We start from the raw sequence: 125,442 nt of genomic DNA, 5'->3' as shown, positions 1-125,442 counted from the left end.
CCTGAGTATACCTGGGTGTCACCCCAAAACAAAACAAAACAAAAATAAAAAAAATTAAGAATAGAAAAGTTGGGCCCAGAGCAATAGCATGCAAACCGACCAGGGTTCAGTCCCCAGCATTCCACATGGTCCTCTGAGCTTGTCAAGAAGAATTTCTGAGTGCAGAGCCAGGAGTAACCTCTGAGAGCAGTTGGGTGAGATTCCCCCCCAAAATTAGAAAGGCATATAGAAGCTCGTTTGGAGAACACTGTAGAGATCACATTATGATTTTATACTTCATCTTTACTCAATAGTACACCCACATTAAGAACAGTTAATCTGCCACCTTAAAAAGAGGAAGTAAAATCTTTAAATGGCTTGAGTAAAGCCATGAAACTAATAAATGGATTACTTATAATTGAGTCAAGCTTTGTGTGTGTGTGTGGTATGTATGTGAATAACAACAAAAAGCCCTAATCAAGAGTGTAAGGTATTTACAAGTCATGAGAGCTGATCAAATGTTCATAGAAAATATTTAGAAATAAATAAAAATATAGTTTATATTTGTAAAGATTAAGAAAGTCCTGAGTAATATTTTTGTTGTTATTTTGTTTGGTTTTTATTTTTGGTTCGCATTTGGCAATACTCAGGACTTACTCCTGGCTCTCTGTTCAGGAATCTCTACTGTTAATATTAGAAGGCCATATGCAGTGCCAGGGATTGAATCAGGATTGGCTCATGGAAGGAAAGTGACTTAATCTCTGTACTATTTCTCTGATCTTCTTTTTCCTCCCTTACAGCTAGTAGTTTTCAGTTTATACCTGCCTCTGCACACAAGAATAATCCTTGGATGGCTCAGAGACTATATAGGACCTGGGTTGGCCAAGTACAAAGATAGTACCCTATTCTCTGTACTCACTTGGGTTCCAAAACCTGAATTTTTGTTTGTTTGGGGGTCATACCAGAAGTATTCAGAGGTTATTCTTGATTCTGTGCTCAGGAATTACTCCTGCCAGGCTTGGTATAATGACATGGGATGTCAGGAATTGAACGTGGGTCAGCAGCATGCAAGGCAAATGCTGTATCCACTGTGCTATTAATCAGGCCCCTGGACACACACACACACACACACACTTGCGGGGGATGTTGGGAGAAACACCTGGCAGTGCTCAGGACTTACTTCTGGCTCTGTGCTCAAAAATCACTCCTGGCAGGCTCAGGGGACCATATGGGATGCTGGGGGTCAATCACATGCAAGGCAAATGCACTAGCCACTGTGTTGTTGCTCCGCCCCCCCACCCCCGCCTAGATTTTTTGTTTTTTGTTTTTTTTGGGCCACACCCAGTGATGCTCAGGGGTTATTCCTGGCTATGTGCTCAGAAATCGCTCCTGGCTTGGGAGACTATCTGGGGCACTGGGGATTAAACCAAGGTCTGTCCTATGTCAGCCGCATGAAAGGCAAGCACCCTACCACTGTGCTACCGCTCTGGCCCCATAAATATTTTTAATGTCAAAAAATTAGTTGTGAAATATTCTTATTATTCTGGTTGCTAAAGATACATATGTATTCATTTTTAGTTGTTTAAAAATGCATCACATAGTTGCATATGTGATTATATACAATGATCATATGATCTTAATACATTTGTTTCCAGATAAGTGAAAGCAAAGTTATTAAAAAAATGGAAAGAAAAAATAAAATGGAAGAGAGAAAATAAGAAACGAAAAAAAAGTAAAGCAGCAAGCTCATTTGTGAAAATTATTGTATCAGCAATTAAGTCATTAACACAATGGCATAAGGTTTAGTAATCTCTTGTTATAAGTCCAGTCTGCTAAATTAGGGTATTTCTTTAGGGATGACAGTATCAAACAAAAGAAGATGTCCAGAATTCAAAGCTACAGTATTATGAAGTTTAAAGGCAACTCAACTGCAGGTCCTCCTGAAAGAAGGCCCAATTAAAACATGGCAACTGTGTTTGTGGGTGTGGTTACAGCTGCCAAGCTTTCTCTGAAGGAGGGAGATATGTGCGAGGGTGCCCACACTTATTCGAAAATATTCCAAAATATCTGTGGTGATAACAGCCCAGCAGCCAGCTTACCAGATGTGGTCAGTTTGGCATTCCAGCAGGTACTCATAGAGGGTCAATTGTGAGGCAGAGCATGGGGGATATTCATATTTTTTAAATAAAAGAAAATCAAAATTTATTTGAATACGGTAAATGTTTTCTTTTTCTTCTTCCTTTTTTTTTTTTTTGTTTTTGGGTGCTCAGATGGTACTCCTGACTATGTGCTCAGGGAATACTCCTGTCCAACTTGGGGAGCATATACAATTCTGGGGACCAAACCTGGGTTGGCTGATCCAAAGCAAGTGTCCTAACTGATGTGTTATTGCTTTGTCTCATGTAAATGTTTTCTGATACTTATATGTAGAAATGCATAGAATGTACATATGTATGATGCATACACACATAAATAAACTAAATATATGAGTGCTGGTTTATGATGGAAACCTTCAACTCTGAGGCTCATTTAGAAAGTTTCACAATCATAGGAACTGACTTATTTGTTTGTAAGCTATGCTTTATCTGTGTGCTCTCTGAAAAGAAAACAAGATAAATTCCTATCTGTTGGCATGGATAATCATTTACATTCCACATATTGTGGGATTTATCAGCTATAAAGTTTCTAAGCTGTTGCTTGTTCATGAAAATGTATCATTTACTCAAGCCTGAAGGTTGTTATAGCTGGATAGGGTATTTGTAGTGAGATGTTCATTTCATTGAGGGTTCTTTCATACCGCCCCCCCCCATACACACAACCTTCCATTCTCTCACGCAATTGAGACTCAATAAAGTTGCATTTAAATGATCTCCTGTGAATCTTATGGAAGATTCTTTATATGTAAGTTTCTTCTTTTTTAAAAGACCTTGTTGCTTTCAACATTCTGTCTCTGTCTTCAGCAGTTGCCATGACAGCATTAGAAGCTAGAATTCCTGCAACTCTCATATGATCCAGCTATACTACTCCCAGGGATATACCCTAGGAACACAAAAATACAATACAAAAATCCTTTCCGGGGGTCAGTGTGGTGGCGCTAGAGGTAAGGTGTCTGCCTTGCCAGCGCTAGCCTAGGACGGACCACGGTTTGATCCCCCGGCTTCCCATATGGTCCCCCAAGCCAGGAGTGACTTCTGAGCACATAGCCAGGAGTAACCCCTGAGCATCAAACGGATGTGGCCCCCCAAAACAAAACAAAACAAAACAAAACAACAAAAACAAATTTAAAAAATCCCTTCCTCACCTCTATATTCATTGCAGCGCTATTTACAATAGCCAGGCTCTGGAAACAACCAAGATGCCCTTCAACAGATGAATGGCTAAAGAAACTGTGGTACATATCCACAATGGAATATTATATTATTCCTATACATGGAATATACATATTCCTATGTACATGGAATCTATTATGTTGAGTGAAATAAGCCAGAGGGAGAGAGACAGACATAGAATAGTCTCACTCATCTATGGGTTTTAAGAAAAATAAAAGACACTTTTGCAGTAATTCTCAGAGACAAAAGAGAGGAGGGCTGAAAGATCCAGCTCATGACATGAAGCTCAGCAGAAAGAGTGATGAGTGCAGTTAGAGAAATAACTACATTGAGAACTACCGTATTTTCCGGTTTATAAGACGACTTTTGAAACAAACAAACAAAAAAAAAGTCAACCGAAAATCAGGGGTCATCTTATACGCCGTGTATATCCCGAAAAATGTTTCAATATGCCACTAAACGAAACAAAAAAAAAATCAGGCAGTTTCCAAATCTCTTTCTTGGGGGCTCCCAAACAGTACTCAGGAGATCTGGGGGCCACTTCTGGCAAAAACCAGCTACCCGTGTTGGTGGTTCAGTGCTAGGGTCAGAGGATGGGGTGTTGTTTGGTTCATGTAATGAGGGAGATTAACTGACACCACCAGGGAATTGCCAGAAAAGGTGCCTATGATAAGGGACCAATCATTGCAAGGCTGCTTGGACTGCCTCTCTAACTCAGCCAATCCAAGCAGATTTTTTTTGTTTGTTTTTTTGTTTGTTTTTTGTTTTGTTTTTGGGTCACACCCGGCGCTGCTCAGGGGTTACTCCTGGCTGTCTGCTCAGAAATAGCTCCTGGCAGGCACGGGGGACCATATGGGACACCGGGATTCGAACCAACCACCTTAGGTCCTGGATCGGCTGCTTGCAAGGCAAATGCCGCTGTGCTATCTCTCCGGGCCCCCAAGCAGGTTTTTTATGCATGCAAATTAGACAATGTTTTGTACCCGAATCTACACTGTAAAAAGCCTGTTCAGATTGGCCAGAGTCAGAGAGAAAGTCTATTACAGTAAAACCTTTGAACCTTTGCTTATTGTGATTGGCTCATTGTGGTACATAAGCACAGGAACGTTCTGTCTGATACAGCAAATATAGGCCTAAACCTATGTTTTAACTGAAAAATTAGGGGGTCGTCTTATATGCCCAGTCGTATTATACGTGGGAAAATACGGTATCCTAACAATGTGAATGAATGAGGGAAGTAGAAAGCCTGTCTAGAGTACCCGTGAGGTGGCGCTAGAGGTAAGGTGTCTGCCTTGCAAGTGCTAGTCAAAGAAGGACCGCGGTTCAATCCCCTAGCGTCCCATATGGTCCCCCCAAGCCAGGGGCAATTTCTGAACGCTTAGCCAGGAGTAACCCCTGAGCATCAAACGGGTGTGGCCCGAAAAACCAAAAAAAAAAAAAAATTAAGAGTACAAGTGGGGTAGGGTGGGGAGGAGGGAGATTTGGGACATTGGTGATGGGAATGTTGCACTAGGGAAAGGGGGGTGTTCTTTACATGACCAAAACTCAACTACAATTATATTTGTAATAAAGATGTTTAAATAAAGATTAATAAAAAAGAGAATGTGAAAGACTTTTATGCTGGATATGAAGAAATTCAAGAAATAATACAAGTTTAGCTAAAGACTTGATAGTTCGAGGAGAGTACAGAAAAAGGTGACCTATGGACTCTTAATTATCAGAACACCCTTGGGCCGGGGAGGAAGGTATTGTCAGCAGATATCTTGTCTGTTGTGGGGAGAGCATTTCACAATAAACCCAAAGCAAAATAAGGAACAGAGGCAGAGACATGTGGACTCACTTAAGCTCCTTTATCCTGTTTAGTTGGAAGTCCCTGACAGCCTTGTGCATACTTTCTGCTTGGGCCAGATTTTGAAGAATTTCCTTTACTTGCAAAATATATTATCTAATATAAAAACTTTAAAGAATCATACAATAAATTATATTTAAATTTTGTTTATTTTTGAAATATTCTCCAAACATAAATAACAATCTATTGTTAAGAGGTATAAAGAAGGGAAGGGATATATTAGATACATCAGATAATCAGCACTTAAATTTTACTTGTTCCCAAAATTAATTTGTTTTAATAAAATAGTAGGTATCTACTAAAAATTTTAAAGAAAATAACATGAATATATTTAAGAGATGTAACAAATGGTCGATATTTTCACCCTTAACCATAAAACAAAATAATTAATGTCTGGAGCCATCAGAACCTCTGATTTGAAATTATTTTTAAAGCAACTAATAAATGGAAACAATTCATCCTACATTAGCCCTCTTATATGCCATTCTTGGCTATGTAACAAACTAGTTTTATGGCTACTCTTTTACCGTCACTTTGATAGGAGCACTGAACAATTTTGCTTTGAGAGTTCTTGTGTCAGATCTTCATAAACTTGTGAAAAGAGGTCCTCTTCAGATTTTGTTCCATCTAGATAAACTAAGAAGGGGAAAATACAACAAGTTGAAATGTATACAGACTTTTTACTAGGTCCTTTACTCTGGTACCTGCCATCACACGAAAATATTAAGAGGCTTATTTATTTTATAAAGGGGGCAAGAGTTGGGCCACACCCAGCAATGCTCAGTGCTTATTCCTGGTTCTATGCTCAGAAATTATCCCCAGTAATGCTCAGACACCTTATGTGGTTCTTGGACTCAGCTTGAATTGGTGGCCAAATCAAGGAATTCAATTTCCACATGTAAGAAAAGTGCCTTACATCCAATACAATCTATTCTGCCCCAAGAATATTAATATTTAACTAAAAGACCTAGGGAAATAACTTGAGAGAAATTAATGCTCATTAAAGAATAATGGATAATCTATGAAAATATTTATTATAAATAGTTGTTTTTTATTATTGTTATTATTATTATTGAGGTACAGTGACATATAATACTGTTAATGATGGCTCCTGGGGCCAGAGCTACAGAACAGTGGTAGGGTTTTGTCCAGTAAATGGCCAACCTGGGTTCAATTCCATATGGTTCCCAAAGCAAGCCAGGAGTGATTCCTGAGTTCAGAGTTCAGAGTAACTGCTGAACAATGCTGAGTGTGGCCCCAAAAGGAAGAAAAAAATGTGGTATATATACAAAACAGAATACTATGCAGCTCAAAGAGTGAAATCATGCAATTTGTCATGACATGGATGGAAGTAGAGGATATACTGGGTGAGGTTAATGAGAAAGAGAAGATGATCTCTCTCATATATGGGATTGAATATACATAATAAGGTAGCAACAAAGGACAAAAGGTAACATAATGGGAGAACTAATCCACAAAACTGATATTATGTGGATGGGGGAGGTTAAAGAGGGGTATTAAGGACTTGAGGGAGGAAGGGAAGGTGACACACTAGTGTTGGAAGTTCCTTGCATATGGAATGCTGGGATTCAAACCTGGATTGGTTGCATGCAAGGCACATGCAGTACTCACTACTGGATAACAACTTATTTTTCCTTAGTTATTTTTTTAGTCACTATGAGATACAGTTACAAAGTTATTCAAGAGTTTCAGTCATACAATGCTCCAAAACATCACTTCATCAGTGGACATTTCCCACCACCTATGTCCCCAGTTTCCCCACTGTACCCTCAGCTTGCTTCTATGGTAGACATTTTTCTTCTCGCCTTTTCCTTTTAGCCTTTGAAATATTGTAACTGAAGGAGTATAATACACATATCACTATTTCCTTTCAGTTTTCGGCTCTTTTGCAGTCTTTTCTAATTCTCACTGTAATAGTGGTTCCTTCTCTTTCCTAACTGTACTCACTCATTTCCTAGGGGCAAGCTTCCTACTGTTGACCTGTCTTCTTGGGCCTCCTTTCTATTGTCTTTGGGTATTATTACCATACTTTAAAAAAATATTCCACAAATGAATGCAATCATTCTCTCTGTTCGTCTTCCTTTGACTCTATTTCAAGCACCATATCTATTCTCGCCATATCTATCCATGTATGTAGAAGCAAAATCCATGACTATTTTTCCTAATGATTGCATGGTATTCCACTGTGGTTTTTTTTTTATCTACTCATCTGTTCTTAGGTACTTGAATTTTTGAGTTGTTTACATACTCTGGCTATTATGAATAGTGTGAAAAAAGAAGTGAGATGCACTTTCTGCAATTATGTTATACCAGAACTTCTTGATTCATTCTTCTATCGTAAGGCATTTGAGTTTTCATATCTTGGCTACTGTAATAATTGCTGTGAAAAACAAGGTGTGCACATATTCTTTCAAATTAATGTTTTTTGTGTTTTGGGTATAGATGCCAAGAACTGGTATTGCTGGATTTCATGGAAATTATATATCTATTTTTTTTGAAATCTCCATATTGCTTTTCATAGAGGTAGAACCAGATGACATTCCTACCAACTGTGGATGAGGGCGCCTTCTCACTACAATCCAACAACACTAGCTGTTTCCAGACTTTCTAATATGTGCCATTCTTAGTGGCATGAGATAATATCTCAATGTATCTTTTTAACTTTACTTAAATACTTTGGTTTACGAAGTTATTTGTAATACAGTTTTTGTTGTTGTCTAGTCTCAGGAGTTATTCCTGGCTCTGCACACAGGAATTACTCCTGGCGGTGCTAAAAGGACTGTATAGGATGCCGAGGATTGAACCTGAGTTGGCCATGTGTAAATGTCCTACTCACTGTAGTAATGTCCAGTCCCAGTTATTTTGCTCATTCAATGTTTTAGCACCAATCCTGATACCAGTATGACTTTCCCGTCACCACTGTCCCCAGTTTCCCACGTACCTCCTGAGTCTGCCCCCTTAGCAGACAAAGAAAGTAATTTATTTTATAGTGCCCATACAACAAAATGGCTAATGGAACTATTAAAAAATATTTCAGGGGCCAGAGTGATAGCCCAGCAGTTGGGCATTTGCCTTGCATGCAGCTGATCCAGGACGAACAGTGGTTCAAATTCCAGCATTCCATATGGGCCCCTGAGCCTGCCAGAAGCGATTTCTGAGCACAGAGCCAGGAATAACTCTTAAGCACCACCAGGTGTTATATCTCACAATGGGGGAGAGGGCATTAAAAGTCATTGCCTGAGTATTTACTGAGCTGTTTATTGCTAGTTCTACCTATGTTAATATTTGATTACTGAGCTTAGCTTATTTATATGCAACTTTCCCATCTAATTGGTGTGCTTATACTGGGCTGTCAGTATTGCAGAATTTGGAGGTGTCACTCAGGACCTCTAGAATTGGGATGATTCTCAGCCTGTCCCTCTCTTGAGGGAGACCCAGAGTTTTCAGCTTGAAGATTTGTTGTGCTATGAATTTCAGTAGTTTGGCTTGCATCTCTTCCATGATCAATCCAGTTATGAATCTGGGCCCTTGTTTACAAAGAGGTAACTGTGGGATGTGGATGTGGTTGCGGGGGCTCCTAGCAATACATGAGTGGGGGCAAGAGGAAGCTGTCTGTCTCTACTATGAGAAGACCCCAGAGTTTTCTGCCAGAAAACCAGTGTAACTGGCAATCTAGTCAACTTGGCATCTGCAGAGAGTAGTCATAAAGCAGTACAGTTGAGCCATTTTATAAGGTTTGCCTGATGGTGGTTATGGGGTGTGGGTGTGGCTCTGGGACTTTGGCAGGGTAAGGACTAGGTTTTCTGCCTAAATTTAGGTGTAACCCCAATTTTAGGGGTGTGGGTATGGCTCTGGGACTTTGGCAGGGTAAGGACTAGGAGTTTTCAGTCCAAATTTAGGTGTAACGTAGAGTTTCAGCTGCTTGGTTTGCATTTTTTCCAATATTAGTCATGAAGCTGTGAAGATGGGCTATTGTTCAGATGGTGGCGCAGTAGGATGTGGAGTCAATGTTGTTTTGATTGACATTTAGCTAATCATGAGTGATGATGAGTACATTTTCATATGCCTGTTGGCCATCTGTGTCATTTCTAGAAAGTTGTTCATTTCCTATCTCCATTTCAGATGAGATCATTAACATTTGTGTTGAGTTTTGTGAGAAGAATGTATACTAGTTTCTGTGAACATTGGTGGTGGGAAATGTACACTGGTAAAGGTTATTGTATACTGTATGACTGTAACTCAATCATGAACAACTTTATCTGTAAAAAAAAAACTGTAATATGAACGACCTTGTAAACACGGTGTTTAACTAAAAAAAAAAAAAGACAGCAGCCATAAAAGGAAAGAGAGGGAGAAAGAAACAAAACCATGTAGGAGAGGGGCCCAGAATGTTCAGGCTTAAAGTCCTTGAAGCTTTAGGGAAGCAATAAAAATAAGGGAAAACTGCCCAGGCCTTGAATCAGTCCAAAGCCACGAGGTCTTTTTGAGATGAAAAACTAGAGCTCTTTGGAAGTAGAGAAATTGAGGTATCACCTAAAGGCATTAACTGAGTACCCTTCCACCCAGAGGAGTAGACCCTTCATAAAAGGAGAAGCTATAGGAGAAGATTTAAAGGTCCTGATAAACATATTAAAGGACCATCAAGAGTCAGATTTTTCCTGTAATGATGTCCAAGTTAATTTTTTTGCTTGCTTGTTTGACTTTTTTTGGGTCACACTCAGTTGTGTTCAGAGTTTACTCCTTTACTGTGCTTAGCGATCATTCCTAGTGGTGCTCAGGGCTCCATATGGGGTTCTGGGGATTGAATCCCAGTTGACTGAGTGCAAGGTAAGTAATGCATTTGCTTTACTATCTCTCTGGTGCCAGATTAGTATTTTATGTATACAGAGACCTCTAGACATAGATAGTTTGAAAAAATTTTATCTAATCTTCTTCCAAAAACTTTCCCTATTTTTTCTATTCTAGAGAATCCTATGTTCTCTCTTGAATACATATATTTCTCATCATCACATTTCTATAAGTAAATTCTTTTAAATAAAACCATTTCATTTCACTTAAAAGAAGGCAAAGTCTTTTTACTATTTAATTATTAAATGCTTCCTAAAGTCCTCTAATTTGTGTAGTTTAAAGCAGTAGTTTTCAAGCTTTACTTAAAAAAAATTTGGGGGGGGGGCGGTATATCTCAAGGTGCTCAGGGCTTACTTCTAGCTCTGTGCTCAGGGATAAATTCTGACCAAGCATGGGTAGGGAACCACAGGGATCAAACCTGGATCAGTCACATGCAAATCAAGTGCTATTTGTCTCCAGCCCTAGTTTTCAACCATTTTACATCTGTAGACTAGCACTGATCAGTGGACCAGTGGTTGAAAATCCCTACTCTGAGGCAAAAGTAAAGGCTTTCCTGGGCTAGAGTGATAGTACAGCTGGTAGGGTGCTTTCCTTGTACACGTCTAACCAAGATTTGATCCCTGGCACCCCATATTGTTCCCCCAGCCCTCCAGGGGTGATTCCTAACTACAGAGCCAGGAACAAGCTCTGTTCTTTGCTGGGAGTGCCCCCTAAAAAACCAAAAGTAAAGGAATTTCATCTCAGAGAGAAAAGGAACTCACCAATTTCCAAGGGAAGGTGCTCCATCTCCTGTTTGTGCTTCAGATACATAGGCCACACATGGCCATCAAAGTATCCTGGGATGTCTGGAGGCTCATAAATTCTTGTACTATCAAAACACAGAGGAAAATTTATGTCGACAGAAACACACATTAGTAAAGTAAAATAATAAAGGTGAGAAATATGGGACAATCTTTCAGACTTAAATCTAGAAAGAATTTAGATTACATCCACATTTTGTTTTTTGATTTTTGTTTTGTTTCAGGGCTACACTTGGCAGTGCTCAGGGATCACTCTTGGCAGAGTTTGTGGGACCAGTAGGGGTACCAAGGATCATCAAACCAGGGTTGACTGTGTGCAAGGCAAGTGCCCTACTCACTATAGAATGACAAGATGAACTTAGTTCTAAAACCTGAGTTTCTTTCTTTTTCCTCCCTTCCTGGGGCAGGATTTTCAGCCGGCACGGGCTGGCTCCTGGCAGACCTCCGTATGTGCCAGGGGCCTCTTGGCCCGGCCTAGGGTAGGGGGGCCCGGACTTGGGTCACCCGACCCCCCTCTCCCCCTTTCCTCCGGATCTCCAGGTGGGTTTCTGGGAGGACCTGATGGGGCACCCTGGGTTTTCCCCACCCCCAGGCCAGCTGCGGAGATTGGCCTGGGGTTGCGCTTGAGCTCGTGAGATTGGCTTGGGGGGTGGTGTTTGATCTGTGGGGTGGCAGATAGTTTGTCAGTTATACTCATGCTGTCACTGGCAATTTCATACTAGTCTACATGATGCAAATCGCGCGGGGGCTAGCGCCCCCGCGCGAACGTATACTCCTCCCAACCATCACTACCCCCGATTTACCCCTCTTAAGTTCTATAATACACAGTTTTAATCTCAGACCAAAGACATACAGTGGATCTAACAATCCCAGAACTATTTAGAAGGACATAAATTAAACACATATATCTTTTGAATATTTCATGTATATTTTCTTTAATGGTGTAACTCTCTCTATATTCTTCTACCATGATGTTTCTATCCACTTTCATCTTGTCTTTTCTTTGTAAGCTGTTCAATAAGGATTGTTGGTGGAACTGTCCCTCAGTTTGATGCCTATGATTGAACTATGTCATGGAAATTGCTGGTCTTGTTCCTATGGCCTCCAGATGCACCAATAACGCTTCATGGCATTGATCCTTCTTTGCATAGACACATTAAAATAGGAAAACACTATACCTACAGATAAGTTCTTATCTAATAAATCTCAGTACAATGTACCTTACACCCTGAACATTGATAGAATGACCTGGCACAGGCCTCAGAGGAATGGGCATCCTCCATTCACGCCAGAACCAGGCAAGCTATCTACGAAACATCCAAGGTCTTTTATAGCAACAGCTGGAAGCAGTCCTCTACCAGGAAAGACACTACCAAGGGTCTGACATCGACCTCCTAAAAAGAGACTTCCGATTACACTGAGAAGACTTGACAACAACAATGACCTGCTCTACAGGACATGGTTCTCTCTAGTGCCCCTTAAGTGTGAGATGAAACGAGAGGATGCTCTGCACCATCCTGACTGCAATATGGGATATGCAGACTCCAGGACCTTTAATACAGAAGCATGATACCAACAACAGAGACTATGTGAGGAATGAAGGTGTATTGCCACTACAGACGATGACTTGAATTGGACAAACTAGTTTGCCTGGAGCCTAGAGTCAGTCCTGTGCCAGGAAACTTCAGGGGTAGGGTCTCCTTGTATTTAGACCATAATTTTTCTTTCCATGTCTCTTATATTTTGGTGGGCCTATGCAAACAAATGCCACTCTAACACCATTTATTACTACTTTCCCTTGACTCCAATCCTTAAGAAAAACAACCCACTAAAACTTTTGAGGTTAACTTAAACTAGTAAGCATGTGCATGGAACAAGATAAATGTACTTTGCCCTCAATGTTTAAGGAGTTACATAAGTCTAATCTCTTTGGATTATATTGTGTGCTGCTAAGAAATAGTATGTAATACAACTGGGGATTTGAGGGACAAATAAAAATAAAAAAAAAAAAAAAAAAGAAAATAAATTACTGATTCATAATATATTCCTGTTGATGTTCAAATTTCTATGGATCCCTGTAAGAGTTGTTCTCTATGCCTTTTTCAGAAATGGAGGCCATAACACAAAGGTCTCAACTAGCATAAACCACAGCTCAGCAAATCCTTAGAACATCATACAGACAATAGTAAAACCATCATTTCAAATTAGCCTTTGTTGATCTAAGGTCTGATAATTCCATGTCTTTGTGTTGCAATAAACAATATGAAGTAAATTTGTGTGTGCCTGCAAGGAGGCAGGTTATGGTGGTGGGTGGAGATTGGGAACACTGATGAAGGAAACATCACTGATGGTGGGACTGGTGTTTGAATGTTTAATGTCTAAAATGACTGTATTATGAACAACTTGGTAAATCATGGTGTTATAATAAAAACCAGAAAGAAGAAAAAAAAATAAATAAATAAAACCTGAGTTTCTAAGACCTGACCCTAGTCTGATCTTCTCTTGCACCCCATATGGTTCTTTCAAGACCAACAGGAGTTATCCCTGATTGTAAAGCAGGAGGAAGCTTTAAGCACCCCTATTGTGGCCCAAAAACCAAAACAAACAAACAAAAAACCCAAAACTCCCAAACACAAAAACTTAGTTATATTATATTCACAGACCATAATTCATAATTAGTAAACCAATTAAGAACATGGGGTTGGACTGATTATACAGTAAGTATATTTGCCTTGCATGTAGCTGACCCAAGTTTGATTCCCAGCACCACATATGGTCCCCTAAGCACTGCCAGAGTGATTCTGTGACCTGAGAGCCCTGAACACCACTGGGTATGTCCCCCCAAAACAAAAAACCTGCAAAAAAAAATTAAAGAGAGATGCAGCTGACTGGTAGAATAAATGCTTTGCATGTGTGGGGTCAATATCTGACCCCACAGAAACAAACAAACAAACAGAAACAACCCAAACCAAACCAAATAAAACAAAAAGCAATAACAATTTATCAACGTAAACCATGATGGAAACATTGACATATTAAATTAAGCTTTAAACTAGATGGTAATTTAGTTATTGCCAGAATACAGAACCACTATTTAAAAATCGTAAGCAACATGGTTCATCTGGATTTAGGGAGAAAAATGTCAAACAGTTTATATCAGGTCTTAGGGATATAATTTGTGTTACTCCACGGATTGTAAAAGATTCTGATCCTTGTGAGAGAGAATTAAAGTCTCCCTTGTTTAAAAAAATGACCATAATCTATTTAATACTGATGCTTTCCTTATTTTCTTATATTTTGCTTTCTGAACTACAATCCAAAAAGTTGATTTCAAAACATACCTCCTCCTCCTCTTACATTCTTCATATGGAATGGTCAGGAAATAGCTTCTATTCCATATTCTGTTAAGGGGCCTAAAAGAAGAGCATATTTAGTTAGTGGTTTTCTCCATTCTTTTACTCACTCATTCATTCATTATTAGATTTAGGCTCTTACTTATAATTAAAGAGAAGGAAACCTTCAATGATTAAAATGTGAATTTCCTCAGTACTACCCCAGTCTGATGCTGTATATTGTCTTGAACTTTCCATCCAGCAGGAAATGGTTGACATCATTTTTTCCATGTTAAGAGCTTCGAGCACTTCAAAGAAACACATAAGCATATGAGATTAATGCAAGGAATTTTATGGAATAGATTTTCAGTTTGAGTGTAGCTGGGACTCTAAATACATAAAGCAACACAAATTTACTCTTCAAAATATCTAATAAATATTTTAGATAAATTTAAGCTTTGATATTGATAAATTGGTATGTTTAAAAATATATAAGAAAAATTTCAAATATATACAAACAAGTGAGTGATCTCTATTTCCATCAGTTTCTTTGAAAATCATAAATGCATGGTTAATCTTACTTATTTACAATGTTTCTTTTTCATATTGTATATATGTATATATATATATTTTTGGGGGGGTCACACCCGGCAGTGTTCAGCGGTTACTCCTGGCTCTATGCTCAGAAATCGCTCCTGGCAGGCTCAGGGGACCATATGAGATGCTGGGATTTGAACCACTGACCTTCTGCATGCAAGGCAAATGTCTTGCTCCATGCTATCTCTCCAGCCCCCCATATTGTATATTTTTTATTTACAAATTATAAATTGGTTTGAAAGCTAACTGTCACATTGGGTATAATATAAGCAATGTACTTGGCAAAGAACTACTATCTTTACTATATAAAGAACTCTTATGATACATAAGAGGGTAATCAGAAAATATGTAAAAATGTAATTTGTAAACCTAAAAGGCACATCCTTATTGGACTATACTTTTTCTTCTAATGTTTTGACCTTTGCTTTCTTAGTGACTTCTTTGTCATTGTTGTTTTGTAGTTTTTCTTCAAGTTCCTCTATGCGTTATTCTGTGTAATTCTGCTATTATGGCTTGCTAACATGTTTTTATTTCCCTTACTTCCAATTGTATGGATTCTTTCATCTTCTGTAAAAGTTCTTCTTTGAGTTGGTTAAATTGTTTATCTATAGATTTCTTAATCTCGCAGGCTAGTGGTTCCTTGATTTTCCTTATTTCCTTACTAGGGCATTCATTGCTGCTTTTAGGTTCTCATCTATTGGATGGACTTGGAAACTTGATAGTATTTCTCTCCATTTCCCCAGCTGCTAGTTAGTGTCTTCCTTAGTTTACCCATATTTCTTTGCATTTGGTGGTTTTGCATGTTGAATATTCAGGTTGTTTAATAAAGTGGTCTGCTTTACTGATTGTATTATAGGTGTTTGAAGGTATATCTAATTTAGAGTTTATTCTTCCTAGCCAGGTGGTTTGTCTAAGTAATATAGGGATATTACAAGCTGCTTCATTCAGTGTTTTTGCTATTCTGTATTATGGGCTGTGGATTATCCGAGGAGATTGAGTGTTAAGTCCAAGCTGAGTAGACCTATATGGTATAAATTAGACTATCAGGACAGGGCGAGGTGGCCCAGGGGAGGTGGGAGAAAGGTGTCATGCAGTCCTGCGGAGCAGGGCGGGGCTTTCCTAACCTGTCCCAAGGTGGGAGGCAGCCCAGGGGAGCCCTTGTTGGACTTACAATTTTGAAAAGCACCTTTAAAAACTACCATTACAAAAGTATATTGCTTATCAAAGCATGGTACATAGATCAATAGTATATCAGTGTTCTCATGTTTTTTAAATTACTGTAGTAACTATAATGATAAATTTTGGGGATGCACCACACTCAGCAATGCTAAGGGGTCACTCCTAGCCATGCACTCAGGAATTACTCCTGGTAGTGCTCAGGGGGACCCTATGGGATGCTGGTGATTGGATAGCACACAGGTGGCTGTGTACAAGGCAAGTGCCATATGTGCTGTACTACCTCTCCAGCTTCAACTTCTTTTGTTTTTGATAATTGTCATGTGTGCCTTCTTTATTTCATTTAAATTATTATTCTTGTATTGGTGTTTGGTGAACACTCCGATTCTTAAATCTGCAGGTTTATGTCTTACATAAACTTTGAAATTTATTACATTAATAATCTTTAAATACCCCTTTACAGCAAAATATTCATTCTTCTCTCCATCTGACAATAATATGAAAGTTGGATCCTCTGCTACTGCCACACATTTAGCTCATTTCTTTTTAGTCCACTTTCTTTGCTGTTCAGACTGAGTAATTTCTGTTGCCCTGTCTTTAAGTTTACTTTATTGCCATATTTATTCTGATGTGAGGCTATCCAATGAAATTAAAATTTTATTATATGCTTTAAGTTAAAAAGTTTTCATCTGATTATTTTATGATTCTTTTAAGGTTTTTTATTTTCTATTTTTTCTTTTTTTTTTTTTTTTTTTTTTGTTGATTTATAAACCTAATACATTTTGTTTGGAATTGAAAATATTTCTACAATTAATGAACAATGATCAATGTCTAAGCTGTACTGTTAAGTTTGAGACTATGTAGTGAAGAGAGTGAGAAACTATTGTGACTGTTTCAGTTATACTATTTTGAGCCAGAATCTAAGTATATTGCTCCTAATATCTTGAAAGATATACTCCATCTTAATTTTTTTGTTTTAAAATCAGTGTCTTTTTTTTCAAAATTCTAAATATAAGTTTATGTCATTTTATTTATGATTTTCTTTAGAACTGTTGTCCTCCTAACCTCCTAATCCCATTTTTAATGTCTTCCTGGGAATTTTACCAAAATTGATGAGCCCATAACATTTGAATCAGAGAAAACAATCATTTATATATGTAAACAATAACATTTTTAAAACTTAACTCTATTTAAAATGATTTACTTATGTCAGCCAATATTTCAGAAAATTCTATTTTTCTTTCTCGTACATAAATTCTAATCGTTTTTACATAAGGTATAATGTGATTTTATTTTTTTTTTTTTTTTTTTTTTTTTTGTTTTTTCTTTCTTTATAGTTGCTTTACTTAAACACCATGGTTACAGAAATGCTCATAGATTAGTTTCAGTCATACAGTGTACACCACCTCTCACCAATGCTTCTTTTCCTCCACCAATGTCTCTCATTTATCTTTTTTTTTTTTTTTTTTTATTTTTTATTTTTTATCTTTATTTAAACACCGTGATTACAAACATGATTATAGTTGTATGATTACAGTCATGTAAAGAGCACCCCCCCTTCACCGGTGTAACATTCCCACCACCAATTTCCCAGATCTCCCTCCTCCCCACCCCCCTACACCTGTACTCGAGACAGGCTTTCTACTTCCCTCATTCATTCACATTTTATGATAGTTTTCAGTGTAGTCATCTCTGCAACTGCACTCATCACTCTATGTGATGAGCTGCATGTCCTGAGCTGCACCTACCAGCCCTCATCTCTCTTGTCTCTGAGATATTGTTAAAAATGTCCTTCATTTTTCTTAAAGCCCATAGATGAGTGAAACCATTCTGCGTCTTTCTCTCTCCCTCTGACTTACTTCACTCAGCATAATAGATTCCATGTACATCCATGTATTGGAAAATTTCATGACTTCATCTCTCCTGATGGCTGCATAGTATTCCATTGTGTATATGTACCACAGTTTCTTCAGCCACTCATCTGTTGAAGGGCATCTTGGTTGTTTCCAGAGTCTGGCTATTGTAAATAGCGCTGCAATGAATATAGGAGTAAGGAAGGGTTTTTTGTATTGTATTTTTGTGTTTCTTGGGTATATTCCTAGGAGTGGTATAGCTGGATCGTATGGAAGCTCAATTTCCAGTTTGTGAAGGAATCTCCATATCGCTTTCCATAAAGGTTGTACTAGACGGCATTCCCACCAGCAGTGAAAAAGAGTTCCTTTCTCTCCACATCCCCGCCAGCACTGCTTGTTTTCCTTTCTTGTGATGTGTGCCAATCTCAGTGGCGTGAGGTGGTACCTCATAGTAGTTTTGATTTGCATCTCCCTGACGATTAGTGATGTTGAACATCTTTTCATGTGCCTTTTGGCCATTTGCCTTTCTTCTTTTTCAAAGTGTCTGTTCATTTCTTCTCCCCATTTTTTGATGGGGTTAGTTGTTTTTTTCTTGTATAGTTCTGTCAGTACCTTGTAAATTTTGGGTATTAGCCCTTTATCTGATGTGTATTGGGTGAATAATTTCTCCCACTCAGTGGGTGGCCTTTGTATTCTGGGCGCTATTTCCTTTGAGATGCAGAAGCTTTTCAGCTTAATATAGTCCCATCTGTTTATCTCTGCTTCCACTTGCTTGGAAAGTGCTGTCTCCTCCTTAAAGATGCCTTTAGTCTCAATGTCCTGGAGTGTTTCACCTACATGTTGTTCTATATACCTTATAGTTTCAGTTCTGATATCAAGGTCTTTAATCCATTTGGATTTTACCTTTGTATATGGTGTTAGCTGGGGGTCTGAGTTCGCTTTTTTGCAAGTGGTTAACCAGTTGTGCCAACACCACTTGTTGAATAGGCTTTCCCTGCTCCATTTAGGATTTTTTGCTCCTTTATCAAAAACAAGGTGGTTATATGTCTGAGGAACCTTCTCTGAGTACTCAAGCCTATTCCACTGATCTGAGGGTCTGTTTTTATTCCAATACCATGCTGTTTTTATAACTGTTGCTTTGTAATACAACTTAAAATTGGGGAAAGTAATGCCTCCCATATTCCTTTTCCCAAGGAGTGCTTTAGCTATTCGAGGTTGTTTGTTGTTCCAGATGAATTTCAGAAGTATTTGATCCACTTCTTTGAAAAATGTCATGGGTATCTTTAGAGGAATCGCGTTAAATCTGTACAATGCTTTTGGAAGTATTGCCATTTTAATGATGTTGATCCTGCCAATCCATGAGCATGGTATGTGTTTCCATTTCCGCGTGTCCTCTCTTATTTCTTGGAGCAGTGTTTTGTAGTTTTCTTTGTATAGATCCTTCACATCTTTAGTCAGGTTGACTCCAAGATATTTGAGTTTGTGTGGAACTAATGTGAATGGGATTGTTCTCTTAATGTCCATTTCTTCCCTATCATTATTCGTGTATAAAAAGGCCATTGATTTTTGTGTGTTAATTTTGTATCCTGCCACTTTGCTATACAAATCTATTATTTCTAGAAGCTTTTTGGTAGAGTCTTTAGGGTTTTCTAAGTAGAGTATCATGTCATCTGCAAACAGTGAGAGCTTGACTTCTTCCTTTCCTATCTGAATTCCCTTGATATCTTTTTCTTGCCTAATCGCTATAGCAAGTACTTCCAGTGCTATGTTGAATAGGAGTGGTGAGAGAGGACAGCCTTGTCTTGTACCAGAATTTAGAGGAAAGGATTTTAGTTTTTCTCCATTGAGGATAATATTTGCCACTGGCTTCTGGTAGATGGCTTTGACTATATTGAGAAAGGTTCCTTTTATTCCTATCTTGCTGAGAGTTTTAATCAAGAATGGGTGTTGAACCTTATCAAATGCTTTTTCTGCATCTATTGATATGACCATGTGATTTTTATTTTTGTTGTTGTTTATGTTGTGTATTATATTAATAGATTTACGGATGTTAAACCATCCTTGCATTCCTGGGATGAAACCTACTTGATCAAAGTGAATGATCTTCTTGATGAGGCACTGGATCCTGTTCGCCAGGATTTTGTTGAGGATCTTTGCATCTGTGTTCATCAGGGATATTGGTCTGTAATTTTCTTTTTTGGCAGCATCTCTATCAGGTTTTGGTATTAAGGTGATGTTGGCTTCATAAAAGCTATTTGGAAGTATTCCTGTTTTTTCGATTTCATAAAAGAGCCTGGCCAGAATTGGTAGTAGTTCCTCTTGAAAGGTTTGAAAGAATTCATTCGTGAATCCATCAGGGCCTGGGCTTTTGTTTTTGGGTAAATTTTTGATTACAGTTTTAATTTCCTCAATAGTGATGGGGGTGTTTAGATATGCTACCTCTTCTTTATTCAACCGTGGAAGGTTATATGAGTTCAGAAATTTATCCATTTCTTCCAGGTTCTCATATTTAGTGGCATAGAGTTTCTCAAAGTATTCTCTGAATACCCTTTGAATCTCTGCAGTATCTGTAGTGATCTCCCCCTTCTCATTTCTAATACGCGTTATCAAGTTTCTCTCTTTCTTTTGCTTTGTGAGTTTTGCCAATGGTCTATCAATCTTGTTTATTTTTTCAAAGAACCAACTTCTGCTTTCGTTGATCTTTCGGATTGTTTTTTGGGTTTCCACTTCGTTGATTTCTGCTCTCAGCTTTGTTATTTCCTTCTGTCTCCCTATTTTTGGGTCCTTTTGTTGAGCACTTTCTAGTTCTATTAGCTGTGTCATTAAGCTACTCAGGTAAGCTCCTTCTTCCTTCCTGATGTGTGCTTGCAAAGCTATAAATTTTCCTCTCAGTACTGCTTTTGCTGTGTCCCATAAATTCTGATAGTTTGTGTCTTTATTGTCATTTGTTTCCAGGAACCTTTTGATTTCCTCCTTGATTTCATCTCGGACCCACTGGTTATTGAGTATGAGGCTGTTTAACTTCCAGGTGTTAAATTTTTTCTTCTGTGTCCCTTTGCAGTTCACATCTAACTTCAGAGCCTTGTGGTCAGCAAAGGCAGCCTGCAAAATGTCTATCTTTTTTATTTTATGGAGGTATGTTTTATGTGCCAGCACATGATCTATCCTGGAGAATGATCCATGTACATTGGAAAAGAATGTGTATCCAGGTTTCTGAGGATAGAGTGCCCTATATATATCTACTAGGCCTCTTTCATCCATTTCTTTTTGCAGGTCTAGTATATTTTTGTTGGGTTTCCATTTGGTTGACCTATCAAGTGTTGACAAGCCTGTGTTGAGGTCTCCCACAATTATTGTGTTATTATTGATATCCTTCTTCAGATTTGTCAACAATTGTATTAAATACTTTGCTGGACCCTCATTCGGTGCGTATATGTTTAGGAGAGTGATTTCTTCTTGCTGTACAAATCCCTTGATTAGTACATAATATCCATCTTTGTCCCTTACAATTTTTCTGAGTATAAAGTTTGTGTCATCTGATATTAGTATGGCCACCCCCGCTTTTTTAAGGGTGTTGTTTGCTTGAATGATTTTCCTCCAGCCTTTGATTTTGAGTCTATGTTTATTCTGACTATTCAGGTGTGTTTCTTGTAGACAGCAGAAGGTTGGCTTCAGTTTTTTGATCCATTTCGCCACTCTGTGCCTCTTAACTGGTGCATTTAGTCCATTGACATTGAGAGAAATAATTGTCATGGGATTTATTGCCATCTTTGTGTAGAAGTTTGGTGTGTTTTTTGTTCTGTCTTGTTTTTAGAGTAGATCTTTCAGTTTTTCTTTTAAGGCTGGTTTTGAGTCTGCAAAGATTTTGAGCTGTTGTTTATCTGTGAAGCCGTGTATACATCCGTCAAACCTGAAACTTAGTTTTGCTGGGTGCAATATTCTTGGCGAAGCATTTATTTCATTGAGTTTTGCCACTACGTCCCACCACTGCCTTCTGGCCTTGAGTGTTTCTGGTGACAGGTCTGCTGTAAATTTCAAGGATGCTCCGTGGAATGTAATTTCCCTTTTCGATCTTGCTGCTTGCAGTATTCTATCTCTATCGGTGGGTTTCATCATGGTGACTAGGATGTGTCTTGGGGTGTTTCTACTGGGGTCTTTTTTAGCTGGTACTCTTCGGGCATGCAGGATTTGGTCACATGTTTTCTTTAGCTCTGGTAGTTTCTCTGTGATGATGTTCTTAACCATTGATTCTTCCTGAAGATTTTCTTCTTGGGTCTCTGGAACTCCAATGATTCTGAAGTTGTTTCTGTTGAGCTTATCAAAGACTTCTATTTTCATCTTCTCATATTCTTTGAGTAAATTTTCCATTGTCTGATCATTTGATTTGAGGTTTTTTTCTAATCTCTTCTGCTGTGTAAAGTTGTTATGCATCTCATCTTCTAAAGCACTAATTCTATCCTCAGCTGCTGTTAACCTGTTGGAAAACTCATCCATTATGTTCTTCAATTCGTCTATTGAGTTTTTCAGACCTGTTATCTGATCTGATATTTCAGTTTGGAGTTTTCTGATTTCTGTCTTCATATTCTCTTGATTTTTATTAGTGCTCTGATTTATACTTTCTTTGATATCTGATAGCAACCTCCATATTTCGTCTCTAAACTCCATTTCTGAAAGACTGCTTAGGTAGTTGGTCGTTGTTGGGTCATCAGAGTTTCCATCTTCATTCTCTATGGTTGAAGTTGGTCTGCGTAGTCTCCCCATTGTCTCGCTTACGCTGTGGGTTTTTCTACGTGTTGTGGTGGTACTCATTGGCGAGGTGGAGTGCGCGGCCGCGAAGCGCAGCGGAGCGGCCGCGCTCCGGCCCCCAAACACTCACCTCAGCCGAGGCAAGCCGTCAGGGGATGCCTGGGGAGGCCCCCAAGTGTCTGCCAAGCAAAGAAACCAGCACAATCCACAACTCCAACAGAAAACTCACAGCCCCAGCGAGACACGCCTTGAAGAGATTAATGCTGAATCAGGTCAAAGTTCCCAGGTTGATGCAGGCTGGGGGAGGTCCCAAAATGTCTGCCGGGCCTAGGGGTCCAGCAGTCAGCCTGATCTGCAACTCCGGCCCCCAAACACTCACCTCAGCCGAGGCAAGCCGTCAGGGGATGCCTGGGGAGGCCCCCAAGTGTCTGCCAAGCAAAGAAACCAGCACAATCCACAACTCCAACAGAAAACTCACAGCCCCAGCGAGACACGCCTCAGCCGAGGCAAGCCGTCAGGGGATGCCTGGGGAGGCCCCCAAGTGTCTGCCAAGCAAAGAAACCAGCACAATCCACAACTCCAACAGAAAACTCACAGCCCCAGCGAGACACGCCTCAGCCGAGGCAAGCCGTCAGGGGATGCCTGGGGAGGCCCCCAAGTGTCTGCCAAGCAAAGAAACCAGCACAATCCACAACTCCAACAGAAAACTCACAGCCCCAGCGAGACACGCCTCAGCCGAGGCAAGCCGTCAGGGGATGCCTGGGGAGGCCCCCAAGTGTCTGCCAAGCAAAGAAACCAGCACAATCCACAACTCCAACAGAAAACTCACAGCCCCAGCGAGACACGCCTTGAAGAGATTAATGCTGAATCAGGTCAAAGTTCCCAGGTTGATGCAGGCTGGGGGAGGTCCCAAAATGTCTGCCGGGCCTAGGGGTCCAGCAGTCAGCCTGATCTGCAACTCCGGCCCCCAAACACTCACCTCAGCCGAGGCAAGCCGTCAGGGGATGCCTGGGGAGGCCCCCAAGTGTCTGCCAAGCAAAGAAACCAGCACAATCCACAACTCCAACAGAAAACTCACAGCCCCAGCGAGACACGCCTTGAAGAGATTAATGCTGAATCAGGTCAAAGTTCCCAGGTTGATGCAGGCTGGGGGAGGTCCCAAAATGTCTGCCGGGCCTAGGGGTCCAGCAGTCAGCCTGATCTGCAACTCCGGCCCCCAAACACTCACCTCAGCCGAGGCAAGCCGTCAGGGGATGCCTGGGGAGGCCCCCAAGTGTCTGCCAAGCAAAGAAACCAGCACAATCCACAACTCCAACAGAAAACTCACAGCCCCAGCGAGACACGCCTCAGCCGAGGCAAGCCGTCAGGGGATGCCTGGGGAGGCCCCCAAGTGTCTGCCAAGCAAAGAAACCAGCACAATCCACAACTCCAACAGAAAACTCACAGCCCCAGCGAGACACGCCTTGAAGAGATTAATGCTGAATCAGGTCAAAGTTCCCAGGTTGATGCAGGCTGGGGGAGGTCCCAAAATGTCTGCCGGGCCTAGGGGTCCAGCAGTCAGCCTGATCTGCAACTCCGGCCCCCAAACACTCACCTCAGCCGAGGCAAGCCGTCAGGGGATGCCTGGGGAGGCCCCCAAGTGTCTGCCAAGCAAAGAAACCAGCACAATCCACAACTCCAACAGAAAACTCACAGCCCCAGCGAGACACGCCTCAGCCGAGGCAAGCCGTCAGGGGATGCCTGGGGAGGCCCCCAAGTGTCTGCCAAGCAAAGAAACCAGCACAATCCACAACTCCAACAGAAAACTCACAGCCCCAGCGAGACACGCCTCAGCCGAGGCAAGCCGTCAGGGGATGCCTGGGGAGGCCCCCAAGTGTCTGCCAAGCAAAGAAACCAGCACAATCCACAACTCCAACAGAAAACTCACAGCCCCAGCGAGACACGCCTCAGCCGAGGCAAGCCGTCAGGGGATGCCTGGGGAGGCCCCCAAGTGTCTGCCAAGCAAAGAAACCAGCACAATCCACAACTCCAACAGAAAACTCACAGCCCCAGCGAGACACGCCTCAGCCGAGGCAAGCCGTCAGGGGATGCCTGGGGAGGCCCCCAAGTGTCTGCCAAGCAAAGAAACCAGCACAATCCACAACTCCAACAGAAAACTCACAGCCCCAGCGAGACACGCCTCAGCCGAGGCAAGCCGTCAGGGGATGCCTGGGGAGGCCCCCAAGTGTCTGCCAAGCAAAGAAACCAGCACAATCCACAACTCCAACAGAAAACTCACAGCCCCAGCGAGACACGCCTCAGCCGAGGCAAGCCGTCAGGGGATGCCTGGGGAGGCCCCCAAGTGTCTGCCAAGCAAAGAAACCAGCACCTTCTATTTTTTCTTAACTCAAATCTATAGACAATTGATGATTACTTTTTACAAAGGAAAACTCCTTTAAAATACTTGCCAGAAAACTCCAACATTTGTGTCACCACTCTCAGTGTCTGCTCTTCTTTCTAATTCAAGGTGAGAGCTAGATGCTTGATTCATCACAGAACAATGATGAATCATCTGTTGATGAATCATGGAGATGGGTTATTATGTTGTAAGGTTATGCTCTTTAAAATTTTTTATTTTGTTTTACTTTTTGGAAGATACATGAGGCTATGCTCAGAGCTCACTTCTCCTGGCAACAGAGATGAGGGCTGGAAGGACCGGCCCATGATATGAAGCTTACCAGAAAGAGTGGTGAGTTAGAGAACTAACTACACTGACAACTATCATGACAATGGTAGTGAGTGAGAGAAATAGAATACCTCTCTCGAATACAGGCATGGGGTGGGAGAGGAATGAGATGGAGGGCATTGGTGGTGGGAATGTTGCACTGGTGAAGGGGGGTGTTTTTTTTAATAACTAAAACCTAAATAACAAACATGTTTGTAATCATGGTGCCTAGATAAAGATATTAAAAAATAAAATAAATGTTTAAAACTAAATAAAAAACATAACTATTTTGGAGTGTTTCTGTTTCTTCAATTTCTTGAAAGAGCCTGAAAAGGATTGGTAGTAGTTCTTCTTGGAAGGTTTGAAAGAATTCTTAAGTGAATCCATTTGGGCCTGGGCTTTTGTTTTTCTGGAAGACTTTTGATTACCATTTTAATTTCCTTAATAGTGATGAGTCTGTTTAGATATGCTAGTTCATCCTGATTCAATCATGGAAGATTATAAGAGTCCAAGAATTTACACATTTCTCTGGGTTCTCTTGTTGTTTTTTTTTTTTGTTGTTGTTGTTGTTTTTGGGCCACACCCAGTGTTGCTCAAGGGTTACTCCTGGCTATCTGCTCAGAAATAGCTCCTGGCAGGCATGGGGGACCATATGGGACACCGGGATTCGAACCAACCACCTTTGGTCCTGGATGGGCTGCTTGCAAGGCAAACACCGCTGTGCTATCTCTCCAGGCCCCGGTTCTCTTGTTTTGTAGCAAAAGTTTCTCAAAGTAGCTCTGATTACCCTTTGAATCTCTGTAATATCAGAAGTGATCTCCCCATTTTCATTTCTAATCTGGTTTATTAAGTTTCTCTCTCTCCCCCTTTTTTTTTGTGAGTTTTGCCAGTGGTTTAGAAATCTTGTTTAATTTTATTTTTGATTTTTCAAAGAACCAACTTTTGCTTTTGTTGATCTGGGATTGTTTTCGGATTTCCACTTCATTGTTTTCTGCTCTAAGCTTTGTTATTTCCTTCTGCCTATCTATTTTTGGATTATTTTGTTAATTATTTTCTAATTTTATAAGCTCTGTCATTAAGCTATTTATGTAGGCTCATTCTTCCTTCCTGATGTGTGTTTGCAAAGCTATAAATTTTGCTTTTAGAACTGCTTTTGCTGTGTCCTGCAAATTCTGGTATTTGTGTCTTTATTTGCATTTGTTTCCAGGAATCTTTTGAATCCTTCTTTGATTTCATCTCTGACCTACTGGTTGTTTCAGTAGTAAGCTGTTCAATTTCCAGGTTTTAAAGTTATTCTTCTGTGTACCTTTCTAGTTCACTTTTAATTTCAGTGCATTGTGATCTGAGAAGGTATTCTGTATGATAACCATTTTTTGAAGCTGATCTCTCAAGTATGGCAAGACCACTAGATTTAGTCTTGGTAACTTAAATCCAAGGCCTCCAGATTCCAGGCATGTGCTTCAGTTCTTTGAGATAGATCCCCAATTAGTAACAAATTATTTTTTAATTTTTACTTATTTATGCATTGAAAAGATGTATTTTAAAACAATTCTGGTCGTTATTACAAAGACTTCAGTATTTCAAAGATTCCAATATCACAAAGATTTCAATATTTTCTGAACATCAGGGGTTACTCCTGGCTCTGCACTCAGGAATTATACCTGGTGGTAGAAACTGAGATTGAACCTGGGTCAGGGCTTGTGCAAGGCAAGAGCCCTACCTGCTGTGCTATCTATTTCTCCAGTCCCAGAGAAGAAACGTATTTTGATGGGTTTCAATGGTTTGGCTTTAAAGAAGTATTAGCTTGGGCAAAGGAATGAAGTAAATGAATCTAAATAATATTCATCAACCTTTTCCTTTCTGAGCCACAGTGATGAGTAAAAACAATACCAAACCTGATGCCCAGTACTTACTTGGGAAGGAAAGTTCTAGGCAATGGAAGAGGCTCAGGAAGGAAGTCTACATTCCCAGTCATAGATGAGTAATATATTATGAGCAAACCCATCTTACAGAAAAATTGTATTATTCCAATATTATGCATTTTAAACATAAAACTAGAAAATATATCTATTAAAATAGCTGAAGACAAGTCAGAAACCTTTACAAAATAAGGTTTAAAATACAAAAGTGTATTTAACACATTTTTCTTACTCTTTTCAAGATAGCAAAGTTATTTTAGTTTTGAGAAAAAAAATGAAAAAAAAAGAGAAAGAAAATGAACATCAGTGAGCAGAGCACATCTACTTACCATCATACTGCAGAAATCCATTTTTATCTTTTTCTATCTCAGACTCTGGCTAGAAAATAATGAAGTTTCCATCAAAATTTTACAGTACATAAATAACATAAATATAAGTGATAATTTTTTTTAGATTTTTTTTGGGGGGGCACACTGGGTGACACTTAGGGGTTACTCCTGGCTATGTGCTCAGAAATTGCCCCTGGCTTGGGGGACCATATGGGACACCAGGGAATTGAACTGCGGTCCATCCTAAGCTAGCATGGGAAAGGTGGATGCCTTACTGCTTGCACCACTGCTCTGGCCCCTAGGTGATAAATCTTTAATACATGATGGGCCAGAGAGATAGTACAATGGGAAGGGCCTTTGTTTTGTGTGTGTCTGAACTGGGTTAGATCCTCAATGCCACATATTGTCCCAAAGTCTAGCAAGCTAGGAGTAATCCCTGAACACACATCCAGGAGTAAGCCTTGAGTACAGGCAGGTGTGGACCAAAAACAAAAATCCTTTTTCATTTGTTTTTGTTTTAGCCCACACTCAGCAGTGCTTATGACTTAATTCTAACTGCACTTAGTAATTTCTCCTGGCTATGATCATGGGCACTATATGGAACTGGAATGCTGGATATTGGACCTGAGTAGCTTGCTTGCAAGGCAAATGCCCAGCCTGCTGTACTACCTCTCCAGATTCCAAACAAACAAACAAACAAAAATTTAATACATGCTTTGAATGATAAATACAAAGGTCAGGAAATTAGTAGTGCCACCTAGTGGATACATCACAAACCACGCAATCAATAAATACATTATTAAGCCTACCACACCTTCATTGCACAGAATGGTTTTTGGAAATAAGATAAATATCCCACTAGACGTGTGTGTGTGTGTGTGTGTGTGTGTGTGTGAGTGTGTGTGTGTGCGTGTGTGTGTGAGAGAGAGAGAAACATTAAGAAAATTTATAAATACCTTAAAAAAATCATCTTGAGATATGACACTGCAATTTGGGAGGTGTTTCTGCAACTTCTTAGCCAGAGTTGTCTTCCCACCATTTGTGACACTATAGTGGGGAATGAAAAAAGAGAAAAGAAGAAAAAAAAACCTATGAAGACAATATATTAAAAAAGGTTTTTAAAATATATTAAAACACATTCTCTTTAAAGACTATATTTTGTAGATCGTGAACTTTCTGATGGTTGTGTTAATATAGCCATGGATGTTAACAGATATGTCTGTAACAGATAAATAAGCTGGGGGGCATGGAGGTAAGGCATTTGCCTTGCATGCAGAAGGTGGGTGGTTTGAATCCCGGCATCCCATATGGTTCCCTGAGCCTGTCAGGAGCAATTTCTGAGCGTAGAGCCAGGAGTAAACCAAAAAAGAAAAAAAAATGATTTGGGGCGGCGAGATAGCATGGAGGTAAGGCATTTGCCTTCCATGCAGAAGGACGGTGGTTCGAATCCCGGCATCCCCTATGGTCCCCTGGGCCTGCCAGGGGCGATTTCTGAGTGTAGAGCCAGGAGTAACCCCTGAGCACGGCTGGGTGTGACCCAAAAACAAAAAAAACAACAACAACAAAAAAAAAAACAAAAAAAAAAGCTGGGCAGGACAGATGAGAGAGTTGAACAGGTGATATTAAGGTGAACTGATGACAGTAAGACTTATATAAATACTATATTGGAAATAAATAAAAGCTTTTTTGGTTGTTGTTATCTACAGTGAAATAATCTGCAGTTTCTTTAGCAACACAGAGAACACAAGAGGCATGGTTTTGGGCCACACTAAACATTGACATTGGAACACTGGTTCAGAGCACATGAACTCACTTATATGTGAATTTTCTTCTACTGAGAGTTCCATATTTGCCTTGTCACAGATCCAGAGTGCTGAACAATAAGAAACACAAACAGCTGTGGATTTTGATTTATTTGAGGGAGTAGGGAAACAGCAGTCATCCTGAAACCAAACCAACTTTCCTACATGATACCAAATGATGACTATAGTTAAGGGGAGCTCATGTTACAGAAGGAATTTTAAATGCAAGTGAGGATATAATGGGGATACCCCATGCTAGACTGTTCAAGAAAGAACAATATAAAAACCGCATATGATGGGTGGGAGTGGTTGCACAGCGGTAGGGTGTTTGCCTTGCACGCACCATGGTTCGATCTCCCGGCATCCCATATGGTCCCCCAAGCCAGGAAGGAGTTCTGAGTGCATAGCCAGGAGTAACCCCTGAGTATCACTGGGTGTGGCCTCAAAATAAAAACAACAACAACAACAACAACAACAAAAAACCTGCCTATTGTAGTTGTAATTTGTTTCAGTGTAAATGAAAAAATAATGGGGACTGGCTTATTATATCAGGAATATACTATTATCAGGAATTCTCATTTTTTTCTTTATCTTTCTTCACTTTAGGACTAACTGACAGTTCATTGTGGCCATTCACATCCACTTATTTGTTCCTCCTGGTTAGACTGTCACATTAAAGAGAAGTAGCTATTTCCCTGCACCTGCTGTTCCAGCATCCTGCTTCATGCATAGCATTGAATTCCACTTTCCCAGTCAGCCACACAGTTCATTTCATTTCTTTTTAATCCGGGAGCTGTGAATAGCTGAGGGTCTTTGTGAATCTGAACAGGAAAATGACATCTTCATTTTCACAAAGTTTACTTTCTCCTTAAGTATACATGTATGTAGCAATAGTAGTTTTAGTAATAACCTGTGACTAGGCCAGAGGAGACAGCACAAAGGGCTCAGCCCAGTGTGAGATTCAGGTTTCGTCCCTGGCCTCACATGGTCTCCCAAGCACTGATGGGAGTGATGCCAGAGTAGAGCCCCCAAGTGCCACTGGGTGTAGCTCAAAAACAAGAAAAGGTTTGGGCCGGAGAGATAGCATGGAGGTAGGGTGTTTGCCTTGCATGCAGAAGAACAGTCAGTGGTTTGAATCCCGGCATCCCATATGGTCCCCCGAGCCTGCCAGGAGCGATTTCTGAGCTAGAGCCAGAATAACCTGAGCGCTGGCAGGTGTGACCCAAAAACAAAAACAAACAAAAAACATAAGAAAAGAAAAAAAAATATATCTATGACTTTATCACTAATAGAAATCACAGAGATTTTTCATATCAAGTTGCAATTGGTACGGATATTATGAAACAGAAATGACAATTACTGTTTTTTGTTTTTTAATTTATGGCAGTTTTTAGACCACCCTAGACATTTTTATGTAGCAGCAATAACAACAAAACACAAAAACACATATATATGTATATATATGTATATATATATATAATTATTTTTGGGCATAGAAAGCTATGCACAGAGCTTATCCTGACTCATCACTCAGAGATTTAGGGATCAATCTTGGAGGTGTTTGGGAAACCATATGTGGTGCCGAGAATTGAACCTACGTCAGCTGCTTGCAAGGCAGGCTCCTTACCTACTTTACTATCTTTCTGTTTTATTACTTATATATAAATGTCCATCCTCCTCATAGAAATATAGAAATTAATGGTGCAGACATTAAAAAGATCACAACTATACATAAAAATAAGAAAGGAGGGAATGTTTGCACCCATTAATAGGAATATCTATATTTCTATGAGGAAGATGAACAGAAGGCCCACTAGGGTGTCATATTTCTAGTATAGATAGCTGTTTCGAATACTCCCAAGGATATTTCACCAAAAGGCCTGTTGGGAAGCCTCACCCCTGCATGAATAATTGGTAAATTCCATAGAGATATTTTTGAGATTTGTATTATAATACTGACATTATACTTTCTTCATAACTAACATATAATTGGCTTTCTCCCTTCTGTGCATATTACAGACATATAAAGTCTTGATTAAATTATCTTTACCTAGATAATTTCAGTACCAAATTAGACACTATGTAACAACCTTTTTTTTCTCTTTCTTTCTTTTTTTTGGGGGGGTCGCACCTGGCAGTGCTCAGGGGTTCCTCCTGGCTCTACACTCAGAAATTGCTCCTGGCAGCCTTGGGGGACCACATGGAATGCCTGGATTCAAACTACTGATCTTCTGCATGCAAGACAAACACCTTACCTCCATGCTATCTCTTCTCTTGTCTTTAAAATGCCCTTGCAGTTTCTGCTTCTAGGAACCAAAAAGGGTTTGACCAGTGCTGTGTATATAAACATTTTATGGGATTATTATGTTACTGACCCTATCCTGATCAGTGATTGTGCCCGACTCTAGGGTGTGACCTGGCATTCTGCTCCCACCCTAGGGTGGTACCTGATTCTGCTCCCACCATTGGGTGGTACCTGATCACACCATTGGGTGGTACCTGATTCTGGGGGATAAAAACAAGGGTCTGTGGAAGGTGAGGGGCTTTTGGCTGGAACTGATGCTGAGGCTTTGGGCTTCAGTCTTGTCCTCTGAATAAAGCTGAATTTTCACAAGCCTGACTGTCTACTAGCCTTTTACCCACCGCTTCACCTCAGGACTGCCAGCTGAACAGGGTGACAGATGTGTGCTCCGAGCTGGAGGGGAAAGACCTCATCCTCCATCCCTCTATCAGTCAACCTCTTCAGGGGCTGACTTGCAACAGACCAGAATGCAGATCTAGGCTGTTGAATTTTCCCAGACATAAAAATTGCATCTTTTTAGATATAACTCTCTCTCATTCACTTCAACCTTTAAACAATAAAACCTATTCCATTAAAACAAGAATTTGACACAGAATTCCTGCTGCTCACATAGAATTCTAATAGAATCTCCTATTTTACATCTGAGGCTAGCTTGCTATGAATTGCTTTGAGATGTTAAAATTAACTTTCTCCTTTGTAACTCAGGACTCTTACTGCTTATCCCCCTAGCCAAGTGAATTGTTATGTATATAAAACAAGTCTACTGTTTTATACTAGGATATACTAGTATAAAATTAGTATAGGAAGTATCTGTATGACTGGCAATTTACCTCATATACCTGTCCCATATATGAAACTTAGAACGATTTTTCTCCCCACACATTGTGTGCTCTCATTTTTCTTCATATTTCACCGCCTGTGCATCCACTCTCCTCAAGGGAACTCAAAAAAGTTCTCTAACTCAACCAGACCCCCAGACCTAGTCTGTGACATATAAACATAAACAAATATATGTATTTGTTGTTGTTTTTGGGCCATACCCACCAACGCTCAGGGATCAATTATGGCAGTGCATGGTGAATGATATGGGATGCTGGGGATCAAACTCAGGTTGACCATATGCAAGGCTAATGCCCTCCCACTATTCTATCTCTAGGCCCATATATATGTGTACATATATATATATACATACACACAAATATATACACACAATGTATGTACACACAATATATATACATACACACAATATATATACACACATAATGTATTGTTCTGGCTCCCTAGTTTCTGTTTCTATTATACTTTTTTTTTCAGCCACACCCATTTGATGCTCAGGGGTTACTCCTGGCTAAACACTCAGAAATTGCCTCTGGCTTGGGGGGACCATATGGGACGCCGGGGGATCGAACCGTGGTCCTTCCTTGGCTAGCGCTTGCAAGGCAGACACATTACCTCTAGCGCCGCCTCACTGGCCCCTGTTTCTAATATATTTAAAAAGAACATTTCAATACATTCCAGAACAGGGTGGTCCCCTAAGCACAACAGTGACTTGAGCAGAAAGCCAAGGGTAGCCCCTGAGCACCACCAAGTGTGTCTCAACCCCTCTGTTCTCCCTCACTCCCTAGCTCCAGCCCCAATTTAGTAAAGGGACTGGAGATCAAAGGTTAAGAGCTCCAAAACCCTATTTCATCCCTGTTACTTCATGCCCCTACCCCTAGTATTGCCCATTTAGCACCTTGCAGGGCCTGAGAAGCACTGTATCTTCTGGCCAAAGTATTCAACCCTCTGGTAAAGTATAGCTGAAAGTCACCAATGGGCCCTCTGTGCTCTACTTAGAGAGGTCAAAATAATTTCAATACAACTGGTTTCATTTATATTTCTATATTTTATTTTATACATTTGAAATCACTAATCTGAGATGCCAAGACATTACTATATCACTAACTATTCACAGAATAGCACCTCATTGTACATTGGCAAGAACCTACCTATGCTTTTTCCCATATAAGATGAATTATACAATGTGAATGACTCAGAAGAATGAGGAATACTGTAGTAAATACTGTAGTAAAACAAGTAATGTCCTTTGTTGATACTTTATTTGCATATTCAGTTCTATACCAGTAAAGGGAACTGGTCCTTTAGGGTGCTGTTAAGAAGAGGGGGACAGAACAACAACAACGCTAACTCATAATAACACAGGGGAGAAAAGTGAGGTGAAGTGCTTCAATACTATGCATGCTCAAAGCTGGGCATGCTGGGAAGGAAATGACTAGTTTTCACCATGAACTAAAGCAGCATCTGATCAAACTTGCCTCTGAGGTCAGCTCTACATTAACAATAGTAAAACAGGCAGAATTTGTTTATTTCCTCACTGCTTCTGTGTTGTGCTGTTCGTCAGGACTTAAGAGTCCTCCTGGCTCCTCTCTCCCACCTAAGCACACATATCTTCTTGAGGATCTAAACAGGTAGCAAAATTACTCACCCTCCAATTCCAATGACAAAGGTTTTCATGATTAGTTTTGAAAATCACCTCTTCCTAAAATTTAAGAAAGAAAAAATAATAAAAATAAATGCTTATCATTAAGATGTCTCAAGGTTGAAAGATATAATCCTAACCTCAAGTCAACTAAGGGGGATGATGTCAGAGAGATCTGTAGATCACCCAGAACCCCATGATACTGACTTTCTTGCCTTCCAGGGATGAGCCTTTATTATACAGCAGTGGTGCCCTAGGGCAGTAGTTCCTGGTTATTGAAGCATAGAAGAAGGTAACAGAGGGTATGCTTTCTGTTTGCTTTTCTTTTTGGCTTTGGGGCCATACCTGCTCAGGACTTTTTTTAAGTCTTTGTGCTCAGTGATCACTCTTGGTGGTTCATGGGATGATATGGGATGGTGGGGATTAAACCTAGATCAGCAGAGTGCACAGCAAGAGTCCTACCTTTTGGACACTCTTTCTTTAAAGAAGGCTTAAATCCTTTTGAAGTTCAATGTGTAATTTGTCTTTTCTAAAAAGGGGCAGTAGGCCAAATAAAGTTTGGGAACCTCTGGTATACTGGCTTCTTTCTTTTCATTTTGTTTTTGCTTTCAGGTCACACCTGGTAGTGGCTCGGGGTTACTCCTGGCTCAGGACTCAAGGGTCACTCCTGGTGGGACCAGGGTTCCAAGGGTAGAACCTGAGTTTCCTCTGATGTACTATTGCTTTGGGTCCCTGCTGGCTTCTTTTTGCCACATTCTATGGCTAAGTGCTATAGTCTGGGGCATGCTTAGAACATATAGTCAAAATCCAGGGAAATAAAAGGGTCTCCTCTAACCCTGAGACCTTTTTTTTTTTTTTTTTTTGTGAGTATGAAGGAGTTTCTGGGCCTTATAGCATGCTAGAAGTTTCAAACTCCCTGAACTGGTGAATCTGATCTCCCCAAAATGACCCATGGAACCTGAAGAGCAAGACTTTGTCTCTCTCCCCCCTTTTGAAATGAGAGAAAAATCACTGCTGGCCTATTTCATACTTAGCTGTGGTCAAAAGGGAAGGTAGAAAAACAAATTCTTTGGGAAATGGTTCTAAAGTAAATATTTGAGATTGTGGAACAAAAGGCAAAATCAAGGTTATTAAGCAGGTACTTATATAAGGAGCAAAACCAAATCACCACCTTATTTTGGGATTGAACAAGGAATCTCATACATGTACTACCATTGAGCTCCTTTCCCTGTCCTTCCACTGCCCTGCCAAATGAAAGTGGAAACACAATAATAATATTTCAGTACAACTTTAATGTCTGCTAATGAGAAGAGCAGGATTCCCCCCCCTTTTTTTTTTGGTTTTTTGGGACCACACCCGGTGATGCTCAGGAGTTACTCCTGGCTATGAGCTCAGAAATCCCTCCTGGCTTGGGGGACCATATGGGATACCAGGGATCGAACCAAGGTCCATCCTGGATCTGCTGTATGCAAGGCAAATGCCCTACTGCTGTGCTATTGTTTCAGCCCCATGGATTCTTTAAAACTGGTATTAACATTTTTTCCTTATTGGATTTCAAAGATAGTATTACCAATCAAAGATAGTTGCCAAGGTTCAGATGGAGTCACCACTAGCCATTGACCGTGGTCTCCTGTGAAGACATAGATGGAGCTTAACTTCCTGTAGCTGTTCCAATAAAGCATCTTTAAGTGAATAGGTAGAACCTCAGTCCCAGGGAATCTTAGAGTATTGCTTTGTGATGGTTGTCCTTGACTGATTATATTCTTTATTCCTTCAGGAATAAGGGACATAGTAATAGTACAACATTAGGGCACTTGCTTTGCATGAGGTTGACCTGGTTTTAATTCCCATATGGTTTGTGAAGCCTGCCATAAACAAACAAACAAACAAAGCAAATCAGCCTAGGTTACAGAAGTAATAACATAAAAATAATTGGGCAGGGTATATGGCTCAAGGGGCACAGCACATGCTGTGCATATTTGAGAGCCTTAGTTCAATTCCTGCTTTCACTACCTCAGCACCACTGGGATGCCCCTGCAACAAAAAGAGCACAAAATTACCAATAAAAATAAAAGATTATTTTTGTAATGTTTTTTGGTCATATCCAGAGGTGCTAAGGACTTACTCCTGGCTCTATTCTCAGGGAATCAGAGATAGAACCTGGGTAGGCCACATGCAAGGCAAGCACTGTACTATTGCTTAAACCCCCTCACTCCCCCCACCCCCCGGTTGCACTCAGGAATCACTTCTGATGAGAATGATAAAGAAAAGAGCAGAACAGACATTAGAGTTTCCCTTGGGAATTGAGTTGCACTGTTGAACATATATACCTCCATCCAATTGCCAACATTTCTTTTTTTTTTTTATAATTTTTTTATTTTGAATTATGATAACAAAAGATGCAAAGAAAGAGGATAAGGTAAAGTTACAGTGGAAGGACAATCACCCATAACATAATTATCAGAAGAAGTCCCCTTGCTGATATCTTAACTTTGAACTTTCACCAAAGAAAGTTAAGATAAATAAAACAGAATCCATGTGCAATTACTTTGTCCCTCAAGTCCCCAGATTGTAGCACATTATAATATTTCTTAACAGCACACAAGGCAATCTAAAGCCATCAAACTTACGTAACTCCTTAAACATTAGAGGCATAGTATTTTTTACATTTCCATGTACATGCATATTAGCTTAAGTTAACCTCAAATTTTAAGTGGGTGAGTTTTAAGGATTAGAGTCAAAGGAGCACAGTAAAAACGGTGTTAGAGTGGCAATTTGTTGTTTGCATAGGCCCGCCAAAATATGAGAGGCATGGAAAGGAATAGCCTTGGCCTAAATACAAAGAGATCCTACCCCTGAAGTTTCCTGGCATAAGACCAGCTCTAGGCCTCAGGAAAGTTATCGTTCGCTCCAAGACATTGTCCGTAGCACCAACACACTTATCACACAGTCTCTGTTGTTGGTCTCATGTTTCTGTATTAAAGATCCTGGAATCTGCATGTCCTACATTGAAGTCATGATGTGGAGTGCCTTCTCGTTTCACCTCACCATGAAAGGGCAATGCAGGAAGCCCTGTCCTGTAAGCAGGTTGTTGTTGTTAAGTCTTCTCAGTGTTAAGGGAAGTCTCTTTTGAGCAGGACGATGTCTGAGCAGTGGTAGGGTCTTCCGTGGTAGAGGATTGCTTCCAGGTGATGTTATAGACAAACCTCACCATAAAGGGGCAATACAGCAAGCCCTGTCCAGTAAGCAGGTCATTGTTCTTGTTGTCTTCTCAGTGTTAAGGGGTGTCTCTTTTGAGTAGATCGATGTCAGAGCAGCTGTAGGGTCGTCCCTGGTACAGGAATGCCTCCGGGTGATGTTATATACAACCTTGGATGTTTTGTAAATGTCTTCTGTAGATCAAGGGGTAAATGGAGAATGCCCATTCTTCTGAGGCCTGTGCCAGGTCTTTATGTCAATGTTCAGGGTGTAAGGTCTCATTGCACTACAAGATTTGTGTGTTCCCATTTCTATTAGATAAGAACTTATTGGTATGTATAGTATTTTCCCATGTTAGTGTGCCTACGCAAACAAGATATAAAGCCACGTGGTGCTATCAGATATATGGGGGCGTAAGAACATTTCCAACAAGACCCATGACTTGGTTCAAACATAAGTATTAAACTGAGGGATTCTTTCACACCAAATTCCATATTGAGCAGTTCACAAAGAGAAGATAAAAAACATGGGGTGGGGATCATCACTGTATAAGAAAGTATTTAGCAAAAGTTATAGCTGTCAAAGAAAACACCCATAAAATGTTGAAAAGATATGTCCTTTTTATGCCTTTTAAAATAGTTGGGTGGGTGTTAACTCTAGGGCACCACTTTGGTCTGTGACTTAGGACTCAACAGTACTTAAGTTAGAAAGGGTAAAAAAGGAGTAATGATGATAGGAGTTAAAGAAGTTAAAGAGAAATATGAACTTATGAAGGGTTATGCAAAAGGGCAGAGTACAAAATGGACATTCTGCATACATAAAAACATAATTCAATGATAGTGAGTACTATTAAAGTTTCTTGTGAGAGTACTATTAATGTTTCTTGTGAGAGTACTATTAATATTTCTTGTGCGCGCGGGGGCTATTGCCCCCGCGCGATTTTGAAAATGTAGACTGGACAGAGATTACCAGTGCCAGCCAAACCTCCTCCTGCTAGACTCCCAGCTCCCAGGAAGGAGAGATCCTTCAAGAAGCTGGGAGACCAGAAGTTCAGAGCCCCACCCAGACCCTCCCTAAGGAGCCGCATGGATAGTGGGGGAAGGCCTAGGGTACCTTCAAGCTCCACCAAGGGACCCAACTCACCGGCTTGCCCAGGCGTGTGGCCCGGGGAAGCCCTGGCGGTAGAGGGGTGCTGGGGTTACCCAAGTCCCGCACCCCCACTAGGCCTGGCCAAGCAGGCCTCTGGCATGGCGGGTGCTCGCCAAACCTCCTCCTGCTAGACTCCAATTGCCAACATTTCTAAGGAGCAATTACTTATGACTCTTGGAAAATAGTGGTGCACTTTTTTCTGCTTTTGAATTTTACTTTTCCTACTCATATTTGGATATGCTAGTACAAAGTTGCCAAGTACCTTTATTTTGTTTGTTTTTGGGTGATTCTTGCAGTGCTCAGGGTTTACTCTGTGTTCATGGGGCACTCTGGAGTTCATGGAGGAGCATATGAATGCTGGGGATAGAACCTGGGTCAGTTGTATGTACTATCTCTCTAGCCCATGCGAACTATTCTTTTGTGGGAAAGATAAAGCTGCCCTTATTTTTAAATAGCTTCTTTCCTGCTGTTTTGGTAATAAATGTTCTTTCTCCTATAAAATTATGTTGACAGTAGATAATATGTGATTGATAGCCTCATCCGGAAAAAAAATATCCTAAGAACTTAGTCATTCCTTTCTCCATCTTGCTGATTTTTTTTTTTTTTTTTGTCAGAAAGTGTCAGCCCATCAACTTTCAGATTTTCACAGCAGAGCCAAAGATTGCCAAGTCCTACCCCTCATTTTGCAGTTGGCCCATTGGAGAAATTTGTCCAAATCCAGTTAATAAATTGAGAGGAAACTAAACCAAGTGAATAAACTTGTTTCAACTTTTCATTTTTCCAAACTTGCTAAAAAGTTTTTCATTATCAAGTGCAAAGAATAAATGCTGCACATATGTTAACCTAATTATAGGCATATAATTGATGTTTTTTATTATTAAGGCTGCTGAATTACCAATGGTACATGTTTGTTTTGTAGGCAGAATATTAAAGAAATTCTGGCCTTCCCTCCTTCTTGCTATACCTACGCATAAACCTAGGAAAACTCTATCAACTACATAGCATACAAAGAGGTGAGTATGGTTGTAGAAATGGAGATAGGTTGTGAGAGATTCTTTTAATGGAAACTAGTGTTACGAAAGTTCAGAGTAAGGAAGAGTCAAGAACTTACTTAGGGGATAACATGGGGGCAAGATATTTGTCTTGCTCAAAGACAGCCCAGGTTTGATTGTTAGCATATCATATGGTCCTCTGAGCAAGTCAGCAGTGACCCCTGGGCTCAGACCCAGGAGTAAGGCCTGAGGCAAATGTAGCCCAATACTGCCAAAGGTAGCTCCCCAACAATATAATAAAGAATGACTGCCTTTTAAAAACAAACAAAGAAACAAAAACAACTACCTTGTCCAATCCCTTTACATTAGGATCTGGCAGGGGTCCTCAAACTTTTTAAACAGGGGGCCAGTTCACTGTCCCTCAGACCACTGGAGGGTCTGACTATAGTAAAAACAAAACTTACAAATGAATTCTTATGCACACTGCATGTATCTTATTTTGCAATGAAGAAACAAAGCAGATACAAATACAATATGTGGCCCGCAGGCCATAGTTTGAGGACCACTGGATCTGGGATATAACTTTGTAGTAGGGTGCAGGTCTTCAATGTATTGGGATCTGGCCTTGACCCGCTTTCCCTCTCCTCCTGTCCCCAAAAAGAAAATCCCCAAGTTTAGGAGGGAATTTCAACAGACAAATCAATTTTTCACCAAAATAGAAATCTCAGTTCTATATTAGCTAAAAGGCAGCCATTTAAGGCAGTGCTTAAGTTCATCTTAAGTGGGCTATATATTTTATTTTAATTTAATATTTTAACTTTTTGGCTTTGGTGTTACACCTGCTATGTTCAAGGCTTACTCCTAGCTCTGTGCCAGGTGTCACTCCTGGTGGGGCTCAAAAACTATATAATGGTATCAGGGATCAAATCCATGTATAAAACAAACACCACACCCACTGTATTATCTTTCTGGGCCCTTCACTACTTGTACTAAGCCTTCCCTCCCATCCCCCATTTTGATATTTTAGTTTGTTTGTTTTGATTTTTGGGTCACACCCAGCAGCACTCAGGGGTTCCTCCTGGCTCTACACTCACAGATTGCTCCTGGCAGGCTCAGGGGACCATATGGGATGCCGGTATTCGAACAACCGACATTCTGCATGCAAGGCAAATGCCTTACCTCCAAGCTATCTCTTCGGCCCCGAAATATATACATTTTCAATCTGTACATCCTACATTGAAGTCAGGATGGTGTGTAGCGTCGTCTAATTTCAACTCGCAATTAAAGGGCAATGCAGAAAGCCCTGTCCAGTATGTAGGTCGTTGTTGTTTAAATCTTCTCAGTGTTAAGGGAAGACTCTTTTGAGTAAATCGATGTCAGAGCAGTAGTAGGGTCTTCCCTTGTAGAGGATTGCTTCCAGGTGATGTCATAGACAACTTTGGATGCTTCATAGATGGCTTCCCTGGTTCAGGGGTGAATGGAGAATGCCCAAACCTCTGAAGCCTGTGCCAGGTCATCATGTCAATGTTCAGGGTGTAAGGTTCCATTGCACCATAAGATTTGTGTGTTCCTATCTCTATTAGACAAGAACTTATTTGTATGTATAGTATTTTCCATTTTAATGTGCCCATGCAAACAAGGAATAATGCTACCTGGCGTTATCAGCGCATAAGGGGGCCACAAGAACAACAACAATCCCTGTGACCTGGTTCAAACATAAGCATTAAACTGAGGGAGTCTTTCACCAAATTTCCTTATTGAACAGTTCAAAAAAATAGAAAAAAAGATAAAAAGTGGGGAAAATAAACAATCTAACTTAAGACACCATTTAAAGAGATAGTCAATAACAGTTATAGCGGTTGAGGGAATATATCTACAATATTCAAATATGGTACCCCCACCGGAACTGGTCTCTTCCCAGCCTGAGAGTCCATCCTCCCACTTTTGTTTTAAATATATATGGTACCGCCCCCGCGCGGATTTTGAAATAGAGACCAATGAGAAAAAAAATACCATTGAATGTCATGACATAATGTCCCGACGTACACCAGTGCTGCATCGGCCTGCCATCCACCCCATGTGCCCCCTCCTTAGTGTAGGGAGAGAAAGGGGGAAAGCCTGAGGACCGCTATAGAGTCCACCTGGGCCAGCAACCAGGGAAGGCCTGGAGTAGAGGAGAAATAGGGGAATGGCTAGGGGCCTGCCAAGCCTCCCAGCACCCTCCAATGTAGGGAGTAAGCCTCCGGAATGGGGTGTCCCCTAACCCCATACCTGGGAAGAGCTGGCCTCCAGGATCAAGGCACTGGAAGACAGCTATCTGCCTGGCCCCTCCCTTTGATTCTTTAAGTCTTTTTATTTTTACTCATTTATTTATTTTGGGCTACACCAGGTGATGCTCAAAGATTACTCCTGATAAGTGCTCAGGAGACCAGAGGAGGTGCCAGAGATCAAACCTTGATTGGCCACAAGCAAGGCATGAAGGAGCCTTACCTGCTGTCCTAAGGCTCTTTTGAGCTTTAAAAAACGCCTTTATCATTAAGACAGTATAATAACGGGGTGCAGTTTGGTCTCCCAAGAGCCTAGGCCAGAGAGCCTTTGACTCCTGTCCTCGGAGGGGGTCTTCCCCTCTTCCCCAAGTTTAACAATTTCCCAAGGAGAGATCAGGCAGAGCATCATCACCTTGGCAGGCCACGTGTAGCACCATTTGAGAGATTTTTAGCAGTTCCTTGAGGGTGTGTGCGCATGATAGGATCAGGTGACAGCCTGGGAACCTTCTGGAAACGCTCCAGGCCGGAGCTAAACTAATTTGCACGGTGGGGTCAGACAGATACTCACCAGGGACTAGCTCGAATCCATCCCAGCAAAGCAGCGAGTGCGTGCCCAAGAGGCAGCCCTGAGAGCTCGTTCACCGCTCGGCCTCACCTCGCCGCTGGCCTGTCCCCACGGGCCTCGGCTCTGAGCTCGGCCGGACTCCTGGACCCAGCCGTGGCCGGGGCGGGGCTCGGGAGCGCGCAGCCAGCCCTTCCGCGAGGACGCGCGCGCCCCTGCCGGGCTCGGAGTTTCCGGCGCTCCCGCCGCGGCGAAAAGCCAATCAGCGCGCGGCGAGGAGGCAGCCCACTTCCTGGTCCGCGGGAGCGCGCGCGGCCGTCACTTCGGGTTGGTCCGCGGCGCGACTCGCAGAATCCCGAGTGCGTGCAGGTCCCTGGGCGCGGAGAGCGAAGTCGGGCGCTTCGGGGGCGCCTGCTGGTCGGGCGTGGCGGACTCTCGGTGCGTGGTCTTAAGGATCCAGCACCCTCTGGAAGCGACATGTCGAAGCCGCCGCCCAAACCGGTCAAGCCAGGTAAGGGGCGCGGGGCAGCTCCCCGGGTGGAGTGTGGAGCCCCCGAGCTCCCCCGGGTTGGGACTTGGGAATTCGGGGGACGGAGCTTTGGGTCTCACGAGGAAAAGGAGTTTTCGGTTCTCCTTGCACAAGTTCAGTTGCTGCCATCTGGTCCCTTGCAACTTGCAATGCGGCCCATGGCGCCGTCCCGTGACAGCTTTCCTGGAACACGGGGCCACGGGTCTCCCTTAGGAAGAATTGCATTTCTATATTATATATTTTTAGTATATATTATTTCATTATAATATTATACATATAAAATTCTGATCTTACTCAAAACGGCCTTTGAGCTCCTTCCTCTATTATTATTATGTTATTATTTCTTTTTAGAATGTGTCACTGTCAAGTTCTTGACCCTCGAGAGGGAAGTGGAAGTGTGCTGGGTGTGGTTTGAGGGTGACGACGACGAGTTTCTTGGGGGTCAGTTTTGAGATCGACCTGGGGAATCCGTCGAAGAACGTTGAGAACACTTTTCTCTGAGCCCCAGGCTAGAACATTTTAGTTTTCAGCAGGGTAATCTCGGCCTCTAGGATTCTGAAGTGTCACTTGATCATACGTTGCACGATAAAGTTTTCCACGGCTCCTCTTCTTGAATTAGGGTGTCAAAACGGGGAGGGTGGAATTGCTGCTACATTTTCTCGGCCAAAACATTTTAAACTATTCTTGGAATTTTCTTTCTTTCTTTCTTTCTTTCTTTCTTTCTTTCTTTCTTTCTTTCTTTCTTTCTTTCTTTCTTTCTTTCTTTCTTTCTTTCTTTCTTTCTTTCTTTCTTTCTTTCTTTCTTCCTTCCTTCCTTCCTTCCTTCCTTCCTTCCTTCCTTTCTTTCCTTTCGTGTATGATGGGGGAGAAATAGCAAAATGATTTTGAAAAGGACTGTTTTAATTCGATACTGAATACACTTTTGTATTCATGTTTTGGTGGGGTGTGGCCAAACCGGGGAGTGCTCAGGGCTGACTCATGGATTACTCCTGGTGGGCTCAGAAGATCTTATAGGCTGGGTGTCTCCAACCTGCTGGGTCAGGCTTGTGGAAGTAAAGTGACTTAAGCTATATTATTGCTCAGCCCCTCTCCCACTCCCTTGAATATATGGAAAACAAAGGAAATGGAAGATAAATGACTCCTGATGTATGCTTAAAGTTTTATTTCCCCACTGTTTTGTAATTTCTGTACAGTGCATACTGAAAGTTTCCATTCCCATCAAATTTCCAAGTAACCTTTATTGCAAAGGCTGGATTTCAGTAATTAATTTGTTCAGGCTTTGATTAAGCTGTTTTTCGTGAGTCCTTTGTTGTTTTTTTCTTAGCCATGGTTACAATGACAGTTTTGAGTCTTTTTATTTGAACATTATGCATATACCTCGTGGGACATAGTTAGGAAGAGTTAAAGTTTGGTTAACTTGTTGAACAAAGTTGGGCATGGCTACTAGAATTGGATTTTATGCTCCTATAAATGTGGCTTCAGATGAAGAATTTGTATTTGGGTGCCCAAACTGTTGTACGGCTTCAAGTGTAATCCCTGACCAGTCAGGAGTCAGCACTGAGCAAGGATGGGGATGGCATTGTCTCCCTCTACCCCACCCAATTTACATTTTAATTAAGAGTACATCTGGGAGAGGACAGTATTTTGAACTCTGATGGAAAGCAGACTCTATAGAATCCAACTAAGCTGAGTTGTTTGTTCTCTGATAGCTAACCTAAGTAGCTTGAGAAGCCATTCTTAAGGCTTTCGTCTGCAGACATGAAGTGGTCTGGGCTGCAACTGGACAGTGAGATTTGACAGTGGCAGGAGCTTGTCTTGAGGTGGGGCTGCACTCCTAGAACCATTTTGTTGTCTAAGAAAGATCAGTGTGTGTTTTTTCTTTCTTTTTGGAGCAAATTAAAAAGCTAAAGGAGAAAGGGACTGCACTTTACACTGGTTTAAGTGACATCCAAACTCAAATAAGGTCACCCCAGAAATAATTTTGGTAGTTTACAAAGTGTACAATGAGGGGACATAACCTTTACTTCATTTTGTTTTGGTGTCAAACCCAGATGCAATATGTGCAAAACAAACACCTTAGTACGTGTACTGTCTCTCAGACCCTAACTTTTATTTGCTTGTAGGTTACTCCTGGCTCTGTTCTCAGGAATTTCTCCTGGTAATGGACAGGGATCCAGGAGATCTATCTTGGATAGGCCACATGCCAGTCAAGCATCCTATTCTCTCTACTTTTGCTCTGGTCTCTCTCAGATTTCAACATTTAATCAGACTTGAAATTTTGAGTGAATTGGCTTGATTGAAAACAGAACGGTCCCATTAAAGTGCTGACCCATATTTACCATGTGCGAGACTCAGACCCATCTAATCACTTGTACATGCATTAACTCATTTACTTTTTACCATAATCCCAATTTCTGCTACAGCATATGGTCCACAAGTATTGCCTGGTGCTCCTGAAAATGGAGCCAGGAGTATTCCCTTTATACACTGGGTATGTTCTCCCATGTCATCCCCATAGAAAAATGTCAAAGGAAGTCATAGGAAAAATTAGCCTCTGGGTCTAGAGCAATAGTATAATGGATATGGTGTTTACCTTGCATGCTACTGACCTGGGTTTGATCCCTCGCATCTCATATGGTCCCCCAAGCCTGCCAGGCAGGAGTAACTTCGGAGTATTGCCAGAGGTGGTCCAAAACTAAACAAAACAAAACCAAGATCAGAAAAGTTAGCCTGCGAACATATTTGTCCTAAGGCATTTTTGAAGGAGGGCTTTAGCTTAGGCTCTCAGCTCCAAAGGGAAAAAAAAAACAAACAGCCCAGTTATTAGATTCCTAGTACTTATAAAGTCAAACTGTATTACTTGCACTGAGCAGAAGCTATTTTATTGGCACTGAGCTTCTCTGTTGACACTGAGAAAGACTTTTCCCAGGAATTCTCTGTAAGTGTTGAAGAGAACTGGACATCTGCAAGAAACGTAAGTGGGACATCATCGTGGTTTGCCCTTTGACTTCCTTCATTGATAAAAGTGGGTGACAGAGGAGAAAAAATTACTTAGTGAAATGTTTTAGGAGCAACGAACATTAACTATAATGGGGGCTACTAGGTTTCTCCAGATGATTGGTGTGTGCCAGTCATATACCAATTAGCATATTTTCAGAAGGATTGTTCTTTCAAAGGCCTGGGGAGATGCTTGTGAAAAAGCGTCAGCACTTCATTTTCTTTGCATCTGTTTAACGTTATGCCAGCGCCACTCTGCTTGGGCCTTTGATGGATCCCAAACTCATTTGCTAACTTTCTTTCCCTTTTTTTTTTCTGGTTTTTGGATATTTGGGCCACATCCTGAAACATTCAGGGATTACTCCTGGGCTCTGCATTTAGGGATCACACCTGGCATTGTCCTCAGGTCATATGTGGTATCAGGATTGAACCCAGTTCAACTGCCTGAGGCAAATGCTTTACTTGTTCCCTACCATTCCCCTAACAATGTTTGTATGTGTGTGGCAGAACGGGAGGGGGCTAGGAGGAAGGGGGTGTCATATCTAGTAGCACTCAAAAGGCTTCTGGTTTTGTGGAGTTTTCTTAAGACCATGTGGTGCCACTGCTGGAGATAGAGCCCTGGTTTCTCAAACGTCTCAGCACCTTGACCTATGTCTCTGTTCTTTGCTAATATTTTTTAATACATATAGTTTATATTTCAGACTCTATACTTACAGCAGTGCTTCTCAATTATTTTCTGTCATGCCCCCCCTAGGAAGAAGAAAACATTTTTGCACCCCCCCCGCGTGACTGTAAATAGATTATTTATTAAAATAAAACTTTAACATAAAAAACAAAAATATGTAAAATAATTTGAGCTGATTTTTTTAATCAGAAGTGATGCCTGGATTAATGGCTACAATGACACGTTTTGCAATGCATAGCTTTTCGAAGCGGGGTTTGAAGCAAGACACAGCAACTCTCAGCTCCAGAGACGTACAGAGACATAAACACAGGGCTTAGCTTGTTATGACAGTATTTGCCGAAGTCAAATGCGCCCCCATTATGGAGCTTCACACCCCCCCGTGGGGTGCGCCCCACTATTTGAGAAGCACTGAGTTATAGGATCATTTGAATAAGATCTTGAGTCTAATGTGGGAGATTCATCTATCTATAGATAGTATCTTAGATTAGTATAATCTACAAATGGATGATTGATCTCATATCTTAAAAAATAAGTCTTTGTGCTTGGTCTACTATATAAACAGTAGACCACTTACCTTGCATACAGCGACCTGGGTTTGATCCTTGAGTGCAGAGCCATGAATAACTCATAAGCATTGCCAGGTGTGGCCTGCTCCCCCCTTAAAATAAAGAAATCTTGTAAATATGAAACATCTGTTTTGTTGTAGGAAATTTGGAAAATATATACCTGTGAACAATAAATGACAACTTAACTTAAAATGTAAAAGTTACTCCTAATGTCTCATGACACCCACAATTTATCTCTCACATTTTCTTTTTTCTTCTTTTTCAAATTCATTTTATCTAAAAGTGAAAATATAGGGGCTAGAGATAAGATTGCTTGCCTTGCATGGAGACCTGGCTTCGACCCCACTATCCTAGCAGGGGTCTCAAACTTGCAGCCCGAAGGCTGCAAACAGCCCTCCCTACAACATTTTGTGGCCCTGCCCTAGAGGAATCTATTTTTGTTTTGTTTTGTTTTAGTTGTTTGGGTCACTCCCCCCAATGTTCAAGACTTACTACTGACTTTGCACTCAATGATCATCCCGACTGACTTTGCTTCCTGAGGCCCCCAGGTAAATTGAGTTTGAGACCCCTGCATGGTCTCTCAAGCACTGCCAGGAGGGGGGGGGGCACATACATACACTTCAGTGCTTAGGGTTTACCCCTGTGTTCTTAGCGATCACTTCTGGCAGGCTTGGAGGACCATATGGAATGCTGAATATAAACTCTTGTTAGCAGGGTCAAGGCAACTGCCCTTACTCACTGTACTATGGCAATGACACCAGGAGTAATGAGTTACTGTGAGCATCACAAGGTGTTCCCCCCAAACTAAAACCAAATCAACCAACCAAACAAAAATTAATTAAAAAACCCCACCGCAAATTACAATTGACCTTTTCACAATGTTCTGATTTCATTTTTAAATGAATACTGTTGGCTGGCTTATGTTTCTTACAATCTATATATTATTGCTCATGCACTGCTTGAGAAATCAATTCTGTCACATTTTGACCTTTTCTTGCCTAATTTATTTTCCTGTAGGTCTACTTTTTTTTTTTTTTTAACCACATTCTGCAGTCCTCAGGGGTTAGTCTTGCCTCTAAACTCCGAAGTTATTCCTGGCAAGCTCAGGTTACTGTATGGGGATCAAACCTGGGTCATATGTGTGCAAGGCAAAAGCCTTATCCACTGTATTATTGCTTTACTCCTGTAGGTCCACTTTTGACCTCTCAAGGTCTTTCATTGAAATAATTTCCCTTTAATTGTACCACCTTGGTACTCTGCTAAAATGAGTCACAGTTTTGAGGTCTTCATCTTGTTCAGGAAACCTATTTTCCTTCATCAGAAACATCACAGCCTCATACATATGGAACATATGCACAAAGTTTACAGTCAGGGATAACTCCCAGTAGGGCTTAGGGTGTTTGTGGGCATCATATAAGGTACTGGGGATTAAAACTGGATGAGCTGTGTGTAAAGCAAGCACCTTACTTGCGGTAATATCTCTCCATATGTAACTTCTGTTCCTTCCTGCCACCCTCAGAAGTATTGCTGTTCAGTTCATTTTGGTTTTTTTCTTTTTGGTGGGGGAAGTCACACCCGGCAGCGCTCAGGGGTTACTCTCCTGGCTCTACACTCAGAAATCGCTCCTGGCAGGCTCGGGGGACCATATGGGATGCCTGGATTTGAACCACCGTCCTTCTGCATGCAAGGCAAATACTCTACTTTCATGTAATCTCTCCAGCCCCCATCAGTTCACTTTGGTTCCCTGAGTCCACCAAGAATAATTCCTGAGTACAGTATCAGGAATAACCCCTGAGCACTGCCATGGGAGGTCCCAAACACACACACACACACACACACACACACACACACACACACACACACACACACACACACACACACACACACGCGAGCGCGCACGCGCGCACACACACACACACACACACACACACACACACGCGCGCACGCACGCACGCGCACACACACACACACACGGGACTTTGAAGGAGCACATGTCATTTTTTAGGTTTCTTTGTATTGACAATTAAAAATTAAACTTTAGGGCCAAAGAAATAGTACAGGATGTAGGGTACTTGTTTTGAATGTGTCCAACCCTGGTTCAATCCCTAGAACCACAATGGGCCCCCTCCTTGGTCCTGCCAGGACTAAGCCCTGAGCACATACTAGAGTGACACCAAAAACAAATCCAACAAAATTAGAAGATGTCCTATATGCTGTTTCATCTATATCTGTGAGCTGAAAGTAGTCTTCATTTAAAAAGAATCTAAATTTTTATATAAATTTTGCCTTATTAAATGAATTTATTAGAAGATCAAAGTGTTGGTTTGACTTTAAGTATGCACATGAATACTTTCATAAACTTGATGCTTTATTTATACCTGGTTAAGAATAAAGTTTATAAAACATCTTGAAAATTTAATGCAATAATATACCATATGATTGTAATAGTAATAGTTGGCACTGTCAGAATCCATTATACTTAACTATGACATGATTTTTATTTCTGATTTGGTTTTTTCTCTCTCTTTGTGAGTGTTGCTAATGGTTTATAAATCTTGTTAGTTTTTTTGAAGAACCAACTATTGGTATCATTGATCTTTTGGATTATTTGTTTGATTTTCAGTTCATTAATTTCTGCTCGATGTTTTATCATTTCTATCACCTGCCAGCTTTTGGCTCATTTTGTTGGTCATTTTCAACTTCGAAGTTGTGCCACTAACTTATTTATCTAGGCCCTTTCTTCTTTCCTGATGTGTGCTTGTAAAGCTATAAATTTTCCTCTTAGTACTGCTTTTGCTATGTTCCACAAATTCTGATAATCCATATTTTCATTTTCTTTTGATTCCAGAAATATTTTGATTTCCTTTTTGATTTTTTCCCCTGACCCATTGATCCTTCATTAGTGAGTTTACTTTCTAGAGATTAAAGTTATTTCTCTGTTTGTTGAGATTCACTTCTATTTTCAGTGCATTATGGTCTGAGAAGGTAGTTGATATAATTTCTATCATCTTGATTTTAATGGAGATATATTTTGTGGCCCAGTATGTGGTCTATCTTGGAAAATGTTCCATGTGCATTGGAGATGAATGTGTATGCATTCAGCTTTGGGGGGATGAAAAACCCTTTATAGCTCTCTCTTCCATTTCTTCCTTCAAAGCTAGTATATCCTTCTTTAGTTTTAGGTTTATGAATCTATAAAAAGGTGATAAGCAGTGCTGAAGTCTCCCAACTACTACTGTATTCTTTTTCGATGTCTTTCTTACATTTTTAAATATTTTGCTCGCCCACTACTTGGTGCAATATGTTGAGGATTGTTATTTCTTCCTGATGTACATATTCCTTTATTTTTAAGAAAGAACCCTCTCTGTCTCTTAGCATTTTTAAGCCTGAAAAGTCTGCCTTGTCTGATATTAGTATGGCTACTCCAACCTTTCTAATAAAGTTTTTTGCTTAAAGGATTATCTTCCAACTTTTGACTTTGAGTTTGTTTGCTTTGACTACTTAAATGTTTCTTTCAGGCAGCAAAGTGTTGGATTCAGTTTTCTGATTCATTTTGCGACTCTGTGTCTCTAAATTGGCACATTTATTTATTGACATTGAGAAATATGTATGTCATAGAATTTTGTGCCTTTTTTTGTGGAAGTTTGTTGTATTTGTGGGGTTTATCTTGCCTTAAAGTACTTCCTTCAGTTCTTCTTTTGAAGTTGGTCTTGAATGAAAAGTTTCTGACCTGTTGTTTATACACATAGCTGTTGTGGAACTGTGTATCCTTCCTTCAAACCTGAATGTGAGTCGATCTGAGTGAAGTATTCTTGGTGAGGTGTTCATTTAGCTGAATTTTTGTTTGTTTGTTTGTTTTGTTTTGTTTTTGGGTCATACCCGGCAGCATTCAGGGGTCACTCCAGGCTCTATGCTCAGAAATCACTCCTGGCAGGCTCGGGGGACCATATGGGATGCCGGGATTCAAACCACAGTCCTTCTGCATGCGAGGCAAATGCCTTACCTCCGTGCTATCTCTTTAGCCCCTTAGCTGAGTTTTTTCACTATATACTATCACTGCCTTCAGGCTTGAAGGGTTGCTTGTGATAAATCTGCTGTAATCCTTAAGAATACTCCTTTGTATATAATTTCCTTTTCAGATCTGGCTGTATTCAGTATTCTATCTCTAGCGATGGTTCTTATCACTGTAACTAGGATGTACTTAGGGTTGTTTTTATTTGGGTATCTTTTAGCAGGTACTCTTCGGATATCCAGTATGTGGGTGTAAGCGCTCTTCAGCTCTGGGAACTTATCAGCAATGATTTCTTTGATTGTTGGTTCTTCATAGGGTTTTTCTTCCTGGTTCTCTGGAATTCCAATGTTTCTTATGTTTTTGTTGAATTTATCCCAAAGTTCTCTTGTCTGTTTGCTTATTTTTTTCATCCTCTATTCACTTATTTTAAGACTCATTTCCACCTTCTGTTGTCTGGAAGTTGCTTCAGCTCATCTTCAAACACACTGAGTCTGTCCTCAGAAGTTGTTACTCTGCTAAGGTCTTGGGTCTTCCAGTGAGTTTTTCATTCATCTACCAAGTTTTTCAGTTCTGTTATTTTTCTTTGAAGCTTTCTCACATCTACTTCTTGAGTCTTTTTGGCTTTCTGTTCCATGGTTTCTTGAACATCCTCAATATTTCCTCTCTTAAGTCCTTATCAGAGAGGCTATAAAGGTAGCTGATACTATTTGGGTCATCTTCATTTACTAAGTGTCATGAGATTCTATATTGCTTCCCCCTTGTGACCTTTGTAGTGTGGTGCTGTTTTTTTTATGTGTTGCAGTGAAGTTTTCTCACTAGAAGAAATGTGTGGCTGTGGGGTGAAGCAGGGCAACTCTTTTGAGTCAAAGAGGACCCATTGTTGGTCTCTCTGCCTTAGTTTCTTGGGACTGTCTATGATGTGACTTTTTTTTTTCTTTTTTGCCACATCTAGCTGTGCTCAGAGGTTACTTCTGTCTCTGCACTCAGAAATAACTTCTGGTGGGCTTGGGGGACCATGTGGGTTACTGGGGATTGAACCTGGATCAGTTGCATGGAAGGGAAACACCTTACCCATTGTGCTATTGCTCTAGTCCCTATGATGCGAATTTTAATATCCCCACTTTAAGAACAAAATAGGACTTCATTTACTTAACTCAAGAACTTAAGGTTTAAAGCTTAAAAATTATTTGACTTGGGAATGAAATGCAAGCTTTATCTGGAGTTTCTGTATTTATCTTGGGAAGAGAAATGTGAGGATTCTAGGTTGAATCAGCTTTTGAGGGGAGACAGCTGTCTTTAGTAAATTACACAGTTGCATTATTTACATTTGTTTGATATAATTCAATTTTTTTCAAATGATCTTTATTGGATTACTGGATTTTGAGAGTAAAATCTTTTCTTTTATGTTTTTTGGACTAACTACACCTGGTGGTGCTTTTAGAGCTCACTTCTGGCTCAGCGCTCAGACTTCATTCCTGGAAGTGCTTGGGATATATAATGTAATATAATATAACATGACATGACATAACATAATATATAATACATATATATATATAATATAATATATAAATGCTTGGGATTGAAGCAGGTTTGGCTGCTTGCAAGTCAAGGATTTTAACCCTTATACTGTCTCTCTAGTCTTTTATTATTTTCAGCAGCCTGGCAATTAAACATTTTTTTTTGTTTTTTTGGGCCATACCCATTTGATGCTCAGGGGTTACTCCTGGCTAAGCGCCCAGAAATTGCCCCTGGCTTGGGGGGACCATATGGGATGCCAGGGGATAGAACCACAGTCCTTCCTTGGCTAGCGCTTGCAAGGCAGACACCTTACCTCTAGTGCCACCTCTCCGGCCCCTAAACATTTAATGTATTTAGTTATATTAAAGCACATTGATGTTGGTACAGCTATCAACATATTACAGATCTTTTCTTGTCTTCCTCCTCTTCCCCTTCTTTCTCTTTCTCTTCCTCCTCCTCATCCTTTCTCCCTTTCTCCTCCTCTTCTGCTATCATTTTATCCTCCTCCTTCCTCCTTCTTTTCTTCCTTCTTTACCCATGCAAGCACGTCTAAGCCATTTCTTGTCTCCTACAATAAAAAATTGGGTACATAATAAGTCCTTGGAAGAAGGGGGGTGTTGTACTTTGGGTAGTTTCACTATGAAGTTGCAAAGACTAGAAGCAGTGTTCATCAGCATTGCTTCTATATCACTAATACATTACTAATGCATCAGCATTACTTCTGGGAATCACTTCTTTTGAGCTACCACCTGACTTCAGTGTTAGTGTCTGAGAGAGTACAGGGATTTAGGCACTTTCCTTGCATGCTGCCAACCTCAATTTTTTGCCAACCTCAGTACCACGTATGTCCCTCAGTACCACAGGTGTGACCTACAAAAAAGGACCAGAAGTAAGCCTTGAGCACTACCAGGTGTTGTTTCCTCTCTTCACTCATAGCCCCTAAATTATGACCAGTGCAGTAAAGTTTTCTGGCATGTCCCTGAAAAAGAAGGAAACACTTTTTTTTAACCTCTTATGTTCTGTTTCTGGAACCTATAAATTAAGCTGTCAACAACAGATTAATAGATTAAAAAGTAAGATCTTAATTGAGATGTCTTTATTTTATATTTACAATGATTAAATAGAAAAGATTTGATATACATGGCAGTGGTTAGACTCAGATAGGAATCACTTACCTTGAGAAGAGGGTAGAAGAGATTTATTTTAATAAAGGTAAATCCTTCCTTTGTTAAAGATTCTTTATGAAGATCCTTAATAAAGCAGGGCAAAAAAGATTCTGTGGTAAAAGAACTTAGGGGGTTTGGGAAAAATTTTAAATAGCAGTAGAAAAAGAATCTTGGTTCCTTAGAACAACTGCCTAGTCTTTCATTGTATTTATTGAAGTAGATCTTTGTTAAGGCAGCACGCCTAAATTGTTTCCACTCATTTTATCATAACATATAGTACTGTAGCTTGTGTGAGTTAACTCCAAAGAGAAAATTCTGGCAGTAAAATAATTGTATTGGAGGATACGTTCATTACCATTTTTAATCGTGTTTTCAAAATGCTTTCCAAAGAGGTTGTACCAGTTTGTCTTCCTACTAAAAATGTAGAAACATGCCTTGAGCAGAAACACCGAAGTGCATATGGTAGGAGATAGTATCAAAGTGTGTCCAGAGAACTGAGAAACACAGGCAAGGAGCCTCAGGAAATAGCACTTGTCACAGAAAAGTTGGGTTTTAAGTGAGTCATAGGTAGATGGACAGATATAGAATCCTGCCTTCATTTGCAGGATTAAAAAATGAGACAGTAACCTATAGTATGAGAATAATACCCATAGACAATAGAGATGAGGGCCAGGAGGGCCAGTCTGTGGTAGGAAGCTTGCCACAAAGCAGGGGGAGTGCAGTTAGGGCAGAGAAGTGATCAATATAACAATCATAGCTGGGAATGATCACTCTGGACAAGAACTGGGTCCTGAAAGGAGGTAAAAATAATATGCATATACTACTTTAGTAACAAAATTGGAAACCACAGTGTCTAGAAGGAAAAAAGAGATTTCAAAATAGAAAATTGTCTGTCATAGAGGCAGCTTGGGGTAAGGGGTGGGTAGGAGGGAAACTGGGGACATTAGTAGTGGGAGAAAAACTCTGGTGAAGGTATGGGGATGTTGGAACATTGCATGACTGAAACTCAACCAACAACAACCATTTTTTGGGGTTCTTTTTTGTTTGCTTGTTTGTTTGTTTTGGGTCACACCCAGCAGTGCTCAGGGGTTACTCCTGGCTCTACACTCAGAAATTGCTCCTCACAGGCTTGAGGGACCATATGGGATGCCGGGATTTGAACCACCATCCTTCTGCATGCAAGATAAATGCTTTACCTCCATGCTATCTCTCCGGCCCCCTATCAACAACTTTTTTTTTTTTGGTTTTTGGGCCACACCCAGCGGTGCTCAGGGGTTACTCCTGGCTGTCTTCTCGGAAATAGCTCCTGGCAGGCACGGGGACTATATGGGACACTGGGATTCAAACCAACCACCTTAGGTCCTGGATCGGCTGCTTGCAAGGCAAACACCACTGTGCTATCTCTCCAGGCCCCCATCAACAACTTTTAATAAAAAAAAAGTTTAAGAAAAAGGGGGACCAGAGGGGCTGGGCGGTGGCGCAAGAGGTAAGGTGCCTGCCTTGCCTGCGCTAGCCTTGGACGGACCACAGTTCGATCCCCTGGCGTCCCATTTGGTCCCCCAAGCCAGGAGCAACTTCTGAGCGCATAGCCAGGAGTAACCCCTGAGCGTTACCGGGTATGGCCCAAAAAACAAAAAAAAAAAAAGGGGGGGGGGACCAGAGCAATAGCACAGCAGCTAGGGCATTTGCCTTGCATATGACCGACCTGTGTTCCATTGTTCCATTCCTGGCATCCCATATGGTCTCCTGAGCCTGCCAGGAGTGATTGCTGAGCTCAGAGTGAATGCCTTCGGATGTGGCCCCAAAACAAAACAAAACAAAAAAAGTTTTTAAGAAAAAAATGTTGGGTCTTGAATTCTGTTTTTGGGTCACAGGCATTAAAATGCTCAGGCTTTAATCCTGGTTCTATACTGAGAAATTGCTCCTGGCAGGCACGGAGGACCATATGAGATGCAGTGATTCTAACCAGGGTCTGTCCTGTGTTGGCCGTGTGCAAGGCCTTACCACATCGCCTTACCACTGTGCTATGGTTCTGCCCGCCCCCGCCCCCGTGTCTTGAATTCTGAGTAGGAGTTTGCGAGGACAAAAGGGCAAATATTCAGTGAAATGGGCAGATGTAAATGAATAAAGCATGTCCTATCCATGTTTGCTTGGCTGCATAGAAAGCTGGAGTGTATGTAGATCTAGAACAGTGAGCCAGAGAAGTTCATTGTAAATTAAAGAGAACGTCATTTGCAAAGGGCAGCAGTTCTCGAAATTGGCTCCTACAACACAGAAAAAGAGAAAGGTCCTCATATTAGCTTCTCAGTATCAGCGGAACTTAACTATAGTTGTGGGTGTTTAGTTTGCGGACATGGGTTAAAGAGGGAACTAGTTTCACAAGTCACTGTGGGACTGTGGATAGGGTGATGAAACGTATTTATTATCACCAGCCATTTTCTACTTTATGTTTGGGCCAATGTGACTTACCAAGTCACAGAGCAAATTTCGCCACCCTTGGGGTAGGAGTTAGGGAAAATTTTTGTATTTGTGCGTTTTTTGAAGTATTTTAAGAGGTTTATTATTTTTGTTTTATAGTAGCCCCAGATGTGCTTAGGACTCATTCCTGGCTGCACTCTAGGAATTATGTGTGGTGTGTGCAGGGCAAGAACTTACTATACTGTCTTTTTAGTCCCAGTGAGTTTCTAAAACAATGTTTATTATCCTATAGAAAATTATCTAAGTTGATCACTACTTTGGCTTCATATTGTTGGAATCAAAGAATTGATTCAGTGCAGGTCTTTTCTGCCTAGTGCTTCTGATTTTTTGAGAGTTTCAGTTCAAAAGAATCAAGACTCGAGAGATCAGCAGAATTTATTTTCCTGGCAGATTGATGGCTTTAGATGCCTTACAAGGAAATATCTGAGGGCTTCCTGAAAGCTAGGCTCTGCTGAGTTCTAAGAGTATTTATTTCAGCTCATCTATGAAAGAGGACTTAAACAAAATTAAGAAACGACTTCTACCTGAAGAATATTCTGGAAAGAAACATTAGAGATGTGGATCAAGAGGACCAGTCCATGGTAGAAAGCTTGCCACAATGTAAGGGGAATGCAGTCAGGACAGGGAAGGACAATGATAGTACAGTTAGGACAATGATAGTTGGAAACTATCACTGTGGCCAAGAACTGGGTGTTAAAAGGGAATAAAGTGATAGGCATACTAGTGTCTAAAAAGAAAAGTTGAGGAGAAGGAGAAGGAAAAGGTAGAGAGAGGGTAAAGTTGGAGAGAAGAAAGAGGGGAGAGAGTGAGAGAAGAAAAGAGAGAAAGTGAGAGAGGGTGAGAGAAAGAGAGAGGGGAGAGAGAGAGAGAGAGAGAGAGAGAGAGAGAGAGAGAGAGAGAGAGAGAGAGAGAGAGAGAGAGAGAGAGAAGAATGTTTGCTCAGAGGCAGGAAGGGATGGGATAAGGAAACTGGGGACATTGGTGTTGGAAAATGTGCACTGGTGAAGGGCATTGTACATTTTATGACTGAAACTCAATCACGAGCAACTTGGCAATTGTGAAAAACTAACCAACCCAAGTATATTATGAACAAACTTGTAACCACAGTGTTTAAATAAAGTTTATTAATTACTATTAATAAAAGAATATTCTGGAAAGAGCATATTTCCTAGGAATTTCCTAAACTAATGCTGAGTGGAGGTTTTCTCTACATTTCAGCACTCTGAAGATGGCTGAGGGCAGCTAGGTTGAGAAGAAACTTGATTTTGGTTGTTCGTGCAGTTGCTGAATATCTCAGGCTGCAGGAAGATTTAGAAGAGTCTAGAGTTTCACATTTCCTTGCTTGAAAACTCTGTGCTTACATTTCTCTCAAAAATGCTGCCATCCCAGGTTGACCAGGTTTGCTGGTTTCTCTGAGCTTGTTTGTTTGAATTAGTGCTGGTTTGTCAAAGGTAATCTCATTAGTATCAGGCAAATAAATTGGTTGTGAATGAAGCATTGCAACAGAAACTATGCCCTCTAAAACTAGTTTTCTGGACACAGTGTCAAAATTCAGAGGGTTTTTTTTGGGGCCAGACCTGGTAATACACTAGAATTACCCTGGGGTCTGCAACTCAAGAATTACTCTTGGTGGTGGTTGGGGGACTAGGATTGAATTTGAAAGGCGAATACCCAACCCATTGTACAATTATTCTGGTTGAGAGTTTTCTATCATCTAACTTCTTAGGAGTTTCCTACCTTTCTAACTTTTTCTGTTAGGTCATTCTCTTTTGGACTTATGTTCTAAATAAATTATGCAAGAGCTATTCACTAGAACCCTGGCCCACAAAAAGCTGCAAAGTCTGTATGAGACTATGGTGTCTGCCCACTTCCTGTTTCTGGGGACTGCCCCACCTAAGGGCTGCATCTGACCTTTGTCTAATGCCTTCTCATTCTTGAAGACTAGTTCTGTAGCTAATCATGGGGTGCTTAACAGTTTCTAGAATGTTGTGTTTTTTTTGTTTGTTTGTTTTTTGGGCCACACCTGGTGATGCTCAGGGGTTACTCCTGGCTATGTGCTCAGAAATCTCTCTGACTTGGGGGACCATATTGGGCACTGGAGATCGAACTGCGGTCTGTCATAGGTCAGCCACATGCAAGACAAATAAATGCCCTACTGCTGCGCCACTGCTCTGGTCCCCGGTTTCTAGAATTTGGTATTGGTTTTGCAAGTCCTCTGATCTCCATAATTGACTCCTGCCCAATTCTTGATAGGTACTGAGTGTGCTGCTGAAGTTTTGGTATCTGTTCTGGGAGTTCCTTGTTGCCTAGCACCTAGGTGTTACTGTTTAATCTGCCCCTAACCTCACCTTCTTCTTAACCCCCATACTTGTTCATAGGTCCTCATATCCTTTGGATCTTTGGCTTATAGTCCTGATGTAGGGTGGCTCTTATGATGGTTCTGGGTCTGTTTCCATTCATAGATGGATTTTTCATTGAGCTCCTTATATTCTCCATATCTAATTTTTGGCAGTTCTGAAAAATGAAGCCAGTTGTTATTTGACCTCTGAAAATGGCATTTAAGGGGTTTAGAGCCACATATGCAGAGAGGGGATCTTGTGATATTCTTTCATTCAGGACTGTTGAGACTTTAATCACTGAAGTTTTCCTTGAAATTCTGCATGAATATGAGGACAGACTCACTGATTCATATTTTTCTGAAGGACAAACTCATCTGTGTTAATCCAATCACTGATTTATTATAAACCCCTTTTCAAAGTTTATATATATAAATACATATATTGTATATAAAGAAAATAAGTTTAAAATTAGATTCCTAAAAGAAATTCCCTTTCATACTTTTACATGATAGAACTTTAGTCACAAACACTGGCTAATAGGAGATGGAATGATAGTACCATGGAGAGGGCATTTGCTTGTATACGGCTGATCTGGGCTTGATCCCTAGCATCCTATATGGTCTCTTGAGCCTGCCAGGAATGATCCCTGAGTGCAGAGCCAGTAGTAAGCCCTGAGCACACTCATCTTAAAAACAAAACAGAACAAGACTGGCGAATAGGATCATAATATAAGATGAAGATGTCATTGGGAGGAGGGGCAGAATATAAGAATAGAAAATGAACATTATCTTTAGGATGAAGTTATTGACTTGCTAGGTTTCCTTGATAATGCAGATTCTAGACTTCTCAGTGTTGGTTTCTTCATTTGATTCTAACTGATGTTAACTTAAATTCATGGTCTTTTCAAATAATTTCCCACATTTTGAAATAATTTCATCTGATGCAGAGCCTTGGAAATTTTTGTTTGTTTTGGGACCACACCTGGTTGTGTTCAGGGTTTATTCCTGGCTCTGCATTCAGGGATTGAAACCAAGTCAGCTGTGTGCAAGGAGAGCACCCTACCTGTTGTACTGTTGCTCCAGTCCCAAGCCTGAAAAATTTTGATATTCCTTCCATCTCTCTGCTACTTCCAATGCTCAGTGCCATGTGGTTATTGACATATGAAGGTATTAAATATTTTAAGTGATTGAAGACATGTTTTTGTTACAAAAAAGAACATTGTGTGGGTTAGAGGGAATATACCGTCTTGCTTTTCAAGATGTGTTCTCCCTTAGACACGTATCTTCATTGCTTGTCTCTTTTCTTTCTAGCTCTTTTAAGCCTATAGTCTTTCTTGAACACATATTTTGTTTCTTCTTCTTCTTACATATTTCTAAGTAAGTTTAATTCAATAAAGAAGACAAAGCCTTTTCATAATTCTGACCTGAGTTCTTTTAGTCTTAAGCAACAGCAAGGCAGTCTTATTATTTTGTTTTTTATGTATTTTGATCTTGGGTGCTATATCTGGCTTGACTTAGTCCTGACTCTGTGCTCAGTGGTAGCTCCTGGTATGAATCAGGTATCAGGAGTAGAACCTGAGTCTGTCTAAGGCATGGCAAATACCTTACCCAGTATACTGTCTCTCTGACCCCTTTTCTATTTTACTTTGGGGGGGGGGTGTATGCATGTATGTTTGTGTTTCTAGATGAAGACTACATTTTTTGGACTTGCAGAAATATATCCAGACTTTACATGCATGTATTCCAAGAAGATTTTTTGCAAATATGGTCATTCATAAATAGCCACTGATGTAGAGGGACTTTTATATTTGGAAAATATATAAATCTGATTTTACCTCTGTAGCAACAACTCCACATACCTGAAATTAAAGGATTTTCTCTTTAGCTAGCTTTTAAAAATATCATGCAGAACCCTCTTTTCTCTTTTCTTGCTTTTCCCTATTACTTTAGGGCTAGGGTACTAGGGAGCTCCTCAGTGTTGCTCAGGAGAGTTCTTTGTGCTGGTTTTCAACCAATTGTTGACAACATGCCAGGCATGTCTTTAACCCCCTGTACTCTCTCCAGCCTCCCTTCCTCCCCTAACAGGTTTAAGCCATGGATTCATGCACAATCTTTGCTTTATAGAAATTCTTGTAATCATTCTTGGAATGATGGTTTTTCTATGCTTTTCTCTGAAAGAAGGATAATCTTTCTCTCTCTCTCTCTCTTTTTTAAAGAAAATAATATTCAGAATACCCCCTTTCACCAGTATAACCTTCCCACCACCAATGGCCCCCAACTCCCTTTCCCCTCCCCCACCTGCCTGTATTCCAGACAGGCATTCTACTTCTCTCACTTACTTACAAAGTCATGATAGTTGTTAGTGTTGTTATTTCTCTAACTGCATTCGCCACTTTTTGTGGTGAGCTTAAATTTGAGCCAGTCCTTCCAGCCCTCATCTCTCTCTATTGTCTCTGGGCATTATTACAATAATGTCTTTTATTTTTCTTAAAACCCATAGAAAGGTAAGACTATTCTGTTCTTTTAATGACTGAAACCCAACTAGAAACATGTTTGTAATCATGGTGTTTAAATAAAGATATTATGTAAAATAAAGATATTATGTAAAAAAGAAAGAAAAATATTTAGGGCTAGAAAGATATTACAGTGGGTAAGGCACTTGTCTTGCTTGCATGTTGCCTATGCTAGCTTGATTCCCACAGTTGAGTGATTCTCCAAGACTATCAGGAGTGATCCCTGAATGTAGAGCCAGGAGTAAGCCTTGAGCACAGTTCAAGATATGTGGCTTGAGAACCAAAGGGAAAAAAAAGATTTTTTTATGGGAATACATTTCCTTGCCATTAAACCTAGAGTACACAAAAAAGTCTTTTCATAGTTAAAAATTGCATCAGTATTCTTTTCACCAGTATGTTTCAAATCAAATGAAAAGAATTACAATTTGTCAGTACAGGTGCCAAAAAAGGTTGTTACTGGCCAGTGGATACTGAAGGAGGGAAAATTCTCGGTAACTATTATGAAAACCTGCAATTTAGACGACCAGTTTATATTAATGAAAAGAGAGTCCTGCCCTAGAAAATACTCAATTTTCTGTCTTCTAGGTCTATGGGCAAAGAGGTTATTATTTTTATTGCAAATCTGTCACATTATAAACAGAAAATTGTTCCACAGTTTGGGTGAGTATGGGGTATTCCCTATACCCCTAAAACCTGAAAGGCAAATTCCAGTGAGTGTGTCTTATTCTTTGCCACTCACTGATCATTTGTTGATAAAGACAAGATGACCTCTATGCCCATAAGTTTAAAAAAAAAAGTTTCTGAGAAACTTGTAAGCTCAGGAGTGTGTTTAATATGCACCTTGGAACTTTGTAGTGTCTGAAGTGAGTTACTGAATATGGTAAGCTCTCCAAAGGAAGGGTTTTTTTTCGAAGAATGAGGTTATACTTATGCCATTCAAATTTTCTCTTTTTTTCTTTTGTTTTATTTTGGGTCACACCTGGCATCACTCAGGGGTTACTCCTGGCTCCACTCTCAGAAATCGCTCCTGGCATGCTCAGGGGACCATATGGGATGCTGGGATTCGAACCAATGACCTTCTACATGAAAGGCAAATGCCTTACCTCCATGCTTTCTCTCCGGCCCATGCCATTCAAATTTTCATCCTGAAAAACTACAGCTTTTCTTTTTATTGGCCTTGTTTTTTTCTAGGGGAAGTTTTAAAGCGTTCTTTTCTCTGAGACAGAACATTTCTTTTTGTTGTTGTTTAATTTAATTATTGTGATTACAGTTACAGAGTTATTTATGATTTAGGCATGCAATGTTCCAACACTAATCCCACCAGTGTCCACTTCCCTCCACCACTGGCCCCAGTTTTCCCTTTCTCCCCAGCCTGTTTCTAGAGCTAGCAATTTTCCCCTTCACCATTGTTTTAGAGCTCCCTTCCCTAATGTATCCCCACCCCCACCTTCAATCCAGTAACAAGCTTCCTACTGAAGAATAGTACTGCTGTGCTTGCCTTTGGGCTTTTGTTATTTCCTTAAGAAATTTCTTTATGGGGCCGGGAAGGTGGCGCTAGAGATAAGGTGTCTGCCTTGTAAGCGCTACCAAGGAACGGACCGCGGTTCGATCCCCGGCATCCCATATGGTCCCCCCAAGCCAGGGGCGATTTCTGAGCACATAGCCAGGAGTAACCCCTGAGCGTCAAACGGGTGTGGCCCAAAAAACCAAAAAAAAAAAAAAAAAAGAAATTTCTTTATAGCTTACATATGTGAGAGATCATTCTATGTCTATTCCTGTGTTTGTTCCTCTCCTTCAGACTAACGTTCAGATGGAGATTATCCAGATCCAGATCCAACCAAGTAGCAGCAGATAGATTTACAAGAAGATCTTGTAGGCCTTTTTTTGAAAGTGCACTTTCCTTATGACTGAGTAGTATTTCATTTTGTACATGTACCATAGTTTCTTTATTTAGATCCAGAATATTACTTTTTTTTTTAAGGCCATATCCATCAGTATTCAGTTATTAATTGAGGTTATTCTTAACAGACTAAGGGAATCATATGGGAGGCCAAGGATTGAACCTGGGTTGTCCTTATGCAAGGCAAGTTCCCCAGAATTTGCTATTGTTTCATCCCTTCTGAATATTTTTTTTAATACATTGAGATTTTATTTTGCCTTTTTTTTTTTTTACAAGTCTTTCACAGTTATATTTAAGGTACATAGTGACAGTGAATTAGGGCAATTCCTGACCACTAGTGTTGACCTCCCTCTGCCCCTATTCCCAGCATACATCCCATACTTTCCCCCCCCCCCCCTTTTGCCACCTGGTCTGCTAGTGTAACCGGTTCCCTTTGTATATAACTTGTTGTAGATCTTGATTCTGTTGTCATTGGACTTGGTATTTAGGCCTGATCATTATTTATTGCTCTAGTAGCATCCACTCCCCCCCCCCCTTAATTTATGAGGCAGAACAAGATGATTCAAGTTCTGTGGTTCTATTGGGGAAAAAAAGAGCATTTTTTTTAGGCTTTAGGAAAGTTCCCCCTGACATTTTCTGGGACTAAGCTGTATTTCCTGGGACTTCTCTCATTTTTCTAGGAAAAAAAATCTTGACTTTAACTATAAAGCAAGTTAGAAAAAGATTTTACTACCAATGCCCCTACCTCTCCAACTCCCAAATGGTCTGAGTCTGCTAGGACTTTATCAGGACTAACCTTGGAGTGAATAGCCAATACATGATGATACAGCAACTCCAATGGAAGGTGTCATTTCTGGGCCCTTTTTCTTTTTCTTTTCTTTTTTTTTTTTTTTGTTTTGTTTTGTTTTGTTTTTTGGGCCACACCTGGCAGTGCTCAGGGGTTACTCCTGGCTCTCTGCTCAGAAATAGCTCCTGGCAGGCATATGGGACACCGGGACTCGAACCAACCACCTTAGGCCTGGATCGGCCACTTGCAAGGCAAACGCTGCTGTGCTATCTCTCCGGGCCCTCTGGGCCCTTTTTCAAGATCTTGTAGACATTTCTTTTCTTTTTTTTCCTTTTTTTTCTTTTTTGAAGATGCTCTACTGTGTGACTTGAGAGGACAAAGAGAAAGAAAGAGTTGCCATGTAAAGGCTGCTGTGTTGAATAAATGAATGTCTTGCATATCTTGCTGGTTTCTAGGAAATTACCTCTTGTGCTTGTTTTCTTGTTTTGTTTATTATGTGTGCTATATATGAAATTTGAGTCCTTTTGTGTTCTGATCTGAGGGCAACTTTGGGTTTTCCAGGTTATTGTTTAATATTTGTTTTCTAGATAGGTTTTCCTCTTGTGCTGGATAATTTCATACCCATCTTGTAAGCTGGTATTTTAGTAGAGTTCCAGTTTTATATGGAAAAGTTCAGTACTCTCAGCTACAGATTTGGGTCATCACTTTGTCCATCACTTAAATCTCTGTAAAAGGATCTATTCCTTTTCTTAGAGAGCATGCCTTTTCCTCTCTATCAGGCTTTATGGTGGTTCTGTTTTTTTTTTTTTTTTTTTAATATTCAACATCTTTATTGATCAGTTAACAGCAACCATTGGTGAGAACTTGTAGATTTTCCACTAATTTGCAAAACAAACAACCCAACAAAACAAAACAAAACCAACTTGCTGGTTTGTGAGGTGTTAAAATAGAGGAGAATGAGAAAGGGAGACCCAGGGAAGTCCTGGAGCCCCCATTTCTCCAGTGGAACAGATGGAGCTGGCCACCAGTGGCATTAAGACAAAGGAAAGGCTTTTGAAAAAATACACGACATATTTTAAAGATGCTTGAACTGGACTGGGGGGCGGGGGAAGGGGAGAATGCTTGTGGTCTTCAAGAAACACCTTCTTTGTGGTTTGGGGACGGCAGCAAGCTCCATGCTGGGATGAAGAAAGGCACTGGCTATGGTGGTTTGGCGATTTTGACACGAAGACTAACTCTCTCTGGCGTGTTCATCCCCCCGCGGCTTCAAGTAAAAATGACCCTTAGAGCTAGGGCTTTTTTTTTTTTTTTCTTTCTATTTCTAAAACAGATTGACATGGAGGGGATGGGGGTTACACTGGAACAGGAAGGAATATTCTGAGCTAGATTCACCAACTCCATTGCATCTGAATAAGCGTTTGGGGGTTTTGGTTTCAAGCACTGGCCAGAGCTCCCTGGGTAAAAAGGTCCGCATGGCCACATGATTATCGAGCATTGCAGCATCTCTGCGCAGAGAAGGGGCTTCAGCGGGGAGTGGGGGAGGAATGATAGATTTCCCAGTGGGCCCTCCATATGGTGGTTCTGTTTTGAAGGAGACATTTGAATGATCATTTGTTCTCCTAGTGTGTCCTACAAGGTGCCAAGATTAAGGATATTTTTAAAACATTCTGAGAGCAGATTTTAACAAAGTGTCTTCATTTAGTTTTTTCAAACATATTAGTTATTTACATGCATATATTAAATGTTATGGCCTGCTAATTTTTTTCAGACTGCAAGTTGTGACCAGAAACAATGTAGAGTAAATTGCAGCTGGCATCTTAAAAAAAAAAAAAAAAAAAAAAGGAGGGGCTGGAATGAAAGCACAGCAATAGGGCGTTTTTCTTGCACATATCTGACCCAGGTCTGACTTGGTTTGTAGGCATTCCAATGGTCCCCTGAACCTGCCAGGAGCTATTTCTGTGCCCTGCCAGTTGTGGCCCCAAACACACACACAACCTGAAAAAAGGAAACAAGAAAAAAAGAAAAAGAAAATGAACAGAAAATATCAAAATGAATTATTGAAATTAAGGATAAGTACATTTTGTGAAATCTTTTAGTTTTAAGAGTGTTGTGTGTGTATTTTTCTTGGGTCCTGATGTGCAATATATACATACCTTCATATTCCTATTCATCTGCCTAATCTCTTGCCAGTTTCTTTTTCCTACTCCAGGCATATTGATTACTTTTTGTTGTATTTTTTTCTGTTAGTTTGTTTTGGGGGGCCACACTCAGTGGCCCTCAGGCTTACTTCTGGCCCTGGGCTCAGGGAAACTTGTGATTTTGCTCATGGGACATTATGGAGTACTGGTAATCTAACCAAGATCAACTATGTGAAGTAAACTCCCTCACAATTATATTATCTCTAATTGTGTTATCTCTCCTGGTCTGGCACCTTGCTTTGATATTCTTACACCACTCTCTCTAGCCTCGTTGACTTCTAGACTGCTTTCTTCTAGGTCTACCTCACCTTGTCCTTCTGCGCCTTTATAACTCCTGCTTTATTTCCAAAATCAAAATAGATCTCACTTCCTAGACAGCCTATAGTACACCAGGCATCCTTCTCTGTTTCCTGTCCATTCTTTTCTCCCTTTCAAAGGCATACTTGGTATTGCAGTTACTTATTCTATCACCAAAGTATTTCTTTTTTTTTTTTTGTATTTGTTAAAAAAGAAAGAGGATAGAAGAAGACTCAAATGTACTCAGAATTCTAAGAAATACTCTGATAGGGCCTACAGAGATCACACCAGGCTGAACACATGTTCAATCTGCAGGTGGCCTGGGTCGGATGCTCAGCACTGCATGATCCTCCAAGCTCCACTCTCCCCAACCACCAGTACAGAGTCTAGACTGCCCCTGAGGACAGCCTGTTATGGCTCTAGATACTCTGATAAGTAAAATGCAAATTGCTTGTATTTTTTTCTTTTAATAGGACATTGAAAGAGAGTCTATTTTCCTGTTACTGTGAAATTTCTATTTTTATAAACAATTTTAAAAGGAAATAAGGCAATTAAAATGACCAACAGGGGGAGGGAGATGCTTAACAGTCTTATTGGCTATGATTTATTTATTTAGATCAGGAGGCAATAACATGGTCGCTAAGATACCTGGGAATATGGGAATCATTCCTGAACAAAGGAATAGTCCCTAAGCACAACTGGGTGTGGTCCCCAAACAACAAAACAAAAGAATTCTTAGTTATACCACCCCCCCCAATTTTTTAATGTTTTGTTTTAATTTATTTTTAATTTTGGGCTGCATTCAGTTGTGCTCAGGTATCATTTTTGGAAGTACTTGAGAAACAATAACCATAAGTGGTGCCAGAGACTGAACTTGGATCAATTGCATGTAAGGCAGGTGTCCTATCCACTATCTTTCAGACCCCAGATCTAATTTTTATTTATTTATTGGTTTGGGAGCCACATCTAGCAATTCTCGCTCTTTCTCCTGGCTCTGCACTTTGAGATCACTTCTGGGGGAACTCGGAATATCTGTATCCTTTCCAATTAATATCATTAAAACCCTAAATCTAAAGCAAGTAATACAAGAGTAATGGAGGTTAGACTAGTTCAGATGGGAGACTGCATGATGGGATTCATAAATGATCTATGGCTTTTTTAGAAGATGGAACAAGCACCATTGCTAGGAAAGTCACTTGAGCTTTCATGGTTATGAGACCAATGCCCTGTGTGTGCATTAAGATCAAGCACCTTGACCTTTGACTTCCCAGTCTCAACCCTGAGCCTTAAGAATGGGGCTTTTTTCAGCTACATAGTCCATGGTGTTTTGTTATTGGAGCCTGAGTTGACACAGTACTTAGAGCAGAAATAACATCCTGAATACTGTAAGCATGAGACCCAAATAGCAATAACTAAACTTAAAAATGTACCTATAAAAGAGGCATGAGGGGTGGATGGGAAGGAACTGGGGTCATTAGTGGAGGCAAGTTAATACAGGTGAGGATTGATGTGGAACTCTGAAACCCTAGGATGAATAATTTTACAAATCACAGTGCCTTAATTTAAAGAAAAGTTTCACACTTTCAATTCTTTGCAAGTTGAGAACTGTAATATTAGATTTGTTTGTTTTTTTTTATTTTGGGGCCACACCCAGAGATATTCAAGGGTTACTCCTGGATCTGCACTCAGGACACCCAGAGATATTCAAGAGTTACTCCTGGATCTGCACTCAGGACACCCAGAGATATTCAAGAGTTACTCCTGGATCTGCACTCAGGAATTAATCCTGATGGGACTCAGACCATGTGGAATGCCTGGGATTGAACCCTAGTTGACCACATATATTACCCATTGTACTACCTTTCTGGCCTCTGTAATAGTAAATGTTATGCTTCATTTGCTTTTCAAAAGCATTAAGTTTTGTATGTTGAAGTATTGAAAATAGAAAATTTCCTAGTAACAGAAAAGGATTAGAAAAGATTTTGCCAGTGAGGTTAGGATGCAAGGAATAAATTTCAAAAATAAGATTAAAATTTATTGTAAGAAAAATAGCTAATGACATATGCAGTGAGTTAAAACTGCACCTAATTTTTAAATGTTTACTTTTTTTTGTTTTGTTTATTTTTGAACCATACATTGCAGTGCCTTGGGCTTACTGCTGCTAGCTCTGTGCTCAGGGGTCATCCTGTGGTGCTTGGGGGAACCATATGAGGTGTTGGGGATAAAATTTGGGTCAGCTACATAAAATTATGGCAAGTATCCTACTTACTTTACTCTTGCTCTGGCACTTTATTCTCTACATATATTAATGTTTGTTTAGTCTCATTTAACCCAAGAGTGTAGAAAACGAAATCTCAAGAATTTGTGCAGCAGAGATAGCTTTTTGGGTATGTATTGAATGCAGGACATGCATTTTCCATCCTTAGGTACCACCAGATATCCGAGCACTGCTATAGGAACCCTGTCCCAACATAAAGCCATAGTAGCAGTGGGATACCATTGAATATGGCCCCAAACCGAAGCAAAAAAATTTTTTTATATTAATTTTTATTTTGACCAAAGTGGATTACAAATCCTTCACAGTAATATTTTAAGTACATAGGGGCATTGAATCAGGGGCATTTCCACCACCAATGTTGTCCTCCCTCCATCCCTGTTCCCAGCATGCATCCAATATCTCTCCCTCCTTTACACACCCCCCCCCCCCCCCCCCAGGCTGCTAGTATAAGTGGTTCCCTCTGTGTCTAGCTTGTTGTAGATTGGGTATTGATCCTGTTGTCATTGGCTTTGGATTTGGTGTTTAAGTCTAATCATTTTTTGTTTCTACTTAATATTCATACGAGTGTTTGGTCTTGGTACCCTTCCATTATTTCCCCCTCAATTTGTGAGGCGGAACAAGATGGTTCAAGTTATGTGGTTCTGTTTGAAGGAAAGAAAAAAAGTAAAATTGGGGGGAAATCAAACAAGCAAAAAATGGTCAGAGTTCTTCTAGATCAGGGGTCTCAAACTCAATTTACCTGGGGGCCGCAGGAAGCAATGTCGGGGTGAGGTAGAGCCGCATAAGGGATTTGGCTTACTGAATATTCGCAATAAAAAATTGCATTAAACATTTGCATGCCCCGAACGGAACTGCTCGGGGTATGTGAATGTTTAATGCGATTTTTCTTACTAATGCGATTTTTATTGCGATTATTCGGTAAGCGAATAATCGCGAATACTGCGACATTTGAAGGCCGGCTGCAGGCCACAAAATGTTGTACGGAGGGCTGCAAACGGCCCACGGGCCGCGAGTTTGAGACCTCTGTTCTAGATGTTATAAATATCAATTTAAGAGAGGAGGGGCCGGGAAGGTGGCGCTAGAGATAAGGTGTTTGCCTTGTAAGCTCTACCAAGGAACGGACCACGGTTCGATCCCCCGGCGTCCCATATGGTCCCCCCAAGCCAGGGGCGATTTCTGAGCACATAGCCAGGAGTAACCCCTGAGCGTCAAACGGGTGTGGCCCAAAAACAAAAAAACAAAAACAAAAAAAATTTAAGAGAGGAAAGGGAAAAAGGAAGAAAAACATAACAACAATACAAACAAGCAAACAAACAAACCCGAAAAGCACCACAGTAATAAAGACAACCATACAATAACCATGATTCTGAAATAAAAACAAAACAAAGCACAAAAAAGAGAGAAAAATGGAAAAAACCAAGCAAACAAACAACAATAGCAAAGCCAAAAAATATTAATTTGTGCTTTTTTTTTTATTTGCAGAGACACAGTAAATATTAGAAATAGATTAGAAATAGATTAGAAATAGAATTCCTTTGGCCTAAGAGATACAGGGTTTCTCCACCCTTGTAGTATACTGTCATGGGAACAACTACAGCCTAAACAAAAATTTAAGTTTCTAAGATTAAGTGCTTGTACCTGGTGCCAGAAGGCCTGAATTTCACTCTGAGACTATCAAACTGTATAGACTTGACTTGTCACTCAACTTTTTACCACAGTTCCCTCAGCTGTCAGACACGCTATATTATAGGTTATACTACATAAAATCCTATTTCCATTTCAGGATTGTTTTGCCTGGTAAGTGAGGTACACAGTTTTTCATGGGGTCTAAGCAGTATGGTAAAGTGAAACATAGATGTGAGTCTAGGTTGAAATATTAACTTGGGAAGAGAAATATGAGTATTAGGGAATTTTCAGTTTCATTCTTATGCATTTGCTCAATCGACCACTCCACACTGGAGGAAGCTGATATCCAGTGTTTCTGGATCATTTAAAGATAAATTTGGGTTCTTGGTATGATGACTTCATGATACTTTTGTCTGGCTTATGTCAGGAAGAGGAGACCTTTGTGGAAGGAGTTCAAAGACCTTTTCTGTAAAGGGTCAGGCAGTAAGAATTTTAGTTCTTCTGGGTCACAGATGGTCTCTGCTGCAGCTACTCAGATCTCTGTTGCAGTTCACAAGCAGCCAGAGACAGTATGTTGTATTCAGTTCCAGTAACATTTTATTTATGGACTCAGTAGTTTGGATTTCAGACAATTTTTATGTGTTGCAAAATATTTTTTAATTTTTTTTTTTTTTTTTTTTTGTGCTTCATTCCCTCTCTAACTATTTGAGCTCCTGGGCTGTACAAACACAGGTATTTTCTGACTTGGGCCATGAATTTACTTTGCTTTTTTGGGGTGAGAGTACACATAGCAGTGCTCAGGGGATCATTTATTCCTGGATGTGCTAGGGGACCACAAGGTACAAAGGCTCAAACCTGGCCTCCTACCTTGCAATGCATGCCTTACAGCTTGTACTAGCTTTTTTGCCCTCTCATCTCACTTACTGCTGAAAGTGGTATGACCATGTAGCTTTTTAAAGACCAAGGGTGGGAATAGAGTTTTCTTTAATGCATACTCCTGCCTCCTTTCCCACAAACTTGACTTTCAATGCTGTCTTGGGATGAACTGTTTTTATGGGCCTTAACTCCTTTCACTAATGTTTTGCCAGCCAAGACAGTTGACAATAAACTAGTCATTTTAACATTTGAACTCTGCTCTTTGGGACTTTTATGTTATATCATAGGGAAGAAATAAAAATAACCAATGTTTTGACCCCTCAAGATGTGAAACTAGCCAAATTTCCTGAAAGGCACTAAAAAGTGTAAGCAAAGGGAAAATGAATAAGAAAGGCTCACTGTTAATAAACAGAACCCGCTTGTCTGAAAACACATGCCTACTGTTTTTAATGAATCAGCCATTACTGCAGCTGAATGAAGACATGTTTCAAATTCTTTAGGTCCCCCTCCCTCATTTTTTTAAAATTGGATAAGGAAGGCATAAGCAGAGAAGGCATAAGCAGAGAAGAGATGCTGTTGACATACAGAGAGATGGAAAACACTGTCCTCGCAGTATTTTTAGTTTATTTTATAATGGTACAAATACAATACATTTGTTTTTGCTTTACTTAATTCAAGGGTTTTAAATGTAAGGTAAGAAACTTAATCTTTAGATTGGAAAAGACATATTCAAGACATCTTGGACATTGCTGTGCTCATATAGTGATTTTCTTGACATTCTTGGCAAGAATAGTAACATCTGTGTCTTAATTCAAGAGTGGTGAGTAGTCTATTGTGGAATGACATGAATAGAAATCTTTACCTAGAACCCTAGAACACACACTTTTTGTGTTGGCGTCGGAATTGACAAAGCCCAGGGGAGATCCGTTTTGGTTTCCACAGAGGACAGCTGTTTCCTTCTACCTCAGCATAAAAGTGATGGTCTTGGCTCTTGGCTGCTATCCTGGCTATCATGTACCTTCCTTCTGTTTTATTTTTTAGCAGAAAACATCCTGTTTCATCAAGTCAGCTATAGTAGAATAACCTGAATAGGCCTACTAGAAATAATATTAATACGTTTACTTACTCTGAAACTAGTCAGAGGCAATAATGTGTTTTTCAGACCCACAGGTAAGACATTGATTATTAATGCTCACATCAATTAAGAATTAATGTGCCTTGTATTTTCTTAGACAAGTGTGAAACAAATTCTTATTTTCTCATCCTTCTCCCCTTTAAAGAAATTTCTTCTTTTTTATGAAAGCTCTTAAACTGGTTATAAATATTTGCTTTGGGTGGACAGGAGTAAATATTTTTATATGCTGACTGAAGTTTGAAATAAAGGAGTAAGTAGAAGAGTTTTATAGCAAATCTTTAATTTGACCAGGTACTGTAAATCTATGACACTCAGACTTTTATTCTGGGGGAGGGCACACCTACTGGTGCTCAGTAGTTACTCCTGGGTCTGCATTCAGAAATCAATCCTGGCAGGCTTGTGGGGGCTGAATGGGATGCCTGGGATTGAACCAGGTCAGCCACATGCAAGGCAAGCGCCCTACCTGCTGTGCTATTACTCCAGCCTTGACACTCAGACTTTTGTAGTGCCCAAGGGCCGCTCTCAGTAGACCATGCAGTGCTGGAATAGAATGGCTCCAGCATGCAAAATGTGTTCTGACCTATAAGCCATTTCTCAGGCCCTTCAAACTTTATTTATTTATTTATTTATTTATTTATTTATTTATTTATTTATTTATTTATTTTGGTTTTTGGGCCACACCCGGTAACGCTCAGGGGTTACTCCTGGCTATGTGCTCAGAAGTTGTTCCTGGCTTGGGGGACCATATGGGACACCGGGGGATCGAACCGCGTTCCGTCCAAGGCTAGCGCAGGCAAGGCAGGCACCTTACCTTTAGCGCCACCGCCCGGCCCCTCAAACTTTATTTTGACCTGATCTTTATATATGGAAAGTTTCAGTCAGTTGAAAATTTATATATATTTTATTATTGGAGAGTAAACTGCTACAAAAATTATAATTATGGTACTGTGAATTGTATATGTCCAAAATTAGGGCATAAAATTAAAATTATAGTTATATATTTAGAGTTAATATTCATAATCATTTATTAAATACATTTTTGGAAACCACTTGTTTCCTTTGTGGGATTGCTTTCAGTGGAATTACACCATCATATTTTAGCAAATCTTTAATCCCCAGGAGATGAATAGGAGGTAAATCTTGACCTCAGTCAGATACTATTAGGATGGAAGGAAAATATACTAAATTGGTAACAATATTATGCCAATCAACAACTATACACCAAAGACAGAGCTGACACCAAAATTATTTTTCTTTGTTCCACAACCTTCTCTTAAAGACCATTTGCTTAGGTTTTCAAAACTCTTCTTGACTTGTAGTTGATAATGCCCTGGAATTACGGTTTTTGCTTTTATATTATTCAAAATGGAACTAGGCTATTTAACAATAAAATTGTAATCTTAGTTTTTTTTAATAAGATTTCAATTTAGTTTGTATTTATTTGTAAATAAATATTATATATGCTTATTATATTTATTTATTTTTTGTTTGTTATATATTATATATGCTTATAATATTTATTTATTTTTTGTTTGTTTTTTTGGCCACAACCAGCAGTGCCCAGGGCTACTCCAGACTGCACTCAGAAATCGCTCCTGGCAATCCTGGGTCCATTCCAGGTTGACCCAAGTGTAAGGCAAATTCCCCACTGCTGTGCCATCACTCGGGCCCCTATAATACATACTTATAATATATACATTGTATATTGTATTATATGCTATATATACACTATATACTATAAGTAGTATATGTACTATGCATATTATATATACATATATACTATAAAATAGATATATACTATACTCTATATACATGTATATATTAATGTATCTTAAACCTTATCTTGAACCTTCATTTTTAAAGACAGCATTTAACTTTGGCTTTTAATTTTTGGCCATTTGACATACAGAAATGCGTGGTTGGTACATTTCTTTTGGAGGGTGGGCAGGGGCTCCCAAACTGCTCTGGAGGCCAGGGGCCCTTCCCCATAATAATTTGCCACTAGCTGGGCCTGCAGTTCAATATCAGGGACTACCCTCCAGATTTATAGCCGTGCTAGAGGTCCCTTCAGAGCCGCACAGGGTGGTGCTAAGGTACTTCCAGAGTTGCTATCTGCAGTTCTGGTGACTATGTGGTTCTGAGGATCTAACTACAGTCATCTGCATGCAAAACATGTACTTGTACTATCTTTATAGTCTCTAAATTTCTAAAATAAACATCAGGCTCTGAATCTATCAGTTAGTATGATGAAACAAAGATTTCACATAGCCGTAATTATTATTTTTTTCTTTTAAGGGGGCCACACCTGGCAATGCTCAGGGTTTGCTCCTGGCTCTGCACTCAGGAATCATTCCTGACAGTGCTTGTAAGAATATGTGGGATGCTGGGGTTTGAACCTCTTCCAAGGCAAGCACTCTACCCACTATGCAATCTCTCTGGCCCCTTACTTTTTTATATTGTACTGTTGGAATAACAGATTTCCACTCTATTCAGAATAATTCTTTTTGCTGGTGCTTGTAATTCATTGGATTGAAGTGCCTTTGGATTAAAGCATCCTTTGGAATGGTCTCTTACCCTACCTGTTTCCATCTACTATGGTTGAAACCAACCATGGTTTCTCTCTGAGACCTGAGGTCTTTATTAGGAAGCAAAAGACCACACCCTGTGGTGGGGAACAGGTAGGGTAAGACCAATTCAAAGAAATCTTCAATCCAAAGGTGCTTTCATCCAATGAATTACAAGCACCTTAAAAAAGAAATATTTTGAATAAAGTTAAGACTGGTTATTCCAGTGTACAATGTATTCTGGTCTTTTCTGTTCTATTTGGTAATTGTAAAAATTACTAACTAGTTTCACACTCTACTAATAGGCCATGGTCTGCAAACCACAGTATTCTGAGACTAGTGACACCATCAAGGATGGATCTTTTCTTGTTTGCTTGTTTGTTTTGTTTTGGCTACATCCTGTGATGCTCAGAGCATATTTCTCTAAACTCAGGGGTCACTCCTAGTGGTGCTTATGGGATCATAAGCTCTTTGCTCAGGGTTCTTTCCTGACGTGCTCAGGGCACAATGTAGGGTACCAGAGATTGAATCCAGATCTGCCATGTGCAAGGCAAATGCCTTACCCTTGTAGTATTGCTCTAGCCCCAGGAACAAAACATCTTACCTTTTGTCTGCACAGTATTATATACAGATTCTCTTCCCTTCCCTTATCACCTGTCTTCAGCCACCTTGAACAAGGATTCTTCTATCAAGGTTTAGGGTCAGCCAGACTCAAAGGAAAACAGAATTTGGCTGATGACTAGGTTCTCTGTCCCTTTCAATAGGTCCAGGGTGGGGTTGCAAAGCAAAGGGAAGGGTGTGCCTGGTAACTGGGAACCCAGCAAAGTGAAAAACCAGCAGGGGCCTACTGGTGATGGTGTAATGGGGATTTGCTTAACTTGCTTAGGCTGGAAGAGAATTCTGCTGAAACCTTACTGTCATTCATTTGCTAGTTCTTGTAGGAGATTTTATTTAATATCAGACAAAAGATTGGGCCATTTTCTGATCTTAATTCAGGGCACATTTCACAGTGACTTTAAGGTAATTCATCTTCTCAAATGAAACTTTCTTTGTACAATCATAGTACAATGCTTGCCCTGAATAGGACTTAAAAGGATCAGTGAATTGTTATTATCTTTAGCATATCTAGGTATACATTTATGAAAGTTACCTATTTTTTTATTTTTCAATGCCTTTCTTCCACTTTTTTTGGGGGGGTTGATTTTTGTTGTTGTTGTTTGGGCCACATCTGGTGATGCTTAGGAGTTATTCTTGACTATGCACTCAGGAATTATTCCTGGTGGTGCTTGGATCATATAGGAGTCTGGGAATTGAACTGGTGTTGACTGTGTTTAAGCAAGTAACCTACCTACTGTACTATCATTCTGTCCCCCATGAGTCACTTCTTTTGGCAAGGGGCAGCATCTCCCACGTTGTGCTTAGGAGGTACAGGGGGACTTCCCAGTGATTCTTGGCCACTCAGGCTGGCAATTGCATTCAAGGACATGAGAATACAGTGTTGTTGGATCCTGTGGTACCTTGGTGTACATGGGCCACCCCATAAGTGCTGAGGCAGGGGCTTCAGGACCCAGTCCTGGTGACATGCAGATGGTGCGTATATGGTGCCTGGGATTGAACTGGAGTTGACTACTTGCAAGGCATGTGTCCCAACTCTTGTACTATCTCTCTTCTTGATTTTGGAGAATGGAATAAGTTAAGAGAACTTTTTATAATGTATGAATTAAAATGTTTCCACCAGAATCTAATATCCCAATATTAATTGAAAATGAATAGCATTTATGAAGGTGTTTTCTACAACTTTATACAAAATGTTTTCTTGTATAATAGCTTAAGGAGTTGCATGTTCTATGCTCAGTTTAAATAAATCGCAGATAAATCTATTTTCTTTTCATCATGAATGGTTTAAGTAGAAGAACAAGATACAAAAATCAGTGATGGAGTCATACTTTAAGTATTTTTCATATACTGTATTGCATATTGATCTAATTTAGTTTAGGTAAGTCGATAATTGATTGATAATATAATATACATTATATTTAATAATATATAATAAGTTTTTATTTCAAAATTAGCCATGACACATCTCATCACAGCTGTTCTTTCAAAGGCATACAAAAGTTCTCTTATTATTGATTTTGGTCACCACTGGACAGCTTCCTTGTATAAGTTCTCTTTGGAAAGTTTGAAGTAATGAGATAACTATCTCCCCACTCAGAAAGACAATTAGGTCAGCAGAAAATATTTCTCCTGGCAGCTCTTCCTTCCGTTAAGTGTTTCCTTTCTCAGGGTGTGGGTGAAAAATAAACTCCAAATAGAAAGTATTCAATTTTGCTTCTCAGCCCATTAACCACTCACATAAAGTGGAATGAGAATTCAGATCACAAATAGAAAGTGTTCTTGTACTAACAGAGGATTTGAGCTGCTTTTCAATGTTTGGACCTTTAGAGAAAGAAAATGATCCCTCCTTGCCTTGAGTATCTTTACTTTTTCTCATGGATTATCAAAATAGTATATATTTTAGTGCAATGAATATAAATACATATAGAGTCAAATGTAAAGATTCCCCCATAGCTGGTGCTGTCATTGCTTGTGTACTTAGTGTGCTGTTCTATCACTTGTATATTTTGTGACTTTCAATGTCTGAATCTGTTCACAGATTCTTTTTTTTTTTTTTTTTTTTTTTTGGTTTTTGGTCCACACCCGGCAGTGCTCAAGGATTATTCCTGGCTGTACACTCAGAAATCAATACTGGCAGGCTCAGGGACCACATGGAATGCCAGGATTCAAACCACTGTCCCTCTGCATTCAAGGCAAATGCCCCACCTCCATGCTATCTCTCTGGCCCCACAGCTTTCCTTTCTAATGACTATACTATTGATGAATTACAGAGGATTTTTGTCTGCTTTTCATGAACACTTCATTCTCTCCCAATTTCTTTTCTTTTTTTTTTTTTTTTGGTTTTTGGGCCACACCCGTTTGACGCTCAGGGGTTACTCCTGGCTATGTGCTCAGAAATCGCCCCTGGCTTGGGGGGACCATATGGGATGCTGGGGGATCGAACCACTGTCCGTCCTGTGCTAGCGCTTGCAAGGCAGACACCTTACCTCTAGCGCCACCTTCCTGACCCCTCTCCCAATTTCTAATGTTATAAACCAGCATTTCTCAACCATTTCCTGACCTTGCCTCCCTTCCAACATTGTTTCCTTCTTGTGCTATCTTCTCTTTCTGCTGGTTTGCCAATTTCCTCTCCCACTCCATTTGCATGATTTTCACTTGTGACTCGCTTGGATATTCTGGGTGCTTATAGAGCGCCATGTGGCCCCTTATAAAGAAATACTCTTCTATGCTATCATTCATTATGCTAGCTATTAGTCCCATTGGCAGTTTAAACTGACATGAAAGAATGTTTGAATATTAGATTCTTAACACACTAATTTAAACAATGGGTCAGAAGCTATGTAGTACTAATGCAGATAGTGAACTTCTCCATGTGCATGACTATTGAACTCTTCTAAACTTTTTGCTTTTCTTTTTTATAAAGAATGTTTCCAATCCTTAATTCATTCTTCTTTTTCATTTAGTAAATGACTTATGTGTCTAGTATGTGCCAGGTATTGAGCTAGGTACTTGAGTACTTAAGTGGCAATTTTAAAACAAGACACCTCTCTGCATATTGCTTACATCAACAGAGGGTTCAAAGTATTCACTCTCCATAAATGTGTATGTACCTACAAGCTGTATGCTTAACATATTATGCTGTTGTAAGATATATTCCAGTAGAAATGAAAAAGAAGACAAAATAGAAGTAATTTTGAAGCAAGCTTCCTATATTTTACCATGGATACCACTGTTCTAAATCATGCTCTTAGCTAAATGGTTGTTTTACATTGTGGAAACCTACTGAACAGGCAGTCTTTGTATTCTGTTATCTCATCGAAATCCATATATTTGATTAAAATATCTTTTTGGTCCTATCTCTTGGTTTCCCCATCTATTTGTATTTTTTTCTTTACAATAGAGTATAGCAGGTAGGGTGCATGTCTTGCATGCAGCTGATTTAGGTTCCATACATGGACATTCGTCCCAAAATCCCCACCAGGAGTTATAATCCCTGAGCACATTGGGAAAAAAAAACAAAACCCAAATTTTTATTAAGTTCATACTATATCCTGGGTAGGTAAAATAGAATAAATTGGGATCAGATGGATCAGGTAGACAAATCCATGATTCTAATTCAGAATATTATAAATTATGCAGAGAGAGGCATATAGAAGGGGACATTCTTTTGCAAAATGAGGGCCACTCCTTTTTTGGGGAAGGGACCACACTTGGGTGTGATCAGTGCATATTCCTTCCTATATAGTCAGGGACCACGTATGGTGCCAGGAATTGAACCCAGGTTGACTGTGTGCAAGGCAAATGCCCTACCCATTCACTGTACTAAAACTCCAGACCCTGAATGAAGGCTATTCTTATATCATCATAGCTCAAGTTTTGTACCCTTTTTTTATTGGATGGCTTAATGAATTACAGTTTTATGCAATAGTTAGTACAGTTTTTTGTATTCTTCTTTTGGAAAATGTTAAACCAGTGCTATAAGAATATTAAGCAACTGTCAGTTATCATATGAGATACCACTTTGTGTTATTGCACTGACACCAGCACATACCACCAGTGGTTCACACTTAGATGTCCCATTGGACAAACTACCAACAGAAATGGGTTTTGTTTATATGCTTATACTTTAGTTTGGAGCTGGCAACTAAAGCATAGTACCATTAATGAAGCCACCAGATGGCTTGAAACAAATTGAAGCTCCAGCTGACATCAACCTGTTAAGCACTCACCATCCTATTTTTAAACTCTGATTTAAGGCTGAAAGGACAGACACTAAGTACAATTAATTACCTAGCTCCTGTTGTTTGAGAGAGGAAGCAAAATTATTTCCCAGGGGTGTCTTTATTTGCGCTTTTACTTATTAACACATATTTTAAAATTACTCCCAATGTAGAAAAAGGCATTTAATTTTCTTTCAAGGACTTTTATTGGGTATCCTAAAGAATTTGGTATTAAATAATGTATAAACAGAAGAAAGTGCTGATTTTAGCGCATACTTAGGAATGAAAGAATTAGTCATATGTTACTGTGTTTTTTTCTTTTGTTTTAGGACAAGTTAAAGTGTTCAGAGCTTTGTATACATTTGAACCCAGAACTGTAAGTACTCAGTTTTAACTTTCATTACTTTTTCTTTAAACTATATTCAGAAGTACTCAGGTGCCCGCAATTGAATCTAGGCTTTCTGTATGTGTCCATTAAACTGTTTTTTTCCTACTCAGTTTTTAATCTGTTAAATGGACATAAAAAAATCTGGGATGTGACTCAGAGATTGATCCTGGCCTTGCATGTTTAAAACTCTGCATTCCATTCCTAGGAATGTGCACGTATTGGCGCACACGCACATGCACACAAAGATACACGTTAGCATGTGCGCGCATGATGATTTTCCTTGACAATTCTCTACCCCAAATACCTTTCCTTTGCTACATCTATATTCCCTATGGACCCAAAAGCATAATGCAGAAAAGATATTTGCATTCCTGGTTTCATTGCAGGATAATAATGATAACAATAATTATAATAACCCAGAATCTGGAAACAACTGAAGTTGTCCAAGAACAGATGAAGGGAGAAAGAAACTGTGGTTGGGATACACAATGGTAGTAAGAAATGACAGAATCAACTGGAAAGCCTGTCTAGAGTACAGGTGGGATGGAGGGAGATTTGGGACATTGGTGGTGGGAATGTTGCACTGGTCAGGGGGGATGTTCTTTACATGACTGAAACATAATCACAATCATGTTTGTAATCAAGATGTTTAAATAAAGATATTAAAAAAGAACAAATGTACTAAGTATAAAAAAGAAGTGCAGATACTGAAGAAGAAAAAAAAGAACTTACAGAATCATGCAATCTGTTTTATGTGACTGGATCTGGAGAGTATCATGCTCAGTGAAGTTGGTCAGGAGAGACCAACACAGAATGATCTCTCTCAGATGCAGGATATAAAGAGACAGAGTAGAAAAATAACAAATGCCTAAAGGCAGCACAAAGGAAAGCACAAGAAATGGTCTTCAATAGGACACTTGCCACTGGAGTGGTGAGGTAAAGGAGGTGTGAGAGTGTTGAGGACTGGGAAGAGAACAGTATGACAGTGGTGGAGGGAAGTGGTCACTTAGGAGGAGGGGTTGCTAGAAGGTCATGCTCTGCATGAAACCATAGCAGCAATAGTACTGTAAACCACATGCCTACAATTAAAACATTTTTTTAAAAGTGCTTATTATAGAGGCCAATTGGTGGATAGGTGGGAACAATGAGGGCACTGATAGAGTGAAGTAGATACTAGTGTGTGAAGGGGTTGGTTTTGAAATGTTGTATGCCTGAAAGCCAGTCATGAAAAACTATGTAGTTCAGGGAAAGTTGAAAAAAAAAAAAGGATGGTGGGGAGGAAAAGAATAGTATTGTGGATGTTTTCATTTCACACTAAAGTGTAGAGGTGTGAAAGCTAAGTCATGGGGTTTATTCTCATGTTGTTCTTGTCTCGGGGTCATGCAATTCATCCTGTTTCTTCTCACCTGTGCTCTTATCTGCTTCCAAAATCAATCCATCACTTTTTATAAAACTCAAGGCTCTGTCTTAGTCATCTTCCTCATGTCTCAAGTGACCCTCCCATCTGCCTCAAGCTACATCATAATGACATCCTCTCCTTACTGGCCAAAGTTCCTAAGCAGAAAATTATGTATGCAATTTCCAAGGTTATAATTTCAGTCTCCATCTTTAAGTCCACGTTTACCCATGGATGAGTGAATATCAGTTATTTGCCAGAGACTGTTCTGGGGCTTGTGGATAGTGCAGTGACAACAAAAAGGGTAAATTACAATGGGAATTCCATCCTATTGGGAAAAGACAACAAGCAGACAAATGTATGTGATGTCACATTCAGAACCTGCTAAGTGCTTTGAAGGAAAAATAAGGAGGCTTTGTACAAATAGGGGAGTAGAGGGAAAGTGTATTTTTACTTGTGGAAAGCCAAAGATGGCTTTTCATAAAGGAGGCATTTGAGCAAAGACCTAAAGGAAGTGAGAGAACAGAAGGAACAAGTGTTGGGAGCCTGAGGGACAATACAACAGATAGAGCATTTGCTTTGCACATAGTCCACCTGGGTTTGATCTCTGGCATCCCATATGATTCATTCCCCAAGCCACCCAGGAGTAATTCCTAAGTGTAGAGACAGGAGTAACCCCTGACTTAGTCAGGTGTGGCCCAAAAATATAAAAATAAATAAATAAAAGAAGGAACAAGTGTGAAGAGAAGCTTTGGTGGATTCTAGAAATGACAAACAAGGGAGCGGGAGAAAGTGGATGATTTAGGGAAGTCAGATGGAGAGGTTTCGTAGATCTTAGAGGGACCTTGAGGCTCATTTATATTTTGTTCTGGATCAGATGGAAAGTGTTCAGAGGGTTTTGAATACAAGAGTGACACTCTCTGAGATGAGGGAAACCCTCTGGGAGTATAAGAATGGAAGTGGCAAAGAAAGAAGCCAAGCAGGGAAATATTTTCTCAGTGGCTCTTCTCTCTCCCATACAAGACACTAGAGCCATCCTGTTATGGGCAAGGGATTTTTTCAGGGTTTAACCAGAGCCAGCACTTAAGAGCAAGTGGCCATTACACCCATCTCCAAATCCCAAATTTAGTTTTTCCTTGCTGTGTGATTTCACTCAACCTTGAGGTCATTGTTTCCCTTATTTGAAAATGGAAGTAGTATTAACTACCCTCGCCAGTAGCTGCTGTGAGCATGAAGTGAGGTAAACATAAAAAGCCTGTCTTTTGGTGATTACTGTTCACTGAGCTAGCTAATGTGTGACTCCTGTACTTACTCATGAATTTTTCCGGAGACTGTAAACCAAACAAATGTTTCTCAAGCACTCAAAGAAACTAGTTGTGGAGAGATAAGTCTCTGGTTTTTATTTTCCTCACTTAGAAGTTATGATGAAATTTTTGCTGTGCTGGTGAGGATAGGAAATAGGAGCTTATTGGTGAGGAGTTACTGCTGCCATGTAACTCCAGCTCTGTAGCTGAACTGATGAAATTAATTTTCTCAGAATTCCAGGGGCTCAGAAGTACAATATAAGGCTGTTAGAACAATTTTTTTTTGTTTTCTTTTATTTTGTTTGTTTTTGGGTCACACCCGGCAGCGCTCAGGGGTTACTCTTGGCTCTACGCTCAGAAATTGCCCCCAACAGGCTCAGGGGACCATATGGGATGCCAGGATTCGAACCACCATCCTTCTGCATGCAAGGCAAACACCTACCTCCATGCTATCTCTCCGGCCCCACAGAACAATTTTCTTCTGAGAGCACTCTGGTTATCTTGCACATAGCTGCTGCTTTTTTTTGTTTTTGTTTTGGTTTTAGGGCCACAGCCAGTGACAGTCAGGGGTTACTCTTGGCTATGTGCTCAGAAATCACTCGTGGCTTAGGGGACCATATGGAACGCCGGAGGACTGAACTACAGTCTGTCCTAGGTCATCCGTGTACAAGGCAAATGCCCTACCGCTGCGCCACCTCCCCGTCCAGACAGTGAACTGTCTTTCTTCTGGAACATTTCCTCTCCTCTACCTGAGTCAGCTAGACTATGGCCAGCTCAGGTTTCTCATTTGATTATCATTATACATGTGAAGGCCCCACCTCCAAATACTGTCACTTTTTGAGGTACGGAATATTAAGACTATAGTGTATGAATTGGGCACGAGGAAGATGCAAAAGTGTGTGCACAGCCTGAAATTGATGATGTCTGCTGTTAACAGAGAGGGCTACCACTTCTTTTTCTGCCTCTGATGGTCCTCATCAGTTGCCCTTTTTTTAAGGGGGAGGTTTAGAATGTTTTATTTAATTAGAGAACTGTGATTTACAAACTTATTGATAGTTAAATTTTAGGTGTATGATAGTCTAGCACCAATCTTACCAACAGTGTCAACTCCCTTTACCAGTATCCCCAGGTTCCTTCCTGCCCCAAACCCTGCCTTCTTGACAGACACATTTTACAGTTTGATGGTTATATTTTATATCTCGTGTTTTCAGTGTCATTGAGTCTATGTTTTGTATGTTTTGGATCTACCACTCCCTCACACAACCAGTATACATGAGGCCCTTGACCCTTGGTACCCAAATACTTCCCTTACTCATCTTCTTTCTTCCATCCTCTATTTCTTTTCCTTTCTTTACTCTGGGGTCAAAAGCGATGTGCTCGTCCCTCCCCACCCCACCCCACCCCCTTTTTTTTTTTTTTTTACTAAATTGCATGTCCTTATCCAGTTATTTTTTTTAATATAATTTTTATTTTGATCATAGTGTCTTACATATTGTTGACAATAACATTTTAGGTACATATTTACATAAAATCAGGGGGGATTCCCATCCCCAAATTGTCCTCCCTACCCCTCCGTTGTTGTCCTACCTCCCATTTCCTCTTCCCTCACCCCCAGGGCGGCTAGAATATGTGGTCCCCTCTGTATCCAACCCACTACTTAGTAGTCTTGCACCTGTTTGGTCTTGATGCCTCCCTTATCTCCCCCTCTAACTGTAGGCAGGACTAGCTAGTTCAAGTTGCGTGGTTTTGCCTGAGAAGGAGAAGATAAATAAACTGGGGTAAGAATCTAATACTCCCAAAATGGGTGGAATCCTTCTAGAGGCTCTCATCATCGATTTGGGAGATGAAGGAGAGAAAGAAGGTGAAACACTCCACCAGTACCAAAAAAAGTGTCAATTATCCAGTGAGGACTCCAGCTATATCGATAAGCACCACAAAAAAACAGCCGAAAAACAAAGCAAAACAGACAGACAAACAAACAAACAAAAAACAGAACAAAAACAAACAAACAAACCAAAAACACGCCATGGTCTTGAAATAAGAAACATGGCATAGCACATAACGAGGGAAAAGAAAAGAATAGAAAAAAATAAGTATAATTGGGGACGACGATTTCAATAATCACACCCAAACAGAGAAATCGACCAAAATAGATAGGTAAATAAAAATAATAATAACAATAATAAATGAAGGTAAAAGATATATATGTATATGTATATATATATATATATATATACACACACACATATATATATACATATATATAAAATACCAAGTTTTTGTGCTTTTTGTATTTTTGTTTTTTCCCCTCCTGCCCTGGCACAGTAAATATTGGGGTCATTCGAAAAGGAATTCACATGGCCTAAGAAATATGGGGTTTCTCCGTCCTTGGAGTATACTGTCATGGGATCAGCTCCAGACTTTGCTCAGGATCATTTATTCTCCTGGTGGTGTTTTTTGGTGTGTGGAAGACTTCTGTTCTGTCCAGGGTGATACACTCAGAGCTCTGTGTTTAGAGGTCTCAGTATCTGCACAGATCCTGAGGTAGGACTTATGGTGAGGTCAGTCTTTGTGGTTCTAGAGGTTCTGTTACCTCAGTGTCGTTTTAGTCTATCTTCTGTGGTTGGTGACCTTGGTCTTTGCACTGAACCTAGGATGGCACCTAGGTTAGCGTCTTTCTTTGTGCTTCCAGAAGGCCCATTCTGTTGCAGTTGTCTCTGTCAGACCTTTGGGACTGGGGATCATGCTTATTGTGCAAGTCATAGTTCAAACCCTAAACTAGGGCTTTTTTATTGGTCCCAAGATGTATACTGTCTGGTCGTGGTTCTAGTAGCCAGTCACCTGTAAGTCACGATCTTGGCTTTTGGACCTACCAAAGGGTGCCGAGTCTTCTGGTTTTGTCTTGTCGTTAGCTGGTAAGGTAGGCTAATCTGCTCTAAGGTCAAGTTGTTCACATTTTCCTCTTTGTCAGGATATCATGTTAGAGCTGGTCCTTGTTGTTGACCCCGCAGTATTAAGGCTGTTCCGGATGGAGTTTGTTTCCTGTAGCTGTTGTGAAGAGCTGTGCCGATTCTATGTCTGGGATCCAGGGTTCAAGGCTGGATGAATGGCATCTAATCATCTGAGGTCTAAGTGATTCCACATGACATATTTTCAAGGTAGGAGATACCCCTGTATTGTAAACAACTATGAGTTCCCATCTCTAGTAGATAAGAGCTCTTTTTTTTATATGTAAGGTTTCCCCATTATTTAGTGTGTCTTTGCAGGGGGAGGTGGAGCCACATTGTATTGTCGGTGTGGTTGGGGGTGGACAGAGGGGATAACAGACACAGGTCACATACCCAAAAATGATAAAAAAAATATATATATAATAATTATAATAATAATAATAATAAAAATAAAATAAATAAAAACGTATGTGCTCACAAATGTATATATAGGACCAACATTTAAAAAAATAAATAAATAAATTTAAGAGGAAAAAAAAAAAGAACGAAAATGAGTTAGCGAAGTTTTTAAAGGACCAAAGTGGTGCAAAAGACTACCTTACATTTGGGGGAGAGCAGATAACGAAGTGGTGTATTACAGGTCTTATGCCTATGTTGGAAGTACAGTTTTTCCCATTGTCTTTTGGGTTTTTCTTGTGATGTGTGGGTTCCCAGGCATCTTCCTATCACACCCCCTGACCTTCTTCAGGTTGGTAAAAATTTGCGGCAGGGAGGTCTTGGAAGAGTTCTTGCATTGGGGATACTTTTGGACCTAGGTCCGGTTTCAAGAAACAGTCCATGTTAGGGGGAGTTGGTAGGGAGGGCCTCGCAGCATGAGTCCGCAGGGGAGTTGGCTGTCTTTTCTTGCCCGGGACGAGGTGTGGGTTTGACTGGGTGTCCCTTCTCTTGGGTGCTGGGTACTGGTTCGTTGGGGTAGGAGGTCGATCTTGTTGCCTAATAGATTAAGGACTGAGGGTGAAGTGTTTTAATATAGAGGGAGGTCTGGATGGGATTGAGGGGTGGAGGGATAGTTCCAGAGGGGGGAAAGGGTAAGGTGTATGGAAGGGGTAGGGAGGGAGAAAAGAGAAAAATACATTAGAAAGAAAGGGAGAAGAGAAAGGATAGAAAGTAAAGAAAAGCATAGAAAAGAAAAAAATAACCAAGAAAGTGGTGAGAAGAGAGGAGAAAATAGCAAGGGAATGCTGGTTTGCTTGAATGTGTTCAGTGAATAGAGCATGTAGTTTGGGTCTGTACGTCGCTGTTACTGCTTCGGTGGTCTGACTGGTCACGTGCTTGAAACCCTAAAAGAAGGTAAACCTAGGGATAAAGTGTATGTTAAAGAGTTTTCTCAGGGCCAACTCGTAGTGCAAACTGGGTATGGTATCTCGTGTGGTATCCCGAGTTGCCATCTTAGCTTGTCCGCCCTTTGTATCCAAGAACGCCTGTGGACAGAAAAGCTGAGAGGTTATTTTAAATATAGTAAGATAGAGGCATTAATACGTAGTTTTATGGGATGTTTCCATTGGAGCCAGTGGTTTGCCTTGGTATTCTTTACCTGTGTTCCTGTATACAATCTCTACATGATTATTATGGGCCATTATTGTAGAAGGTTAATTACGTACCTGTTCTCTCTATGCTGCTGTTCTGGTGTTGCTGTTTTCTTTGTGGTATAATGTGTAGTCGCGAGTTTGTGTTGTTCCTTTTTCATGTGTTTTGGGCACTGTTCCGAGGTATATGTTGACTATTACAGTGGTTGGAGTTTCTACCCTGTTAGACCCTGTTATTTGATTGTTAAGTATTAGTTGTGATTGAGATGTATGTTCTATGTGCTTCAGAATAGTGCTACCATTCTGTGTTTATCTTTTGTCTTCTGACTTACTTCGTTTAACATAACATGATCTAAGTCCATCCACGTTGCTGCAAAATCTGTGATTGTATCATTTCTGACTGCCATGTAATATTCCATTGTGTATAGATGCCACATCTTAATGATCCATTCATCTGTTGTTGGACATCGCGGTTGGTTCCAAGATTTGGCTATTATACTGAGTGCTGTGATAAATAGTGGGGTGCACACGTATTTTGGAATGAATGTTCTTCCAACTTGGGGGTATATACCTAGGAGTGCAATTGCTGGGTCAAAAGGGAGCTCAATTCTGAGTTCTTTGAGTACTCTCCAGACTGTTCTCCATAGATGTTGGACTAGGGGGCATTCCCACCAGCAGTGGATGAGAGTTCCCTTCATACCGCATCCACGCCAACAAAGATTGTTCTCAGTATTTTTGATGTGAGCCATCCTCACTGGTGTAAGGTGGTATCTCATTGTTGTCTTGATTTGGATCTCTCTGATGATGAGTGAAGGTGAGCATGTTTTCATGTGTTTGTTAGCCATCCTTCTGTCATCCTCAGAGAAGTGTCTATTCATTTCTTCTCCCCAATTTTTTATGGCTTTGTTTGGTTTTGAGGGGCTCAGTTTTCTGAGTGCTTTGTAAGTTCTAGATATCAGCCCTTTATCTGATATGTCTAGTGAAAAGATTTTTTCCCATTCTGTTAACTGTCTTCTTGCATTAAGTAAGGTTTCTTTCGCCATGCAGAAGCTTTTTAGTTTGATGTAGTCCCATTTGTTTATGTTTGTTGCTAAGGTTCTTGCCATTGGTGCTCCATTCTCAAAGACCTTTTTGATATATAGGTCTTCGAGTGTTCTCCCTATTTTATTCTCAATAAACTTTATAGATTCGGGTCTGATTTCAAGGTCTTTGATCCATTTTGAGTTGACTTTTGTATAAGGAGTGAGGTATGGGTTGATTTTCACTTTCGTACATGTGGTTTTCCAGTTGTGCCAACACCATTTGTTGAATAGGCTTTCTTTGTTCCATTTCAGATTCTTGCCTCTTTTATCAAATATTAGTTGGCTGTATATCTGGGGGTTTATGTCTGGGAATTCTGTCCTGACCCACTGGTCTGAAGTCCTGTCTCTGTTCCAGTACCATGCTGTTTTGATTACTATGGCTTTATAGTATAGTTTCAAGTTAGGTAAGGAGATTCCACCCAGCTTCTTGTTTTTCAGTATGTGTTTGGCTATCCTGGGTCTTTTGTGGTTCCAGATGAATTTTGTTAATGATTGTTCTAATTCTTTAAAGAATTGTGTCTGGATTTGGATAGGGATTGCATTAAATCTATATAGGAGTTTGGGTAGGATAGTCATTTTGATTATGTTAATTCTACCTATCCATGAGCATGGGATGTTCTTCCATTTCTTTAGATCGTCTTCAATTTCTTTCTGGAGTGTTTTGAAGTTTTCCTGGTATAGGTCTTTCACTTCTCTTGTAAGGTTGATTCCTAGATACCTGATATTTTTTGATACTATCTTAAATGGAATTGTATTTTTAATCTCTCTCTCCTCAACTTCATTTTTTGTATATAGAAACGCTACTGTCTTTTGTGTATTGACTTTGTATCCAGCCACTTTGCTGTATTGGCTGATTGTTTCTAGGAGTTTTACTGTGGACTCTTTAGGGTTTTTAATGTATATCATCATATCGTCGGCAAATAGAGATAGCTTGTGTTCCTCTTTCCCTATTTGAATTCCTTTGATTCCCTTCTCTTGTCGGATTGCTATTGCTAGGACTTCTAAGGTTATATTGAATAAGAGTGGAGAGAGTGGACAGCCTTGTCTAGTTCCTGACCTTAGTGGGAATGCTTCTAGTTTCTCGCCATTAAGTATAATGTTGGCTGTTGGCTTTTCATATATAGCTGTAACTATCTTGAGGAAAGTTCCTTCTAACCCTATTTTTCTGAGTGTCTTTAACATGAAAGGATGTTGGATTTTGTCAAATGCCTTCTCTGCATCGATTGATATGATCATGTGGTTTTTGTCTTTCGTGTTGTTGATGTGATGTATCAAATTGATTGATTTGCGTATGTTGAACCAACCTTGCATTCCTGGTATGAATCCCACTTGGTCGTGATGTATGATCTTTTTGATGAAGTGCTGAATTCGGTTTGCTAAGATTTTGTTAAGTATCTTTGCATCTATGTTCATTAGTGAGATTGGTCTGTAGTTTTCTTTTTTGGTGGTGTCTTTGCCTTCTTTGGGAATGAGTGTGATATTAGCCTCATAAAAAGAGTTGGGGAGGATTCCTGTTTTTTCTATGGTTTGGAAAAGCCTATGGAAAAGTGGTAGTAAGTCTTCTTGAAATGTTTGATAGAATTCACTTGTAAATCCATCTGGGCCTGGGCTTTTGTTCTTAGGGAGTTTTTTAATTACGTCTTCAATTTCCTCTGAGGTGATTGGTCTGTTTAGGCTTTCTAGATCTTCCTTTTCCAGTCTTGGAAGAGGGTGTTTGTCTAAGAATCTGTCGATTTTTACTGGGTTCTCTAGCCTAGTTGAGTATAGTTGTTCATAGTATGATCTCATGATATGTTGTATTTCTTGGGGTTCTGTTGTAATCTCTCCCCTTTCATTTGTGATCCTGCTGATTTGGGTGTTTTCCCTCTTTTTTTTGGTGAGTTTTGCCAATGGTTTGTCTATCTTGTTTATTTTTTTGAAAAACCAACTCCTGGTCTCATTGATTTTTTGTATTGTTTTCTTGGTTTCGATGTTGTTTATTTCTGCTCTGGTTTTTATTATTTCTTGCCTTCTGGTTGTGGTTGGATTTCTCTGTTGCTGTTGTTCCAATTCTTTGAGGTGATCTTTTAAACTGTTGGTTTTGTTATTTTCCTGTTTCTTGACATAGGCCTCTATTGCTATGAGTTTCCCCCTAATTACTGCTTTTGCTGTGTCCCATAAATTTTGACATGTTGTCTCTTCATTGTCATTTGTCTCAAGGAATCTTTTTATTTCTTCCTTGAGTTGTTCTTTGATCCAGCTGTTGTTGAGCAGGATGTTGTTTAATCTCCAGGTACTAGTTTTCCTCCATTGCTTCTTCTTGACATCAATTTTAACCTCTGTTGCATAGTGATCTGAAAGGGTACTTCTTATGATCCTTACCTTTGTGGTCTTATATAGGTTGGCTTTGTATCCTAATACATGGTCTATTCTGGAGAAGGTTCCATGTGGGTTTGAGAAGAATGTGTATTCTGCTTTCTGGGGATGGAGGGCTCTATATAAATCTATTAGCCCTAAATCTTCTAATTTTTCATTTAGAGCTCTTATTTCTTTGTTATTTTTCTGTTTGGTGGATCTGTCCAGTGGTGATAGTCGAGTATTGAGGTCCCCTACTATTATCACATTTCCCTTCATGTGTTTCTCCAGGTTTGCCAGTAGTTGCCTCACATATTTTGCTGACTCTACATTAGGTGCATAGATATTGATCAGGGTTAGTGTTTCTTGATCTAATGTTCCCCTGATCAGTAAGTAGTGTCCCTCTTTGTCTCTGATCACTTTCTTGAGGTTGAATACAATTTGGTCTGATATAAGAATGGCTGTCCCTGCTCTTTTTTGTTTTCCATTGGCCTGAATAATTACTTTCCATCCTTTTATTCTAAGCCTGTGCTTATCCTGTAGCTGTAGGTGTGTTTCTTGCAGACAGCAGAAGTCCGGTTTATTTTTCCTAACCCAGTTCTCTACTATGTGTCTTTTAAATGGAGAGTTTAGTCCGTTCACATTTAGGGAAATTATTGATAGAGAGGACTGTTGTGCAGTTGTATTGTGTGCAGTGGTTGTTGTTACAATCGGGGGTTTGGATTGTGTAATTCATCTCTGAGTAAGTCGCTTAGGATCGGCTTAGTTTGCACAAATAGTTCAAGTTCGTTCATGTTTGAGAATGTTTTTAGTCTGCCCTCCCATATGAATGATAGTTTTGCTGGGTATTGGACCCTGGGTTGGAAGTTTCTTTCATTCAGTCGTGTAAATATGTCATTCCACTGTCTTCTTGCTTGAATTATTTCAAATGGAAGATCCGGTTTGATTCTTATGTCCTTTCCTTTGTACTTGAGGTTTTTTTTCTCCCTTATTGCTTTTAGGAGTTCCTCTTTCTCTTTGTTTTTTGCCATTTGGATTATTATGTGTCTTGGTGTGGGTTTATTAGGGTCTATTTTATTAGGGACTCTCTTGACTTCCTGGATTTGTCCTGAAGTGTCTTTCCAGAGTGTGGGGAAGTTCTCTGTTATTATCTCCCTGACTACCTGTTCTTCCCCCTTCCCTATTTCCTCCCCTTCTGGTATACCCACAATTCTTAGATTGTTTCTTTTGTCTTTGTTCATTAGATATTGGATTTTTCCTTCCAGTGCTTTGCCTTTTATTTCTTTGTTGGTTTCTTGATCTTTTTTTGATTGTAGTTTTCCTTCGAGTTCTTCGATGTGCTTCTCCAACTCTGTGTTTCTGCTCATAAGACTTGCTACTTTGTCTTTTAAGTCCTTCACTTCTTTTTGTATGGAATCTCTCATGTTCTTTGACATTTCTTCTTTAATTTGGCTGATTCGTTCGTCCATGGATTTCTTATACTCGGTTGCTAGGGTTTCTTTCAATTCTTTTATTAATTCTTGCATTTCCTTCCTCATGACAGCTTTTAGGTCTTCTTCCCGTGGATCTGTGCGTTTTGGTGGACTTGGAAATTTGATAGGGTTTGTCATGGTGTCTCCAGTTATTAGCGATTTCCTTGCTTTACGCATTGTTCTTTGTATTTAATGGTGTATTTTGGAGTGCTGTGGCTTCTAATTTTGGCCTGCTTTGACCCCTTCCTGAAGGTGTTTCTAGAGGGGCCTGTTGGGTGAGTTTGTTGAGCCTAGCCCTTTCTCCTCCCCTTTGCTTCCTAGAGTTCAGCCTTCCTGCTGTGGGTCTTTTCCCTTTTCTGCTCCTTATTTCTGTCAGCGGTGCAGTTCCACTCCTGGCCACAATGGTTACTGGCACTGTTGAGCCTAGCTCTCAATCCCCCCTCCTTTCTCTGGGAGTCAATGGATTTCCGCCCCCTCCAAACCTCCCTTGAAGGAGTTCCCTCAGTCTACCCTTTCAGGCTCTGCCCTCACCCTTGGGGAGTCCCTGATCCACTCCAGGGCCCAAGGGGGTGGATTGCTCTAGGTCACCTGAGAGTCCAGATAGCTGGCCCTATCTCCCCCGACTATTCCGGTTGCTCAACTTGCCTTTCCAGGCGCCCACCCGGGGGAAGGGACTCACTGGGGGGGGGGGGGAGTCGGTCCTGACGACAAGGAAACAAAGTCTCACCCAAGCCGCACAGGAAACAAAGTCTCCCCCAGGCCGCACAAGGGAGCAAAATCTCACCCAAGCCGCACAGAAAACCCTGTCTCCCCCGAGTCGCACAAGGGAGCAAAACTCTCACCCAAGCCGCACAGGGAACCAAGTTTCCTCCGAGCCGCACAAGGGAGGGAACTCTCACCCAAGCCACACAGGAAACAAAGTTTCCCCCGAGTCGCACAAGGGAGCAAAACTCTCACCCAAGCCGCACAGAAAACCCTGTCTCCCCCGAGTCGCACAAGGGAGCAAAACTCTCACCCAAGCCGCACAGGGAACCAAGTTTCCTCCGAGCCGCACAAGGGAGGGAACTCTCACCCAAGCCGCACAGAAAACCCTGTCTCCCCCGAGTCGCACAAGGGAGCAAAACTCTCACCCAAGCCGCACAGGGAACCAAGTTTCCTCCGAGCCGCACAAGGGAGCAAAACTCTCACCCAAGCCGCACAGAAAACCCTGTCTCCCCCGAGCCACACAAGGGAGCAAAACTCTCACCCAAGCCGCACAGAAAACCCTGTCTCCCCCGAGCCGCACAAGGGAGCAAAACTCTCACCGAAGCCGCACAGGGAACCAAGTTTCCCCCAAGCCGCACAAGGGAGCAAAACTCTCACCCAAGCCGCACAGAAAACCCTGTCTCCCCCGAGTTGCACAAGGGAGCAAAACTCTCACCCAAGCCGCACAGGGAACCAAGTTTCCCTCCAGTTATTTTTTATAAGTGAGCTTATCCTGTGTTTGTACTTCTAGCTTTCTTTACTCAGTATCCTGGATGGAACTGGCAGACATTATTAGTTACTTTTTAAGGTTCCTTAACTCCTGAGGTTGATAGCAGAGTAGGGGAGACTGTCCTTTCCTGTTCTTCTGGATGAGTAGTAACTAAAACATTCTACCTTCTTCATTCCAGTCTGGCACCTGACTTCATCCAGTTTGAAGTCTGCCATGGCATGTGACTCTAGTTTCTCATGACCTTGTGTCTTTCCTTGGTTTTGTCCACAACACCTCCATTTTGTTGATTCTTCAGCTGGCACTACTAAAAATGTGGCTTTGCTCCCATAGCTTCCTTCCATCTTTTCTTTGGCATAGGACAGAGTCCTCTGTGGTTCCCTGCTCCTTCCTCTTAGGAATCTTCCATTTTTGGATTTGACTCATAGAAAAATCAACTTTGGACACTTTCCTGACTCAGGACATTGCTCTACTAAGCTCTGCACTTGGCCAGTAAGTTCTTCTCACCAGCACAGTTGGAAGATTGGGGTGGGGGTGGCTGGTGAAGGGAGGCAAAAGTACATAGGTTCAGAGTATTAGGATCCACTCCATTCTTCTAGGAACATGTGATCTGAGAAATTTGGAAATGGCTTGATCTCTAGTGACTCACAGTGAGGTGAACTAAGCATAATAATCATATAATCTTAGAGAGAATTTAATGAGATAAACTGTTTCAATGTGCTGTTACTATTAAGGAAGTAGACAATGTTAATGCTGGAAGGAATTGTGGCTTCTGTATTCACAGACATTTAACAAGTATGCTTTTTTGGGGGGACTTTTGGGACCACAGTCTAGGGGGGTCATGGATTCAGTTTTTCAGTTATTATTCTACCTCTAGATATGGAAGCATAGTGTCTAACTCTGGTCTTGGTGACTCACTGAACAGACAGAACCATGGGCAGCTTCACATTCTGGCTCTTCCTGCCAACCTCATTCTTCATGTCTTGCTTAAAGACAAGGCCTGACACCAGCTATTCTTGGGTTTTTCTTATTTCTTAGCCAACACCAAGTCTAATGAGAACTATATGAACTGAGAACTGTAACAGAACTATATGGACTGGATAGGGTAGTGTATGGGTCTGTGTTGATGGAGAGAGAACAGCATTTCCTATGTGCTCAATGTGTGACTGTGCATTTACTATGTGCTCAATGTGTGACTGATTTCTAAAGGGAAATCCACAGGACTCTAGGCCACTGTGTAGTGTTTGCTGGGCTACTTTAATTTTAAGGCACATGCATGATAAAGGAATTCTAGATGAGATTTAAAAGTAGGAGCTCACCCCTGTCACTGATCTCTGGCAAGTTCTTCCACCTCTCTGAGCAACCTGATTATGAAATGGAGATTACAGATTATACCCAGGACTGAGCTCTGCCTTATCAGTTGTGAGGATCAAAGAAGGTCAATGTATTTTGCACATCTAAGGAGTTGCTTTTATTGTGCTGCATCATGTAGAAGTGGAAAATTTCCACCTTTTAACTAAATTTTGATTCTGTGACACCTACTAATGTGATACCTTGACAACTTGTATATGAGAGAAGACATAGACAGTGGAGAAGTGACTATAGAATTGGACTGTCATGGTATACTGTCATGTATACTATGTACTGTCCATGGGCAAATTTCTCATTTCCATCATGAGCATAAGAATATCACGTGTAGGAGCTGGAGCAATAGCACAGCAGTAGGGCTTTTGCCTTGCATGCAGCTGACCCAGGATGGACCTTGGTTTGATCCCCGGTGTCCCATATGGTCCCCCAAACCAGGACTGATTTCTGAGTGCATAGGCAGGAGTAACCCCTGAGCATCACTAGGTGTGGCCCAAAAATAAATAAATAAATAAATAAATAAATAAATAAATAAATAAAAATCACCTGGGAGACCGGAGTGATAGCACAGTGGATAGAGCATTTGCCCTGCACTTGACTGACCCAGGTTAGATTCCGGGCATCCCATATGGTTACCCGAGCTTGCCAGGAGCAATTTCTGAGCTTAGACCCAGGAGTAACCCCTGAGTGCTGCTGGGTGTATGCCAAAACCAAGGGGGCGGGGGGGGGGGAAATATTATGTGGGCCTACAAAGCCTGCTTTGAAAGTTGAGGCTACTAGTTTGATTTTTTTATGGACTTGTCCCATTTGCAATTCAATCCCTGACACCATATATTGGACCTTAAATAGTGCCAGAAGTGATTTCAAGCACAGCTGTATATAGCCAACTCCCCAATAAATAAATAAACAATTAAAAAAAAACCCTGCATATTAGACTTGTGTTTTTTTCTTTTTATTACTTTGTAGGGCTTCAGATGGATACATTTGAAAAATTTAAAAAGTATATTTATAGTCTTTCTGTAATTTTTTTTATAAAATATATACTCTCAGTGCCCACAAAATTATTGGTTTGAGGATGGTAATATTTCCTAGAATATATGGAATGGGAATGAGAATATAAGCTAAGTTTGTACCAACAATATACTTGTTTTGATTATCTGGTGGTTCTTCAAGGAGAGAGGAAAGGAGGAATGTGGTTAATGCCAGAAAACAAGCCAGAAATAGAGAATTGCTTACTTGATTGTGTCACTGTTTTCCTATTTCTGTTCCATCGGAATGATGCCAGGAATTTAAAAGGACATCCTCATCGAACAATTTACATTACGTGTCCTGCAGTGGTTATTTAATGGAGACTGTAAATATTGTTGGCAAAGCCATCACATTAAACTTTTTTGAAATTACCTTGCTGTCGATGACACTACTCAGTTTGAAGAATTGGGTAGGCTTTCTTGTCTTGGTTAAGACAAATTTCCCTTATTTTGGAGGGTATTTTATGGGTAATGTATGCCTAGAAGCTATTGGATTTCAAAGGAAAAAAAAAAAAACTGTTTAGTCTCTTCTCAGAATAAAGCGTCAGAATGAGACTTTTTAACCTGGCTGAAATCAGCCCCCTATTCTTATTGCCTCAGTTAAAGTATAAATCTGACCTAATATGGGGCTTGTGGTGGACTCCACTGCTGAACAGTAGCCATTAATTTAAAAACTGAATCAGTGTGCAAAGTTTCAAAACCATGATACTTAAAAAAATTTTCTAGGGGCCGGCGAGGTGGCGCTAGAGGTAAGGTGTCTGCCTTGCAAGCGCTAGCCAAGGAAGGACCGTGGTTCGATCCCCGGGTGTCCCATATGGTCTCCCCCAAGCCAGGGGCAATTTCTGAGTGCTTAGCCAGAAGTAACCCCTGAGCATCAAATGGGTGTGGCCCGAAAAACCAAAAAAAAAATTTTTTTTTCTAGATGATGTGCTTTACCTAACCACACAAAACAAGAATTACTTAAAAGACTGTAAGAGTTTTAACTACTTTGGCTTTATTACCATTTTTAAATTGACATCAAATCTCTATATTTGAAATTGACCCTTCTAAAGTGAACAGCTCAGTTCATTAGTACATTCTTTTTGGGTTTTTGTTTATTTGTTTCATTTGTTTTTGGGCTATACCCAATGGCACTCTGTTTATTCCTGACTCTGCGCTCAGAAATTACTCCTGGCAAGGCTCAAGGGACCATATTGGATACTGGGAAATCAAACCCTGGTTGGCCACTTGCAAGGCAAACGCTCTACCTGCTGGGCTATCACTCTACTCCGAATTGGAACCTTTTTTGTTGTTGTTGTTGTTGTTTTTTGTTTTTTTTGGGCCACACCTGGCAGTGCTCAGGGGTTACTCCTGGCTGTCTGCTCAGAAATAGCTCCTGGCAGGCACTGCCAGGATTTATGGACCATATGGTACACTGGGATTTGAACCAACCACCTTAGGTCCTGGATCGGCTGCTTGCAAGGCAAACACCACTGTGCTATCTCTCCGGGCCCAATTGGAACCATTTTTAAATGCATGACACAAGTCTGATTCTGTGCAGCTATATATGTTTCACAATAGAAGCCAAAGAATAATAGATAGATGTTTTAAGTGGCATTTTAAAGTAACAGAACAATTTTTATTATCATTGGTCATTATTTGCTCACTTTTATATTTAAAAACATACTACATTTAGGCATATATTTTATTTTTTAAAGTAAGATACAGTTTTGGATTTTTTTTTTGAGGGGTGGAGCACACTGGTGATGCTCAGAGGTTATTCCTAGCAATGTGCTCAGAAATCGCTCCTGGTTTGGGGGGTCCATATGGAACGCGAGGGGATTGAACCATGGTCTGTACTAGGTAAGCGCATGCAGCGCAAACATTCTACTGCTTGCACCACCACTTCAGCCCCAAGATACAGTTTGATATTTGGGAAAAGTAATAATGATGATATAGATGAATTTTGGATTTTATTATGAGTACAGTTGTTCTTTACAGCTAGAGGAAATTAATAGAAAAATAAATAGCTAAGATTATTTTACTAGCATAATTTATTTACTGTCATAATTTTCATAGAATAATAACTAACCAGAAATATAAAAGTTGTTGGTTTCCTTGATTTTTTTTTTAATTTCTATTTTTGGTGCTTGTGGTGGAGCCCAGGGTTTTGTACATGCAAAGCTTGTGATTGAGACGCTGGAGCAATAGTACAGCAATAGGGCATTTGCCTTGCATGCCGCTGACCCAGAACAGACCCAGGTTTGATTCCTGGCATCCCATTTGGTCCCCTGAACCTGCCAGGAGCAATTTCTGAGTGCAGAGCCAGGAGTAAACCCTGAATGCTGCTGGGTGTGACCTCAAAACCAAAGCAAACAAACAAATCTGTGACTGACCTCTGATCTACAATCCCTAGTCAAATGATCTGTTTTCATAAATTATTTTCCCACCAAAATTATGCATGCCTATGATGGGAAATTTATAAGTTTCTCTACATATTTCATGGGTAGTTATGATCTTATGTGAAATTTTGTCCCCTACTTGCATTTTTCACTGTGACTACATAAAAATTTCTCAGTATATGAGATATACTCTTAGGAGACATTCTCCTATTTACTCATACAATCATATTGGCGGTATTATGAATGAAAGGGAAATTATTTAATTAGAACATTAGGCTCAATTAGGAGAGTTTCCAAACATTTGGCTTGTAGAGGCCAGAGCATATATTGATCATAGTCAACTATCCCTTGGAGCTGCTTATGACTCTGGACTGAGTAATTGCTATGTATTAACATAGCATTAACTATTCTCCAATATGAAATGTTTATTCTCCCTGAACATAAAGATATAAGGATGATTTTCTCAATTTTCTCAAAATTGAAAGCTGTATTGGTAAGAAAATGTTAGAGGGTGGAGTATTGGAACATTGTATAACTGAAACTCAATCATGAATAGTTTTGGAGCTGTTTCTCATGGTGATTCAATAAAAAAATTATTAAATTTTTTTAATGTGGAGAAAAAAACTTTTTTAAAAAGAAAATGTTAGGGGCCAGAGTGATGGCACAGTGATAGGGTGTTTGCCTTGCACATGGTTGACCCATGACGGACCACAGTTCGACACCACCCCCCCCCCCCGCATCCCATATGGTCCTCCAAGCCAGGAGTGATTTCTGAGCGTATAGCCACCGGTAACTCCTGAGTATCACCAGGTGTGGCCCAAAAACAAACCAAAAAAGAAAATGTTAAAAGATTGAAGCTAATTACTTAAAAATGTGTCAAGTTGGGCCAGAGTAATAGCATAGTGGTAGAGCATTTTTCTTGCATGCGGATGATCTAGGACAGACCTGGGTTCAATCTCAGGCATCTCATATGGTCCCTGGAGCCTGCCAGGAGCGATTTCTGAGCAAGAGCCAGGAGTAACCCCTTTGTACCACCAGGTGTGGCCCAAAAAACAAAACAAAAAAAAAAGTGAAGCTTTTAATTATTTTTACTGGTTCTAATCCTGGACATTATTTTTTTATGAGAAAATATACATTTTTAGAATTTCTTTAAGGAACAGTTATATTTGTATTGTGTTTTGGTATAAGAAAGAATTATATTAGTATTATATTTTTATATAAAACATCTTGCATATTTTATTATAGAATTATTTATTATAGAATATATTTGGGAAATTTTTTTATTTTATGTGTCATTCTTTAAAGTTCCACATGGAAATGATTCAGCTAATACATGTACTACTCAGATATTTTGTTATATTTTGTTAGCATTTTATGAATATTTAAACATATAAAACCTCATTGTTGGGTTAGAGAAATATCACAGAGGATAATGCACAGATCCAATCCAAATTCTTTTCCTTGCACCTCATTTGGTTCTCCAAGTACCACTAAGAGTTAACCTTGTACACAGGCAAGTGTAGTCCCTGAGCACTGCTGGGTGTGACACAAAAGCCCAAAGAAATCAAAACAAAATAAAACATACAAACAAAATAAAGCCTCATCATTTATAATACTTGGGGAATTGAAATTAGGTAATTATTATAGTTATTATATTGTTTATAAAAAATCCATAAATCAAACCTTTTCTCTTTTAGCCAGATGAATTATACTTTGAAGAAGGTGATATTATCTACATTACTGACATGGTAAGCCAGATAATTTTAGTGATGATACATATAAACTGAAGTATAATGTAAGACATGTTCAAATGTGTATCTATAAAAACAAAATACATTCTAGTTATATTCATTTTTGCATCATTTTTATAGTATAAAGTTACAAATTACTGTGTCCTCCAATAGAAAAATAGTTTAATAAATTTTGAAATATCTATGAGTAGAGTATTTTACAGTATTATAAAGAAACAAGAACTCGAGCCGGAGTGTAGTCCAGTAGATAAGGCACTTGCCTTGCATGAGACCTACCTGGGTTCTATCCCTGACATTCTATATGGTAGCCCAAGCACGTCCAGAAGTAATTTCTGAGTGCAGAGTCATGAGTAACTCCTCAGCACAATTGGGAGTGGTTGGAAAACAACCAAAAGGAACAAAAACTGTCTCTATGCCTTATTAAGTGAGTGAGAAAAATGTGAGTGATATGGCATTATTTCAGTACAAAAGGGTGAGAGTATATCCATAAATCTCTTTTCTTTAATTGAAATAAAAGGTCAAAGGAAGAGTCCTAAGAGAAAAATTTAAATGTTATTTTTTCTGTGATGGAGAAAGGAGATAGAAGATTGGCCTTTAAAAATTATACCTTATTTCATCTTAATTTGGAACTATGTAAACCAGGGGTCTCAAACTCAATTTACCTGGGGGCCGCAGGAGGCAAAGTCGGGGTGATCCTTGAGTGCAAAGTCAGTATTAAGCCTTGAACATTGGGGGGTGTGACCCAAACAACTAAAACAAAACAAAACAAAACAAAAAGATTCCTCTAGGGCAGGGCCACAAAATGTTGTACGGAGGGCCGTTTGTGGCCCGCGGGCCACGAATTGAGACCCCTGATGTAAACCTTTACATAGTTATAAGATTAAATTATAAAAGTGATTTCTGAATATTCAACAGCATCAAATGAATCATGAATCAAATGATGATACATACAATTAAGTATTATATTGTGTTCAAGGTCACTGGCAGAACCACATAGGGTAGAACTGTTTCAAGTGACTATAAAACTGAGGAGTTGCACTGAACCTTTCTAACAATAAAAAGTGAAAGACAAAAAGGAGATTATTGTTTATTTTGTTGTAGAAGTATTAGTACTGCTGTTCTCAGATTGTTGCATCTATTTTATAGTAAAAGTGAACCATTGGGCTGGAGTGACAGTATTACTAGTAGAGTGCTTTCCTTGTATATGACTGACCTGTTTTGGATCTCTGATATCCCATATGGTTTCTGAGCATGGCCATGGGTGATTTCTGAGTGCAGAGCCAGGAGCTACCCCACTCCAAAATTAACTCCATGTTCCCATGGAGTTGGAAACAGTGGGTACAGAGATTGTCTTGTATATGGCTGACCCAGGTTTGACCACCCAGCATCCCTAAACCCCACCAGGAGTGGTTCCTGAGCTCAATCAGGCTAAGCCCCGATCAGAGATGTGTTTCTCCACCTCCCCGCTGCAAAAAGCAAAAACAGAAAAACAGCAACACCAGCACCCCCCCTTCATAAAAAAACTACAGTGATGCTAAGAATTAGGATTCTCAGCTTGATAGAAAAAGAAAAAAATTATAGATTATCATTGAAACTAAAGTAATTCGTACTATGGCATATTGTCTTCTATTTAAAATAGCATGAAAATATTTCATACTCTACTTTGAAAAGGCCTAGGGGAAAAAATGACCAATCAAAGAGTAATAAATGGAGCCATATGCCTTTAAATGATATTTGGAACCAGGAGGTAGCAATAGTACAAGGCAGTAATAGAACATCTTGTTACTGTCTGAAGCAAGAAAACTACCATTGACTGTTATTAGAAAGAGGAACTAAGCTGGAAGTTGCTTCCACATGCTAAAAATAAGAGTTGTTTAGGGTAGCAATTCTTAAGGATTGAAACACATTGACCATATTTAAGTTTACGATCTCCTAATGATACTTAAAAAATGATACTAGTATCATTGGCTGAGCAATAGAACAGGGAGCAAGGCACTTGCCTTGCACAGGGCCTACCTGGGTTTGATCCCCAGCATCCCATATGGTCCCACAAGTCCACCAGGAGTGATCACTGAGTGCAGAGTCAATTGTCAGTCTTGATCACCACTGAGTATGATTAATCTACACACAAACACTCACACACTCACACACACACACACACACACACACACACACACACACACACACACACACAAACCTAGCATTATTGATCATCTTGAGACACTATAAGAAAACCAACTTTGGGGTCAGATAGTGAAGTGGATAGGGATCTTGCCTTGAATGTGGTTGACCCAGGTTCAATCCCAGGCATCCCGTATGGTTCCCCTAAGCACTGCCAAGAATGATTCCTGAATACATAGCCAGGAGTAACCCTTGAACAGTGCCAGATGTGCCCCCCCAAAACAAACAAAAAATAACCCAAAAACAGACATCTAAATTTCTATTTTGACTGCTTTAAGGAAAATAGTTGGCAGTTATTTATTCTGCCTTTCCTCTTTGAGTTTCCTTTTAGGGTAATGAAAGAAAGATGAGGAAAAGAAAAATACTCTAGTCATTTAAGTAAATAGGGAACAAGACAATTTGGATGTCACTACTTTGCAACCTCTATAGCTATTAATAATATAATAAAAGAGACAAGTTGATATTATTTATACCAATAGAAGAAATTAATTCTGTCTATGAATTGGTCTTGCCAAAAAATTCAGTGTGGATTTATTTATTTTGGCTTTAGGGTCATATCTGGTGATGCAAGCACCCTACCTGCTGTACTAACTTTCCAGCCCTCAGTGTGAATTTCATTCAGTCTCTAGAACTAAGGACCAGTTTATATTCAGTAAAGAGAATAGAAGAGACATTCAGTAATAATGCAGGAATGCAACAAGCAAAATTCACACTGAAGCTATATAGAATAGAAAGGGCTTTTTCATCAAGTATATTATGAGTTGTGAAAAAATAATGAAGTGAGACTTTAAAGAGACTAACAAGGCAAATCTATATTACATGGCCCTTTTTTGAATTCCCAGATTGTAAGGCAGGAATCCAAAAATTTATTTTGAAAATGTGACTATTAAGCTCAATATTGACAGTAAAGAATTATTGTTAAATTTATTTAAAGTAGTGATAATAGAATTATAATTATTCACAGAAAAACCCTTATTTTCTAAAACAAAGTAAAATATATCTGTAGTTTATTTTAAAATATTAAGGAAAGGAAAGATGAGGATGATAGTGAATATGAAACAACTTTGGGTAAGAGTAAATAATTTGTGAAATTGGGAGGTAGGTACAAGTAGGTACATTATACTCTCTAAATTTTTAGGTTTGAATTTTAAAATAAACGTTATCTCCAGAGCTGAAACAGTTGTACAGCGAGTAGAATGTTTCCCTTTAACATGGCCGAATTGGGTTTATCCCTGGCATCCCGTATGACCCCCTGAGCATATGACCCCTAAGTGTATAGCCAGAAGTAACCCTTGAGCACTACCTGGTGTGACCCAAAAACAAACAAACAAAAAAAGTTATCTTCAAGGGATAAGATGCCTTGCATTTGGGTAATTCATTTTTCCATCCCCAGTAGTGTTTATGGTACACAAACACTGTCAGGAAGAAACTGACCCCTGAGTACAGAGCCAGAAGTAAGCCCTGAGCACTGTAGAGTATGCCTCTCTACTCCATCCCCCGCAAAAGCTGTTTGTAAAATAAATATAAAGATGAAAGAAAGAGAACTTTAGAAAAATATAAGAACAACTTGACACTTAAGGGAAATTAAGTTCTACATCAAAGTTTCCTGTAGGTAGTCTGAACTAAATGTAACTTTTTTGATTTGTTTTGTGTTATTTCTGATTTGTTTCATTGTTAAGGCCCCAAGATGAAATGTGTTTACTATGTGAATACTTGTAATATAATGATAAAAGGAAGGAACATCTATAGCTAGATTGAGTAACCTTTATCATTGTGACCAGGGCCAGTGGATATTTTGTAAAACTGGTATATTCCATGAAACAGAAGGTTTTATTATTTTGTGGGGGAGAGGACAACACCCTGTTTTTGCACTCAGCAAGTAATCCCAGTGGTGCTCAGGGACCATATGTGAGGTTGGAGATCAAATCTGGACCAGATGAGTGCAAGGCAAGTGCTTACTGTATTATGTCTCTCACCCAAGTCAAGATTTTAAAGTGACTGAATAAAAACTGGATTTGACACTACTTAATTTAATTACTCTTTCATCAGAGTGATACCAACTGGTGGAAAGGTACTTCCAAGGGCAGAACTGGATTAATCCCAAGCAACTATGGTAAGCATGCCTATGGCGACTGTTCTGCCATTTACATTTTCATTTGTCTGGTTACTTGCTGTTATAAATGAGAAATTATCAGCATCATTGACGGTCTCTGACATATTCTTCATGAGCCTCTTCTTTATAACATGGTCATTTTGAACTTGTTTTCTTAGCATTAAAAAATATTGCCTAGTACCACTTTTGAAAGAACCCAAGGTCTGTAAGAAGCACTTCATAGTGTTGCTTTATACAACTCAGAATTTTTTTTTCCTGTTAAAATTCCATGAACGATTTGTTATGCCTTTGAAGTGCCCTTTCTTTTGTGATAGTTTCTTTATTAGTGCATGTTTGGGATGGTGGTGTTCATGAACTACTTTGGGAAGTTTGGGGGAATATTAGGAGTGAGATGTAGCCTCTTGTCATTTGAACAGGCATAAAGATGAACAATATCTAAAGAGCAGTGGTTAAATCTGTTTTCTTTTATTTTCTAGTAACAAAGGGCATTTAAATGCTAATACTGAACTTAGTTTCCCCATGTAAGGGAAAACTCTCATTTCCCCATGATGAGAGGGTTTGTTTCAAATCATTGGTTTCCTTTCAACTTTGGATGAATCATTAGATCAGTAGGCCATTTGGCATTAGGCTCCCATTTCAAGGAGTGGGGCTAAGGCTTAGAAAATTTTGTGGAAGGCACTTCAAAGCTTTGGGAGGGAAAATGTGCTCCATGGCTTAGGATATAGTACAGAAGCCCTCCTTGTTATACTATAGGAATAGTATTATCCTGGGTTAAAAAATGAAAAACAAAAGTTTCAAACATTTATACCCTGCTTTGAAATCTCAGATATGCATGTACTCCATTTCAGCTGTCATTAATATCCAGGTTGCAAAATATTCCTCTGTAGCTTTGGGTCCCCAGTAGAAAAGTGGGAGCCTTGCCAAAGCCCTTATGGCAGGAGAGAGAGAGGGTAAGTCTGAAGTCTGTACTAACTAGTAATTCTGGAACTGCTGTGAGCATGTTTTTCTTAGAGATAGGAATGCTCATTCCCTTTTCTGAATTCAGGGAGAAAAGTAGTTTTTCTTCTGCCACTCCTTACACGGGTTTCCCTACGAGGGGAAACGGTTCTTTTCACCCATACTTAAAACAAACATGTTCCAGAATGTCAATGAGCATCACATGCTTTCTTTTGTGTTGCTTTCACTGGTTGTTTGTTAAATACTTGACTAATGGTGTGCAGACTGTGAATCTGGGGTCTGTTTTTGTTTCTGCTTCTAGTTAATGAATGTGTTTGTTTTCTTACCCCCAGTTAATTGTTGTTAATTACCTAATTGTTTAGCTTCCTTTCATCTAACACATAATTCAACTTCTTTTAAAGCTGGTAACATCAATTGGATTTTCTGTTTCTATTTTATTTATTTTTAACCCACAATAAGTCAGGGAAGCTCTATTGTTGTGAACCATTTGGGTGACTTTTCGTTCAAGATCATTTGGGTGAGTGAATCAGCATTTGAAGTAAATAATTTGTGTGTCATGTAACATTTGATTTGTACTTTTTCTTTTCAATCTAGTGGCTGAGCAGGCAGAATCGATTGACAATCCTCTGCATGAAGCTGCAAAAAGAGGTAAGTGTACCTTATGGGGGTCGGATGGGGGAGATTGTAAGATGCACCATAAGAAGCACAGATTTTAATTATTTAGTTTGATGAATTAACAAGTGATTGCACCCATGTAACTAACCACTAGATCAAATTCTAAAACTTTCCATTGAAATCTTTTGCATTCTCCGAGGTGATCTGTTCTGCCTACTCTCTTTCTACAGAGATAAGTATGGTTTTAATATTAAAATTATAGTCAAAAGGGGCTGGAAATATAGTAGTACAGTAGGTCTGGTGTTTGCCTTGCCTTTGCAGTGCTCCTAGCATTAGATGTGGTTTTCTGAGCCTGCCAGGAATAATTCCTGAGTGCTGGGCCAGGAGCAACCCTTTAGCACCACTGGGTGTGCCCCAAACAAAAAATTGTAGTTGACAATTGTAATCAACAGTAATCAACTTTACCTAAAATCTCTGTGGCAAGTGTGGCAAGTCTTATTCTGTCTTCCAGAGCTCAGAGAGCCTAGGGAGAAAGATTTGTAAGAGATCATTGCAAGGTTATTTGTAAGTATAGCATATGAAGTGTATTTAAGACAAGTGAGCTTTGAGGGCCAAAGGGTGTAAAGGGATTTAGGATGGTACGGAAGTACAACTAGCAGATGACATTAATGACCTCATTGTGAGATACAGTACTTTTCACAAATTTGCTTATTTCTGTATTGTTTTTATTTCTTCTTATTTATTTATTTATTTTTTAAAATAATTTCTCTTCTACTTACCTGGAAACAAAAATATTATAATTAACTGCTAAGTATGTGATACATGGTCTTTAAATAAAATTAATTTATAAAAAAAATCTTTGTCAGTTAGCTACTTAAGGCACTAGTTAGAGAATTTTATATTAATAATTATACCATTACATGTAAAATTAGAAATTTTGAATAAATTATTCAGTGAATTCTGGCAAGAACAGAAAATACATTTTAAATATGAAACTGTTTTTGACTTGATTCTCTTCTTAGGTTCTAGAATTTTACAAAGGAAACAACAATTTTTTATACGAAATAAAACATTTTTAAAGAAGACTCACTTAGGTCACTGTTTCCATTAATTTCCCATGTAAAAATGATGTTAGTGCTTTCCATTAATAAATTTGATGTCCGGGCCCGGAGAGATAGCACAGCGGTCTTTGCCTTGCAAGCAGCCGATCCAGGACCAAAGGTGTTTGGTTCGAATCCTGGTGTCCCATATGGTCCCCCGTGCCTGCCAGGAGTAACCCCTGAGCACCGCCAGGTGTGGCCCAAAAACCAAAAAAATAAATAAATGAAATAAATTTGATGTCAAAATGTACCACATTGCCTGGCTGGTCTTATTTTTGGAGTTTTGGATTAATCCATGCAGGATGAATCTTATCTGATAGTAAAATAAAACTAAAAATGTACTTTTGTCTCACAAATGTAAATTTTTTTTCAGGCAACTTGAGTTGGTTACGAGAATGTTTGGACAACCGAGTCGGTGTTAATGGCTTAGACAAAGCTGGGAGTACTGCCTTATACTGGGCTTGTCATGGAGGCCACAAAGGTATTTCACTTTATTATCATAAATATCTGTGCCGCTGAAAATGTGCTTTGCTTAAGAATTATACAGGGGCCGGCAAGATAGCATGGAGGTAAGGCATTTGCCTTCCATGCAGAAGGACAGTGGTTCGAATCCCGGTATCCCATATGGTCCCCCGTGCCCGCCAGGGGCGATTTCTGAGCATAGAGCCAGGAGTGACCCCTGAGTGCTGCCAGGTGTGACCAAAAAAACAAACAAACAAAAAAGAATTATTACTCGGTGCCGGAGAGCTAGCATGGAGGTAAGGCAGTTGCCTTGCATGCAGAAAGACAGTGGTTCGAATCCCGGCGTCCCATCTGGTCCCCTGAGCCTGCCAGGGGAGATTTCTGAGTGTTGAGCCAGGAGTAACCCCTGAGTGTTGCCAGGTGTGACCCAAAAACAAAAAAACAAAAAAGAATTATTACTAAAAGCAAGACAAAAATAAGTATTCTTTGCAAATTCTTTAGAACATCAGCCAATAGCCATGTTCCTGGAATCTTGTTTTCTTACTCTATGGATATCACTCACTTAAAAGAGTGGAAACTTCCTTTCCTCTCCATGCTTGGAAAGGCCAGAGGAAAACAATAATAAATTCAAACAAAGTCTTTGTTTGATCTTCGGAGATAAAGAACAGCAACAATTGCTCTAGATTAGTCTTTTCCCAGGGTCTCTGTTACATTCAAGGGTGATGAAAATTGAGCTTCTAAATGTATTGAACCTGCCTTTCAATTCAACTTACCCTCTCTTATGTTTCTTTGATTCATACATAAAAAATTTATTTGACAATGATGAAAAACAAAGAACTCAACAAATTAAGTAGCATAGCCAAAGGAAAAATACTATCTACCCAAAGTAGCCTGTCTTAATATAGCTATTATATGCTGTCTAAGATGAGCACAGATGAGCTGCATGAAAAATGAAGTGTTGGGGCCGGAGAGATAGCATGGAGGTCAGGCGTTTGCCTTTTATGCAGAAGGTCATCGGTTCGAATTCCGGCACCCCATAAGGTCCCCTGAGCCTGCCAGGAGCGATTTCTGAGCGTGAAGCCAGGAGTAACCCCTGAGTGCTGCCAGGTGTGACCCAACCCCCCCCCCAAAAAAAAAAAAAAGAAAAATGAAAAGAAAAAGAAAATGAAGTGTTGTGAGTGTAAAGTTATTTTCTAGTTAGATATTATATCTTCATATAAAAAATTAGTTGGGAACAAATTCCCAACTAATACTACTTTACCTTCTGAAATTATTATGCCTAGTCTTAGCAGACCTTTTATTTTCATTTTCATTCTTAATACAGTAACTCTTCTACTTGAATTTCAGATATAGTGGAAGTGCTATTTACTCAACCAAATATTGAATTGAACCAGCAGGTAAGTTTGCTTCTATAGAAGTTGTTTAATACCCTCCACTGTTCTTTTTGCACATCTGATGGGCATGTAAAACCTTACTGTCTTGTATGATCTTTACCCACTTATTATATTTTTATAAACATTTCATCAAGATACACAGTACAAAGTTTAAAAAGTATTTCTGTTCCAATGATCAAATTGTTTAAGGCCCTGAATATTTACTGAAATCCTCATGCATCACTTCCAACTTCAAGGCTCTTTCTTCTTGATACCTTCCTGGCCCTAAGTAATATGTGTACAGCCGTTTTGTCATCTGTCACTGATGTATATATTTTGGTAGCCTGTTTCAGAATTGAAAATTTAAACTCATTTTCTGCCTCACTTCTCATTTTCTAGTGCTAACTTTCTCTCTTATCTGGCAATATTTGTTTCTATACTTGACTTTTACTTAGATGTTTTTGTCACAAAAATTTGTGTAAACACTGTTCAGATTATTTTACACCTTGATTATCTATTCTGTCACTTTTTTGTCTCCTGGATCTTTCAGTCCTCATTTTCCAGTTTAAGTAGCTTATTTTCTGCTGCTGGTTGCTATCCTCCTGGGCACTTTCATTGTTGTGCCATGTTGCATCTTCACATTTCTGCCTCCTTTCTCTTTGTTGAAGAACATCATCATGGAGATTAATAAGGTCAAAAAAATGAGGATTAGTTACTTGCTGCAGAATAGGCTGAAAATAATGTCTCTCAAATCACATGTGCATGTTTCCTTGAAATCTTGCTTCAGGGTGGCTTTAGAGAAGTGTGATGCCATTTTGACTTCCATTCATTTGTGAATCTGCTTTTATTCTAGCTCACTTTGTCTTCAGTGTTCTTTTCATTGATACACTTTAGTGTGAGTTTTCTCGCAGTGATGAGGGCGAACCCTTTCAGCCTACAAAATTACCTTGTATGTTTTTTTTTTTTTTATGGCTTTGATTTTAGAATGAAAGAGGCATATGTGGCAGTCAGGGATTGGGGTGCCAAGGCCTCTTTGCATTGTAGGAGAAAGAGTCACTCTGCTAGTGTTCAAACCCAGAGCATCATACATGCACACATGTGCTTGACCTCTTGAGCCATATATCAGTCTCTTTCAAAAATTATTTTTTTATCTGAGCATTTTCCTTGTTCTTTAGTTCAGAACTGCATTTTGTGGCCCTGCCCTAGAGGAATCTTTTTTCGTTTTGTTTTGTTTTAGTTGTTTGGGTCACACCCCCCAATGTTCAAGGCTTACTACTGACTTTGCACTCAAGGATCACCCCGACTTTGCCTCCTGCGGCTTCCAGGTAAATTGAGTTTGAGACCCCTGTCTTAGATCAAATCTTGCTTTATTTTTTTCTTAAAGTTTTTTTTTTCTTAACTTTATATTTTAGTTACTTTTAAAATTACTTGCAGCTCTATTGGTCATCTCTTCAGTTTGTAACAAGTTACTAGAAACTTATCAGAGTACTTAAAACAACACTCATTTATACTTTCTGTAGATTAGGTTTACAGGCCTGGAACAGCTGGTTTCTCTGTTCAGAGTTTCACTTTTGTGTTTCATCATGTAATATCAATATATATTTCTTTTATAAACTATAGTTTTAAGGTATTTTCTGCTAGTCATTGCCTCTTCTGTGATCATTCATTTAATTTGCTATTTCCTTAGTGTCTAGACAGCTCATATCTTGTGGTGGGAGATTGTTTATCCTCATGTCTTTTGTCTGTGGGTTGTTCTATAGGGTAAAATGATGGATTTGGGCTTTCTTAAAATTTGGTTTCTACCTAGATGTAGTGGAAGGACTTCCCTTTTCCATCGATATGGCTATTTAGCTTCACTGGAGAGGTCTCCTCCAACCTCATACCTAGGGAACATACTAGATTCAACACCGTGGGGCCATCAGGTTGGTAAAGGCAGCTGAGAGAGAGCCTGACTATGTAGTGTGGAGGTTTTTCACCAAGCTTCTACTTTCAGTTCCATCCTGGCCTTACTGCTTCCTCCCTCTTGTACCCCCTCCCCCAAACGTTTCATGAGCTTGTCGATTATCTGGTTAAATTATCTCTGTGTTTCTCTCTTTGTCTCTGTCTCTCTGTTGCTGTTTGTTTGTTTATTTGTGGGTTACCTCAGGTGCTCAGAGGCATTTTTTTTCGTTTTTTTTACTTTCCCTTTTATTTAAATATTGTGATTACAAAGTTTTTCATGATTGAGTGAGTTTCAGTCTTACAATGTACAATGTACCTTTCATTCATGATCAGAGGCAGTTTTTAAACATTTTCATTTTTGAGTTATGATGGATTACAGAGTTTTTTATGATTGGGTTTTTAGTCATGCAATGTTCTAACACAAATCTTTTTGCCAGTGTCTACTTTCTTGAAAATGTCCCCAATTTCTCTCCCATTCACCAGCCTGCTTATGACAGGCATTTAAAATAATTCTTTTGATGCACTATGCTTTATGGTGTTGTTACTGACATAGTATTATGCATTGTAACACTTCACCACCTTTCAGCACCCTCCTCCTATAGTGACCCCTTCCCTCCACCCCTGCTGTAGAGTTCTCGTCCCATCCTGTCCCACCTACCTACCCCACTGCTGTCCCTCAATGGCAAGTTTCCTACTGAAGACCATTGCTCATGTCCTTCATTTCTATTACATTGGGCATTTGTTATGCTCCTACTTTGTATATTTATGTCCTGTGTATGAGATAAATCATTCTGAGAGGCCATTTCTCCTGCTTCTGTGCTTAAAGTTTGCTCCCAGCAGTGTTCTTGGCACCACATGATTGAACCCAGGTGCTGGCAGACTAGGCATGCACTTTGTGTGTTGTGCCTTCTGCTCAGCTCCTCTGGTTGATTTCTTGAACGGGTAATTCTACCATCACTGGGTAACCTGATAGCAAGGATAGAGGAAAGTGATCTCGGGTTCTGATGTTCTAATCACTCCTCGTGTATCTTTTCACCTTGTACCCTTGGTTTTGCACTCATTTCTTATTCCTGCTCTACCGTCCCCAGGCATCTCCGATTCCTGATTTCTGCTTGGTTGCTCTGGAAGTGCAGTTGCCTCTCTCCCTGTAAAATTTCCCTCTGCAGACATCTGTATTTCTACTTGTGTGCTGCCATTTCATGTTCTATTTCTCATTCCACATCTAATCCCATTCCACATCCAGAAATGACTTGCCTCTCCTCCCGGATTTTCTTTTCCTCTTTGGAATGTCATATGATTGTATAAATGTTTTCATAATTGCATGAGTATTTTCAGTCCACATTTTGAAAATAAAATATAAAGCCAATGCTTTTCTTTTTTTTCTTTTTTTTTATCACCATAGAATAAGTTGGGAGACACAGCTTTGCATGCAGCTGCCTGGAAGGGTTATGCAGATATTGTCCAATTGCTCCTAGCAAAAGGTAAAGTATATGTTGTGTTCATGTGGTCCTTGAAAATTTGCCACTTCTAATTACATCATTTGAAATACTTAGAAGAACAATATGTTCCTCATTTTAATCCTGAAATTTTTAGCCTCTACTTTACTTGTATCATGGAGGGTTTTTAGGGGTTTTTGGGGGTTGTTTTTTTTTTTTTTGGTTTGTTTTTTATTTGTTTGCTGGAGGGGAGGGCAGAGGCTTATTCCTATTGTGCACAGGGATCACTCTTGGTGGTGCTCAGGTGACCATTTGCAGAGCTGGGTATCAAAGTTATTTCTACTGCATAGAAGGCAGGCGCTCTCCCTGCTATAGTTTCTCACTGACCCTCTAGAGTTCTTACAATCAGGTGAAATTATTGGGATTGATATATGGAAGTTTTTGGTTAGAAATTAAAACCTTGGGCCGGAGAGATAGCATGGAGGTAAGGCATTTACCTTTCATGCAGGAGGTCATCGGTTCGAATCCCGGCATCCCATATGGTCCCCCGTGCCTGCCAGGAGCAATTTCTGAGCACGGAGCCAGGAAAAACCCCTGAGCACTGCCGGGTGTGACCCAAAAACCACAAAAAAAAAAAAAAAAAAAAGAAAGAAATTAAAACCTTGCCCGCTATAAAATGACAGATCTTTTTCTAAGAACTTCACCATTTATGTCTATAGGATTAAAGGGCCTTAGAAGGAAACAGAGAGGAGGGAAGAGAGAGAGAGAAAGAGAAATTGTGGTGTACTCATGAGCCTCTTTATGGTATACATACAAAGGGCATCCACTTTGAGTCAGGAAGTAACACAAAAGGACTGGAGTGTGTGTTTGCATGAGAGAGCCCCATGTTGATCCCCAGCACTACACAGTCCTCCACAAAACAAAGCACATCAAAAATGAAGTTCCTCTTAAGTAGTTCTTTTTTAATAAAACTGGGTAAAGCTGCTGAGGTCCCTATTCTCTTAGGAAAGTCTTATTCTGTGAAGAAAGAATGCTGTGTCTGCACTGTGCTGCTTTGTGCTAAGTAATGTGCTTGGTATACAGAGAATGAAAAAGGATTTCTTGATTCTCCTTTTGTACCAATTTGAATTGGGTCTTCCAAAGGGGCTGGAGCAATAGTACAATGGGTAGGGTGTTTGTCTTGCACAGAGCCAACTTGGTTTTGATCCCTGCACCATATAAGGTCCCCTGAGCACTGGTGGGTGTGATCCAGAAACAAAAACAAACAAACAAAATGAGAAGAGAAAAGAAACTTATTGAACATGAAATGGACTGTATCTATTTTTCTGCAAACTTCAGCATTTTTTTCTGTCTTTAACAAACAACGAGAATTAATTTGTGAGTTCTCATGTAATTTTTATCATGACAAAAAACTAGGAGAAAAGTCAGGAGAAGTTAAAGTACGGGAACAATGTATTATTTTAGGTTTTCTGTTGATATTCTACTAAATGCATGAAAGTAATTTCCTCAGGCACAACCCAATATGATTTTTCTAAAGGCTTTAAACCAAAAAATTATTTTAATATTAAAAACCTTGTGCAGAGGCACATGCAACCAGTTAATATAGGGACAGTAAATTCTACTGGGCTGTTAATATGCAATTATTTGGTTTGTTTGGGGGCCAAACCCTGCAGTAGACATTGTGCCCAGGTTAGCTGTGTGCAAAGCAAGGGTATATATCCACTATACTATCACTCCCACACCCTCACATGTAGTTCTTTAAGAACTTGGAAGGAAAAAGCTGTATTGGATAATTTTTACTTCCTCTAATGCTTCTCCCCAGCATTGTTCAGGGACCTGGAAGCCATCTTAGTCACCTGGCAATGTGGGTCTTATGACTTAGAGCATGGACCCAGAGTTATGGTATGGTGCTACTTGGGCCTGATAATCTTGGGGACCAGTGCACTGGGCAGGCACATGTGCTGGAGGTTGAACCAGGTCCTCCCACATAAAAGGCATACTTGAACCCTTGGAATTATTTTCCTGGCTCCAAAGTTATAGTTTCATAAGTGGAGCCATATCTAACAGTTCCTATGGCTACTCCTGGCTCTGTGCTCAGGAATCACTCTTGGTGGTACTCAGGGGACCATATGCATAATGAGGACTGAACTTGGTCTATCACATGCAAGACAAGTGCCTGCTGTACTGTAACTCTGGCCCCAGCTCCCTGATATTAAAGATGCCAAATACATTTTTACTATTTTTTGTTTGTTCAAAATTGTTCTCTACCTAATTTTGCCAAAATTGAATAGTTTTTGTGGAAGGATGTTAGACTGCTTTAAAAAGATTCACCTAATTTTCTTTTCTTGTCTTGGGGAAGGTGCTAGGACAGACTTAAGAAACAATGAGAAGAAACTGGCTCTGGATATGGCAACTAACGCTGCCTGTGCATCTCTCCTGAAGAAGAAGCAAGGCACAGGTAAACTGGTTTCTATCCTTTTTTCTCCTCTGATGCTCTCAGGATAAATATTTAAGAAAATAATTTCTTTAAAAATCTTTTCAGGTAATTCTGATTTTCAGTTTTAGTACTGTTGGTCTAAATTGGAACTCTTAATTTAGCAGAATTTTCTCTTTTGTTTTGTTTTAAATTTTGGGGGGCCATACCCAGTACTACTCAGGATTTACTCCTGTCTCTGTTCTCATAGATCACTCCTAGTGGGCTCATTTAGTGCCGAGGATCAAACTCGGGTAGACTGTTACAAGGCCAAACCCTATCCACTGTACTGTCTCTCCATACCAGTCTTCTAACTTTGGAACATTTTATGTTCACTTCATTATATCAGAAGAAACCCCATAGCCCCCCTTGCAAATAACTTGAAGGGAACATTTTTATTTTAATTATTAAAAAATATATACCTGTATTATATTGAGTCATTGCAGTGAGTTGTAAGTAACTTGCTTGCCAACACATTTATAAGAGAATTGTGACCTTTCCCTTCTCTTTTAGATCTTTTTTTTTGAATAGTTATCTCTAAAAGGTTTTTAAATAAAATATTTAGCAGCTCCATCATTATATTTTGTTTCCATTTTAAAGGAGGATAACATGGGCCAGCGCGATAGCACAGTGGGTAGAGTGCTTGCCTAGCATGCAGATGACCCAGATTTGATCTCTGGCATCAATAAATGGTCTTCTGAGCCTGCCTGGAGTGATTTCTGATCACAGAACTAGGAGGAACCCCTGAGCATTGCTGGGTGTGGCCCCAAAACAAAAAACGAAACAACAAAATAAAAAATAATAAAGGAGGATAACATTGTCATCAGAGTTACTCTAGACAATTGTTTTTATCTAGTCTTAGTACTATGGATGTTTATTTTTCTTTTTAAATTTTTAAATTTTTCATGCTTTTTAATGTAGGGTTTTTTGTTTTGTTTGTTTGTTTTGGGAGGCACATCTGGTGGTGCTCAGAAGTTATTTGTGGCTCTGTTGTCAGGAATCACTCCTGGCAGACCCAGGTGACCTTATGGATACTGGGAAATGAATCTGAATGGGTCATGTGCAAGGCGAGCACTCTATCTGCTATATTATCATGTTGGCCTCTTGTAGGTGATTTTTAAAGAAAAAGTTCATGTGGCTATTTTTTTTTTTTTTTTTTTAGTTTTTGGGTCACACCCAGCGGTGCTCAGGGGTTACTCCTGGCTGTCTGCTCAGAAATAGCTCCTGGCAGGCACGGGGGACCATATGGGACACCGGGATTCGAACCAACCACCTTTGGTCCTGGATCGGCTGCTTGCAAGGCAAACGCCGCTGTGCTATCTCTCCGGGCCCTCATGTGGCTATTTTTAAAGATAAATATATCGATTGATAAAAAAAAATAATTTGTTAAAAAAAAGGGCAGAGTTTCTGTGGCTGTGTTAAGAAGTATAAAACATGGTCAGAGCAATAGTACAGAGGGGAAGATGACCTGGATTTGATCTCCAGCATTCCGTATGGTTCTCTGAGCCTGCAGGAGTGATTCGTGAGCACAGAGCCATGAGTGACCCCTGAGCACTGCTGGGTGTGGCCCCAAAATCAAACCCCCCTCCAAAAGTGTAAAAACACTCATAAGTGCTATATAGAGACTAGCAGTTCGGCAGTTTATTTGTGCTTTCAGTATGTAGTTTATTGAATGTGTCCTGCAAGATTTACTCTATGGTGATCATTCCTAAAAGAAATTTGGGGAACATGTGCCTTGAACTTCCCTGCCCCCTCCTTTATATCCCCTCCTTCCAAAAGAAAAGTAGATGATTTGGTTAGAGGTATTATTCATAAATTTCCTCATTTTTCAAAATGTTCCTCTTGTATTTACTACTTAATTCACAAATGTATTTAATAATCCATTTGAAGTATGCACAGATCATGACACACCATTCCAAAACCTCCCATTAGCAATGGAGTGCTCAGTTTCCATTAGTCTTTTCTATTAATACTCAGTCCAAACCTAAGTTTTTCTGTTAGAATGATTCTTGTTGGTGGTAAAATAGTGTTTAAGAAATAGCCATAATAGAAACTGAGTGTGTTTATTTCCATCTTAACTTGAGGCATTATCATTTTTCTGAGATTGCATGCTTATGTAATGAGATACTGATACCTGCTTTTAGCATTTTTAGCATTTGAATTGAATTTTCATTTATTTTTAAACACTTAGGAAACTTACTTCTCCCTTAGGCATCCTTTATTTTGTAAGCAAAGAGCATATATGCTGTTACATCTCCCATTCCTAGCAGAAGCAACAAAACAATTCTCAGGTTTCCTGCTTTATCCCATCAAAAATGGCAAAAATTTCCTGTTCTTCATGGCTTCAGGGGAGCTTCCCAGATTTACTTCTTTTCAGGTGTCAGATAATTCAAATCTTGTATCAAGAATCTCCTATTTTTTATCTTTTATTACAGATATGCATTTGTTCCAAAGTTTTATTTTATATTTAGCTATATTATTACTCAATAAGTAGTTTGGGATTCTTGAATTATTTAAGCCGCGAATGGTCACTGTTAGAGCAAGCCTTTCTTGGAAGTAATGTCTCATACATATGTGGTTCTGCTCATGCATGTGTGGTTTCTAATGAGAGAAAAACTATGTACCATAGTTTTGGGTGTATATAGCTGTATGTCCCAGCTATAGTTTGATTGAGAAGACATTGATGTAGTCCTGGGAGACACTTGCACTTAAGGAGGACCTCCTAGCCTCACTGCCTTTGTTGGCTTAGGAAATGGCACTGTGCTCTAACTTCTTTCTCTGCCACTGACTTCCCATTTTTTCCCATATTATGAGTTTGTTGGTGTCAGCCAAAGAACACCCTATTATACTTGGTAGTAATAAAAGAAGAAAATACTTGCTCCAGTTGGTTTTATGCATAAGGTTCTACATGAGCAGCTGAACCTGAGGTTGGCAATTGGCAAATTCTTCTTCCCCTTTCCTCTTAGCTTTCTGCAGTTCTAACAAGCAATTCTAACAAGTTAGAATGACATTGGAGGTGGAGGGGTCCCTTTCCTCTGTTCATTCTACATTACCTTGAATCCTACTTCCAAATTTGTATAGATTAGTTAATGAATCTGTTAAGTGGGTAATATTAGGGCCTGAGCCAAAAAATGAAATTTTACATTGTTATAAATTGTGGGAGGAGGAGCATGCTGAGCAGTTCTCAGGAGTTGCTCTTGGCTTTACACTCAGGAATCACTCCTGTCAGTGCTCTGGAGATCATATGGTACACCACCAGAGATTGAACCTGGCTTGGCCACATGCATGGAAAGCAGCTTATACCCATACTATCTCTCCAGCCCTAGTTATGAAATTTTTATTTGTTTTGTTTTGGGCCCACACCTGATTGTAATCAGGGTTTAATTATGGCAGTGCTCTCAGGAATTACTCCAGGTTGGCTCATGGGACCACATGGGTGTGCTAAGGATCTAATCTGGATTGGCTGCATGCAAGACAAACACTCTACCAGGGGTCTCAAATTCGCGGGCCGCAAACGGCCCTCCATACAACATTTTGTGGCCCTGCCTTAGAGGAATCTTTTTTTGTTTTGTTTTGTTTTAGTTGTTTGGGTCACACCCCCCGATGTTCGAGACTTACTATTGCTTTGCACTCAAGGATCACCCTGACTTTGCCTCCTTCTGCCCTAGGTAAATTGAGTTTGAGACCCCTGCCGGGCTATACAATGTATAGTGTCTCCAGCCATCTGTAGAAATTTTATAAATTTTCACAGTTCTTTTCTTATTGTTTCCTTCCCTTAAAATTCAATTAAAAAATAAAACGAGGGGCTGGAGTGGTAGTTATCAGGTAAGGTGATTGTCTTGCATGTACCTAACCTGGGTTTCATCCCTGGCATCCCATATTGTCAATCCCATTCATATTGAGCACTGGAAGGTGTGATTTCTGAGAACTGCTAGATATAAAAAAAATAATAATGAGAGATATGAGAGACAGACAGAGATTGAGATTGAATATATGAATCTAGGACAGGGAGACTGGAAAGTGGAGTAGGGGAGAGTTTGGACTGCTCTGCTGCTCGGAGAAACGGAGGATATAGTGCATCCCTTGGCATTTGGCCTCTGAGACATTTCCAGAGAAACTGCATCTCAGAGAAGTCCATAAAAGGAAGGAAGGGGATACACTGACTTGCCCAGCTCATTACTGCCTTTTGTTTTACATTTAGAGCAAGTGTGTACCCTAGTAAGTCATCTTTGTATTCCTATAGGAGAAATGAAGTTAAAGTAAAAAGTGAAAGAAGCCATTGAAGGACAAAGAATATATTAAATGGTCAAAACAGAGGGGTGTGGTAGGAAAGTGGAAGGGGAAGAGCTTTGCTTTTTATCTTTGTCTTATTTTTTTTTAAAAAGGGGTCAGAGAGATAGTACAAGGGTTAAGTTTCTTACCGTGCATGCTGCAGATCCTGGCTTAATCCTCAGGACCACATCTGGTCTCCACAGAAAAGCCAGGGTGATCCTGACCACAGAGCCAGAAGTAAGCCCTGTGCATTGTTTGGTATGGCCTAAAAGCAAAAACAAAATATTGCTGTCATTGATAAGATCCTTGCTTAATGGCATGACATGCGTTTCCACATCCACCATTTGTATTTTCTTTTCCAAACCAGGATTAATTTATTCATGTCTTCAGTGAGCTTTGGGGGAGAGTTGTTAAAGGCCATGATCTGGCTGTTGTTGATTTTATATGTATATATTTAAAACAATTTATTTCTTGATTTCCAACAATATGTAGGTAACTGCTTTTCAGATTTTCTCTGAAAATGATACCTATTATAATCTTTTTGTGATAGGAATTTGACCAGTTGAATAGTTAAACAGCAAAGGCACAATGTCTTTCTTTATACCCTTTCATGGTTGATTTCACAGAGTGGAGTCTAACTTTTTGTTTCAGTTTTTAAAAATTTTTAATTTTCATTCTTTTGTTTCTATACTTTACCAATATTTCTAATGTAAAATTGAAGCTTCTATATTTTCATTCTCTTTCTTTGCCTTTTGTCCCCTTATTAGTTCTCTTTCTACCCATTGACCTTGCATACAGGTAAGGCTGTCACGTGTACTTGTCATGGGCCTGAGTATAGGGGGCTTCTGATGTGTTCCACTTTGGTCTCAGTGCATGTGGTGATGCCATTGTATAAAGATCACTGGTCCCTTATCGTCATGTGTTCACTGGTCTGCATGTCTAAGAAGCAGACTTGTATATTTATATGTTCTGGCAATAGAAACTCAACAGCAAGGCTAAAAAAACCCCTAAAGTCAAAAAAAGATTCTTAGAAAAAGTACAGTCTTTGTAGCAAGAGAAAATATAATGATAATAATATTTAATAATAATAATAATAAATTCTGTTGACTAGTCAGGAACATCAAAAAAGAAAACAGTTTGAGTGATTTATAATTTCCCTCCTTTTTTTTTTTTCTTTAAAGATTCAGTTCGGACATTAAGCAATGCCGAGGACTATCTTGATGATGAAGACTCCGACTGATTCCCTGCCAGAGCTTGGAGACCTAAAATTTCTATTGCTTTGCCTTTCCAAACCATGTCTTTTGGCATAAGAATGTTGATAAATTAAAAAAAAGTATTATATATGGATGGTTGTATTTCTCTGTGTTTGAATGAATTGGTAAATGCATTAGTTTTGGTGCTTGATTAGTGAATGGTGACTTTGCAATCTGAAGAATAAACGAGAAAAGATAATGGTTACTTATGGTAAAGAAGATTTAGGAATATTTTCTTTTACATCTTTTCTTTTAAAAATGAGGATAGGTTTTTAGTTAAAATTCTTTACCTCAAGACTTGAATGGATTTTTTTCAAGTTAAGAAATGCTTATTTTAACAGTGAACCAAAACTTAACAGAAAATTGTCAGCTACTCCTATAAAAATAAACATTTTAAGAGATTTTTTGTATGCTTTTGCTTTGTTGGTTTTTATCATCCTTTGCTGATAATAAAGATTTTTGTTATTTATATATAGATTGAGACTGAGTTTATTTTATTCTTTAATTTTATTTGCATTTATTAGCACAGAAAATCAAAATAGCCAAATTTATTTTTGACTGTCTGTGATTGCTTTAAAGATTATCTAAAAATCATTGTGAAAATAACATTTATAATAAAACATAGAACTTTCCATTTTGACTCCAAGGTTATACTTAGTGAAAAAAAATCAACAGCTCATAATTTGAAAGGCTGATGTGCTTGCTTTGGCAGCTCATATACTAAAATTGGAAGATTTGAAAGGCTGAAAAAAATTAGGTCTGGGAGATTGCTCAAAAGGCTAGAGCACAAGCTTTTACACAAACCCTCACCCTCAACCCCTCTTGAAACTCATCCAACAAATCTGCAGTATCCCTGAGAAACTGAATCACCAGGTTTGGTCTCTTCATTACAAAGTAGAGTTCTTAGGCTAGAAAGACAATCAAAGGACTGAGCTCATACTTTGCATCTGGGAGGGCCAGATGCAAAAACACAGGGCCTGGTTTGATCCTCCTGACACAGCTTGGTTCCCAAACACTGATGGGCATGAGCCTCAAACAAAAATGAACATATAGAGATTCCTTATAATAGAAGATGCCATCGTTTTCTAAAATGGAATACATGGCAAAGGTGTCATGAAATTAGTTTTCCTATTTTTTTTCACTGATATCATTTGTTTCTTATCTAGCTCATAAAGATTTGAATTTTTTCTGGGAGCCTTCTGTGGTGTGTAAGTGGCACTTCATTTGGAGATTCTGATTCTGTATCACTAAAATGCTGTGGTGTGTGTGGTCTTTGGCAATTCTCTGGATTCTAGGCTTCAGCCCTAGAAGAATGCTTTATAAGAAATTTTCAGTGCTAATTTTAGAAAATATTTTAGTGAAGAGAAGGATTTTTTGACAAAGGAAGTGGGTTAGCTCAGGAAATGAGTGACTATCCTTGTAAGTTTCTTTGGTCTGTGACCTTGTTTTTTCACTCTATGGTTGCTCTGAGAAAGGATACCTTGATCAGTTTTTGGGGGGTCTTTTCAATATTCCATTTAAATTATAGTAGAAATGTATTGGCCTCATCAAAGGATGAGGACAAAATCTGAAATTAGCAAAAGAGGGTATTTTCAAGTGTTACTAAGCTTCAGTTCAAACATTTATAATAAAAGATTATAGTTGACGCACCAGAGAGATAATTCGGTAGGTCAAGTGCTTACAATGCATGGTTCCCTGAATATTACCAGAACAACTGCTCCACACAGAATTGGAGGCAGCTCCTGGAGTATTGTTGGGTATGACCAAATAACCTCCCCACCCAAAGCTGTAGTTAACCCTGGAGCAATATAGGGAATAAGGACTCTGCACATATAACTTTTCATTTCCCCAAAACTTAACTGGTATTAAATTTTTTTTTTTTTTTTTTTGGTTTTTGGGTCACACCTGGCAGTGCTCAGGGGTTACTCCTGGCTGTATACTCAGAAATCGATCCTGGTAGGCTCAGGGGACCATATGGGATGCCGGGATTTGAACACCATCCTTCTGCATCTAAAGCAAACACCTTAGCGCTGTGCTATCTCTTCAGCCCCTAGTATTAACTTTTATTAGCTAAAAGCCTTACCTATGATATGGTCAGGTAACATATACTACATAAAATATTCTTATAATTAAGTAAACTAGAGGGAAGACATTGCTTTTAAGAAATGAAAAAATAGCCGGAGAGATAACATGAAGGTAAGGCGTTTGCCTTTCATGCAGAAGGTTACTGGTTTGAATCCCGGCATCCCATATGGTCCTGCGAGCCTGCCAGGAGCGATTTCTGAGCATGGAGCCAGGAGTAACCCCTGAGGGCTGAGGGTGTGACCCCCCCCCCAAAAAAAAAAACCCAAAAAAATACATTCACAGTCCAGTAGTGTACTTGATAGTTTTTCATAAATCATTTTTCATTATTTTGTGTTATCTGTTATAAGACAGTATGTATAAGTGGATTATTGAACCCATATTATTCAAGAGTCAACAGTATATCTCTTCCAACACAAATGAAATGATTGGTTTTTTTATTATTATTATTATTTTATTGTGCATTTGGGCACCACACCCAGTAGTACTCTAGGGTTCCTGGCTCTGTGCTCAATAATCTCTCCAGGTGATACTTGGCAGGGGTTCACATGTGGTGCCAGAGACTAAACAGGGCTTGACTGCATGTGAGGTGATCATGTATGCTATGTACCATCTCTCTAGCCCTTGGATTTGTTCTTTTAAAAGGCCATTAACCTTAACAAAAAGCTTTTGTAAATCTCTTCACTTTTTGTTCTTGAATTTTTTTTAACCTGCCATAATTAGGATTGATGTCAATTCAATTGTATTAATTTTAACAGATAATAGTTTGTATGAATATAGGTCATTTATAAGGGAATACTCTTGCCTTAATATATATATTTTTTGGGGGGGGTCACACCTGGCAGCGCTAAGGGGTTACTCCTGGCTCTACGCTCAGAAATTGCCCCTGGCAGGCACAGGGGACCATATGGGTTGCCGGGATTTGAACCACCGTCCTTCTGCATGGAAGGCAAATGCCTTACCTCCATGCTATCTCACTGGCCCCATCTTGATATATATTTAAGAATAGTGGGGCTTTACTATGATTGCTTCTAACATTATCAAACCTGTGAGATTTATAAAAAGTTGATCAACTAGTTTATTAATAGAGAACAGGGGCTGGAGCAATAACATTGGGGATAGGGGGCTTGCCTTACACATGCCCGACCTGGGTTCTATCCCCAGCATCCCATATGGTCTCTGAGCCCACTGGGAGTGATTCCTGAGCGCAGAACCAACTCTGAGTGCCACCAAGTATGGCCCAAAATTCAAAAAATATAAAACAGAGAGCAAACCCAAGAACGTGCCTAAAATGTTGGTGAAATATGACAGCATATTTAGTAGTGGTTAATACTCTGTGGAAAAAAAGTCTAAAGCTTTTCATAGATTGTTTCATGCTGAACTCAGCAACAAAATCTGTGTAGAACTTTCCACTACTCAAGACTCTGCAGAGATCATTGATCATCTTCTGAAAATGACTGCTGGTTTTGCTGTAACTTGAACTCCATGACAGCCAGTGCTCCTGGATGCATTTTCAACTTTTATAGAAAATACTTTGCAACTTTTGGATAGTGACATACTTGTTCAGTTCTAAGTCCAGGAGCTTCATGCAAAAGGACACTTTTATTAGTTTCTCACTTTAGTTCCTTTAGTATAGAGGTTGGTGTGATGTGAATTCTGCTGTTGGACTGTCACGTATTACAGGTGTCAATTTCTGTATTTCTTTGATGAGCCCTACACTGTCCTCTACAGTTGAATGGCTGGGAAATGATGAACAAAATAATGATTATCCTTTTTTGTTTTTATTTCCATTAATCTTAGAAAACAGTTGAGAAATCCCTCTACAAATAAAATCTAAGCTAATTTATAGTAGAGAAAACCGCCATTTTTTTCATTTGCTTTCTTCATTCTCATATAGAATTGCTGGTAACTGACATGCTTTGCTGTGAGCGTTGTCTTTCTTGTTTTTGTAAGTAATTTCTTTCCTTGATAATCTCTAGAATCTAACATTTACTTAGATCAGGTCACCAACATTTCCCTGCTGACTTTGATTTGGGGTTTGTTCTCTGATTTTTCTGTTGTAAAAATGTATGGACCAGTACTGCATAGAGTACATATACATTGAGCATCCACTTTGACATGTTTGATGACTAAAAGTTGAGAAGTATCACAAGTGATACTGCTTTCCTTAGTTTAACCAAAAGTATAGCTTCAGTGAATAGTTCTCTTATGTGAAGAAAAAAATGGCAAACCACAAATTCATAGTTTCTGTCTGCTTATTTTTTAATAACTAGTCTCCCTTAAAATGACATAAACTTTAAACTTAACTAAATGCCTAACCTGCCAGTTCCAGTGCTAGAGACTTTCATAGACATGATCTCATTTGATCTTTATGACTATCTTGGAAAGTTAGCATTAATTTTCCAATCTCAAATAGAGAAGCTGAGGTTTGAATGATTAAGTATCCCACTCAAGGTCACACTTCCTGAAGATCACACATGAAGGTGACCATGTGAAAGCCAAATCCTGAACCTAATGCCTGCTACCCACTGCATCTAGCCAATGATCTCTTTATATTACCAGGAAAAAAAGATGCAAACAAGTAAACCCGTTCCCATTACAAGTTCTGGATGTAGCTTCTGATCAATTCTGCTTCTCTACTAATTTAGTTGTGCCATTCAAACCAACTCTGAGAGTTGTTTTCTAAAACACATCGACAAACACATACAACCCTTCCAAAAACAGCATAATTTTGGTAAAAACTTTTTATTCTTAGGGAGAGAGATTGTACAGGATGTAAGTCCCTTATTTTGCATGCAACTCTGTCTGACCAGAGGCCAGAGAGTTTCCCAAGCACCAACAGGAGTGATCCCTAAGCACAGTCTTAGGAATAAGCTTTGAACATGGCCAGGAATGGCCAAAAAACATATTTACTTGACTAGCCACAATATTTTTATATTATTTAACTTTTTTTTTCCTTGAGTCACACCTGGCAGCACTCAGGGGTTACTCTTGGCTCTGCGCTCAGAAATCACTCCTGGCAGGTATGGGGGACTATATGGGATGCTGGGATTTGAACCAAGTTGGTCCAGGGTTGGCCACTTGCAAAGCAAATGCCCTACTGCTGTGCTATCTCTCTGGCCCCATATTTAACTTTTTAATTTC

At 39.8% G+C, this 125,442-nt stretch overlaps 2 protein-coding genes across 2 annotated transcripts; one reads left to right on the top strand and one right to left on the bottom strand.

Annotated features, from left to right (window-relative positions):
- Nucleotides 1-5,393: 5,393 nt before the first annotated feature.
- On the bottom strand, nucleotides 5,394-35,855 carry NMRK1 (nicotinamide riboside kinase 1). The gene is made up of 8 exons (XM_049770813.1): nucleotides 35,636-35,855; nucleotides 29,296-29,335; nucleotides 28,439-28,529; nucleotides 27,483-27,531; nucleotides 14,322-14,466; nucleotides 14,168-14,239; nucleotides 10,788-10,894; nucleotides 5,394-5,793 (listed from the first exon to the last, which is right to left on the bottom strand). The coding sequence occupies exons 1-8, from the start codon at nucleotides 35,853-35,855 to the stop codon at nucleotides 5,687-5,689; spliced, it is 831 nt and encodes a 276-aa protein (XP_049626770.1). The 3' UTR covers nucleotides 5,394-5,686.
- A 3,680-nt stretch (nucleotides 35,856-39,535) lies between these two features.
- Nucleotides 39,536-120,683, top strand: OSTF1 (osteoclast stimulating factor 1). The gene is made up of 11 exons (XM_049770812.1): nucleotides 39,536-39,574; nucleotides 42,228-42,744; nucleotides 79,864-79,910; nucleotides 99,987-100,037; nucleotides 104,271-104,334; nucleotides 105,886-105,939; nucleotides 107,380-107,487; nucleotides 108,816-108,865; nucleotides 112,185-112,263; nucleotides 114,578-114,676; nucleotides 120,145-120,683. The coding sequence occupies exons 1-11, from the start codon at nucleotides 39,536-39,538 to the stop codon at nucleotides 120,201-120,203; spliced, it is 1,167 nt and encodes a 388-aa protein (XP_049626769.1). The 3' UTR covers nucleotides 120,204-120,683.
- The last annotated feature ends 4,759 nt before the right edge of the window (nucleotides 120,684-125,442 follow it).

The sequence above is a fragment of the Suncus etruscus genome, chromosome 3 (assembly GCF_024139225.1).
Source record: "Suncus etruscus isolate mSunEtr1 chromosome 3, mSunEtr1.pri.cur, whole genome shotgun sequence".
NCBI lineage: Eukaryota > Metazoa > Chordata > Mammalia > Eulipotyphla > Soricidae > Suncus > Suncus etruscus.
This window is presented reverse-complemented; position numbering and strand designations above follow the sequence as displayed.

Bases quoted from the DNA above. Each gene is read 5' to 3' on its own strand.
- OSTF1 (XM_049770812.1), top strand. From the start codon at position 39,536: ATGGGGGCAAGATATTTGTCTTGCTCAAAGACAGCCCAG. The intron at 42,745-79,863 runs GTAAGGGGCGCG...CTTTTGTTTTAG, and splicing joins GCCCAAACCGGTCAAGCCAG to GACAAGTTAAAGTGTTCAGA. The intron at 79,911-99,986 runs GTAAGTACTCAG...TTTCTCTTTTAG, and splicing joins ATACATTTGAACCCAGAACT to CCAGATGAATTATACTTTGA.
- NMRK1 (XM_049770813.1), bottom strand. From the start codon at position 35,855: ATGTCCCTTATTCCTGAAGGAATAAAGAATATAATCAGTCAAGGACAA. The intron at 27,532-28,438 runs GTATTTATAAAT...ATTATTTTCTAG, and splicing joins CTCAAGATGATTTTTTTAAG to CCAGAGTCTGAGATAGAAAA. The intron at 5,794-10,787 runs GTGAGTTCCTTT...TCCCCTTCTTAG, and splicing joins GCACCTTCCCTTGGAAATTG to TTTATCTAGATGGAACAAAA.